Source organism: Bufo bufo, chromosome 2 (genome assembly GCF_905171765.1).
Source record: "Bufo bufo chromosome 2, aBufBuf1.1, whole genome shotgun sequence".
In the NCBI taxonomy this organism is placed as follows: domain Eukaryota; kingdom Metazoa; phylum Chordata; class Amphibia; order Anura; family Bufonidae; genus Bufo; species Bufo bufo.
The window spans coordinates 734,878,677-735,022,855 of NC_053390.1; the positions used below are offsets into that span (position 1 = coordinate 734,878,677).

The 144,179-nt window shown below is 46.0% G+C and overlaps 2 protein-coding genes across 3 annotated transcripts; one reads left to right on the forward strand and one right to left on the reverse strand.

Moving 5' to 3' along the window:
• Positions 1–39,897: 39,897 nt before the first annotated feature.
• GUF1 (GTP binding elongation factor GUF1) lies at positions 39,898–117,292 on the forward strand. Its single transcript, XM_040418917.1, has 18 exons — positions 39,898–39,963; positions 42,619–42,923; positions 47,886–47,997; positions 48,357–48,505; positions 51,236–51,316; positions 60,095–60,172; positions 76,241–76,324; positions 85,979–86,043; positions 87,667–87,870; positions 91,503–91,642; positions 93,961–94,084; positions 103,919–104,051; positions 104,314–104,457; positions 108,642–108,775; positions 109,517–109,618; positions 110,677–110,796; positions 113,026–113,062; positions 116,911–117,292. Exons 2-18 carry the CDS (start codon positions 42,732–42,734, stop codon positions 117,046–117,048), a joined length of 2,037 nt encoding a protein of 678 aa, XP_040274851.1. The 5' UTR covers positions 39,898–39,963; positions 42,619–42,731; the 3' UTR covers positions 117,049–117,292.
• Positions 117,293–128,399: 11,107 nt separating this feature from the next.
• On the reverse strand, positions 128,400–139,341 carry GNPDA2 (glucosamine-6-phosphate deaminase 2). Of its 2 annotated transcripts, none has more exons than XM_040418918.1 (7): positions 139,217–139,341; positions 135,383–135,550; positions 134,225–134,326; positions 132,589–132,771; positions 131,820–132,004; positions 130,173–130,347; positions 128,400–128,897 (listed from the first exon to the last, which is right to left on the reverse strand). In XM_040418918.1, exons 2-7 carry the CDS (start codon positions 135,504–135,506, stop codon positions 128,839–128,841), a joined length of 828 nt encoding a protein of 275 aa, XP_040274852.1. In that variant the 5' UTR covers positions 135,507–135,550; positions 139,217–139,341; the 3' UTR covers positions 128,400–128,838. The 2 variants fall into 2 exon arrangements, with proteins under 2 accessions (XP_040274852.1, XP_040274853.1); XM_040418919.1 differs by lacking the exon at positions 139,217–139,341 and adding an exon at positions 137,655–137,819.
• Positions 139,342–144,179: the final 4,838 nt, after the last annotated feature.

The window sequence follows — 144,179 nt, forward strand, 5'->3', positions numbered from 1 at the left end:
TCCGCAAACTTAATGAGGTTTCCAAGTTTGACGCATATCCCATGCCCCGAGTGGATGGGCTTATTGAGAAGTTAGGCCAAGCCCAGTGTTTTTCTGTGTTGGACCTCACCAAAGGGTACTGGCAGGTACCCTTGATGGAGGCTGCCAAAGAAAAAACGGCTTTCATCACACCAGAAGGGCTGTATCAGAACAAGGAATTACTGTCACGGATGAAGTTAGCAGATAGCTGGAACATATAAATAAACGAGCGACTGGCTTGACCCCAAACTAATGAGCTTATAGGTGAGCCCTATAAAACCCTAAGAGCTCTCCCTGACTGATATGCACATGCAAGGGTCTGTATGGTAGACGATTGCATGCCCGCGTACCTTATACTGTGTGACACCTGAAAACCCTATAAAAGTGAGGGGACACGACCACCGGCTCCTTGCACTTAATACGGACGGAGTCAGGGTCACCTAGAATGAAGCCAGCAAGGAAACACAATAAAGTAAATGACTTAACTGAATAAACAGCAGAAGCAGCCTCCAGCAGTGAACACCTCATCCAGGAAGTAGTATAAACCGCAAAGTGAGGCAGTATGGGAGGGATTATAAAGGAAGACAATTAGTCGAAATAAGTGACACCTGGCAGAAGGAAAGGAGATGAGAAAGTGAAACCAAAACAAAGAACATCATACAAGAGGTAGAGAAGAACGTCTGCCAGATTTTCTCACAGAACTGGCGGTGACAATTACCCTTTGGTCTACATGGCGCTCCCGCCTTATTTCAAAGGCTAATGGACATTGTACTCCGTTCACATAGTCGGTACGCTTCGGCGTACCTGGACGATATCGTTATCCACAGCACCGATTGGGAAAGTCACCTACCTAAAGTACAGGTGGTAGTGTACTCCCTTAGGAATGCTGGCTTAACCCAAAAAAGTGCGCGATAGGGTTAGAAGAAACCAAGTACCTGGGGTATGTAATTGGGCGTGGAATTATCAAACCTCAGGTGAACAAATTGAGGCATTATGTCTGTGAAGGTTCTCATTTATCCAGGTCATGGTATATCTGTAAAGAATAAATCAAGGCAACTGGACTGTAGATTTCTTGAAAACGTTTCACTCGTTCTTCCAACAAGCTTTCTCAATTCTGAGTGACTGTACAAGAATTCTCTGGGAATAAATATGTAACTGAATCAACATCTGGTAATTATACCCAGCATGGGTCAGAGGTCATTATACACAGCATGGGGTCAAAGGTGTTGATTCCATTATCCTAATTGGAGTCAGTAGGTGATAATGACCTCCCAGAAAATGGTGTCAAGACAGCATTGTATGTGGCAGACAATAGATGTCTAACCCTCCCGCCTCTATTCAAGCTTGGCTTCTCCATTTTTACATAGATGGCCTCCTTCACACCTCGTTTGTACCAATCGGCCTCCTTATCCAAAACACGTACTTGACTGTCTTCAAAGGTGTGACCTGTTTCTTTTGGATGTAAGTACACGGCTAAATCTTGACCAGAGGTTTTGGCTCTTCTATGCTGAGCCATACGCTGATGTAGTTGTTGTTTTGTTTCGCCGATATACAGTTCTGAGCATTCCTCATTACACTGGACTACGTACACAATGTTGTCCATCTTGTGTTTAGGCGTTGGGTCGTTTGGGTGAACCAGTTGTTGCCTCAGTGTGTTGCTGGGTTTAAAGCAGACAGGGATGTGATGTTTATTAAAAATCCTTTTGAGTTTCTCAGACACCCCAGCTACATATGGGATAATCATATTCTTGCGTCTGTCATGCTTCTCGTCCTCACTGGTAGTCTTGGTGCTCTTTTTCTTGCAGGTGTCAACACTTTTTTTTACACTACTAGCATACAGAAAGGCTAGTATGTTGAAAAAAAAAAGTGTTAGACCTCATGCACACAAATGTATTGTTCATCTGTGTGCTGATCATATTTTGTACGAATAGCACACCAGCACATTCATTTCTATGGGGCCATGAACACATCTGGATTTTTTGTGGATCCATGTGGCCTTTCCACATATTATAGAACATGTCCTACTCTGGTCTGTATTGCAGACCAGAATAGTCTTTTCTATTTATAGGAGTGAGAAAAATGCGGAATGCAGACATACAGTATCTGTATTTTGCAGATCCGTGGTTTACGGACTAAAATGTGGACACAGCCATGTGCATGAAGCCTTAAAGGGCTTCTGTCACCCCACTAAACAGTTTTTTATTTTTTTGTTACTTATAATCCCTATACTGCGATTTATGCATACATACTGTAATTAATCATTTTGGTTCAGCAGATTATGTTAAAAATGTTCTTTTAAAATATGCAAATTACCTTGCTACCAGCAAGTAGGGCGGCTACTTGCTGGTAGCAGCCGCATCCTCCTATCCTAAAGACGCCCCCTCCGCATGTTGATTGACATTTGGACACTCCTGAACCATTTTCACCATGTAAACAATTTTTTTTCCATCCTGTATGTAGCATTTTCTGTTGCTGTATCCAACCATACCCATGATGCACTTCTCCTTTCTCTGCCACAGTTCCAGCACTGCCCCAACAAGACCCAGCTAGTTTATAGCTCCTCCCACCATCTAGTAACATACACTCCCCTATCACTGCCCCTAACAACACCCAGATAGCTTATAGCTCCTCCCACCATCTAGTTACATAGACACTCCCCTATCACTGCCCCTAACAACACCCAGATAGTTTATAGCTCCTCCCACCAGCTAGTTACATAGATACTCCCCTATCACTGCCCCTAACAATGCCCAGCTAGTTTATAGCTCCTCCCACCAGTTACATAGACACTCCCCTATCACTGCCCCTGTATGGACATAATATCACAGGAAATAGGAAAGAGCTGCATGGACATGATCATGTGACCACAGCCCAGAACGGGAGATAAGAGCAATAAAGGTAAAATAAACATTGCAAAATTACAGCTACCTTCATAAATTATTATTTTATAGGATCTTGATGCAAACTGAAAAACCACTTAAATTCCCGTTACATGACCAAAAGAAATAAATTTTTGTAGTTGTCCCCCAAAATTGAATTTATAAAGATTTAGTACTAGTTTATTCATACCTCAAAATGGTGCATACAAAAAGTACAACTTTTCTAGACAGTAGCTTTAATGCAAAAATAAAACGTTTTTATAAAAAAAAAATTCTGTGTGGTCCTGAAGCCCCAAAATATCTTAGTCCTAAAGAAGGTAATATACGGGTCCCATACACTAATATAATACTGTGTACCAGCGCTCCAGATGGCGACCAAGACTTTTTAGTCATTTAGCCATTTGCGACTGGGCCGCTGCACTGCAGCTGTATATTGCGGCGCGTCACGGGAGCCCATAATGTATTGCCCCGCTGCTGATCACCTAAACCATCATAAGCTACAGGCCTGAGGCCTATGTGGTAGTGAAATCCCAGGACAGGCGGGCGTGATGACGTCCGCCTATGCAAGGACGCACCGCAGTGACGTGTCTGCGTCACACCATCCCGGGCCATACCAGCAGCTAGTGAGCGCCAGCGAAAGGAGATAGGTGAGTATAAGATTTTAGCATTTTTTTTAAGTGCCAACATTACTGACCATAAGGGGGGCACTGAGGGGACATTACTGGCAGGAAGGAGGGCACTGGGGGGACATTACTGACAGAAAGGAGGGCACTGGGGGACATGACTGGCCATAAGAGGGGCACTGGGTGACATTAATTGCTGTAAGGGGGGCACTGGGGGACATCACTTGCCGTAAGGGTGCCACTGGGGGCATCACTGGCCATAAGGGTGGCACTGGGGGACATTACTGGCAGGAAGGGGCGTACTGGGGGACATCACTGGCCAGAAGGGGTGCATTGGGGGGCATTACTGGACGGAAGGGGGGCACTGGGGGACATTACTGGCCATAAGGGGGACACTGGAAGACATTACTTGCCGGAAGGGGGGTACTAGAGGACAGTCTAGGGGGACATTACTACTGTGGAGCATATTACTACTGTGTGGGCAGTGTGGGAAAAGTTACTATGTGTGGGGAAATTACTTTGTGGGGGCAGTGAGGGGGGAAGTTACTACTGTGGGGGCAGTGTGGGAGAAAATTAGTACGTGAGGGCAGTGAGGGGGGAAGTTACTACTGTGGGGGCAGTGTGAGGGGAAATTACTATGTGGGGGCAGTGTGTGGGGAAATTACTATGTGGGGGCAGTGTGTGGGGAAATTACTATGTGGGGGCAGTGTGTGGGGAAATTACTATGTGGGGGCAGTGTGTGGGGAAATTACTATGTGGGGGCAGTGTGTGGGGAAATTACTATGTAGGGTCAATGTGGGGGGAAATTACTATGTGGGGGCAGTGTGGGAGAAAATTACTATGTGGGGGCAATGTGGGGGGAAATTACTGATGTGGGGGCAATGTGTGGGAAAATTACTATGTGGGGGCAGTGTGTGGGGAAATTACTATGTGGGGGATGTTGCTATTGGGGAGGCACTGTAGGGGCATTTCTATTACAGGGACATATTAGGGGACATTATTTTTGGGGACACTATACAGGCATTATTACCTGGAGCACAATATAGGGTGTTATTACTGGGGGCACTCTAGAGGGCTTTTATAATTGCTGTAGACACTATAGGGAAATTATTTCTACTGAGGGCCACTATTTTTTTATGATTCAATACATATCCATTGTAGTACAGGGGAAAGGATGGATCACTTACATCAAACTGACAGCAAATCTCGATAATAATCCAATTATATCAGTTATTACATTTGCTCTACAAACGGAGGGGGATCCAAGATTGATGTGTAATCAAAGTATAATGGTGAACTAGTAACTAAAGCTACTTTCACATTAGTGTTTTCAATTCCGCTATTGAGATCCGTCATATGATCTCAATAGCGGAAGAAAACGCTTCCGTTTTGTCCCCAGTCATTGTCAATGGGGACAAAACTGAACTGAACGAAATGGAATGCTCCAAAATGCATTCCGTTCAATTTGGTTGGGCTCCCATCGCTGGCCGAATAACGCTGCAAGCAGCTTTTTTCTGTCCGCAATGTGGTGCGGAGCAAGACAGATCCATCCTGACACACAATGTAATTCAATAGGGACGGATCCGTTTTCTCTGACACAATAGAAAACGGATCTGTCCCCTATTGACTTTCAGTGTTGTTCATGACGGATCCGTCATGGCTATAGTAGACATAATACAACCGGATCCGTTCATGACAAATGCATTTGGTTGTATTATTGTACCGGAAGCGTTTTTTCAGATCAATGACAGATCCGCAAAACATACTAATAAATCAATACCTTTTAGGACATAATACATGTTGATATGTACTGTATTTTGTTATACCAGTAGCATACACGGTCCATGTCTTCTTACGTATTCCCTAGGGATTAGGGTGTCATGGATGTGTATAAAGGAGAAAGGTATCACTATTTTTTCAGCAGTATAGTACCTGGGGCATTGGGGAGCACAGTGGGCACCGTATTGTGAGAGGCACCAGGATGACATAGTCAGGAAAAATTAAGAAATCTAACGTGTCTGTGTAACAAACTGTAAAGACGAGATGCGGCTGAAAGAATTTGTCATGGCGGTCTGGGTCAAATGGAGGAGAAGAGGAAAGAGAAAATCTACATGACCAGAGATGTCACTGGATGTAAGAGGTATGTGGTGCTGTATTCTCCTATATGTAGTGCTGGCTCACTGCTGTGGTCTGTGTCTCATCTTCTCCAAGTCTTTTTTTAATTATATTTATATGCATTTTCAATTTGGTGACTAAAAATTTAATTTGGCTCCTAAATTCTTCAGTTTAGAAGCCAATGGCTCCTGGTAATTTTTTTTATTCTGGAGCACTGTGTACTGTACAGTATATTCTTGTTGTGAATATTTTATTTGCAGATCAGAGAGCATTCACTGTGACAAATGATAAGGGACAGGAGCAGGTGAAGCAGACACATTGCATCATTCTCCCCAAAGCATGTTCTGTCAAAAGGTGCTCTTTAACCCTTTAATAAAAACTCAAGTTTTCTTACGACAGGCATTACTGGCAGATACATATGTGCAACGAGCCTCTGAAAATCCAGTGCAGAGGATAGGAATGGCAGTGGGCCTGATGCGATGTTGTGTCATGGTGTGCCCCCTCAGGCCGTCGCTCACTGGGCTTCAGTGGAGTTAAAAGGTGGTGTGAAAGGATCAGGCATATGTTGAAGTACATTAAACATTTTTCGGGGACATCCTAAAACATTTTATGTGAAAATGGCTTAATGTATTGTACCATAATGTGCCTAAACCTCAATCCATTGCCTTGAAACTTTGCACAACCTAAGATCTCAGCTTCCCAAACCTATCCTGGAAGTTTTATGGATTTTGGTTACCCACAAAGCAAATGAGTGACATTAACTCCTTAAGGACACAGCCTTATATCACCTTAAGGACCAGGCCATTTTTTGCAAATCTGACCAGTGTCACTTTAAGTGGTGATAACTTTAAAACGCTTTGACTTATTCAGGCGATTCTGAGATTGTTTTTTCGTCACATATTGTACTTCATGACACTGGTAAAATGAAGTAAAAAAAAAAAAATTTTATTTATAAAAAAATACCAAATTTACCAAAAATTTTGAAAAAAATCCAAATTTCCAAATTTCAATTTCTCTACTTCTATAATACATAGTAATACCTCCAAAAATAGTTATTACTTTACATTCCCCATATGTCTACTTCATGTTTGGATCATTTTGGGAATGATATTTTATTTTTTGGGGATGTTACAAGGCTTAGAAGTTTAGAAGAAAATCTTGAAATTTTTCAGACATTTTCAAAAACCCAATTTTTAGGGACCAGTTCAGGTCTGAAGTCACTTTGTGAGGCTTACATAATAGAAACCACCCAAAAATAACCCTTTAGGTGTTCCACAAGAGTTAATGGCAAATGGAGATAAAATTTCAGAATTTAGATTTTTTGGCACATTGTCCATTTTAATCAATTTTTTCCAGTAACAAAGCAAGGGTTAACAGCCAATCAAAATGCTATATTTATTGCCCCGATTCTTTAGTTTGCATAAACACCCCATATGTGGCCGTAAACTCGTAAACTACTGTACGGGCACACAGTAGGGCGTAGAGGGAAAGGTGCGCCGTATGGTTTTTGGAAGGCAGATTTTGCTGGACTGGTTTATTTACACCATGTCCCATTTGAAGCCCCCCCTGATGCACCCCTAGAGTAGAAACTCCATAAAAGTGACCCCATCTAAGAAACTACACCCCTCAAGGTATTCAAAACTGATTTTACAAACTTTTATAAACCTTTAGGTGTTGCACAAGAGTTATTTGCAAATGGGGATGAAATTTGAGAATTTCAATTTTTTGGCAAATTTTCCATTTTAATCCATTTTTTCCAGTAACAAAGCAAGGGTTAACAGCCAAAAAATATGCTATATTTATTGCCCCGATTCTGTAGTTGGCATAAACACCCTATATGTGGCCGTAAACTACTGTACGGGCACACAATAGGGCGTAGAGGGAAAGGTGCGCCGTGTGGTTTTTGGAAGGCAGATTTTGCTGGACTGGTTTATTTACACCATGTCCCATTTAAAGCCCCCCTGATGCACCCCTAGAGATGAAACTCCATAAAAGTGACCTCATTTTGGAAATGACGTGATAAGGTGGCAGTTTTGTTGGGACTATTTTTAGGGTACACATGATTTTTGGTTTATCTATATTACATTTCTGTGAGGCAAGGTTACCAGAAATAGAAATTCTGAAATTACATCTCCATTTGCCAATAACTCTTGTGGAACACCTAAAGGGTTAACGACGTTTGTAAAATCAGTTTTGGATACCTTGAGGGGTGTAGTTTCTTAGATGGGGTCGCTTTTATGGAGTTTTTACTCTAGGGGTGCATCAGGGGGGCTTCAAATGGGACATGGTGCCAAAATAAAAAGGCCATCAAAATCTGCCTTCCAGAAACCATACAGCGTTCCTTTCCTTCTGCGCCCTGCCGTTTGGTCATACAGCAGTTTACGATCACATATGGGGTGTTTCTGTAAACTGCAGTATGAGGGTAATAAATATTAAGTTTTGTTTGATTGTGAACCCTTGCTTTGTTATTGGAAAAAAAACGTATTAAAATGGAAAATTAGCCCAAAAATTGCTTTTTTGGCACCAATTTTTTTTTTTTTTACACTGTTCATCTGAGAGTTTGGGGGGTATTTTTATAGAGCAGATTCTTATGGACGCGGCGATACCTAATATGTCTACTTTTTTATTTATTTTAGTTTTACTAAATAATATTTTAGAATTTTTTTTTTTCGTTTTAGTGTCTTAAGTCTGAGAACCAGTTTTTTATCCGATTGTCAGTGGCTAAATTGGGATATAAATTTAGTACTCTATGGAAGTGTGGTACTCCCTGAAGCAACCAATAATGCAGAGGCCCGGATTATCGGGGCACGTGTCACACTGAGTAGTGGTGTCCTTCCGTATCCCCCTCCTGGGACCACACCTGGAAAGTGTTGGCCAGGGACGATCTGGATGCCTCCAGTTCCCGAGGTACTCCGGCCTGCTCTTTCCCGGTCAGAAAAGATCAGGTCCTTGAGGACTGCCTCATAGAACTGAAGGAATGTCCCTGAGTTGCCAGCGCTCCGGGACAGAACAAAAGAGTTGTACAAGGCAACCTGCACCAAGGAGACCGCAACTTTTTTCTACCATGCCCGGGTTTTGCGCATGGCGATATATAGCTTGAGGACTTGATCAGATAGATCAACTCCTCCCATATACCGATTGTATTTGACGATACAATCGGGCTTGAGGACCGTTGCCGCGGTATCTCGCACAGGGACAGGGGTGATGCCGTTACCATGAATTGAGGACATCCCTCTTGTCCTTATATCTGACCAGCAACAGGTTTCCACTGGTCAGGGCACGGGTCTCACCCCTGGGGATAGGTACCCGGAGGGGATGGGTAGGGAGGCCGCGTTTTTCCGCACGGTCCCACAAGCGGACGTGGATCTGACGGCGAGGGACTGGAACAAGGGGATACGGGTGTTCGCAAACTTACCCTAAACCTAACAGACAAAAAATGTGAAATTTTTTTTTTTTTAAATCGCTGATCAACCGTCCGAAGTTGATCAGCGGTGGGGTGTGCGATGCGCTAACAGTGGCCGGACCCTAAGAGTGCCAGCCACAGTCAGCGTATGCACAAAAAATAAAATAAAAATGCTTGTGCCCAAAAAAAAAGTTGTGGGGGGGGGCAGGGGGGCAAGCTGCAGCACCCTGGGGGGTCTAGGGTCACACAGCTGTGCTGTGGACCCCAGACACCTGATTTAGGGTGATGCAATCAGTAACTATATTTTTTTTTTCTTCTCACTAACTTTCTTTAAAATATCCCTGCCTAATCTAACTTGTCCCTAGCCTTTCCAAATTACCTGGGTGCTTGGGGTGCTGGGGCACAGATCGGGGTGCTGGGGCACAGATCGGGGTGCTGGCTCTGATGATCCTTGCAGCGATCCGACGTGCAGCGCTTCTCTCTCCTCGGCTCCCAGACACAAAAGGAGGAAGAGAGGAGCGCTGCGGTAATTTGAACCTCCCGCCCCTGCAGCCGACCAATGAGAGCGATCCTGAGAGGTGATGTCACCATCACCACTCCGGATCTAAGGTTGATGATTGGTGGTGTATTATCACACCACCGATCACCATCCTGTTCCGGGTTAATTGACCTGCGGTCTGCTGCGATCGCCGGCATGGGGGGGTCACTGGACCCCCCGGCGCATTTACCCAAGGTGCCTGCTCAATGATTTGAGCAGGCACCGAGTTACAATCACCGCCCGCCAAGCGGCGGTGATCAAAACTATACATGAAGTACCGGTACGTCCTGTGTCCTTAAGTACCGAGACAACATGCCGTATCGGTACGTCATGTGTCCGGAACAGGTTAAGCTTGTTTTTTGGGGAGCTTAATGTGGCTTACCGTACAAAAAGAACTTAGATGTTAACAAATTTCCCCCAAACTTCCTATACTACAATTATTTCAACAAAGGGGTCGCGCTGCCTCACATAGGCTGTGGCTTCTGAGTGATGGTGGGGATATGGCAGTTCTTTTCAATGCAGACGAACACCTGAGTTCAAACAGAAGATAGTTCTTGCCCCAGAACGACCCTTCTGTGGATATTAGAGGTTGGAGCACATAGTGAAGGTTCACCAATTTTCCATATATCAACAGGTTTTATTATACTCACAAAAGTATAAGATCAACAGGCATTTCAGCAAACACAAAATCGTCTGTGTTCACAGAACCGCACGACCCAGGTTTCGCTAGAATAGCTTCATCAGGAGCGAATGTTACACCCACACTTGGGCGTTCTTTTTATATGGGTCAGGAATGACAAAAGACATACTCCTCCCACCCATATCATGATACTTTATAAACATTTTAAAAGCGTTTAAGAAACATTTTTCATTCTAAAAACATTCTGTCGCATATAATGAATGTCCACAATAAATACTAATAAAACTTTGCCTGTATTATAACAATATTCTATCATATAACATATAATAAATCACCGCTATCAAGTTCTTTTACCTAAGGTATTTCTTCACAATAAGGCAACCATTCTAATAAGGAGGAGCATACACATCGCTTCGTAACTTAAAACCTTACAAACACTAAACACCGCTATTTCTCTGCTGTTTTTTCTCTCCAATGTATTCACTGAGGAAAATAAACTGTCAGATGAAATGCTGAATGTAAAAATAAATTCCCCATTAAAAGTGTCCTGTCTGATCCAGGAAGAAGTACAACAGCGACTTAAAAAGATTAAAATAGATAAATCGCCAGGACCGGATGGCATACACCCCCAAATCCTAAGGGAATTAAGTAATGTCATAGCTAGACCCTTATTTCTGATATTTACAGACTCTATACTGACAGGGAATGTCCCACAAGATTGGCGCATAGCAAATGTGGTGCCAATATTCAAAAAGGGTCCAAAAACAGAGCCTGGAAACTATAGGCCGGTAAGTTGTGGGTAAACTGTTTGAAGGTTTTCTAAGAGATGCTATCTTAGAAAGTGATTATGAAAGAATGGGTTGCTATCAGTCAGGAATCGGCCCAGAAGTTGTGGGTAAGGCTACTTTCACACGAGCGTTCGGAGCGGATCCGTCTGATGTTTCATCAGACGGATCCGCTCCGATAATGCAGACGTTTGCATCCGTTCAGAACGGATCCGTCTGCATTATTACTTAGAAAATTTTCTAAGTCAGAAAGTAGCCTGAGCGGATCCGTTCAGACTTTACATTGAAAGTCAATGGGGAACGGATCCGCTTGAAGATTGAGCCATATGGTGTCATCTTCAAGTGGATCCGTCCCCATTGACTTCCATTATAAGTCTGGACGGATCCGCTCGCCTCCGCACGGCCAGGCGGACACCAGAACGCTGCAAGCAGCGTTCAGGTGTCCGCTCACTGAGCGGAGCGGAGGCTGAGCGCTGGCAGGCGGATGCATTCTCAGTGGATCCGCCTCCACTGAGAATGCATTAGGGCCAGACGGATGCGTTCGGGGCCGCTCGTGAGCCCCTTCAAACGGAGCGCACGAGCGGACACCCGAACGCTCGTGTGAAAGTAGCCTAAACTGTTTGAAGGTTTTCTAAGAGATGCTATCTTAGAACATCTCAACGGAAATAAGCAAATAACGCCATATCAGCATGGCTTCATGAGGGATGGTCATGCCAAACTAATTTAATCAGTTTCTATGAGGAGGCAAATTCTAGACTTGACGGCGGCGAATGAATGGATGTCGTATATCTGGACTTCTCCAAAGCATTTGACACTGTACCACATATTAGGTTAATATATAAAATGAGAATGCTCGGACTGGGAGAAAACGTCTGTATGTGGGTAAGTAACTGGCTGAGTGATAGAAAACATAGGGTGGTATTAATGGTACACACTCAGATTGGGTCATTGTCACTAGTGGAGTACCTCAGGGTCAGTATTGGGCCCTATTCTCTTCAATATATTTATTAATGGTCTTGTAGAAGGCTTGCACAATAAAATATCAATTTTCGCAGATGACACTATACTGTGTAAAGTAATTTACACTGAGGAGGACAGTACAGTCGTGGCCAAAAGTTTTGAGAATTACATAAATATTGGAAATTGGAAAAGTTGCTGCTTAAGTTTTTATAATAGCAATTTGAATATACTCCAGAATGTTATGAAGAGTGATCAGATGAATTGCATAGTCCTTCTTTGCCATGAAAATTAACTTAATCCCCAAAAAACCTTTCCACTGCATTTCATTGCTATCATTAAAGGACCTGCTGAAATAATTTCAGTAATCGTCTTGTTAACTCAGGTGAGAATGTTGACGAGCACAAGGCTGGAGATCATTATGTCAGGCTGATTGGGTTAAAATGGCAGACTTGACATGTTAAAAGGAGGGTGATGCTTGAAATCATTGTTCCTCCATTATTAACCATGGTGACCTGCAAAGAAACGCGTGCAGCCATCATTGTGTTGCATAAAAATGGCTTCACAGGCAAGGATATTGTGGCTACTAAGATTGCACCTCAATCAACAATTTATAGGATCATCAAGAACTTCAAGGAAAGAGGTTCAATTCTTGTTAAGAAGGCTTCAGGGCGTCCAAGAAAGTCCAGCAAGCGCCAGGATCGTCTCCTAAAGAGGATTCAGCTGCGGGATCGGAGTGCCACCAGTGCAGAGCTATCCCAGGAATGGCAGCAGGCAGGTGTGAGCGCATCTGCACGCACAGTGAGGCGAAGACTTTTGGAAGATGGCCTGGTGTCAAGAAGGGCAGCAAAGAAGCTACTTCTCTCAAAAAAAAACATCAGGGACAGATTGATCTTCTGCAGAAAGTATGGTGAATGGACTGCTGAGGACTGGGGCAAAGTCATATTCTCCGATGAAGCCTCTTTCCGATTGTTTGGGGCATCTGGAAAAAGGCTTGTCCAGAGAAGAAAAAGTGAGCGCTACCATCAGTCCTGTGTCATGCCAACAGTAAAGCATCCTGAGACCATTCATGTGTGGGGTTGCTTCTCATCCAAGGGAGTGGGCTCACTCACAATTTTGCCCAAAACCACAGCCATGAATAAAGAATGGTACCAAAAAACCCTCCAACAGCAACTTCTTCCAACAATCCAACAACAGTTTGGTGAAGAACAATGCATTTTCCAGCACGATGGAGCCATAAGGCAAAAGTGATAACTAAGTGGCTCGGGGACCAAAACGTTGACATTTTGGGTCTATGGCCTGGAAACTTCCCAGATCTTAATCCCATTGAGAACTTGTGGTCAATCCTCAAGAGGCAGGTGGACAAACAAAAACCCACTAATTCTGACAAACTCCAAGAAGTGATTAGGAAAGAATGGGTTGCTATCAGTCAGGAATTGGCCCAGAAGTTGATTGAGAGCATGCCCAGTCAAATTGCAGAGGTCCTGAAAAAGAAGGGCCAACACTGCAAATACTGACTCTTTGCATAAATGTCATGTAATTGTCGATAAAAGCCTTTGAAACGTATGAAGTGCGTGTAATTATATTTCACTACATCACAGAAACAACTGAAACAAAGATCTAAAAGCAGTTTAGCAGCAAACTTTGTGAAAACTAATATTTGTGTCATTCTCAAAACTTTTGGCCACGACTGTATACTACTACAGAGGGATCTGGATAGACTGGAGGCATGGGCAGAGAAGTGGCAGATGAGGTTTAACACTGACAAATGTAAAGTTATGCACATGGGAAGGAATAATGCAAGTCACCCGTACATACTAAATGGTAAAACACTGGGTAACACTGACATGGAAAAGGACCTAGGAAATTTAATAAACAGCAAACTAAGCTGCAAAAACCAGTGTCAGGCAGCTGCTGCCAAGGCCAATAAGATAATGGGTTGCATCAAAAGGGGCATTGATGCCCGTGATGAAAACATAGTCCTACCACTTTACAAATCACTAGTCAAACCAAACATGGAGTACTGTGTACAGTTCTGGGCTCCTGTGAACAAGGCAGACATAGCAGAGCTGGAGAGGGTCCAGAGAAGGGCAACTAAAGTAATAGCTGGAATGGGGAAACTACAGTACCCTGAAAGATTATCAAAATTAGGGTTATTCACTTTAGAAAAAGACGACTGAGAGGAGATCTAATTACTATGTATAAATATATCAGGGGTCAGTACAGAGATCTCTCCCATCATCTATTTGTCCCCAGGACTGTGACTGTCACAGTCGTTACCTCTGACTGTGACCTTTCGTCCTTGCTCGTTCGGCGCTCCTCGCTGAAGTTCTGTTCCTGTGTCTTTGTGGTTCTGTATGGGTTAACTCCCCTGTGTTCCTATTAGGAGTTAATCCTCTGTCTGCTCCATGGGTGTGGTCTCTCTGCTGCACCCATGGAACCTGTATATAAGGCTGAGGTTTCCTCAGTTCTGTGTCAGCTCTCCTGGTGTGTGTTGTCTTGTCCTGCTCTGCTCCTGGTTTGTACTCTTTCTCCCATGCTGCTGACCCATGGGATCCGTGTCTGTCTGTCTGTGCTCTGTGGGTTTCCCTACTTGTTCATTAACGTCGTCTGTCTGTTATCTGTTCTGCCTGTTATGTTTTAGTCATTTTGTTTTGTATTCATATGTCTGTGTTCAGCAAGCCTTTGCAGCAGAGTGGCATGACAAGGCCATGCAGTTTACTACTGGTGGAGCAAGTCCTTCTCTGCTTATTGCCACTCCTGCTCCCTTGCGTGAACTCCTGCTCGTATTATTAGTTCCCCTGTTTTGTATTCATATGTCTGTGTTCGACAGAATGAACAAGTGAACTTTCACAGAGTTTTTTTTTGTCCTGTGTTTTTGCTTATCTGTGGTGTGTGTGTGCATTCTGTATTTCCCTCTTTATGCTGCTTTAGGTATCGGATTTGGTTGCCTTGGTGTACTGGCTGCGGTGTTCTCCGTGTATGCTGGTTGCCAGGGGTGACGTCCGGTTTAACCTTTTTTGCTTGCAGTTCTGCCTACGGCCGTGTTTTCCGTTATCGGCGCAGGTATCTGCTTCTGGTTCAAGCCTCCGGAAGGGGGTGTCAGCATGTCTGACCAATCAGTTCTTGGCAGACATGCCATTCTCCGGAGGGAGAGTGGAGGGGGAGGTGTTAGCACACTGCAGTTCACCATGACTTTTGTGGCCGTGTAGGCTGGCTGCATTCCTCTTGGCGTACTGGCTGCGTTTACCGTGTAGGCTGGTTGCTAGGGGCTGCGTGCTGGCTGCGGTTGTCTTATGTGTTCTGCTTGTGTACCTCTGTACCCCTTTTGATTCTGATTTTCGTTTCCTGTCTGGTTCCTGTTCCTGGTCCCCTGCCTCCGGAAGGGGGTGTCAGCATGTCTGACCGATCAGTTCTTGGCAGACATGCCATTCTCTGGAGGGGGAGGTGTAAGCACACTGCAGTTCACCATGACTTTTGTGGCCGTGTAGGCTGGCTGCATTCCTCTTGGCGTACTGGCTGCGTTTACCGTGTAGGCTGGTTGCTAGGGGCTGCGTGCTGGCTGCGGTTGTCTTATGTGTTCTGCTTGTGTACCTCTGTACCCCTTTGATTCTGATTTTCATTTCCTGTCTGGTTCCTGTTCCTGTTCCTGGTCCCAATCCTCCGGAAGGGGGTGTCTGCATGTCTGGCCAATTAGTTCTTGGCAGACATGTCATTCTCCAGAGGGAGAGTGGAGGGGGAGGTAACTTCTTGGTGCGGTTCACTTGACGTGTATGCCGTGTTGGCTGGCTATCTTCCCCTGGCGTACCGGCTGCGGACCTTCCGTGTAGGCTGGTTTTCAGGGGTTGGGCTGGTTGCGGTCGTCGTGTGTGTTCCTGCCCTTGTACCTCGTCACCCCTTTGATTTCTGTCCCCTTGCCTGGTTCTGTTTGGTTTGTTGCCCCACTTCCCCTTTCTGTTTGGGAGGAGAGGGGGGGGCTTTGAGGGGTGGGAGTGTCACAGTCGTTACCTCTGACTGTGACCTTTCGTCCTTGCTCGTTCGGCGCTCCTCGCTGAAGTTCTGTTCCTGTGTCTTTGTGGTTCTGTATGGGTTAACTCCCCTGTGTTCCTATTAGGAGTTAATCCTCTGTCTGCTCCATGGGTGTGGTCTCTCTGCTGCACCCATGGAACCTGTATATAAGGCTGAGGTTTCCTCAGTTCTATGTCAGCTCTCCTGGTGTGTGTTGTCTTGTCCTGCTCTGCTCCTGGTTTGTACTCTTTCTCCCATGCTGCTGACCCATGGGATCCGTGTCTGTCTGTCTGTGCTCTGTGGGTTTCCCTACTTGTTCATTAACATCGTCTGTCTGTTATCTGTTCTGCCTGTTATGTTTTAGTCATTTTGTTTTGTATTCATATGTCTGTGTTCAGCAAGCCTTTGCAGCAGAGTGGCATGACAAGGCCATGCAGTTTACTACTGGTGGAGCAAGTCCTTCTCTGCTCATTGCCACTCCTGCTCCCTTGCATGAACTCCTGCTTGTGTTATTATTTGCCCTGTTTTGTATTTACTTGTCTGTTATGTTTGCCTATGTTCCCTTCTGGTACCTGTTGTCCATTCGCTCCTGCTGTCACTGTCTAGTTCACGCTCCAGAGTGGACCCTGGCAACTTCCTGTGGCTAAGTCTAACCCTACCATCTAGGGCTCTAGTGAAAACCAGGAGTTGCTTAGTTACGCCCCTCTGGAGTATTACTAGACAGTGGCGCAGTGGCGGGTTTCTCCCACTGTGCTGACGGTACATAGAGCTCATGTTTTCTCTGTGCTGTTTTTCATGTTTTTGTCTGTGCAATAAACTCTTATGTGTCTGTACCTGATTTCTGTTTATTGCATGACGACGCAGTGGTCTCTCCTGGGACCTCCAACTCGTGACAGTGACGAGGGGACATCCTGTGCGTCTGGAGGAAAGAACGTTTGTACACAAACATAGAAGAGGATTCTTTACGGTAAGAGCAGTGAGACTATGGAACTCTCTGCATGAGGAGGTGGTGATGGTGAGTTCAGTAAAAGAATTCAAGAGGGGCCTGGATGTATTTCTAGAGTGTAATAATATTACAGGCTATAGCTACTAGAGAGGGGTCTTTGATCCAGGGAGTTATTCTGATTGCCTTATTGGAGTCGGGAAGGAATTTTCCCCCCCTTAAGTGGGGAAAATTGGCTTCTATCTCAGTTTTTTTTTTTTTGTCTTCCTCTTGATCAACTTGCAGGATGACAGGTCGAACTGTATGGACAAATCTCTTTTTTCGGCCTTATGTACTATGTTACTATGTATCGCTCAACCAATTGGGCTGAGCGATTCCAGCAGAGAAATAGCGGTGTTTAGTGTTTGTAAGTTTTTAAGTTACAAAGCGATGTGTATGCTCCTCCTTATTAGAATGGTTGCCTTATTGTGAAGAAATACCTTAGGTAAAAGAACTTGATTGCGGTGATTTATTATATGTGATAGAATATGGTTATAATACAGTCAAAGTTTTATTAGTATTTATTGTGGACATTCATTATATGCGAAAAAGTAGTATAGACAAACCGCTCACTCCCCTTACAATTCTGGATTGGGTGCTCTAGTCTCAAATTGATTCACTCAAATCAACAAAGGCGTAATAAAAAGTATATATTATGTAGTATGAGACTGACACTCCCTCGCATGGAAATAGAGCAATAGTAATAGTGTTGTTACACAATATTTAATTGGCAAAATATATTAAAATACAACATTACAATACAATATTAAAATAACAATCGCTGCAGCGGAGACAATATCAGTCCCTAAAAATACCTAAAATCTAAAACTTCAATAAAAACTCAAAAAAAGTCCAAAAAGAAGGGGACCATACGTCCTGAATGTGCAAAAATATCGCAAGCCAAAAGTGTCAGTCTATTCCTTATAATAGTATTGGCATTCCTTTTTTATATGCAATATAACATGCAAAATCCATGCAAGGCACCTTTTCAAATACAGGGAGTGCAGAATTATTAGGCAAGTTGTATTTTTGAGGATTAATTTTATTATTGAACAACAACCATGTTCTCAATGAACCCAAAAAACTCATTAATATCAAAGCTGAATATTTTTGGAAGTAGTTTTTAGTTTGTTTTTAGTTTTAGCTATTTTAGGGGGATATCTGTGTGTGCAGGTGACTATTACTGTGCATAATTATTAGGCAACTTAACAAAAAACAAATATATACCCATTTCAATTATTTATTTTTACCAGTGAAACCAATATAACATCTCAACATTCACAAATATACATTTCTGACATTCAAAAACAAAACAAAAACAAATCAGTGACCAATATAGCCACCTTTCTTTGCAAGGACACTCAAAAGCCTGCCATCCATGGATTCTGTCAGTGTTTTGATCTGTTCACCATCAACATTGCGTGCAGCAGCAACCACAGCCTCCCAGACACTGTTCAGAGAGGTGTACTGTTTTCCCTCCTTGTAAATCTCACATTTGATGATGGACCACAGGTTCTCAATGGGGTTCAGATCAGGTGAACAAGGAGGCCATGTCATTAGATTTTCTTCTTTTATACCCTTTCTTGCCAGCCACGCTGTGGAGTACTTGGACGCGTGTGATGGAGCATTGTCCTGCATGAAAATCATGTTTTTCTTGAAGGATGCAGACTTCTTCCTGTACCACTGCTTGAAGAAGGTGTCTTCCAGAAACTGGCAGTAGGACTGGGAGTTGAGCTTGACTCCATCCTCAACCCGAAAAGGCCCCACAAGCTCATCTTTGATGATACCAGCCCAAACCAGTACTCCACCTCCACCTTGCTGGCGTCTGAGTCGGACTGGAGCTCTCTGCCCTTTACCAATCCAGCCACGGGCCCATCCATCTGGCCCATCAAGACTCACTCTCATTTCATCAGTCCATAAAACCTTAGAAAAATCAGTCTTGAGATATTTCTTGGCCCAGTCTTGACGTTTCAGCTTGTGTGTCTTGTTCAGTGGTGGTCATCTTTCAGCCTTTCTTACCTTGGCCATGTCTCTGAGTATTGCACACCTTGTGCTTTTGGGCACTCCAGTGATGTTGCAGCTCTGAAATATGGCCAAACTGGTGGCAAGTGGCATCTTGGCAGCTGCACGCTTGACTTTTCTCAGTTCATGGGCAGTTATTTGCGCCTTGGTTTTTCCACACGCTTCTTGCGACCCTGTTGACTATTTTGAATGAAACGCTTGATTATTCGATGATCACGCTTCAGAAGCTTTGCAATTTTAAGAGTGCTGCATCCCTCTGCAAGATATCTCACTATTTTTGACTTTTCTGAGCCTGTCAAGTCCTTCTTTTGACCCATTTTGCCAAAGGAAAGGAAGTTGCCTAATAATTATGCACACCTGATATAGGGTGTTGATGTCATTAGACCACACCCCTTCTCATTACAGAGATGCACATCACCTAATATGCTTAATTGGTAGTAGGCTTTCGAGCCTATACAGCTTGGAGTAAGACAACATGCATAAAGAGGAAGATGTGGTCAAAATACTCATTTGCCTAATAATTCTGTACAGGGTGTATTCGGAATTGTCCGATATAAATATTCGATAAAGTATCCAATCGGACACCAAGTTGTTACTCACAGGTGAATGTCGATTATCCTGCAGTCCCAATATTCAATCCTTTTGATTTTTACTCACGGTATTTATTCACGTGGTTCTCAGTGATTAGCGTCCCACCTGGTTCGTTCGTCTCTGGTCTCTCTCGATCGTTATCCACAAATCTCAGATCCGGTTATACGATCAGGGTGTAATATCGCTAGAGGTGAACTTATACTTGTACTGACCAGTTTGAATGTCTGAAATTCCGGGTCTTTATCTTTGGAGCGCTCCAATTTCTTTGTGTATCTCCGGATATTAGTAGACGAACTTCCAGTGGGGGTCACTTGTTAGGGATGTCTTTGAAAAGCACCAAACGCGTTTCGGGGATCTCCTTTCCCCTTCCTCAGTGGGACTGAGGAAGGGGAAAGGAAACAAGTGTGAAACAACTGAAAATGTCATATTCTAGGTTCTTTAAAGTAGCCACCTTTTGCTTTGATTACTGCTTTGCACACTCTTGGCATTCTCTTGATGAGCTTCAAGAGGTAGTCCCCTGAAATGGTCTTCCAACAGTCTTGAAGGAGTTCCCAGTGATGCTTAGCACTTGTTGGCCCTTTTGCCTTTACTCTGCGGTCCAGCTCACCCCAAACCAGCTCAATTGGGTTCAGATCCGGTGACTGTGGAGGCCAGGTCATCTGGCGCAGCACCCCATCTCTCCTTCATGGTCAAATAGCCCTTACTTTCAAAGTTTTCCCAATTTTTCGGCTGACTGACTGACCTTCATTTCTTAAAGTAATGATGGCCACTCGTTTTTCTTTACTTAGCTGCTTTTTTCTTGCCATAATACAAATTCTAACAGTCTATTCAGTAGGTCTATCAGCTGTGTATCCACCTGACTTCTCCTCAACGCCACTGATGGTCCCAACCCCATTTATAAGGCAAGAAATCCCACTTATTAAACCTGACAGGGCCCACCTGTGAAGTGAAAACCATTTCAGGGGACTACCTTTTGAAGCTCATCAAGAGAATGCCAAGAGTGTGCAAAGCAGTAATCAAAGCAAAAGGTGGCTACTTTGAAGAACCTAGAATATGACATATTTTCAGTTGTTTCACACTTGTTTGTTATGTATATAATTCCACATGTGTTAATTCATCGTTTTGAAAATCGGACAGCACTCCAAGTAAAAAACAAGTGATTGTTTATTCACCCATGTGATAAGGCAACGTTTCAGCTCATACAAAGAGCCTTTCTCAAGCAATGAACACAAGTGCATCATGGGGTATATATAGTCCAACCCCTCCATATAGTGATCAACAAAGCAATATACATCAATTATCATATTGCATACAAATAAAGTGTAACAAGTGCATTAAAAAATATATACTTCATACACAGTGCATATGGTCCATGTGAGGACATATCCATATAAGAATAAAGTGCATGCATATTAGCAATCATAATAAATCGCATAATAAAGTGCCAAGTGCCAACAATAGAAAACAGGTGTATGAAATCAATAAATATAAGTGGGAGGATCTGTAAAACAGAAAGAGGGAAATAATGACATACCCTGTAAGAACACCTGGGTCCCACATGCAGGCTATCGCCAAACCCGGCGTTCGGAAGTTGCTGTTCTGTGAGAATAAAAGAAAAACAATAAATATAAGGTATGGCTTGTTTGTGTTCATAATTCATTATGTATAACCAGGATCACGACTGTATCACATATACAAACACATTGTAGGGCAAACCACTTCCTAAGAATACAATCCTGGATTTTATTACATGACACAGAGGCTCCTATTGCATTCTCTTTCTTTACTGAAATTTCTATAGCAGCACAGAAAAAGAAAAAACCTTTACCACACAGGGTAACCATGGCAACAAGCCCACCCCTAACCCAGTATAAGAGTCCTGGCATCAAATAACTCCTCCTCTTTCTTTGCTGCTCCACATCAGATAAGTAGCACTTTTCTCTTGTGTAGCCTTGATATATATACTGTGAGATTATTGTTTTGTTATTAGATACTGGGGTTTTGCCCCCATCTGGGGTCTGGTATTACAGTGTGCTTATTGTTTTTTATTAACCTTATTGCTGTCTGTGGGCGATTCTTTTAGTACGATCCCCTGGGATTTTTATCCCTCAGTTCTGCCTTCGCCCTTATTCTATCGTTCCCCCCCTTCTGTGGTGGCCGTTCGTCGCTTTCCTCTCCTCTTCCCTTCCTTGCGGCCCTCACCTTATTCCGGACGCTTGTCCTGTAGCCACTCCCCCTCGCCATCTTTGCCCGCCTTCTTCTTCCCTGCTCGCCCTTCCGCTTCTACTCTCGGCGGGACGGCGCGCTCCTTCCGGCTCTTGCAGGAAGTCTCGCGAGATTACGGTCGTCTTTCCCCTGCACTACCGGAATTGGCTGCTCCGGTCCACTACTGCTCTAGTCCACGTTTGTTGTGTCTTCTGCTTAGGAATATTAGTCTCTAATACTACTATTTGTTCATTATAGTGTCTATATTTCGGCCGGTTTACTGTTATATTTCCGATTATGGCTGAAGGGAATAGTATTAACCCTTTCTTACCTGGGGGCCCTGAGGAGGTGTTGTCCCCTCCTTCTCTGATTCATAGTGCCCCAGCTGGTTCTATGTCTCTACAGGCATCTGATTTGCAGCGCTCTGTTGCAGCTGCTATTCAAGCCGCCATGGGCTCTGTATCCAGCGCCATTTCTTCCTCTATCTCTGAGGCGCTTAAGGGTCATTCATCCAAACGTCATCATCGCCCTGCCCGTCAGCACAGTCACCCTGTGCCTGAGCCCACCGTCTCCAGAAACCCTATGACTGGTGTGCAGAAATCCACCACTGAGAGCGCGCAGATATCGCGCAAAAGAGCCCATGCCCGCCGGGCAGAAAAGGCGAGGCCTTGGAAAGGCGCCAGAGCGCAACCTGAACCCCATTCTGAATCGGATGTATTATCTGATGAGGAGGCTAGTATACAAGATGTTTCTTCTGGTGAAGAGGGGTTTGATTACTCAGACGAGGTCCTCCCGGGCACCTCTTCCACCTTGGTGGAACCTATGGTCTCTCCTTCTGTCCCACCCCCTACTCCTACTTCGGCGGACCTTGACCTGTCCGGAGAGTCCCTTTTTGACCCTGATGCTCTGCATCACCCTCGCTCCACCGAATGGCTACCATCTGACCATGTGGCGAGAGTCCCGGGTTCGCCATCCCCTATTCAAGGAGGCGAGAAATAAATTACGTGCTGAATGTCCCAGGCCCATTATCCCAAACAAAGTGGGCGAGACCCCTTCGGTAGATCCGAAAATGACTCAGTTCCTGGCTAAGTCCGGATGGAACCCTCGTAGGGGTTTGGAGTCGGCCCTGAAGGCCTGTCAAGACAAATTGCTTGACGTTTTAGGCCCTCTGTCCAAAATTTTTGAGATGGCGGAAGCTGCCAGGACCCAAAATCTGACCATTGACCCAGAGGAACTTAGTGGATGGGTTCAGAGAGCCGTGTGTATTACCGGCAATGTCAACACCTCTCTATCCATCGAGAGGAGAAAGGCCATACTATTTAAAGAGGACCTTTCACCGATTATTACTCTATGAACTAACTATGCAGACATGTGGAGCGGCACCCGGGGATCTCACTGCACTTACTATTATCCCCGGGCGCCGCTCCGTTCTCCTGCTATGCCCTCCGGTATCTCCGCTCACTAAGTTATAGTAGGCGGAGATTCCAGTCCCTAAGTTATGGTAGGCAGAGTCTGCCCTTGTTCTGCTCTAGCGCTGGCCAATCGCAGCGCAGAGCTCACAGCCTGGGAGGTTATTTTCTCCCAGGCTATAAGCTCTGCAATGCGATTGGCCAGCGCTACAGAAGAACAAGGGCAGACTCCGCCTACCATAACTTAGGGAACGGAGATACCAGAGGACATAGCAGGCGAACGGAGCGGCGCCCGGGGATAATAGTAAGTGCAGTGAGATCCCCGGGCGCCGCTCCACATGTCTGTATAGTTAGTTCATAGGGTAATAATCGGTGAAAGGTCCTCTTTAAGATAGAGCCAAAGCTCTCTAATTTGGCCCTCACTGAGGCCGGCAAGGACGCCCAAGGTCTACTTTTTGGGGACTCCTTTATTAAGGACCTCGGCCGTTTTGTAGGGGCCTTCACTGCACTTGATAAGGCCCAGTCGTCCATGAGACGCGTCTTCCATGGGCGGGTCTCTTCTAGGGCCGGCAGCTCCAGGGGCCGCCTGTCCGGCCGTGCAACATTTCAGTCCCGCGGTTCGAGGCTCCTACCCATTCCGTATTTCCCAGGACTCAAGACAACCTCCGGCATTCTTCCCGTCCTGCGGTTCCTCTTGGAGATCCAGAGGCCCCAGAGGTTCTTCCTATCGTCGACCCCTCGGTAAGTCAACCTCTGTCTTCTTCAGCAATTTGGATAGGAGGCAGACTCCATCATTTTTCCCATGTTTGGTTGACTGTCACCACAGACCCTTGGGTCTTAACTACGGTTCAGGGGTTCCATATAGAATTGATTGTTCCATCTGTTCAGATTCCTGTTCCCCATCCCGTTTGTCTTCCATTTCAGAAACAACGTCTTCTATACTTGGAACTGTTTTCTCTTTATCGGAAGGGCGCGATAGAACGTGCTCCCTCCACTCCCGCTGGTATCATCATCAGCATCTTCCTGGTGGCCAAGAAGGACGGTCAAATGCGCCCGGTGATAAATCTCCGTCCCCTGAATCACTATGTCCGCTACCGCCATTTCAAAATGGAGGGCATTCACCTTCTCCGGGACATGCTCCTCTTGAACGATTGGATGGCCAAGCTCGACTTGAAGGACACCTACCTGACGGTTCCGGTAGCGGATTCTTCCAGGGACCTGCTGCGTTTCCATTGGTGCGGCTAAACTTGGAGGTTCACATGTCTTCCATTCGGCCTGTAATCAGCCCCTTGGTGCTTCACCAAGCTGATGCGGCTGGTCGTGGCCTTCCTCCGCAGTCGTGGGATTCGTCTAATTATTTATCTAGACGACATCCTTCTCATGGCCCAGGATCGCAACTATCTTCTGGAGCACCTGTCAACTTCTATGGATCTTCTTTCCCGATTAGGTTTTCTCATCAACATGGAGAAATCTTGCCTTGTCCCGTCTCGTTCCATGGAGTTTCTGGGTTTCCGGGTCGACTCTGCCTCAGAGTCCCTCAGTTTTCCTTCCGCCAAGGTTCGTTCTATTCGCAAGGAACTTCACCGGCTGTTGGGTCTCCCTCAAGTCTCGCTACGCCAGCTTGCCCGAGTGATAGGCCTGCTATCCGCTTCCATTCAGGCGGTCTTCCCGGCTCCGTTACACTACCGAGCTCTTCAACATCTCAAGCTTGCGCACCTTCGTGCCGGTGCTACATACGAGGACCTGATTTTTCTGGACAGAGAGACCAAGGACGAGCTACGGTGGTGGATCCACAATCTGGATGACTGGAACGGCAAGGCTATCTTCGGTCCACTTCCAAACTTCATGATAGAGTCGGACGCCAGTCTCTCGGGCTGGGGTGCCTACTGCAACGGCGTTATGACTGGCGGCCGTTGGTCCCCTGCGGAAGCAAATCTACACATAAATTCTCTGGAGCTACTGGCTGGCTCTTTCGCTATTCGCAGCTTCACGAATGGTATGGCCTGCGCGTGTGTGAGACTGCGGATGGACAATATCTCGGCTGTGCGTTATGTCAACGCCATGGGAGGAACACGCTCTTCAGCTCTTTCCCATCTAGCGAGGGACTTCTGGGAGTTTTGCCTGGAGAAGGACATCAATGTTGTGGCAGAATATCTTCCGGATTTGCACAATACTCACGCGGACTCTCGTTTTCTGGTGGATTCCAGCGATTGGAGATTAGACGTGAGGATGTTCTCCTCCATTTCTTCTCGATGGGGTCCTATGTGCATCGACCTTTTCGCTTCTCGCCTGAATACCCAGCTTCCGAGATTCTACAGTTGGAGGCCGGATCCGGACGCGCAGGCGGTGGACGCATTTCTCCAGAAGTGGACCAGTCGTCTGTCATATGCGTTCCCGCCGTTCATGATGATCCCACGAGTCCTTGCTCAACTGCGTCTTCAGAGAGCCAAGATGGTACTTCTGGTTCCTTTCTGGACGGCCCAGTCGTGGTTCCCTCAGCTACTGGAGTGTCTGATCCAACCTCCCTTGCTTCTGACGTCTTTCCCAGACCTTCTACTCGATCCATCAGGTCGCCAACATCCGCTCGTGTTGGACGGGTCTTTACGCCTGATCGCGTGCAGAGTTTCAGGGGTTCCTGGGACGTCTCGGATGTTCCGGAAGCAACTAGACGTCTTCTGGAGAGCGCATGGGCCCCTGGGACCAGGAGATCCTACCGTGCCGCCTGGCAATCTTGGACTGACTGGTGCCTGGCAAGGAACTTGGATCTCGTATCAGCCCCTGTAACGGAAATCTTGAAGTTCCTCACTCCGCTGTTTGAGTCGGGTAAGGCTTACCGAACAATTAACTTGTTCCGTTCTTCCATTTCTGCCTATCATTCGGGTTTTGACGGTCGCCCGGCTGGGCAACACCCCTTAGTCTGTCGTCTTCTCAGGGGTTCCCATCTTTCCCGTCCACCACGTCCTCGTTTTTCTTGTACCTGGGACGTTTCCTTGGTTCTTTCCATTTTTTTCTTCCAATGAGCAGCTGTCCTTGCGACAGTTGTCTGCGAAATTGGTTACTTTGTTTTGTTTGATTTCGTGCAAACGGGTTTCCGATGTCAGGGCATTCGATTTTGATGCTAGGTCTTTTACGCCAGAGGGTGTTGTTTTTAACATTTCTCGGCATACCAAAACCAACATTAGATCGGTTTCTTACCCTAGCTTTCCCGAGGTTCCTGCCCTTTGTCCAGTTGCGTGCCTGCAGGTATATGAGGCCCGCACGTTTCCTCATCGTTCTTCGGCATCGCCGGAATTATTTCTGTCGTATCGTCGTCTTTTTGCTCCAGTCACTTGTGTTACTTTGTCCAGATGGGTTAAGTGGGTTATGTCCTTCGCAGGAGTGGATACTTCTGTGTTTACGGCTCATTCCACTAGAGGCGCTGCTTCTACATCGATGGCGGTTGCTGGTGCCCGTTTGGAGGATATTCTTCGTGTGGCTAACTGGTCTCGAGTTTCCACATTTCGTGAGTTTTATTTCCATCCATCCACTCATGCATTTTCTTCGGTTATTCAACAGCTTTAAACTTGCAATAGGAGCCTCCGTGTCATGTAATAAAATTGCATGATTTTCCTAGTTTATGACGTAAAGTCATGATTTTATTAAAGACACGGAGGCGAGTATTGCCCCACCCATATTTATATTCTGCCACCCTTATTTTCTATGGTATTTTTATTGATATTCTTGTTTTTGCTATTATGCTGTATCATGCTTCATGTTTCTTAATATTTATTGATATTCTCCATTTGCCTTTTCTCTAGGTTATCCTGCTTTACTGCAGTATTGATCTGTTCTTTTCGCTCTGCAGTACATTAAGCTTGCATTGACCTTACATTACCTATGTTCTCTTTATCTGTTTTTTCCTTAGGATAACAGCACGGGTGTTCTTGGTGCCTGAGATCGAGTTTGGTTCTGTTGCCTTGTCTCTGCAGTCATCCCGGTTGGATGTTTTCAGATTGGGTTCTTCGTGATTGGATTCGGTCCTGTTGTGTCATCACGGTTTTGAGGATGTGTCTTCATCAAAGAAAGAGGAGGAGTTATTTGATGCCAGGACTCTTATACTGGGTTCGGGGTGGGCTTGTTGCCATGGTTACCCTGTGTGGTAAAGGTTTTTTCTTTTTCTGTGCTGCTATAGAAATTTCAGTAAAGAAAGAGAATGCAATAGGAGCCTCTGTGTCTTTAATAAAATCATGACTTTACATCATAAACTAGGAAAATCATGCAATTATAATCCATGTTAAGCAATTCAAAGTGTATATCCAATATAACTCTGTTATATTGTTATATTGGATATACACGTTGGATTGCCACCCATACACCAACTGCTGGTATAACAGTGTATGACATAGAAAAACATAACTGCACCATTATAAACCAAACAATTTACAGATACCTCCATACTAATATGAGCAAATTGATTAGATGATTCGATTTGTCCCATCAACAAGAGATCTTTACCTGTTAGTGTCTGTCCGTACTCCTGAAGAAGCTCCCCCTTACCGCATAATTGACACGGCGAGTCACTACTCCAGAATCGGAAGCAGAGCCTCTGCTACTCGATCAGCAGCACAGGCGTGAGATGTCAATCAAGCGTCAGGGGGAAGCCTTTTAAGCAGCGGTGACAGCTCCTCACAGGGGAAGAACTCTTGTCGATGAGATGAATCAATTCATACAAATTGATTTGCTCATCTCTAAGTCAGATATTGATTTAAAAACCCTGGAAACCTCTTTAATCTGCCACTCATTATAAAAAAACTATATATTGTGATTTCCTAATCCTATGGAACGGTTCCAGAATCCTGTACATCTTCTCCTATGGTGCACCCATGCCTTGGCATATGAACAATATTCTTCCTTCTTTCTGGAAATGCCATTTGCTTTTGCCCATAAAATTACTGTGATTTACTTCTACAATAATATTTGCTCTGTTTTACGATGGTCTGTTGAGCTTTTCACGGAATTGGTCAAACTGCTGAAAATAATTTCTAGTGAATTGCTTCACCCAGGGGACATAGCAGAACAGTAACTGAGAAAAATAGCTCCGGCACCCAACTGGGGAAATCACTGACGTTTTACTCCATTTTTTAAATAACAGCAATATTTAGGAAGAAAGGTGTTAGTCAGACCATGAACCGCATCCCACCGGGCTTGTTCTAAGACAGAAACTATTGATTCAAACTATCAAACTGTCTATCGTTAATTTCAGCTGCAGCCATTTTACAGGGACAAGTTTTTTCTGTATAGAGGGTAATAGCACCAAATACTGAGGCTGAGTTTTTAATAAAACATCCTTAAAACGAACATGTCAAACTGAACGTGATATATGATCTACAGGTAGCATGTTATAGAGCTGGACGAGCTGAGCAGATTGATATATTACTCAACACAATAATTAAAGTACCAATATACCCACAAATATATCAAAATGTATTATATTCTCATTAAAAAACATACATACATACAATAACGTGGAAACAAATAAAGTGCCTACAAGTGATTGCACACATCTATCCTTAGACACCGTAATACGATATCATAAATAGGCTACCATCAAAAATACATAGTAAATATAATAGCTAAGAGTTATATATGGGTGAATCAAATCACAGTTTACCACCATAAATTATCTCATAGTATAGGAAAATCTCCACATACCATGGATGTAACAACATGTAGTGTGATTAATACAAACCCTATATCACTGACGTATGTCTATGTCCTCTCAGACTTTCTATGTAGCCATATATAGTTAATGTTCTGTAATGTCATATAGGACTACAGAGAGCACAGGAGTCGCCCTATTCAATGCATCATATCCTATATCTATACTGATTAATTGGTCCACACAGACCGGGACCGCTCTCACCAGTATACTAATGCATCCAAAACGTATCCTAGGAATATAGCTGCACAATCCTATCCACTCTTACCTAGTCACTCTGTTAATGAGAATATAATACATTTTGATATATTTATGGGTATATTGGTACTTTATTTATTGTGTTGAGTAATATTTGGAGGAAGTACACCCGTATACGCACCTGTTGTATTGATCCAGTAGAACAGATTGATATATTAGTTGTGTGGGAAAAGAGTCATTTACTCATCTAAGTCCCGCCTCTTTCTATGCTTAGGAGTCAAGTGGGTGGTCCTATCAGTGACTAACCGCCTCCCTGTATGACTGAGTGTATAGAGGACCACCCATTTGACTTATAAACATAGAAAGAGTAAGCATAGGCCATCACTAGCTGACTGGCGGGGGGCCCAATCAGTAATTCGGGTGTAGCTCTGGTGCCGGAAGCCGGTGCTGGAACTATACAGATGGGCGCTTATTACTACAGGTTAGTACTACAGTTGAAGTCAATGGTAACAGCACTGCAGTGACTTGTTCTGTACACTACAGAGCTGTGCAGTACCAGCACAGACTTCCCGCACCAGGAGCTACACCCGAACAGCTCGTGGGATGTGGGGTGTCGAACCCCTGCCGAGGGTAGGCCATCACTTAGAAAAAGTTGAACAACCCCTTTAACTTTCAGAATATTTCTTACCGTTCTACTTTTTTTTAAATCTTTTTCTTCTACTATGGGACTCATATATTAAACAAAAATACGCCTAAATTAGGCGTATTTCTTGCACAGATTTGCGCCGCAATCTGCGACTTCTAAAACGCCCCTATATGTTCACATGATGAATGGGAGTGGCCTAGACCTTCAATATATTGTTATAAGAGATACAACTTTCTGTGACCACTTCTGGACCTGCAGATACACAAATGATGGATATCAAGTGGTTGCTAAATAACTGGAGTTAAAACAATCTACAAAATAAACTAATGACAGCTATGTACATTAGAAAATTGTTCATGTGATTCACCAAGGGTCCATTCACACATCCGTATGTGTTTTACGGATCCACAAAACATGGACACTGGCAATGTGCGTTCCGCATTTTGCGGACTGCACGTCGCCGGCACTATAATAGAAAAGGCCTAATCTTGTCCGAAATTGCAGACAAGAATAGGACATGTTCTATTTTTTTCGGGAACGGAATTGCGCACCCGGAAGTGCAGATCCGCATTTCCGGCCCTATAGAAATGAATGGGTCCGCAATTCCATTCCGCAAAATGCGGAACAGAATTGCGGACGTGTGAATGGATTCTAACAGTCAGATGCAGGGATGGACTGAAAAAAAAAAAAAAAAGTGGCCCTATGTCAGGTGATCGGTGCGGACATGTCGCACTGCATCTCTTCTCAAAATGATGATTAAGGCTACTTTCACACTTGCGTTTCTATTTTCCGGTATTGAGATCCGTCATAGGGTCTCAATACCAGAGAAAAACGCTTCCGTTTTGTCCCCATTCATTGTCAATGGGGACAAAACGTAACTGAACAGAATGGAATGCGCCAAAATGTTGTAGTTTGCTTTCCGTCCTGAGATGCGGAGCAAGACAAATCCGTCATGACCAACAATGCAAGTTTGACACAATAGAAAATGGATCCGTCCCCCATTGACTTTCAATGGAGTTCATGACGAATCCGTTTTGGCAACGTTAAAAATATGTTAAAGATAATACAACCGGTTCTGTTCATAATGGATGCAGACGGTTATATTATCAGTAACGGAAGCGTTTTAGCTGAACCCTGACGGATCAGGCAAAAACGCTAGTGTGAAAGTAGCCTCATGGTCAATGTTCAATCCTTTCTCTGACAGTATCCCTTAGGCCTCATGCACACGACCGTTCCGTTTTTTGCGGTCCCATTGTAGACATGCCTATTCTTGTCCGCAAAACGGACAAAATAGGACATGCTATATTTATTTTGCGGGGCATCAGAACGGAGCAACGGATGCAGACAGCACACGGAGTGCTGTCCGCATCTTTTGTGGCCCCATTGAAGTGAATGGGTTCACACCCGAGCCGCAAAAACTGCGGCTCGGATGTGGACCCGAAAAAGTCCAATTTTTTTAAAAGCCCAAGGAGGGACAACAGGGTCAGCAGTAATTTTTTAAAGCCACACATCTAACTCCACCCATTGCCTACCCATACACACCCAATCCAGCCCAGTCTCCTTTGCGCCCCCACACAGTAATTATGCCCACTTTGTGCTCCCACATAGCAGTTGTTCCCCTTTAGTGCCTTCACAGTGGAACATTCCCTTAGTGCCCCCGCACAGTAGTGATACTCCTTTAGTGCCACAACAGTCGTTATGCTCCCTTAGTGTCCCTACACAGTAGTTATTCCGCCTTAGTGCCACTACACAGTAGCACAGTAGTTATACCCCCTTAGTGCCGTCACACAGTAGTTATGCCCCCTTAGTGCCCTCCTACAGTAGTTATTCCCCCTTAGTGCCGCCACACAGTAGTTATACTCCCTTAAAACCCGCACATACTAGTTGTGCTCCCCCAGTGCCCCACACAGTATCAATGCTTCCCTAGTACACCCACCCAGTAGTTATGCTCCCCAGTGCCCCCACACAGTAGTTATACTACCCTAGTGCATCCACATAGTAGGTATACTCCTAGTGCTTGCACACAGTAGCTATGCTCCTCTAGTGACCCCACACAGTAGTTATTCCCCCTTAGTGGCTGCATACAGTAGTTAAGCCCTCTTAATGCCCCCCACACAGTAGAATGCCCTCAGTGCCCCCTTACAGCAGTGCTGACCCCTTACTGCCCCCACACAGTAGTTATGCTTTAGTGCCCAACAGTAAGAATGCCCTATTAGGTAATCCCACACAACATAATGTCCCATTCTAATGTCCCCTTCACAGTAGTCATGGCCGTTTAGTGCCCCCACACATTATTATGCCCATTTAGTGCCCCCACACAGAAGCATACTTAACAATACTTTAGTTGGTCATTTCCGGGCATGTAAGCGCTGCATTCGGGAAAACCCAGAATTTTACCAGACCGGAAAATGCAGCATGCTGCTCTAATCTGTCCTGTATTTTTGACAGAATATGCAATGGAGACTCCTGACGGATCCTCCAACACAGATGTGGGTGAAACCTAACATGGACTTCTGTGCATGTAATCAGTCCCCCCATCAGTCACAGCATAACTTTTTTCTGATTGTCACATGTGGGGGCCTTTTTTTCCCATAAAAGGTTTGAAAAGATAATCACTCACTCATCTAATCCCCTCTTGTCACGGTAGGTAGGTAAGCAGGGAAATAACCAAACACAGGGAAAACCAACAGAACAATTGACTAGGCCCAAAAGCTTGGGAAAAAAGGGTCACCTCCTAGCGATCCCTAAGGCTTTCCCTATACTGCTGTGCACATGTGCATACCCTTATGGTGGATATGCACATGCCCTCGTGCCTAAGTCTATACACCCTGGGAAAACCCTAAGCAGTAGGGAAAGGGAAAGAGGCAACCTGCTTCTTCAAACAGGAGGAAGCAAGTGTCTCCCTAGAGGCCTAGATAAAAGACACCAAGGGAAGAAACAGAGAGGACTTATCTTGAGCTGAGCACATCCAAAGCCCACAGGAATGAACTATAACCCGCACAGGCCACTGGGATAAGGAGGAATAAATAGCCTTGCTAACAATCAACCCAGTACACCTGAGGGAAGGTGGATCCAGCTCAAACCCAAACCAAAACAAAGAGAAGAGTCAGACATGTGCAGCCAGCCTGGCAGATCTCCGCACAGTCACAGGGCAAGGCGTGACACCTCTGCACCAAACACTCAAACATCAGTAAGGTCACCAAGTTACACTGTCCTCCTGGCCATACCTGACCTCGTAAAACCCGAGTGCTTCTTTAGTGATATCCATTACACCCTGAAATAATGGCGTCTATCACTAGACAATCTATCATACATTTCTCACAGATAGAGAAGGTTTTCATCAGAACAAATATTTCCTCTCACTGACTGTCATCATAAATGATTGTTTTCAATTAGGTCCACAAAACAAACCAGTATGACAAACCAGGGCAAACTGGGCTCCTGCATAGGGCTGCACGGCTCAGGGGCAGCACTGGAATAAGAGGAGGGGATGGGTTTTTCCTGGTTTTGTGGTTATTTGCTTCTATGTAAGATCTCATTCCTCACACATGAGGCTGGAGCAATATTTTTGGCTGTATTAAAAAGGCAGGGAAAAAAATGTGTTTTCTGAAAAAGGAACAAAACTTTAAATATGATCAAACCATTGTTGTCAAATAACACTTGTGTTGAGTCACGCCCCCAAGAACACACCCATTTTTTACCCATGTAAACTTGACCGGTATTTTTTTTATTTTTGGCAACGGTGGCAACCCCAGGGACAATGCAGTGACGTCATGCTGAGATGAGCAGGAGGGTGCAGAGGCAGGAGGATGACTTGTGCTCCCTCCAGCTCAGTAGGCGCCATGATGTCACTGCTGGGGAAATGGTGGCTTCCTCATTGCATTCAACTGTATCTGCGTCTTTGGGACTCAGATACAGTTGAAATCAGGACATATGCGGTATGCCAGACCTTGCAGGGGAATTATGTGTGAGGTCACGGTGTGAGCAATAGGTGGGCCGAGGTAAGTACAGTTCTGGTTACTCACGGTTATGTCGTCCCTGGGCAGGCTCGCATAAGTGAAGAGGAGAACGGCACAAGGATTCTCTGGGGCACACTCTGGTGTAAGGGATACTGGCCAGATGGTGGTTGGAGGTGCCCTTGGTGGTCTGTATTAATGTGCCAGTGGCAAGGTCCCTTGTAGTCGTGACGCCAGTACCTTTTGTATGGAGGTACAACCATTTACTAGAGTGTTAATAGAGAAACTTGAGTCTGAAGCAAGCAGGGTGAAACTCCAAATGGCACTTTACTGATGATGACTCTTGATTACAATACATCCAATGCATTAAACAGTCTCTTGATACAATCCGGCATTAAGCACAATCTCCCATACATATGGGGATAGGGAAATGCAAATCCTCAATGAAGTATAGGCTCTTGTAATACATAAGAAAGCTACTGCTCAGACTAGGCTTGTAATGATGAAAGTCTTACACTGGTAACAACTCCGGCCTGATCCTAATCCTTGAATAAAGGTGCTTTTCTGAATCCTGAAACTTCTATTCCAATGTTGTTCTGACAGTTGGCCTGACTGTCCTCAGGACTTAGCTTGAAGCATCTACATCTTCAGTTTATCTCCTACACCTACTACAAAGGTGCCTAATAAGTCTTCAGGTAATGACTATCTTGCTAATCCTTTGTCTTGCATAAACGTGATAATTCCTTAAATACTCGGCTGCATACAGTTTAGACATTGGTCACCCGAGAAGAGCGATCTATAGTAGTGGATTGCTTACCTCTAGGTAGAATACTTGCAGGCCTTAACCCTGGGTTATGGAGCCGACAGGGACAGTAGAGTAGAGAGGCTAGGAAGGGGCCTCCCTCCAGATATTCAGCTACATGGCTGTTGCTTTCTTGAAGGCTCATGAGAGAACTGCATTGAACTGAACTCTCACTTAGATTTACCTGAGCTCATCTGCACTGGTTTGGATTCACCTCAACCAGGAACTGAACTGAACTGCACAGCCTAACTTAGGTCTGAGCTAAGCTATTTATACACACTGACACTGCTCCATCTTGTGGAGAAACAAGTGTAGTGCACCCTGACTAGGCCTGTGTAAAGGGTATTTGCATATGGAATCACATTGTGACACGGAGAATATGACAGGAGATAACATACAAAATACGGGCATATCACATGACATTAATACATGGTAAAAACACGTTTGCGGGGCCCACGGTTACTTGAGTGGGACACTGCACATACCACAGTCCTGCTATGACCACAAGACATCTGCTGATTCCTGGGACGGTACTGCTGGATTTCAGATGGCTTGGAGGTATGCTCCGCCAGTAATGAGGGGAGAGGAGCAGGGAAGCTACTGAAGAGGCTAGTTTCACACTATCTGGGAGGCTGTTCCAGTAGAGGAATAGCCTGCCGAGTTCATCTATCCAGCACAGCCCGATGCTGCCTTTCCCCGCTGGAGCCCATTGTCTATAATGGGACCTGGCAGGGATCCGTTATTAGTGCCAGGATACAACTGGACAAAAACCACGCAAGCAGTGTTCTTTTTCCAGCGAATCCCGGCACTAAGGCCAGATCCCCACCAGGATCCATTATAGTCGAGGAGCCCTAGCGGTAGGATTGCCACCTTTCCCCCCAAAAAATACCTGCCAAGTTAAGCCCCACCCCAAAGGGGGTGTGGTTGTGGGGGCATTGCTTAAAGGGTTTCTGTCACCCCACTAAACAGTTTTTTTTTTTTTGGTTACTTATAATCCCTATACTGCGATTTATCCATACATACTGTAATTAATCATTTTGGTTCAGCAGATTCTGTTAAAAACGTACTTTTAAAATATGCAAATTACCTTGCTACCAGCAAGTAGGGCGGCTACTTGCTGGTAGCAGCCGCATCCTCCTATCCTAAAGACGCCCCCTCCGCATGTTGATTGACAGGGCCAGCGGACGGGATCGTCCTCTGGCTGGTCCTGTCTGCTATCAAGATCTCGCGCCTGCACTGTACCTGTCTTCAGTCGGCGCAGGCGCACTGAGAGGAGGACGCTCGCTCGGCCGCTCCTTCCTCAATGCGCCTGCGCCGGGTGTAGATGTGACGTCATCGGCGCAGGCGCATTGAGGATGGAGCGGCCGAGCGAGCGTCCTCCTCTCAGTGCGCCTGCGCCGACTGAAGACAGGTACGGCGCAGGCGCGAGATCTTAATAGCAGACAGGGCCAGCAGAGAAAGATCCCGTCCGCTGGCCCTGTCAATCAACATGCGGAGGGGGGCGTCTTTAGGATAGGAGGATGCGGCTGCTACCAGCAAGTAGCCGCCCTACTTGCTGGTAGACAGGTAATTTGCATATTTTAAAAGTACATTTTTAACAGAATCTGCTGAACCAAAATGATTAATTACAGTATGTATGGATAAATCACAGTATAGGGATTATAAGTAACCAAAAAAAAATAAACAGTTTAGTGGGGTGACAGAAGCCCTTTAACACAGGGTGATAAGTTGCAGTCATACTGTGGCTCCCAATAATACTAATGCCCCCATTAGTGCCGCCCAGAATTAATAATGCCCCCATTAGTGCCCCAGTAATAGTAATGCCCCCATTAGCGTCCCCCAGAATTAATAGTGTCTGTATTAGTGCCCCCAGTAATATTAATGCCCCCATTAGTGCACCCCAGAATTAATGCCCCCATTATTGCCCCCCAGTAAGAATAATCCCCCACATTAGTGCGCCCCAGGAAGAATGATGCCCCCATTTGCCCCCCAGTAATAGTAATGACTCCATTAGCATCCCCCAGAATTAATGCCCCCCATTAGTGCTCCCCATAGATACCGGCCCTTACGATGAACTCCCAGCAGAGAAACAGCCGCCCGGATGGTTGTAGTGCGAAACTAGCCTTAGGCCTCATGCACACGACCGTTGTGTGCATCCGTGGCCGTTGTGCCGTTTTCGGGGTTTTTTTCGCGGACCCATTGACTTTCAATGGGTCCATGGAAAAATCGGAAAATGCACCGTTTTGCAGCCGCCTCCGTGATCCGTGTTTCCTGTCCGTCAAAAAAATAATACCTGTCCTATTTTTTTGACGGACAACGGTTCACGGACCCATTCAAGTCAATGGGTCCGTGAAATAACACGGTTGCACACAAGATTGGCATCCGCGTCCGTGATCCGTGGCCGTAGGTTACTTTCATACAGACGGATCCGAAGATCCGTCTGCATAAAAGCTTTTTCAGAGCTGAGTTTTCACTTCGTGAAAACTCAGAACCGACAGTATATTCTAACACAGAGGCGTTCCCATAGTGATGGGGACGCTTCTAGTTAGAATATACTACAAACTGTGTACATGACTGCCCCCTGCTGCCTGGCAGCACCCGATCTCTTACAGGGGGCTGTGATCCGCACAATTAACCCCTCAGGTGCTGCACCTGAGGGGTTAATTGTGCATATCATAGCCCCCTATAAGAGATCAGGGGCTGCCAGGCAGCAGGAGGCAGACCCCCCTCCCTCCCCTGTTTGAATATCATTGGTGGCCAGTGTGCGCTCTCCCCCCCCCCCCCTATTGTAATATCATTGGTGGCCAGTGTGCGGCCTCCCCCGGCTCCCCCCTCCCTCTAATGTAATATCATTGGTGGCCAGTGTGCGCCCCCCCCCCTCCCTCTATTGTAATATCATTGGTGGCCAGTGTGCGGCCTCCCCTCCCCCCCCCCCCCGATCATTGGTGGCAGCGGAGAGTTCCGATCGGAGTCCCAGTTTAATCGCTCTGGGGCTCCGATCGGTAACCATGGAAACCAGGACGCTACTGCAGGCCTGGTTGCCATGGTTACTTAGCAATATTACAATATTAGAAGCATCATACTTACCTGCTGGCTGCTGCGCTGTCTGTGACCGGCCGGGAGCTCCTCCTACTGGTAAGTGACAGATCATTAAGCAATGCGCCGCACAGACCTGTCACTTTCCAGTAGGAGGAGCTCCCGGCTGGACACAGACAGCGCAGCAGGTAAGTATAATGCTTCTAATATTGTAATATTGCTAAGTAACCATGGCAACCAGGCCTGCAGTAGCGTCCTGGTTGCCATGGTTACCGATCGGAGCCCCAGCGATTAAACTGGGACTCCGATCGGAACTCTCCGCTGCCACCAATGATCGGGCAGGGGGGAGGGGAGAGGGGAGGCCGCACACTGGCCACCAATGAAATTACAATAGAGGGGGGAGGGGGGCTGACGGAGGCCGCACACTGGCCACCAATGATATTACAATAGAGGGGGGGCCGGGGGGGGGGGGGCCGCACACTGGCCACCAATGATATTACAATAGAGGGGGGAGGGGGGCCGACGGAGGCCGCACACTGGCCACCAATGATATTACAATAGAGGGGGGCGGGGGGGCCGCACACTGGCCACCTATGATATTACAATAGAGGGAGGGGGGCAGTGGGGGCCGCACACTGGCCACCAATGATATTCAAACTGGGGAGGGAAGGGGGTCTGCCCCCTGCTGCCTGGCAGCCCCTGATCTCTTACAGGGGGCTATGATACGCACAATTAACCCCTTCAGGTGCGGCACCTGAGGGGTTAATTGTGCGGATCACAGCCCCCTGTAAGAGATCGGGTGCTGCCAGGCAGCATGGGGCAGTCATGTACACAGTTCGTCGTATATTCTAACTAGAAGCGTCCCCATCACTATGGGAACGCTTCTGTGTTAGAATATACTGTCGGATCTGAGTTTCACGATGTAACTCAAATCCGATGGTATATTCTAACATAGAGGCGTTCCCATGGTGATGGGGACGCTTCAAGTTAAAATATACCATCGGATTGGAGAAAACGCCGATCCTATGGTATATTAACTCCTGACTTTACATTGAAAGTCAATGGGGGACGGATCCGTTTGCAATTGCACCATATTGTGTCAACGTCAAACGGATCCGTCCCCATTGACTTGCATTGTAATTCAGGACGGATCCGTTTGGCTCCGCACGGCCAGGCGGACACCAAAACGACTTTTTTTTTTCATGTCCGTGGATCCTCCAAAAATCAAGGAAGACCCCCGGACGAAAAAATGGTCATGGATCACGGACCTATGGACCCCGTTTTGCGGACCGTGAAAAAATACGGTCGTGTGCATGAGGCCTTAGTCTATCTCTGAATGCAGGAGCAGGTCAGGGTTGCCAACCACCTACAAATTTATGGACAGTCCGTAAAAATAAGGAACTTTTATCCTGTGTCCGTGAAAAAAAATAGCAGTGTCCGTGATTTTTTTCAGGTTGGCGGTACTTGACTAGATTAATTTAGTGGTAATTTTTATCATTTTACAGCTCACAGTAAATGCAGGTAGCATTTAGAGATGAGCGAATTTCTGCTTATGAAATTCGTTCACGCTTCGTTTGTTGGTAAAAGGTGAATTGCGTTATGGATTCCGTTACCATGGACCATAATGCAATTCTTTGACGGAATGCATAACGGAATACCTTTAGAGGCATTCCGTTATTCATTCCGTCATAATAGAAGTCTATGGGCTGCAAAACGGATCCATCCCGTTTCCATTATTTAAGGGAAGAGGACTCCCCTGCATAACGGAAACGGGACGGATCCGTTTTGCAGCCCATAGACTTCTATTATGACGGAAGGAATAACGGAATGCGTCATAGAATTGCGTTATGGTCCGTAGTAACAGAATACATAACGCAATTCTGCTTTTACAAAAAAACAAAGTGTGAACGAATTTCAAAATATGAGATTGGCTCGTCTCTAGTAATGAGCTCTTATCAGTATACTGAGATGTAGACACGGATCACTTCTAATCTATAACATTCATTACCGTTTTCCAAATTGTCCGTAAAAAATGTTGGCTGTCCTTGATTTCGGGATAAGTTGTCCAGAAAAAAAGAAAAATTCTGGTTGGCGACCCTGGAGCAGGCGGACGAGAGGAATAACCAGCAGAGGGCGCTAACACCTACATAAAATGATTGCACAATGCTACAATAATGCCAAGACATTTCAGAAGATAACTCCTTAGATAAATATACCCTAAAGACAAGCCCACCTCTGCTGCATATTTCTGTACATCAGGACATACCTGCACATTACGGTAAGTGATGGTAAAATGGGGGAGGAGCTAAAATTCTGCCGTTTCCCTTTTAAAACAACACCCCCACACATTGTGACATTGCCGCTTTAAGAGCAGCAGAGGAGCGGTGCATGCCGGGAGAGCGGCTGTCACATGGCGCTGCACTGGCTGTGTAGGGCACGGTGTAGCCGGAAGGTGAGTGACGGAGCCCGGTGCTGGTGACGACACGTGGACGGTGTGACTCCCGGGGCACCCGTACTGTACGCAGGGGGCGCTGTGCGGCCGCGCATAGGAACCGCATCCCTTCTACGCGGTGTCAGATATCGCACTCTCCCGACCTGCGTTTTTTAACTTGTCGCCTCTCGTCCTGTGGGCGCTTATGTCTCTGAATCTACTCTTCTCCCCTGCAGGGTGTCGTGTCAGAATCCGGCCACTAGAGGGAGCACCGTGCATGCAGCGCAGCCTTTAGACGGCTCCCGCTGTATTCGCCTCAGCCTGAGATTTAGGAGGGGGGGGGATAGTTTTTCACTTTTTTTATTTTTTGTAAATTGTACCTATGGATTGTAGATTTACCTGCTTCATAACACAATTCAGTTCCTCTGCACTTCTTCTCCATGACCTGTCTTACCAGATCCCACTGACTGCAATGGAATTCTGCTTTTTTGACATCAGTAAAGGGTTTGTGTCACATTTATTATGTAGACAAGACACGTACTAATGTAATGTTATTGTCCATATTGCTTCCTTTGCTGGCTGGATTAATTTTTTCCATCTCGCTATACGTTGCTTGTCTCCATGGTTACGACCACCCTGCTATCTGTCAGCGGTGGTCGTGCTTGTACGCTATAGGCAAAGGTGCCAACTGGAACCTTGAGAGCGTGCATCGGCTGGTGGTTTTCCCTTCAGTATGCAAGCACGACCACCATTGCAGGGTGGACATAACCATGGAAACAAGCGGTGTATAATGTGATGGAAAAATGAATCCAGCCAGCAAAGGAAGCAATATGGATAATAACAATACATTAGTAAGTGTCTTGTATTAACTTTCTCTACATGATGAATGCTATTTGCTGAAGTGAGACAACCCCTTTACGATGGCCACGTCCTCCTGTCTGTCCCAGGTGACATCTGTCATTCTCACCATTGTACCGTTCAGTGTTCTCTACAGATTTCACATCTGATTTTCGTCCCTTGGAATCTCGGTTTTTCTACCTTTATTAAAGAATGTTCAAGGCCGTGTTCACATGGCGCAGTTTCCACACAGAGTCCACCGTTGGTCCATGCTGAAATCCACAGGAATATCGTGTATTCTGCCTCCCTTGTTTCCCCCATACAGATTTGATAACCGCACCTTGTCATGGTTTCCACGTGGAAAACGTGGCGTGTGCCTGAACTAGGATCAGCCTCATGGAATGGGTCTGCGGCATTCAGCAGAAATTCAAAGCCTTATGCCGGGTGGTCATATACCCCCAGGTGTCTCGAAAAATGTCCCAGCAGTTTGATAAATACGACAAGCCCATCTCTGTGTGTGTTTTTTTTTTTTTTTTTTTTTTTTTTTTTTTTTTTACCTCTGTCCAATTTTGCAGCCATGACACACAGACGCCGCTGTTCCATGGTATCGGCTGATGTGAAACGCCACTTTTTGGTAAATTGTACCGAAACATCACATTGTTTATTTTATATACGTCTTGTATTCTTTACTATGATACTGAAGTATATATTTCCTGGAGCTTATATAGCGCCACCCTACACTGTCCCCACTTACACCATAGATTAGTGTACCGCGGTATGTGCTGCGGGTATTGTACAAGGTGTGTGCATGTTTCCGTATACACCGCCATACACTCTACACAAGAGACTTATGTCACAAGCACTACTTTTGGCGCATGTTGGTTTTTCCCGCCAAAATTTGCCACTTTTTTTTTCCATTGTATGCTGCTTACGCCAGTTTAAGAAAAGTGGGTGGTGCTTAGCAGAAAGGGGCGTGGCCTGACAGATTCACTATAACTTACACCAGCAGCTGATGTAAACAATAGCGCCAATCTCCGCTGGTTCATATGTGGTGTAATTCTGCTCTCATGGAGCACGACTGCCAGAAAACGCCAACACATCTTAATCGGAAATGCGCTGAGCAAATTGATTAAGTCTTTATTAAAGAGTTTTCTGAGACTTGGGGTAGGTCATCAATGTCAGATCAGTGGGGCCCTGAGTCCCGGGATCCCTGCCGATCTGCTGGTGAGCACCGCAGCTTACCAGCACAGCGCCGTGCCTTGGATAGTGGCCGTGCTTGGCATTGCAGCTCGGCCCCATTCACTCGAATAACACTGAGCTGCACCCAGGACACGTGATGAATGTGAACTCACTGGATCTATGACAGATCTATTTCAAAATGAATCCTTAGGCATCAGGATAGACATCATTTACTGACAGTGATGAAATGGATACTGAAGGGCAGGATCTCGTGCAGTGGCATAACTAGTACTGACTGTATAATACTGTTGAGGGGACCCTGATCTTTTAGTCCTCCTCCTGGGTGGGCCCCTTCTGAGTCCGGCCCCTTAGCAGCCGCTTCCACTATAGCTATGCCCATGGTCTCGTGGTAGAAAAAAATCGACATGTATTTGGTGCAGAATCCATGGTGGAAACCCGAGACTGACCCTGGGATTTCTGCCATAATTTTGCGGTTGGCATGCTATTCTTTTCCTTTGCTAGCCAACTGGGTTTACAGCATTGGCAACTATATGCCATCCACCTTGTGTATAAAGTGTATCCTGTGTCTGACCCTATGTGATATACATACTATTAGCGCTGCTGTCCTAACATCTGCTTCTTTTTCTTGCCCTGTATTAGAACAATGGAGTGCTCCTGTAATAAAGGGGTTAATGTGATCTGCTGGGCCGCGCTGCACGTATGAGGCCTTGTCCAGGGGCTGCTGGTCGACCTGCGGGACTGATCGTGAAGAAATGTTTGCTGTTAATCCGCGTCACGGTGCAAAATGTCTGCATCTCTGGAAGTGGAAGCGCCACGTCTGCGCCCTCCATAGACGCCTTTCCGGGCAGAGAAGGCCGGCAGGAACCCTCTGGGGAAGTCGCTGCTTATTACAAACTTTCCATCCTATGAATTCATCCCGTGTGGTCCCATATAGTTCAAAAAAGGTGAAATTATGGTTTGGATGCTGAGGTTTCGTCTCCATTTAATTAGGAAGTAGTCGTGACAGTATTGGCTTTTTGCACTGTGTATTCTGTAACTTGTTAATATGGTGTTAAAGGCTATGTACACCTTTGGGGACAATTTTTATTATTATTGCATTGTACTAATTTTGAGCTAAAATTTTTTTTTTTTAATTGGTCTTTATTAAAAATATGGTATTCTTTTTCTGTACAGAGCTGACATGCTCTAGTGGCACCTTTTGGATTTTCTATCTTTTCCGTCAGGCCAGGAGCTGACGGGCTCCTTATCTCTGCTACCTCTTAGTAGCTTAGAGATAAGGTTTATTAGATGACCGGCACAAAGTGAAAGTGCCAGTCACACAGCTAGTAAAAAAACGTTAAAGGGAACCTGTCACCTGGATTTTGTGTATAGAGCTGAGGACATGGGTTGCTAGATGGCCGCTAGCACATCCGCAATACCCAGTCCCCATAGCTCTGTGTGCTTTTATTGTGTAAAAAAACCGATTTGATACATATGGAAATGAACCTAAGATGAGTCAGAGCTTGAAAATACGACTCTTCTCTGGTCACACAAGTAAGATATGACTTATGTTAATTTGCATAAAAGGTGGGAAGTACAAAAATGCATACTACTTATTGAATTCGTCTGCAAATGAAATTAAAAGTGTAATTTATATGTTTAGGGTAACACAATGATCATTTAGAAACGCTCAGTGAGGGTAGCACAGTAGAGGTGACAGGTTCCCTTTAACTCTTTGTGACAGAATGGCTCAATATTAATTAAAAATAATAATTTTTAGCCAAAAATGCGTAAAATGCAATAATAAAAAAAAAAAAAATAATTGCATAGGAAGGTGTACATAGCCTTTAATTTGATCATACACTTTACATATTGTCCTGATTCTCCCTCAGCAGCAGATGTCCGGGGAAAGATCAGGCATGTTGGTTTCAACCTGCCTGAGCCTTTGTTCCTGTGGGAGAGGAGTCCGGCAGCGGTTCATTAGCTTTTCTCTATTGGGAAAGCCAGGCATGAGTCGAGAGAACTAGCTGTCTGTCAAAAGACTGTTCAGCCGATAGCTATTGCCAGGTTTGGGGCCATAAACCACCAGCATGCCCACATACAGCTGGAGTTTAGGCTTCCAAACCTGCCCATAGCAAACTCATCTGTCTGCACAAAAGAAAGTAAACTGAATTTAAACTACCTGGGAGAAGAATCTGAAGCAGAGTATGGTACAGTACGTCTCGCTTCACAGTGCATGCGCTCAATGTGCATTGCAGGAGAAGAGTAACATCCGCAGTGGTCCCAGACTCTTCCCTCAGTATTTTGAAGGGAACCTCCTTGACTTCACAGTCCAGAATGAGCATGGAGGGCCTCCTCCTCTTCAAACAGCTGATCGTCAGGGCTGCTGGCTGTTGGACCCCCGCCGATCAGATATTCATGACCTGACCTGGGGATGGGCCATCAATATATATGGCCTTCACAACCCCTTTAAAATCTATTTAAATCATGCATAGTGGAAAATATATGGCACGACAAAATAGTTTAGGGAATTTATTAAGATGGCATTTCATGTTAAATCCATTAGGCCACAGTGATTTTTAGGAAAAGTTGCGAGCAGGTTGTCAACAAGCACAGGAAGGCTTAAAGGGATTGTCTCATCTCGCCGTTCCTAAAGCGAGATGAGACACCGCTCCGACCACCTCCCGGCCGGGATACAGCAGAGCCGTGCCATGCATGAGAGCTACTGGAACAGCGTATAGTACAAATACATTCTTTATTACATTATATCAGTAAGACATACAATACATATAATAAAACGCTGTAATTGATAGCAGTGCTGTGAAAGATACTGCCCCTGCCGGACTCCAGGTCTGCATTACCTCATAGATAAAGTCCCAATATGTACATAACCGTATTGTAATTAGATAATTAATAATCAAGGTATAAGTATATTGCTCACTCCTTCAAGTGCTACACCCTAAATGAACTCTCTGTTGAGGCCACATCATCAAATATAGTAAATGCACAGTACTTTGCCATCACATAAAAATATATAGAGATGTGGTCCAGCAGGGATACAGCTGTACCAATATCAAGGCATATAAACCAAACACAATGAAACGAGTAATAACAAAAGAGCGCTGGGTGAGTCAAACATACAATCTTGGGGTCCTTTCACACGTCCGTAGTATATTGCAATTCACCCGGCCGGCACCCCCATAGAAGGAGCCGTGGACCGGAAGATCGGCGGCACTCTCCGGAGATACGGACAGCACACTGTGTGCTGTCCCCATAGAGAATGAATGGGTCCACGCCCGTTCCGCACAATTCCAGAACGGATGCGGACCACAATTGCAGACGTGTGAATGGAGCCTAAGCGTTTATTGGACCGCGCTGCGTTGAATCTTAGGGAAGTATTCCTTTTTAAGTTCAGGCCAAATGCACCTTTGGAAAACATCGATATTCGCACCAATTGCCGTTCCTTCTCAATCGGCCACTCTGTGAATCATCAAAGAGGTCGCCCCAATAGTGAAGTACCATCAACAAGGGTCAAATCATAAAAATGTAGTATACTCGCAGATGTAATCAGGTTTAAAACATATCGTAAAACACTGGATAACCCTCGTATTCCTGAGTCAAACATACAGACCGAGAGCCAAGAAGGGCTGGAAACCCCAACGTACGTTTCGCCTCGCTTCCTCTTGGGGGCGTGTCAATCTGAGCTATAGCCATACTATATATACCGTACAGGTTACCCCTCCTTCTAAATTATAAAGCAAGCATTCACCTGTAACTTCAGGGGAGTAACCATGTGTAGTTTGAAGTGGCGTCTCATAAGATGGCGTCAAAATCCTGCGATCTCACAAAACGTCACGTCCGATATCCCGGACATGTGATCTAGTCAGGCGACATCCCAGCTGAGCAGGCCCATCCACATACCTCACACACTAGACCGCACGTGCGCACCCCAGGAGGAGGAGACCGGGACCAGCACCCCAATAATTACATTGTGGCAATAGATCCCGCCCCCTCCCACCCACGATTGCGAAAGAGTGGGCGCCATCTTTAAAGGGGAAAAATGCCTACATCTCATCTTAACATAGTATCGATACCCCATCAGTTAGGGCGACTGGCATATTTGTGTAGAGTCAGCCATATAATTCAAAACTGGTAGCCTGATAATGCAAGTATACAGTGGATATAGGAAGTCTACACACCCCTGTTAAAATGTCAGGTTTCTGTGCTGTAAAAAAAAATTACAAAGATAAATCATTTCAGAACTTTTTCCACCTTTAATGTGACCTATAATCTTCACCACTCAATTGAAAAACAAACTGAAATCTTTTAGGTGGAGGGAAGAAAACTATGTGGTTGCATAAGTGTGCACACCCTCTTATAACTGGGGATGTAGCTGTGTTCAGAATTAAGCAATCACATTCAAAATCCTGTTAAATAGGAGTCAGCATACACCTGCCATCATTTAAAGTGCCTCTGATTAACCCCAAATAAAGTTCTGCTGCTCTAGTTGGTCTTTCCTGAAATTTTCTTAGTCGCATCCCACAGCAAAAGCCATGGTCCACAGAGAGCTTCCAAAGCATCAGAGGGATCTCATTGTTAAAAGGTATCAGTCAGGAGAAGGGTACAAAAGAATTTCCAAGGCATTAGATATACCATGGAACACAGTGAAGACAGTCATCATCAAGTGGAGAAAATATGGCACAACAGTGACATTACCAAGCTCAGCCTCAGCCATGCACTGTTCAGAGCAGCGCTTCAGAGCGCTGCTCACTCACATCGTCAAAGGGGTTAATAGTGCGTCCCAGAGGATTGAATTGCCCATGCGCAGGATCGGGACTGGGGAGAGTTCTAGCCGCCGCCCAGCGAAGTGAATAATGATGAGCTGGGCGGGGCTTAAGAACGGCAGTTGGGAGCGGCTAGCTGGGCGCATTTTCACACGAAACGCCGCCCCTTGGGCAGATTGCTGACCGCAGATGCAGGTTATAAAACTTTATATTTCGCTCTTTATAAGGTGGACAGGGGGGATACTTATATGCTTTTAAAAGACTCTATAAGACCTGTAATGTCATATATCTAACTATATATGCTGATTTGGCCTGTCAGTGTCCCTTTAAGGGTGTGCACACTTATGCAACCATATTTTATTTTTATATTTTTTTCTTCCCTCTACCTAAAAGATTTCAGTTTGTTTTTCAATTGAGTTGTACAGTTTATAGGTCACATTAAAGGTGGAAAAAGTTCTGAAATGATTTATCTTTGTCTCATTTTTTTTACATCACAGAAACCTGACATTTTACCAGGGGTGTGTAGACTTTTTATATCCACTGTAGATGAAACGGCATAGAACAGCAAGCTGTACTGTTTCCCTAAGGGCTCATGCACACGAACATATTTTTCTTCTGTTCCGTTTTTTTTACAGGTCCATATCCGGAACCATTTATTTCAACGGGGCTTGAAAAACAACAGAAATGAATCTGTGTGAATTCCGTGTCCAGATGTCCGTTCTGCAAAAAAAATAGAACATGTCCTATTCTTGACCGTTTTGTGTTCAAGGACAGGCATTGTTACAATGGATTCGCCAAAAAAACGGATGCAACATGGACATCACATGGCTGTCAGCTGTGTTGTTTTGTTTTTTCTTTTCCGGATACGTGTTTTGCAGACCGCAAAATACATATGGTCGTGTTCATGAGCCCTAAGGCTGAGTTCACATCCGCATTCAGCCTTTCCGTTCTCCTGCTCCGCAGAAGAACGGAAAGGACGGATTCGGCACATAAATGAGCCGAACGGAACCTACGGGCCCCACAGACCTATAATAGGATCCGTTAGGTTTCCGCTCAGAGGAAGGGTTTTGAAGCAGAGACAAAAGTCCTGCATGAGATGGGAATAACCCTCCAAGGGGTTAATGTTTGCTCTGTTTCTTTCAGGAAAGAATTGACATGTCTGAATATGATGTGGACTACATTAGGAATTTTAGCATAATAGCACATGTGGACCATGGGAAAAGTACCCTCGCAGACAGACTTCTTGAGATTACAGGTATGTCCTGTTCCTGTATAACCTCAGTCTGTCCTCGTCTCTATACATGGCTGAAGATAGTCTGCCTTATGTACCGTAATGGGATTCTTCCACAAATCCATAGGATGGGGGATAAGAGTCACACCGCTGGGGCCACTGCCAATCACTAGAATGGGGGTCCTGTGTTCCCAGTGTTGGTCACATATAGGACTGCTGGAGATGGCAATGTGCATTACTTGGCTGTCCCTGGCATTCCCATTCATCCATGTGATGCTGCGAGGTCGGCCCAGGACACTCGCCTGTAAAACTGGCTTTATACTGTGAAATGTCCCATTTTCGTTGACTCTCTGTCCGTTCCTGTATCTTTCTCCTTTTCACAGGGTGTATTCCAAAAGCTGCCTCCAATAAGCAAGTCCTAGATAAGCTCCAAGTGGAAAGAGAGCGGGGGATCACGGTGAAAGCCCAGACCGCCTCTCTGTTTTACACGTATGAGGGGAAGAAGTATCTCTTGAACCTGATTGACACTCCGGTGAGTTTGCTTTGTGGTTGATGATTTGTAATGAATCCGGCAGCTGCTCCGGTTTTATCTGCAAATTTCCCCAAGAACACCTCGGACATAAAGGCTGATGCCAAAATATGCAGGTATATATATGACACTAGAACACCCCCCCACCCTTACATTATAGGGCAAATATTACAGACTTTTATAGTGAAGCCCTGGTTAGCAGTGACCTTTTCTACACTATAGTATTAATATTAGGGCCTACATGAGTACAAAATACTGTTGTGTTTTTTTTTAACAATTTTAGGCTACTTTCACACTAGCGCTCTGGCTTTCCGTTTGTGAGATCCGTTCATGGTCCTCACAAGCGGTCCAAAAGGATCAGTTTTGCCCTAATGCATTCTGAATGGAAAAGGATCCCCTCAAATTGCGTCAGTTTGCCTCCGATCAGTCTCCATTCCGCTCTGGAGGTGGACACCAAAACACTGCCTGCAGCGTTTTCGCTCAGTTTCGTCAGACAGACACCAAACGGATCCGTCCTGACACACAATGTAAGTCAGTGGGGACGGATGCGTTTTCTCTGACACAATAGGGGAAGGATCAGTCATGGCTATAGAAGACATAATACAACCGGATCCGTTCATGACGGATACATGCGGATTTATTATGGTAACAGAAGCGTTTTTGCAGCTCCATGACGGATACCCAAAAAACGCTAATGTGAAAGTAGCCTTATCTGTTTTTGTTCCTTTTTTGTATGCGTTTTGTTCCATATTGTTTTCTGAGTTCATTCCAGTTTTGGGTTTAGTTTTTTTCTTTTGTTGCAATGCTGCAGAAATGTGGACGATAAGAAAACTGAAGTGAACTGTGCAAACATGAACGTGTGTTATTCAATTCAAGAATTGACTTCTATAAGCTAAAAAAACACACTGCCCATTGGGATCTGTCATGTACATAAAAAATGGAAATGAGAATAAAAGTATTGGAAATGACTTTTCCATTAAAAAATTATGGAATTAATGCAGATCCATAACAAGTGTGAACTAGCTCTAACTCCTATAAATCTGCAGAAAATGTTGATGCCATATAAGCAACAGGAATTAAATAATACAGAAGGTTTCTCAAGTTTAGATATAGCGGTTTCCTACCATGGAGTTATAGTGGTAGTGACCATAACATGCATGGCTAGGGGATGGTTTAGGTTGCCTAATGTTGCCCTGCAGACCTGATAACAGGGCCCCTCCCTCCTCTTACCCCTAGTTTTGATAAATCTTCCCCAAGTTGTTCTACAGTTGGCATCAAACGCCAAGAAAACTATAGAGTGGATCAAATGGTCACTAAGGTTTTATAAAACTTTTGATATGTCATAGAGACATATTAAAAGTTTTGATTTGTTGGGGTCCAGGCGCTGAGACCCCCACCAATCACTAGAATGTGGAGAGAGAAGCTCTCCCATATCACACACTCTCTCATTGCTGCCAAGGACAGAATCCAGCCGGGATTATAGACTTTCTATTGAGTCTGTCTCATTTCTTCTCCTGCAGACAGTAGAGAGCATACAGTGGGATGCGAAAGTTTGGGCAACCTTGTTAATCGTCATGATTTTCCTGTGTAAATCGTTGGTTGTTAGGATAAAAAATGTCAGTTAAATATATCATATAGGAGACACACACAGTGATATTTGAGAAGTGAAATGCCTTCAACCAGAATCCAGACTCTCATTGGAACCTACAGGAAGCGTTTAGAGGCTGTAATTTCTGTAAAAGGAGGATCTACTAAATATTGATTTCTTTTTTGTGGTGCCCAAATTTATGCACCTGCCTAATTTTGTTTAAACAATTATAGCACACTTTCTGTAAATCCAATAAACTTCATTTCACTTCTCAAATATCACTGTGTGTGTCTCCTATATGATATATTTAACTGACATTTTTTATCTTAACAACCAACGATTTATACAGGAAAATCATGACTATTAACAAGGTTGCCCAAACTTTTGCATCCCACTGTATGTGAGCGCTTCTCTCTCCTCATTCTATCGATCAGTGGAGGTTTCAGCACTCAGACCTCCACCGATCAAAACTGTAGATATGTCTCTCTGATTTATCAAAAGTATTAGGGTAGAATCCGCTGCGTGAAAGATCCCTTACTCTACAATTGGGCTGTAAAAAAAAGAAAGTTGCAAGTTATGGCACACTCCATATTTGCAACTTTTTAAGCTTCTCACCACTTTTCTAAAGTGAGGCAAGAAGGGACGGGAGGGGCTTCGCATGGCCCGACACAGGAGTAAGTTATAGCTACACCAGCCTCTAGTTGCCATAGATTTGAGTTTCTGGCGCACAGAGGGGCAGAGATGTAACTAATTTATTAGGATAAACCATAATAAATTAGACGCATCTCACTCTGGCGCACAGGGGAACAAGACTGGCGTATGGGAATGCCAGTCTTGATTAATCTCCCCCAATGACCCTTTAGGCTTCCTGCACCACAGCAAAGTATTCTTTTAACATATCTGCACCTTTTGGGAGCACTTTTGACAGTAGATAAACATGTCGCCCAAGTTGACGAAGCTGAGGTTTCCGGTTCTGTTAGGATGTGTATTCTGTGTTCTACTGTGCAGTCATTCTTGTGCCTTTGCTCTGTTTAGTGCTGTCTATGTTGGGTTTCTTAAGTGGAGAAATGATAAAGTTTGAGGATTATAAATGCAGCTAACATCAGTCAATTCATATTTGACCAATTTTTTATTTTATTTTTTAGGGTCATGTTGATTTTAGCTACGAGGTTTCAAGGTCCCTTTCTGCTTGTCAAGGTGTATTATTGGTGGTCGATGCAAATGAGGTACTTATGTTTTCTATACATTATGTAAATATCCTGAGCATAGTTCTTATGAATTGTGCATATATTGTATGGGTCTAACACATAATGCACTCCTGTGGTTAGTTACCGAATACAGATGCGTTCTTTCTTACCTTTCCTCAAGGTTTGAAAAATCCAGGGAGGAACGCAAGATGAATTTGTGTTGCTCACAACCCCCGACATAGTAACCCAAAAAGTATTGTGCTTTTTTGTTTTTGTCATCTTGGGACATCTTAAACCAAAATAAAAGGAAGGACACTTGTATAGCAAAGTTCAGGCAGCCATCACTAGAGGGAGCTTAGTGAATATGGATTTATGAGCTTGTACTTTAACCACTACTGGACTTGCACCACTGATTCTGCATTCTGGGCTGTGCTCACATGGCCACCTGATTGGCTTCGGACTCTTCCGCCGATGTCTCAATCGGATGTCCTAATGTGTCTTTTCAGCTGCATAATGAGATTGCTGAATAGTCAACATGTCTAAATGGCAAGTGGTGGTAAAATAATATCCCTTCCACAGGCTGCCTAAAAATTAGAATTTAGTCAAAGCCAAGGAGAACCCCCTTTATTTTGGCAGAATATTAGCATCTATAAATGCTGCCGTGTACCTGGAGCCTGTGTGTGAGCACAGGAAGTGCCTACAGGTAAGTGTCACTGACCTGTGCCCCCCCCCCCATATGGTGCCTGTTGTAATGCTTCATGTTCTTGAATAGAAGCAATGCTTTTAGGAGAGAATGGCTCTGTAGTCGGTACGCAGTAGAGCATGCCATGATTTCTTTTTTCTCCCAGGTTCATACAGAGTACATATGTGCACATGGCAGGCTATAGGTCCCTTATTGTGATCCAGTACACTCCAGAGGGCTCTTCCATCTATATTTTTGCATACGTCTCCATTCCATGTTTTCAAATTTACCCTGTAGATTTGTGAGTTTTTCTATAATATTGTGTCGGTGTTCAGTCCTATAGCTACTCTACTTGGTGCCATTCTTCTGTTATTCAGAATGACTTGTAAAGGAAATCTCTGGCATTAAATACTAGTGACTCATGTTTCAGTTAGCATAATCTGTTTATCATAATGAGTACCTTATGGAGGTAACATGTTGATTGCAAATTTCTGGCTGAAGCTATTAGGTGTGATTAAATTGCCTTTGAAGAGGTGTTAGAACAGCATTATAAGTGGCAGACAATAAATGTCACAATCCTCTGCCTCTGTTCAAGCTTAGTTTCTCAAGTTTAATGTGAATGTTGTTTTTCTCGCCCATATTCCTTGGGGGACACAGGAAACCATGGGTATAGCTCTGCTCCCTAGGAGGCGTGACACTAAGTGAAAGCTGTAAGCCCCTCCTCCATCAGCTATACCCTTCAGCCTGGAGAAGAGACTGCCAGTTTTTGCTTAGTGTCCAAGGAGGCAAGACACCCCCTGCTTATGCAGGGTTGTTTTCCTATGATTTTTTTTTTTATTTTTGCGTTATTTGTTGTTTTTAATTCGATTTTTTTTCTACCTACAGGGACAACAGAGGCGCATTAGACCCCTCTGTTTCTCCCGGGGTTGAGTTGCGCCAGTGCCGGTAATTCCGCACTGCCGCCTCCCCCACAGAAGACAAGGTGGACCAGGGCAGCCTCGCTCCCCTGCGTCCCGCCAGCTCAGGGTCGCCCGCACGCCAAGTCCCTCCCCCGGCTTCCTGCCACTGCGGTGCCAGTAGCTGAAGGGGCGACCCCCGCTGGATGGACTGAGGGCGAAGACAGCGTATGGTGAGAGTGGCTGCTCCAGCCTCCCCTTCCTCCCTCCCACCGCTGCTACATCCCCCATGGCCGCTGCTACATCCCCCATGGCCACTGCTACATTGCCACTGCTACATCGCCCGCCCCCCCCCCACCCCCCCGGGCATATCGGGACCGTTACCGGGCAGGGGAGTTTATCTGGGCAATCCTTGGCAGGGACGCTGCCTTCAGGGGACGGCCGCAGGCAAGCAAGCCGTCTGCCACATCCAGGCGCGGCGGGGGCCGCTTACTTGGCGTGAACGGCGCCATTTTATCTTGGCCGGCACTTCACCACCTTGGGGGTTAAAATCATTTTGCCGCGCGCGCGCGGCTCTGCTTCTTCTTCAGCGCGGCAGAGGGGGGGCGGAGCTTCCTACATGCGCTCCGCTACTTCCGGTTTCATCGGGCTCCACTTCTCAGTGCTGCGTGGAATCTTCTCTGCCGTGCGATCCTGAAGCCATTCATCTCCGTGCTGCTGCCTCTCCTCCACAGCCTCCTCAGTCTGTTCCCCTTACCGCTGCCGCTTGCATCATCCGGGTCTGGTAGGACTGTTAACCCCCTCCGTGCCACCACTTTTCTTTGGGGTCTCCCACTTTAGTGCAACATCTTTTTTCCACCATGTCAGACCCTTCTGCAGCCGCCAAGCCTTGGTACCATGCCTGTACTGCTTGTAGGGAACCCTTTCCCCGGGGGCAGTCTGATCCGCACTGTACTGCATGCCGAGCTCCACCGCAGCCTCAGTCGCTCCCTGCTTCCTCTGACCCGCCTGACTGGGCTAGATCCCTGTCCCAGGCCGTGGAAAGCCTCACTCATGTCGTGGGCCGCCTAATAGACAGGCCACCTACCCCGCAGGACGCCTCTCTGACTGTCGCGCCCTCCGGGTCCACTGCTTCTGCCGCTGCAGCGGGTTCACTCTCTCTTAGTGACCCCTCCCGAGCTAGGCACTCTCAGAAGCGTATTAGAGTAGAGCGAGCCTCCTCCTCTGAGGCCTCACTCTCCCCGCCACGCGTGCGCACCCAGACGGGCCTCTCCTCTCCAAAGGATTCGCTCTCTGAAGGTGAATTGGCGGTTTCAGATTTGGAAATGGACTCGGCCCTGCCGTCCAAGCTAGCCTCAGCGATGGGTCAACTCATCTCTGATATTCGTGACACCTTTAAGGTGCAGGATGACCCCCCTAGCTCTGACGCAGCTAGCGTCTCCTTTATCAGACCCAGGCAGGCCTCAAAAGTCTTTCCAATCCACTCTGATTTCTCCTCTGTGGTGTCTAAGGCTTGGGCTCGCCCGGACGCCCGTTTTGTCAACCCCAAGAAGCTGGACATTTGCTATCCTTTTCCAGCCGATGTCGTGGCCACATGGTCTTCCCCACCCAAGGTGGACCCCCCTGTGGCCCGACTGTCAAAGAACACGGCCATCCCTGTTCCCGACGGGTCCTCTCTTCAGTCAGCGGAGGACCGTCGCATGGAGACCCTGTCCAAGGGCATTTTTGCTGCCTCCGGTTCTGCTCTCAGACCGGTTTTTGCCTCTGCTTGGGCAGGGAAAGCAATCTCTGCTTGGGGTGCGCAGCTGGAACAGGAGTTGGACTCGGACGTCCCCATCCAGGACCTACGTTCCTTGGCCCAGCTTATTATTCGGGCCGGGAATTTTGTTTGTGAGGCCTCCCTTGATGCGGGAGCCCTTATTGCACGCTCCTCCGCCCTGGCAGTTTCCGTCAGGAGGGAGCTCTGGCTGAAGGTTTGGAAAGCGGACGCTGCCTCCAAACGTTCCTTGGCGGGGCTACCGTTTGCAGGTTCCCGCCTTTTCGGGGGCCGCCTAGACGAACTTATTTCGGAGGCCACGGGTGGTAAAAGCACCCATCTTCCTCAACCCCAAGCCAGGGGCGCCCCCCGCGGACGCCCTGGTGCGTCTCGTTTTCGGTCCTCCCGCAGGGCCTCTGGGGCTCCCACCACAGCTGCCGCTTCGGCTCCTCCCCAGGATAAGCGTAGGAAGCCGTTTTTTCGGGCGCAGCCCTCCTGGCGCAAGCCGCAGGCTGCCCGCACACCCGCAGCAAAGCAGTCCTCTGCCTGAAGGCGCGCCCCCACCCACCCGGGTGGGGGGCCGGCTCCTCCTTTTCAGGGACGTCTGGATGGCTCACGTCTCCGACGCCTGGGCCCTTGAAATTGTGTCCTCCGGATACAAAATCGAATTTGCATCCTTCCCTCCAGATCGGTTCTTTCGCTCCCGCCCGCCGCGGGACCTGAAAAGCGCGGCTGCGTTCTCCGCGGCCGTTCAAGCCTTACTGGACAGGGGGGTGATTACCCCCGTTCCTCTAGAGGAAAGGTTCCAAGGGTTCTACTCGAACCTCTTTGTAGTTCCCAAGAAGGGAGGTTCGGTGCGGCCCATTTTGGACCTCAAAAAGCTCAACCGTTTTCTCCTCCTTCGACGGTTTCGGATGGAGTCCCTCCGTTCCGCGGTGGCTTCCCTGGAGCAGGGAGATTTCATGTCTTCCATCGATATACAGGATGCCTACCTCCATGTTCCGGTAGCCCGGTGTCACCATCGCTTCCTCCGATTCGCCGTGGGGGACCTCCACTTCCAATTTGTCGCCCTTCCCTTTGGGCTGGCAACAGCCCCCCGGGTGTTCACCAAGGTCCTGGCCCCGGTTTTGGCCTTACTCCGTTCCAGGGGTGTTTTTCTGCTACCGTACTTGGACGATATCCTCATCAAGGCTCCGTCCCTTTCTCAAGCGGTTGCCAGCGTGGATCTCACTCTAGACACTCTCTGGCGAGGTTCGTTTGGGTCATCAACTTCCCCAAGTCCTCCCTTCCCCCCTCCAGACAACTAGTCTTCCTGGGAATGCTTTTAGACACAGGAGCGGCGGAGGTACGTCTTCCCTCGGAAAAACGTCTGATCCTCCGTGGGGCGGTTCGGGGTCTCCTTCTCCACCGTCGACCGTCCTTCCGCTTCTGCATGCGGGTCTTGGGGCAGATGGTTGCCTGCTTCGAGGCGATCCCATTTGCGCAGTTTCACTCCCGCCCTCTCCAACGGGCGATCCTCTCCTCCTGGGACAAATCGCCGGAGTCTCTGGATCATCCCTTCCATCTATCGCCTCCGGTGCGGTCATCTCTCCGCTGGTGGTTACAGTCCCCTCTTCTGGGCAGGTCCTTTCTGCCACTCAACTGGTTGGTGGTTACAACCGATGCCAGTCTCTTGGGCTGGGGAGGCGTGTTTCCTCCCCGATCCGTCCAGGGCATTTGGTCTCCATCGGAGTCCAAACTCTCGATCAATGTCCTGGAGCTGAGAGCGGCCCTTCTGTCTCTACGACACTGGACTCATCTGCTGAAGGGTCATCCAGTTCGTGTACAATCGGACAACGCCACGGCTGTGGCGTACATAAACCACCAGGGGGGCACTCGCAGCGCTGCAGCAATGCGGAAGCCCACGTCCCGGCCCTATCTGCAATTTTTATTCCAGGGGTGGACAATTGGGCGGCGGACTTCCTCAGTCTCACCACCGTCGACCCCGGCGAGTGGTCTCTTCACCCGGAGGTATTCGAGGCCATTTGCCTTCGTTGGGGCATACCGGACGTGGACCTCATGGCCTCAAAATTCAATCACAAGGTCCCCGCCTATCTGTCCAGGGCCAGGGATCCGGGAGCTTGCGGAGCCGACGCCCTCGTTCTTCCTTGGCGAGGCTTCGCGCGCCCATACATATTCCCTCCCATCCCTCTCCTGCCCAAGGTCCTTCGGAAGATCGCGGCGGAAGGCGTCTCGGTGATTCTGGTCGCTCCGGACTGGCCCCGCCGGTCTTGGTATGCCGACCTCATGCTGCTCCTGGCAGACGCGCCCTGGCCGCTGCCCGCCAGGGAAGATCTTCTCTCTCAGGGACCGATCTTCCACCCGCGTTTAGGGTCCCTACGTTTGACGGCGTGGTTGTTGAGACCACCGTCCTGACACGTAGGGGTTTTTCTGCGGACGTCGTCCGCACCATGATCCGCGCCCGTAAGCCGTCCTCTTCTAGGATCTATTATAGGACCTGGAGGACCTTTTTGGGGTTCTGTGCCGATCTGGGGATTCCTCCGCTCCGCTTTTCTCTCCCCACCGTTTTGTCCTTCCTGCAGAGCGGACTGGCCCAAGGTCTGGGCCTTAGTTCTTTGAAGGGTCAGGTGTCTGCGCTGTCCATTTTGTTTCAGCGCCCACTGGCCCCCCTTGGTCCTGTCAAGACCTTCCTTCAGGGCGTGGCTCACGCGGTTCCCCCGTACCGCCCTCCGGTACCGCCCTGGGACCTGAACCTGGTTCTCTCAGCGCTCCAGGCTTCCCCTTTCGAGCCTCTGCGGACGGTTTCCTTGCGACTTCTGTCCTGCAAGGTTATTTTCCTTGTAGCCGTCACCTCTCTTCGGAGGGTGTCCGAATTGGCTGCACTCTCCTGTCTGGAACCTTTCCTAGTGTTCCACCAGGACAAGGTGGTTCTTCGTCCGGTCCCTTCCTTCCTTCCTAAGGTGGTCTCCGCCTTTCATCTGAACGAGGACATCGTTCTCCCCTCTTTGTGTCCTTCCCCTTCCCACCCGCGGGAGAGGAAGCTTCATCGCCTGGACGTTGTCAGGGCGCTCAAGATTTACCTGGAAGTAACCAGCTCTTTCAGGCATACTGACTCGCTCTTTGTGGTCCCGGAGGGGTCGCGCAGAGGGATGGCGGCATCCAAAGTTGCTATCGCCCGTTTTGTCAAGATGGCTGTTACTGAGGCTTATCTCGCCAAGGGCAAGGTTCCGCCCCTTGGTGTTACCGCTCACTCCACTAGAGCGGTCGGGGCTTCCTGGGCTCAGAGGAATCGGGCTTCTACGGAGCAGATTTGCAAGGCGGCCACTTGGTCCTCCTTGCACACCTTCACCAAGTTCTACAGGGTGCATACTCATGCGTCGGCTGACGCTGCTTTAGGCCGTCTGGTGTTGCAGGCGGCAGTTGATTGATGCCTCTGGTGTTGGTTGAGTTTGTTCTGGTCCCTCCCTTCTGGGACTGCTCTGGAACGTCCCATGGTTTCCTGTGTCCCCCAAGGAATATGGGCGAGAAAAGGAGACTTTTGTATTACTTACCAGTAAAGTCTCTTTCTCGCTCTTCCTTGGGGGACACAGCACCCGCCCTTCATTTGGGTTACAGTTGTGGTTCCGGCTTGGTTGCCCCTGTTGGGGCTCGACAGTTCTTTTTCCGGTTGGTGGTTATCTTTCACTACTTGGACACGCAACTGGCAGTCTCTTCTCCAGGCTGAAGGGTATAGCTGATGGAGGAGGGGCTTACAGCTTTCACTTAGTGTCACGCCTCCTAGGGAGCAGAGCTATACCCATGGTTTCCTGTGTCCCCCAAGGAAGAGCGAGAAAGAGACTTTACTGGTAAGTAATACAAAAGTCTCCTTTTTTTGTTTTTTTTTTTCAACCAGTCCTCCTCATGTTTAAGATGCAAACCTTGCTGTCATCAAACAAGTTTTCTTTGTTCTTAAGATATAGGTACACAGTCCTGACCAGAGGTGTAGCTGCTGTTTTGTTTCCCCAGCGTGCACTTCTTGGCACTCCGAACTGCACCGAACTGCATACACAATATTGCTCTTCTTGTGTTTTGGTGTTGGGTCTTTTGGGTGAACCAGTTGCTACCTCAGTGTGTTGTCAAGTTTAAAACAGACATGGATGCGATTTTTATTAAAATTCAGAACAACCAATTTCTTCTATCTGCCCTGCTTTTCAACTTCATCAGCAATCTTAAGATTCTTTCCTCTTATTTTCTCAGTTTTAACAAAGGCCCAGTCTGAATACTCTTCTGTTTTAAGAGCCCTTTTCAGGTGTTTGAATTCCTTTGTCTTGGCTCCTGTGCTGGTTGAGATCTTGTCTGTCCGGTGGTGTAGGGTTCTGATTAGGGATGAGCGAATCGACTTTGGATGAAACATCCAAAGTCGATTCGCATAAAACTTCGTTCCAATACTGTACGGAGTGGGAGTATTAGAATGTATTGGCTCAGATGAGCCGAAGTTATTACTTCGAAGTCTCTCGAGACTTTGCGTAATAACTTCAGAAATTAATTTTGTACTGGTAAAAAAACATTTCCCGAACTCTGGTTCGGTTTCAAGTGGTACTTTGGAAAAGAACCCAAGTTTGGGAAATGTTTTTTTTTATTGTACAAATTAATTTCTGAAGTTATTACCCGAAGTCTCGAGAGACTTCGCGAAGTAATAACTTTGGCTCATCTGAGCCAATACATTCTAATACTGTACAGAGCTCCCGCTCCGTACAGTATTGGAATGAAGTTTTATGCGAATCGACTTCGGATGTTTCTGATGAACATTAGCTTCTGATCCAGAGGATGGTGAGAGTCAAACAGCTGGTAATGAATCATATGTGTTGGTTTCCTTTAGAATTTGTTTCCATTCTTGTCCATCTGTTACCAAGCAGTCCAAGAAAGCCAGTGTTCTGCACAGAAGAGCCAATACCTGCGTTGAAGACTCAGCTGTGTACCTACATCTTAAGGACAAAGAACACTTGTTTTAAAACAGTAAGGTTTGCATCTAAGACACAGAGAAGGACTGGTTCAAAAGAGGTGTGAAGGAAGCTATCTGTTAAATTAGAGAAACTAAACTTGAATAGAGGTGAAAGATACGACATCTATTGTCTGCCACTTACAATGCTGTTCTAATGCTTCAGAGTTATCACACCTAATCACCAGTATTTAATTTCAGAGATTTCTTGTACAAGTCATTCAAGTGAGAAATCCAGCTGGATGACTAGCAAAACATCTTAGAGAATACAAATCCAGCTGCTCTGACTTATTACTATTGATGACCTAAGTTGTGCTTTTTCCCCTTCAGTTAAATTCTAGGGTGGCGATCACATAAAATGTAAAGTTCCTTTTAAATGATTACTGAATGACAGTAGCTTATATTCCCCTGAGGGCAAGTCATTTACCGGTTCACCAGGTTTGATGATGTAATGCATTTAGATGTTTCAATAATTGTATATGTAATTTATTTTTTCCCCCTTAAGGGTATTCAAGCACAGACTGTGGCAAACTTCTTTCTCGCCTTTGAAGCACAGCTTTCAATTATTCCTGTTATAAACAAGGTAAAGAGCGTACACATCCGAGCACATAAAAAAAACTTCTTCACTCCTGTGTCAGATAAAGCAGTAAACACCAGCGCTCCTGCTGTGCCAAGTATAGATAACTCAATGAGCTAGATGTGGTGCATTAAGTGAAGGCTTTATCATTATCAAGTTAAAGGGTCATTGAGTTTTTTCATAAAACTTTTGATATGCCAGAGAGACATATCAAAAGTTTTGGTCAGCGCTCACACACCCACCAATCTAAACTTTTGATATGTTTCGAGGACATCAAAAATTTTATGAAAACTCTGACCCTTTAAGCAGGATTCTCCTTAAAGGGAACCTGTCATGTGGATATTTGATTATAATCTAACTAATTATATACAATAATGAACTACTAAAAAGTGCCTTAGATGTATTCACTTACTGGTGTGACAGATGGTTACCTCATAATATACACACAAAGATGCTGCATGCTAATGAGCTGATTTGAGTCCAGCGTGATGTCATTGAGTCCAGCGTATATTTAATTCAGAGCTATAGCCACTCCCCTGCCCACCTGCTGCTGATTGACAGTTATTTTCCATATAAATCAGCAGCAGGTAGGCGGGGAGAGTCAGGAGCTCATGAATATTCAGGACTCATAATTATCAGCTTGAGCTTTTCAATACAAGATGTTGGCAGATTGACTGGGTCAATTAAAGAAAGTGACCCAGCATTGTGCTAAGAGAATCAGTCACTTATTTATGTTGCCCTTAGTTAGAACACCATAAAACTGGTGACAGGTTCCCTTTAAACTTACTTGTTTTTGTTTGCCATTTCCAGTCCTGTAACAAGTTACGCACAGTTAAAGGGATTACCACTCAAAGTATTACTATGCAATGAATATGGCATTTCAGATGAAATGCCATATTCATTGCATAGTAATACTACTTCACCCCTACTTCTAAATTCATAGAAATACATAGCCATAGACGGCAGAGAAGGAGGCATTTTGGGGGTATTACATACCGCATTTATTTCTGGGGCTATATGTGAGGGGGACTATTTTGTGTGCGGGGGAGGAGAGTTAAAGGTCCTCTGTCAGCAGATTTGTACCTTTGACACTGGCTGACCTGTTACATGTGCGCTTGGCAGCTGAAGGCATTTGGGTTGGTCCCATGTTCATATGTGTTCACATTGCTGAAAAAAATGATGTTTTAATATATGCAAATGGTCTTCTAAGAGCACCAGGGGTGTTGCTGTTACACCCAGAGGCTCAGCTCTCTCTGCAACTGCCGTGCCCTCAGCACTTTGACAGGGTTAGGCAGACGGCGTCGCAGTTGCAGAGTGTGCAGAGCCTCTAGGTGTAACAACAACGCCCCTGTTGCTCCTAGAAGCTCATTTGCATATATAAAAACATCATTTTTCTCCTCAACGCAAACACATATGAACATGGGACAAACACAGGTGCCTTCAGCTGCCAAGTGCACATGCAGGTGCTTAATGAGTTGCTGACCCACCTACAGAAAGAAAAGAATGTCCTCCAGTAAAAAAAAACTATTTTAAATTGTAGGCTGCACATTCATTCGCATATTGGGCAGTAGGAGGCTTACGGTCACCCTTTTAAAGGGAACCTGTCACTGGGATTTTGTGTATAGAGCTGAGGACATGGGTTGCTAGATCGCCGCTAGCACATCCGCAATACCCAGTCCCCATAGCTCTGTGTGCTTTTATTGTGTAAAAAAAAAACGATTTGATACATATGCAAATTAACTTGATGAGTCCAGCGTGAAGGAGCCCAGCCGAGCACCGCCCCGCATCCTCAGAATCTCCTCCTTGCTCCCCGACGTCAGAAAGCTAGAGCGCTGTAATCTCGCGATGCGCCAGCTAGGGCATGCAGAGTTCGTTCCCTGAGGCTAATGCCAGCACAGCGAAGGAACACTATGACGACACTGTGCATGCACTAGCTCACGCATCGCAAGATTACGGTGCTCTAGCTTTCTGATGGGGAGCAAGGAGGAGATTCTGAGGATGTGGTGCTGGGCTCCTTCACGCTGGACTCATCTCAGGGATAGGACTCCTCTCAGGTTAATTTGCATATGTATCAAATCGTTTTTTTTACACAATAAAAGCACACAGAGCTATGGGGACTGGGTATTGCGGATGTGCTAGCGGCCATCTAGCAACCCATGTCCTTAGCTCTATACACAAAATCCCGGTGACAGGTTCCCTTTAATTCCTCCCTGCTGATGTTAAGTGCATGGGCAGATACATTTCTGTCCTGTGATTACAGCATCCTGGGCATTCAAACACTGTGTACTACTTTATGAATTCAATAAGCCCCCCCCCCCCCACTGCCATGACAACCTATCAGCACCCCATAATCGCATTGCTTGTTGCCAATGGAGGGTGACAGTGGCAGTGGTTGCTATTGACTGCAGAATCTAAGTTGTAAGCAGTTGGGAGTCGTAATTATCGCTGATCCAAGCCATTACAGCAGAGTGTCAGCTGTATGCTAAAGTCACTTGGGGTACCTTCACATCAGCGGCAGTGGATCCAGTAGGCTGTTCTGGCAGAAAGCAGCCTACCTCATTTGGCCAGATTCGCATGGACTATAATGGGGTCCAGCAGTGATCTGGCCCCTTTCCTGCATAAATGCCGGGTTTTGGCAATTATGCTGGATTAGTCATGCCAGAAATGTGATCGTAGCCTTAATGTACTGCATGACTTGGGGCAGAGTTACTGAGCTTACACTGCAGTAGCTTCAATGCATGACCAGTTAGCAGCAAAATACTTTTATTAACAACCTAACTGTTCTGCCGGAGCTGAGCTCGGGCAGAAGTTGAAGGGTGGGGTTGGCTGCTTTACCTGCTGATATGTCTTGATTGGTAGCAGCTAGAATTATGACACTGGCATTGTTTGACAGCTAAACAGGAGATATCACTGTTAGAAATCGAGTCAGGGATAATCGTGGGTAAAACCTGCTTTTACTTTCACTTTCAGCTGCATTAACTGCATCCCATTTCTATCAGTGATATCTTTCCATGTTGTGAAGATAATGATGTAATTCTGGTATTGTTGAAAGCTTAGAAAGCAGCTACCAAACCAGAGATATGAGCAGCTAAAGGAGCTGGAACACAGAGGGGGGAATATTATGTCACTAAGGGGTTAGAAATGCATTAGTGTCCCCTGAGTTGTGCACCAACAAGACACATATTAAAAATCTAAAATAAAAAAGTGGCATTTTTGGGAAGGTTTTTCCAATTTTAATGTGATTGTTAGGAGGTTAATATGGAGCGGAGCAGGCAGGGCTGGTTTTAAACAAAATGTGGCTCTGGGCAAAATCAATAGGGGGCCCACATCTTTTAGTAATGTGCTAAAAAACACAGTCCGATGTCCGACACCCCGCTGATCAGCCGTTTGAGGAGACGGCGTGTGCTGTTTACTGCTGCTGTCCCATAGACATACAGCAGCAGAGCAGGAAGAGAGAAGGGATCGACACGTGTGCACAGCGCATGCCGTCTCCTCAAACAGCTGATCGACGGGAGTGTCGGGTGTGAGACCCCTGCCGATCTAATATTGATGACCTATCCTAACAAACACCGCCTACCTCCTGTCCCCCTCGCCGCTGTCTGCGATGCAGACCACAGTTTTATCTGTGGCTTGTGTTGCTGCGTCCTGAGGCATGCGGTCCCAATGACATCACCACTCCTGCTTTGGGTCGCGTGTGATGATGTCATTACGCGAGACCCAGAGCAGGAGGTTGCAGTGATGTCATTGCGGTTTCTTTCCTCACAGGCTTGAGGCCTAGCGGCCTGAGGCTTGTGAAGTTGGACCGCCATGAATGCGCCTCCCTTTATGGGTAGCGAAGTGGCACCCTAGGCGGATGACTACCCTCCCCTATCCATCGTCCCGGCCCTAATTCAGAGCACATAACTGCAGTAGGTATAACAGGAGAGGACTAAAACTCCCAGCATGTCTAAGCCATTGTTATTTAATATCAGAGCACATTACAGGGGGACAGATAAGAGGATGGGACTACAACTCCTAGCATGTCCAAGCCATTATTATGTAATATCAGAGTACATTATAAGAGGAGGTATACAACTCCCAGGATATCCAGGGTGTTGTAATGTACCCTGATATTATATAATAATGGCCTGGACATCCTGAGAGTTGTAGTCCTCTCCTCTTATTCCTCTTATACCTCCTCTCGTAATGTACTCTATTACATAACAAGCTGGACATGCTGGAGTTGTAGTCCTCTCCTCATACCTCCTCTTGTAATGTGCTCTGATATTACATAACAGGAGGTATAAGAGGAAAGGACTACAACTCCCAGCATTTTCCTGGCACTTACATTGAATCCATACTTCTTCACATGCATGGCTGGTCGTCTTCTTCTTCATTACTATACTGCACTGCTAAGCTGCACCTCCTGTTCTGGTCACATGATGGTGAGGTCATCGCAGGTCCTTCATCCCCTCTTCTCTGCTGAGCTCCGCCTCCTGCATCTGACACTATCGCAGGTCCTGTCAGCACTAGGGTAATGATTTATATGTGAGGGAGGGGACCTTACACCATACCTCCCAACTTTCCAAAAAGGATAAGAGGGACAAAAGTAGTGGCGCACAAAGTGCAACGCAAACATTTTTTTTTTTAGACCACGCCCCTTGTACACACCCATTTCCCCACCCACTGACAGCAATTCACACCCTGCCTTCCATGGGTTTCTGTTCCTCCACACTGTATCTTTCAGAATGTGGACCCACTCAAGTGAATGGGTCTGCATCCGTGATATGGTGCAAACACAGCAGGTGCCTGCAAATTGTGGTCCACAATACGGGCATGGAATGGGGCCTTAATTACGGGGTTTGGTGTCATTGCCGTTCTCCATCATTGCAGTCGGGCATCTGCTGTTTGATACAGCCAGCACCTGCTGTGTATGGGGCAGGCTCACCGCCGCAGTCTGCTCCATCCATTGTCTCAGCACCGCATAGTGAGTGGGGCACAACACTGCCTGCATGGCCCGGCTTATCATAAGCTGGCCATGCAGGCAGCCGCCTTGGACAGCGGTGAAAACCCAGTAACCGCTCATATTGATTTTTTTTTTTATGGGCTCTCTCTGTACAGGAACACTGACAAGGGTTGCGGTTCGCATCTTTTGCAACCCGCAATGTGTGACTGGACCCTAAAGGTGGGTCTTCAGCGACACTTGGTGGTGACAACAGTGCTGAGTGGCAGTAACTACTGACAACACCTACTAAGGACATGCTCTAAGGATTTAGCATGGACAAGTACTACAAGTACTGTCCATGCTAAATCTTACAGCGCGTCCTAATTATAAGTAAATGGGACATCATGGGAGTAGAGTGATGATGGCTGAGACTCGCTCTTTGGCTAATAGTAAAAGCTCAGTCTCTCTCTCTATCTCTCTATCCCTGCTCCGCAGCGTGGCCAAGGACTCAGCATCGTACAGTGAGTGAGAGGCAGGACACCGCGTGCATGGCCCAGCTTATCAACATGCAGGCAGCCGCCCCGGATGGCAGGACAGCGGCAAAAAAACGGGACTGTCCCACTGAATCCGGGACGATTGGGACATATGCTTACACTGCATTGTAAAGTGCAGCTGTTCAGCTGTCTGCCCGTTTGCTTCCTCGGATGTTCAGCTTAACAGCAGCACTGAAGCAGGGGGCCCCTTAGACAATGGGGGCCTTGGGCAATTGCTCAGTTTGCCCCCCTTACGCCGCCCTGGGTGCAGGCTACACGGTGAGGAAGAGCTCGACCTTTTAGTAAATGTAGTTTTCAGTGTGTCTCTGAAACTGCGGATAAGTTTTACTCAAGTATGTAAGTAACAAAGAACAACACCAACACACACTTGGAACTGGGATTAACACGTTCAGGACCTTGGATGAGGATGCTCGTCCTAACTTGCAGGTACCTAACTCACTAGGACGAGCATTCTCGTCCTAGGGTTAACGCGCTGCCACACAACTGCTGCCGCGATCAGCAGCAGGGGCCTGGCTGATACTGACAGCCAGGCCCCTGCTTTATCTGCCAGCATCGGCAAAAACGCAGATGACGGCGGATTAACCCCCTGTATGCCGCGGTCACGCTGACCGCAGCATACAGGGGGTTTGCGGCAGCTTGTGCATCCCAATCAGGTCTCTGTGCTGCGGTGACGGGGAACCAAGGGTTGCTATGGCAGCCCCGATGCCTTGAACAGGCACTGCCAGCTACTGAAGCCCAGGAGATCCAGCCTCAGGGCTGGGTCTCCTAGGCAACTGATAGTTCAATACAGCACAATACAGATGTATTGTGCTGTATTGAAACAGGGATCAGACCCTTTCCCATAGTGGGACAAAGAATAAAATGAAAAAGCCCTTTTCCCAAAATAAAGTAAAAAAAAAAGTCAAATATAGGGAAAAGAAGAAAAGTAGACATATTCGGTATCGACACGTCTGTATCGACCGGCTCTATAAAAATATCACATAACCTAACCACTCAGGTGAACACCGTCCAAAAAAATTTAAATAAAATCTATGCTAAAAAAAACTTTTATTTTTTGTCACCTTACATCACTAAAAGTGCAACACCAAGCAATCAAAAAGGCGTATGCCCCCCAAAATAGTACCAATCTAATCATCACCTCATCCCGCAAAAAATAAGCCCTTGCCTAAGACAAGAAAACTATGGAGACACTAAAACATAATTTATTTTTTTTTGTTTCAAAATGCTTATCGTGTTAAATGTAAAAAAAAGTAGACATATTAGGTATCGCCACATCCGTAACAACCTGCTCTATAAAAATACCACATGACCTAACCCCTCAGGTGAATACCGTAAAAAATAAAAACGGTGTAGAAAAAGCAATTTTTTTGTCAACTTAAATCGTGAAAAGTGTAATAGCAAGCGATCAAAAAGTCATACGCACCCCAAAATAGTGCCAATCAAACCGTCATCTCATCCCTCAAAAATGATACCCTACCTAAGACAATCTTCGAAACAACACTGGAGAATGTCGCGCTCGTCCACAGGAAGCCAGGAGCCCGGACCTCGCCCTGAACCTTAGGCACACAACAAATCCCAAAATGAAAAGAAAGATGGTCCAGCTTCACTGAAAATACTTGAGACTTTATTTAATCCCGTGCAGATAAAAACCAACATACAGCAATGCAAGAAATCGACCGGTTTCGGATCACTATAGGTGCGGATCCTTAGTCATGATGTTACCCAAGACAATCGCCCAAAAAATAAAAAAACTATGGCTCTGACTATGGAGACACTAAAACATGATTTTTTTTATTTTTATTTTTTTGTTTCAAAAACGATATTATTGTGTACAACTTACATAAATTAAAAAAAAGTGTGTGTGTATATGTATGTATGTGTATGTGTGTGTGTATATATATATATATATATATATATATATATATAGAGATGAAAGAAGTCGGACTGCACTCCAAAAAATAGTGAAATACACGGTTTTATTCACCCATAGTCTGGCAAACTTGCGACGTTTCGGCTCACAAGAGCCTTCCTCAAGCATAGAGGTAGTGAAAGTGAGAGCATATAAAAGACATTTCATAAGTGTGAAACCAATCAGATTGAAGTTACAATTAAGTTCCAATTACATACATCTGATACAAAACACAAAGTGCATGTGCATAAAGTGACATGTGTCATATGGTCTATATCCTCAAGACTAACTCATTATATGTGAAAATAATGCCGTTACAGATCATGATAAAAACAGTGATATAATAATGAGTACGGATCAAAGAAATAAAACCTTAGGAAGTCATAGCGCCCACATAGACCATCACGTTCGTTGAGCGTCTCTGTCTCTTCAATGCGCATGTCCAGACACACGTAATCCTAAGAGTCGTGATGCAGAAAATGTGGCGCATGCGTTCTATAGTATCAAACAAACATCGCCATCTTGTTAAAGGGCATATTGCCCTATACATTTATACATTGCACCGATGTGAGCTGTACCAAATATCCCCGAAATAGGGTAAGTAGCCATGGTAGGGATCTCCTACATGTGACAGCAGATGGATCGGGATCCCGCCCCACCGAGAGGGACACCGAACCAAAGGGCCGCCGGTGCCGGACGGGAACACTTCCATGAACCATACCGACACCAATAGCCTGACAGCTGACAATATCGTGGCCGCAGGGAGATCATCCCTAGTAAGATGGAACAGCATCACAACATAAAGATAATCAAAGATCTAGGTCTGCACTATAAAAAATTATAGATCTTGGACTGCGCACAGAAGAGAAAAGATGGTATCCGCTCTGGTCTCCATTGCTTCCAAAAGGATATAGTTCACAGATCCGTATCCAGTACCATGTGTATTAAAATGTTCTAAAAGGCAAAGAGAAAATATATATGTTAATATTTTGTATATATTACATTGCAATTACATATTGATCTTTCACAATCCTCCTGCACTATTATACATATAAGAGAACGATATATCGCACCAAGGGAGAGGGTAAACGAGCCACAAGTCCCAAAACTCTCACCTGAACTCAACATTAAGACCTCTAGGGTACAAGCTATCCAGATTATAGATCCATTGCAGTTCTCTTTTTTTGAGGATTGCTGAGCGATCACCTCCTCTCCTAGGGAGTGTGATCTGATCAACAATCCAACATCTTAGATCCCGTTCCGTATGTTGTAGGGATCCAAAGTGCCTGGCTACTGGTAGATCAGTGCGTTTTTTCCTAATGGAATTTCTATGATTGTTTAGTCTCAACTTTAGTTCTGTTGATGTTTCTCCAACATAGATTAGGTTGCAAGGGCAAGCCAACACATAAATCACGTATGATGACGAACAAGTCAGATGGAATTTAATGGGATATTCTTTGTTAGTGGATGGATGTATAAAGGATCTAGATTTACAGATAAAGCGGCAGTTGACACAGTTGAGGCACGGATAACATCCAAGCCCCAACGGTGCCAATGTCCGCTGTATGCTGACCTTCTCGGGGCCAACATCTGCCCTCACTAAATGATCTTTAATGTTTTTATTTTTTCGATAAGATAGAAGTGGAGGAAGTCTAAATTCGGGTACGTCCTGAATGGACTTACTTAGAATGCTCCAGTTATCCCTCAGAATGCGCCCTATTGCCACGCTGTGATCAGAAAATGTGGACATAAAGGGTATCCTGCGTGTCTTCTGAGGGGCAGGTGGAGCAATCTCTGTATTAGTAAGGAGAGTTCTACTTTTTTGTTGATCCAACAGTCGACGGGGGTAGCCCCGTTCTTTGAATTTGTCTGCCATCATCTCCAAAGTGTTTGTAAACTCAATCTGATCTGATACAATGCGCTTAGTACGTAAAAATTGTGAATAAGGTAGATGTTTGACTAAGCTGCGGGGATGATTACTTTCAAACCGCAAGAGTGTATTTCGATCAGTTGACTTGACAAACAGGCCCGTGTGAATGGAGCCATCAATCCATCGAACATTAGTGTCTAGAAATGATAATTGTGTTTTTGAAAAAGACACTGTGTATTGAAGATCTGTATCAATACTATTTAAGTAGGCATGGAAATCGATCAATTGAGGTTCCGTACCTGTCCACAGGAGGAAGACGTCATCTATGTATCGCCACCACCTCAGAACATGCTGAAAGTGGTGGGATACATAGATAAAGTCCTCCTCCATGTGGCGCATGTATATATTGGCGTACGTAGGGGCCACATTCGACCCCATCGCAACGCCACGCTTTTGATTATAGAAAGTGTCTTGGAACAAGAAATAGTTTTTCTCCAAGATCAGTCTCAACATGGTGTTGATAAATTGTTTGGCATTTTGTGTTAAAGGCGACTCATCCAGAAATTTATTGACTGCAGTCATGCCCTTTTCATGTCCTATTGACGTATATAAAGATACAACGTCAAAGGACACTAGAGTGAGGCTCTGCACGTCACTCACATCAGTGTCTCTCAACTGCTGTAAAAATTCACCTGTATCTTTGATGTATGATCTACCAGCTGTCGAGAAGGCCCTTAACAGTTTGTCCAGGAAAATGGCTATTCTACTGAACACTGAATCAGAGCCGGAAACGATGGGGCGGCCGGGGGGGTCCACTAGACTTTTGTGGACTTTGGGCAATATATATATCACCGGAGTGATGGGACAAGGTACCATCAAGTATTCCTTAAGCCCCTCATCGATGATGCCCCCGGCCACCGCATCGGATAGGCTCTGACGAATCATATTCATGATATTAAATTTAGGGTCACCATATAATATACCATATACATTTGTGTCGCTCAATTGTCGTGTAATTTCTTTAATATATTTGGATGTATCAAGTACCACCACCCCTCCGCCCTTGTCGGCAGGTTTGATCGTCAACCGAGAATTACTTTTGAGTTGAGTTAGGGCCTCTATCTCTGCAGTAGTCAGATTCGGATGGGTGAATCTGTCTATTTCCCCAGAACGGGTTTTGAGCTCTCTGATGTCTCTTTTAACTGAAGATATATAGGCCTCAACCGCAGGCTCATCTATAACTGGATAAAAAGCACTCTTGTTAGTTAAACCCACTTTTTGAAGTGAGAGTTCACTAGAGTGTACCTGTGTATTGGCAACGCGACCCTTGAAAAACATTTTCAACTTAATAGAACGAAAAAAATCATTCAAATCCATTTCAATGTTGAACCAATTTACCTTAGAGCCTGGACAAAAAGTGAGTCCCTTAGATAGAACACTGTGTTGAGCTTCAGTCAATTCTGTTGAAGATAAATTAAAGACTATGGTCTCTGTCTCTGGGATGATGCCTTTATCGCCTGTAGTCTGGTTCTGTTTTGTCGCTGTTTTCCTTTGTCTTCTGAACCTTTTGCCTCCCCTTCTGGTTCTTGTTCTTTTCTTTTCTTGATATCCAGATCGCTTCCTAAAAAAGCCCTTTCTTCATCTGTAACAGACTGTGTATTTTTTCTTCTCATTTTACTATTTTGATTAAAAGACATATGCGATGGATCTGTCTGCCATGTGTAGATATCACCTCTCTTGTAATCTTCCGTATCACGGATCCATTTACTCCTTTTACCCTCCTCCAATTCCATTTGCATTTTAGACAACTGATTTTGTACATCATCTTTAAAATATGTATATTCGTCAGGGGATAATTGCACCTGTAATACACGTTCCACTTCAATTAATTCATCGGTAAGTGAAGTCACTTCCAACTGTAGAAAGTCAATATTCAATAAAATATAGTCCAGAGAATATCTATTTGATAACATTTCAAAACGCTTACAAAATAAATCATTGTTGGGAAAAAGGTTTGGACGTAAATTGGAACGCATTCCTCTCGGGATCTTTTTTTCTTTGTAGTATTGTCCCAATGTAGCCATATGTAGTTTCATTGCGATAAGACGTCTGGATATTATAACAAACTTGTGTTTGAGTTCTTTAGCGGTGGTGACCCTAAATTTAATATCATGAATATGATTCGTCAGAGCCTATCCGATGCGGTGGCCGGGGGCATCATCGATGAGGGGCTTAAGGAATACTTGATGGTACCTTGTCCCATCACTCCGGTGATATATATATTGCCCAAAGTCCACAAAAGTCTAGTGGACCCCCCCGGCCGCCCCATCGTTTCCGGCTCTGATTCAGTGTTCAGTAGAATAGCCATTTTCCTGGACAAACTGTTAAGGGCCTTCTCGACAGCTGGTAGATCATACATCAAAGATACAGGTGAATTTTTACAGCAGTTGAGAGACACTGATGTGAGTGACGTGCAGAGCCTCACTCTAGTGTCCTTTGACGTTGTATCTTTATATACGTCAATAGGACATGAAAAGGGCATGACTGCAGTCAATAAATTTCTGGATGAGTCGCCTTTAACACAAAATGCCAAACAATTTATCAACACCATGTTGAGACTGATCTTGGAGAAAAACTATTTCTTGTTCCAAGACACTTTCTATAATCAAAAGCGTGGCGTTGCGATGGGGTCGAATGTGGCCCCTACGTACGCCAATATATACATGCGCCACATGGAGGAGGACTTTATCTATGTATCCCACCACTTTCAGCATGTTCTGAGGTGGTGGCGATACATAGATGACGTCTTCCTCCTGTGGACAGGTACGGAACCTCAATTGATCGATTTCCATGCCTACTTAAATAGTATTGATACAGATCTTCAATACACAGTGTCTTTTTCAAAAACACAATTATCATTTCTAGACACTAATGTTCGATGGATTGATGGCTCCATTCACACGGGCCTGTTTGTCAAGTCAACTGATCGAAATACACTCTTGCGGTTTGAAAGTAATCATCCCCGCAGCTTAGTCAAACATCTACCTTATTCACAATTTTTACGTACTAAGCGCATTGTATCAGATCAGATTGAGTTTACAAACACTTTGGAGATGATGGCAGACAAATTCAAAGAACGGGGCTACCCCCGTCGACTGTTGGATCAACAAAAAAGTAGAATTCTCCTTACTAATACAGAGATTGCTCCACCTGCCCCTCAGAAGACACGCAGGATACCCTTTATGTCCACATTTTCTGATCACAGCGTGGCAATAGGGCGCATTCTGAGGGATAACTGGAGCATTCTAAGTAAGTCCATTCAGGACGTACCCGAATTTAGACTTCCTCCACTTCTATCTTATCGAAAAAATAAAAACATTAAAGATCATTTAGTGAGGGCAGATGTTGGCCCCGAGAAGGTCAGCATACAGCGGACATTGGCACCGTTGGGGCTTGGATGTTATCCGTGCCTCAACTGTGTCAACTGCCGCTTTATCTGTAAATCTAGATCCTTTATACATCCATCCACTAACAAAGAATATCCCATTAAATTCCATCTGACTTGTTCGTCATCATACGTGATTTATGTGTTGGCTTGCCCTTGCAACCTAATCTATGTTGGAGAAACATCAACAGAACTAAAGTTGAGACTAAACAATCATAGAAATTCCATTAGGAAAAAACGCACTGATCTACCAGTAGCCAGGCACTTTGGATCCCTACAACATACGGAACGGGATCTAAGATGTTGGATTGTTGATCAGATCACACTCCCTAGGAGAGGAGGTGATCGCTCAGCAATCCTCAAAAAAAGAGAACTGCAATGGATCTATAATCTGGATAGCTTGTACCCTAGAGGTCTTAATGTTGAGTTCAGGTGAGAGTTTTGGGACTTGTGGCTCGTTTACCCTCTCCCTTGGTGCGATATATCGTTCTCTTATATGTATAATAGTGCAGGAGGATTGTGAAAGATCAATATGTAATTGCAATGTAATATATACAAAATATTAACATATATATTTTCTCTTTGCCTTTTAGAACATTTTAATACACATGGTACTGGATACGGATCTGTGAACTATATCCTTTTGGAAGCAATGGAGACCAGAGCGGATACCATCTTTTCTCTTCTGTGCGCAGTCCAAGATCTATAATTTTTTATAGTGCAGACCTAGATCTTTGATTATCTTTATGTTGTGATGCTGTTCCATCTTACTAGGGATGATCTCCCTGCGGCCACGATATTGTCAGCTGTCAGGCTATTGGTGTCGGTATGGTTCATGGAAGTGTTCCCGTCCGGCACCGGCGGCCCTTTGGTTCGGTGTCCCTCTCGGTGGGGCGGGATCCCGATCCATCTGCTGTCACATGTAGGAGATCCCTACCATGGCTACTTACCCTATTTCGGGGATATTTGGTACAGCTCACATCGGTGCAATGTATAAATGTATAGGGCAATATGCCCTTTAACAAGATGGCGATGTTTGTTTGATACTATAGAACGCATGCGCCACATTTTCTGCATCACGACTCTTAGGATTACGTGTGTCTGGACATGCGCATTGAAGAGACAGAGACGCTCAACGAACGTGATGGTCTATGTGGGCGCTATGACTTCCTAAGGTTTTATTTCTTTGATCCGTACTCATTATTATATCACTGTTTTTATCATGATCTGTAACGGCATTATTTTCACATATAATGAGTTAGTCTTGAGGATATAGACCATATGACACATGTCACTTTATGCACATGCACTTTGTGTTTTGTATCAGATGTATGTAATTGGAACTTAATTGTAACTTCAATCTGATTGGTTTCACACTTATGAAATGTCTTTTATATGCTCTCACTTTCACTACCTCTATGCTTGAGGAAGGCTCTTGTGAGCCGAAACGTCGCAAGTTTGCCAGACTATGGGTGAATAAAACCGTGTATTTCACTATTTTTTGGAGTGCAGTCCGACTTCTTTCATCTCTACAATACTTGGGGTATTGCCGTTACCCTGTGCCGGACGTTGCACCCACATCGTTGGTGGTGCTCCCGCTGGATTTTCTTCTCTTTCTATATATATATATATATATATATATATATATATTTAGGTATTGACACGTCCATAACAACCTGCTCTATAAAAATATCACATGACCTAACCCCTCAGGTGAACACTAACACAAAAAAAAAAGGTGTAAAAAAAAAGCCTTTTTATTTATTTTTTTTGTCACCTTACATCACAAAAAGTGTAATAGCAATCGATCAAAAAGTCATATGCACCCTAAAATAGTGCCAACAAAACTGCCACCTTATCCCGTAGTTTCCAAAATGGGGTCTTTATTTGGAGTTTCTACTCTAGGGGTGCATCAGGGGGGTCTTCAAATGTGACATGGCAGCTTAAAATGATCCCACTGAAATCTGCCTTCCAAAAACCATATGGCGTTCCTTTCCTTCTGCGCAATGCCGTGTGCCCGTACAGCAGTTTACAAACACATATGGGGTATTTCTGTAAACTACAGAATCAGGGCAATAACTATTGAGTTTTGTTTGGCTGTTAACCTTTGCTTTGTTAGTGGATAAAAATTTATTAAAATTGAAAATCTACCAAAAAAGTGAAATTCTGAAATTTCATCTCCATTTTCCATTAATTCTTGTGGAACACCTAAAGGGTTAACAAAGTTTGTAAAATCCGTTTTGAATACCTTGAGGGGTGTAGTTTCTAAAAGGGGGTCATTTTGGGTGGTTTCTATTATGTAAGCCTCACAAAGTGACTTCAGACCTAAACTGGTCCTTTTAAAAAGTGGGTTTTGGAAATGTTCTCAAAAATTTCAAGATTTGCTTCTAAGCCTTCTAACATCCCCAAAAAATAAAATTGCATTCACAAAATAATCCAAACATGAAGTAGACATATGGGGAATGTAAAGTAATAAATATTTTCGGTGGTATTACTATCTATTATAAAAGTAGAGGAATTGAAATTTGGAAATGTGCTAATTTTTCAAAATTTTTGGTAAATGTGTTTTTTTATAAATAAAAAAGGCCTGGATAAGTAAAAGCGTTTTAAAGTTATTACCACATAAAGTGACACTGGTCAGATTTGCTAAAAATGGCCTGGTCCTTAAAGAGGACCTTTCACTAGAATAAAAAATCTAAACTAAGCATACAGACATGTAGAGCGGCGCCCAGGGATCCCCCTGCACTTACTGTTATACCTGGGCGCTGCTCCGTTCACCCGATATCTGCATATGTTCGGCGGCGCCCAGGGATCCCCCTGCACTTACTGTTATACCTGGGCGCCGCTCCGTTCACCCGGTATCTGCATATGTTCGGCGGCGCCCAGGTATAACAGTAAGTGCAGGGAGATCCCTGGGTGCCGCTCTCCATGTCTGTATGCTTAGTTTAGATTTTTTTATTCTAGTGAAAGGTCATCTTAAAGGTGAAAAATGTCTGGGTCCTTAAGGGGTTAAAGAAGTTATCGATATTGTTTTGTAGAGATTAATGATGGAATATTGTAGACTGCATAAAGCATAGTTGTGTATCTCTCTAGTATCCCTCTGTATACAGAGCCTCAGCAGTTTTAGTATGCAGTGGTGGTCATTTACCAAACTGGTGTAAAGTAGAACTGGCTTAGTTGCCCATAGCAACCAATTAGATTCCACCTTTTCATTTTTCACATCTCCTTTGGAAAATGAAAGGTGGAATCTGATTGGTTGCTTTGGGAAACTAAGCCAGTTCTACTTTACACCAGTTTGACAAATCTCCCCCCGGTAGGTTTTGTTCGATGTTGAGTTGCTTTGATGAATTGTACTGATACTTTTGCGTTTAGATTGACTTGAAGAATGCAGACCCAGAGAGAGTGGAGAAACAAATTGAAAAGATGTTTGACATTCCCGCCAGCGACTGCATCAGGGTGCGTATGCCGTATACCTCAAGGTACTTCATTCCTGTAAATGGAACTTGGATAGGCATGACTCGTCTGCTTCTATTCAGATACAGCATTCATGTCACCTATTGAGCCATGTGAAAGCCTTCATGCACACATATATTCTTCTGTGTGCTAGCCACATTTTTTGCGGATAGCAGACAGACCCATTCATTTCTATGGGGCCATGCACACATCTGTATTTTATTTATTTTTCTACAGATCCGTTTGGCTGTTCTGACCGTTATAGAACATGTGAACATGCCCAATTTGGCTTGGCTCTTCAGACAAACATAGCTGCGCTCTTTTTTTTTTTTTGTGAGAAAAATGTCTATTTTGCAGATGAAATAGTCATGTGGATGAGGCCTGAGGGTGGTTTTAACACACTATTTTTTTTGTTGTTGTTGCCTTCTTTTAAATCAATTTATAAAAAAACTTACAAACATTGCTTTTTGTAGAGGCTTTTTAAGACTGTTTCCTGCCATTTTAATAGGGGGGAAAAACAAGTGTGTGGCATAAAGGGAAGGGGACCCATATATCAAATGTATCAGTCAGCCCCCCTGTGGTTAAAACTTACAGTATTAGGGCTCATGTACATGACCATGGTTTGGGTCTGCATCCGATCCTCATTTTTTTTGCTGATCGATTCACTTTAGTGGGGCCGCAAAAGATGCGGACAGCATCCACACATCTGTTCTGTGCCGTCCGCAAAATGATAGAACATGTCCTATTCTTGTGCGCATTACAGTCAAAGTTGCAAAACTGAGTTTTTTTTTTTTTTTTTTTTACACCAAAAAGTGATGGTGTGCTTTGTAAATGACCCCCAATGTGTTTTCCCACTAATGTTTTCTATGTCATTTTCCCCTATAGAAAATTTGCACAGGGCAACAGCATATTGTGTGTTTTAACCACCTCCGGACCGCCTAACGCAGGATTGCGTTCCGGAGGTGGCAGCGCTGCGCAGAGTCACGCATATACGCGTCATCTCGCGAGACGCGAGATTTCGCTCAAAGCCGGCCCGCGCATGCGCATCGCGGGCCGGCAAAATTAAAAGAAGTATTTCGTCACCAGCCTGCCAGCAACGATCATTGGCTGGCAGGCTGGCGATTTTCAAAAAATCCAATCCAAAGTCATATAACAGATCATATTAGTAAATATGATCTGTTATATGGCTTCTCTGCTTCTCTGCTGGTCCTTTTCGTCGGTTGGATCCAGCACAGGAGCAGACTGAACTGAGAGTACACCAACACTACACCTTAGCCCCAGATCACCCACCTGCACCCCAATTAACCCTTTGATCACCCCTTTGATCGCCCCTGTCAATCACTAGTGAAAGGAAAAAAAGTGATCAGTGTAAACTGTCACTTTTTTTTTTTCACTAGTATTGGCTGTTAGGTTTTAGGGATAGTTTAGGCCCCTTGGTTAGGTAGTTAGCGTCAGTTAGCGCCCACCCCACCGCACCGCAGTCACTTTTATTCGCTGTTTAGCGTATCGCTAATCAGCATTTGTACTTTTATAGTATCTGTAAGTGATCAAAACTGATCACGGTCAGATCTATAATAGTATTAGTGTCACCTTAGCTTGCCCTCCACCCAAAACGCAGTGTTTGCCCGATCAGGCCTGATCGGTCGCCCACACGTGCGTTCACCCACGCCCGCCCCACCGCAGTGACAAAAAATATATATTTTTTGATCACTGCACATTCATTTTACACGCACTGCGGCGATAAAAAAATCAGTTTTGATATTTTTTATCAACCGCAGCAGCCTCCGGTACTTCGCTAGCCTCCCCTTTGTAAGACAGGTTTGCTTTTTTTCTTGGGTAGTCTCAGGGAATACCCCTAAATTTAGTAGTCCAAAATGTCAAACAGGGGGTATTCTTCTGAAGAGGCCTACAGGATTCTGACCCAGTCGGATGAGGAGTGGGAACCCTCATCTGACGAATCTAGCGGGTCAGAATATGAACCTGTGGAAAGCAGTGGCTCTCTGACCCAAAGTTCGGACGAGGAGGTGGAGGTCCCTGGCAGCACCAGGCGTACCCGGCCCCATGTCGCTAGACCACAGGTTACGCAGGATCCGCTTCAAGAGCAGCAGAGTGGGGCTGTCGCTGCCGGATCACGTGGTGAGGCATACACCAGCAGCGCAGCCCTTCCTGGACCTAGTACCAGCACTGCCGTACAACCTGGTGAAGTAGCGAGCACCAGAAGGGCAGTTGAAGCTGGTACGGTGGCACGTGCAATAGTTACCCCGTCGCAGCCACCGCAAAGACGGGCCCGTAGAGCCCCTAGAGTCCCTGAGGTGCTGGCAAATCCTGATTGGCAGTCACCAACTTCAGCCGCACCAGTAGTTCCCCCTTTCACCGCCCAGTCTGGAGTTCGGGTTGAGACGGCTCAAATCGGTTCGGCCCTGGGATTTTTTGAGCTGTTCTTGACTGCGGAGCTCTTGGACTTAGTCGTGGCAGAGACCAACCAGTATGCCACACAATTTATAACCGCTAACCCGGGAAGCTATTATGCCCAGCCTTTCCGGTGGAAACCAGTCCAAGTTTCCGAACCTAAAATTTTTTTGGGCCTTCTCCTCAACATGGGCCTGACAAAAAAGCATGAATTGCGGTCATATTGGTCAACGCACCCAATTCATCACATGCCCATGTTCTCTGCTGCTATGTCCAGGACACGATTTGAGACCATCCTACGTTTTCTGCATTTTAGCGACAATACCACCTCCCGTCCCAGGGGCCACCCAGCTTTTGACCGGCTCCACAAAATTCGGCCCCTCATAGACCATTTCAACCTGAAATTTGCAGATTTGTATACCCCTGAGCAAAACATCTGCGTAGACGAGTCCCTAATACATTTTACCGGGCGCCTTGGCTTCAAACAATACATCCCAAGCAAGCGTGCCCGGTATGGGGTCAAATTGTATAAGCTCTGTGAAAGGGCCACAGGCTATACCCACAAATTTCGGATCTATGAGGGAAAAGATCAGACCCTGGAGCCGGTCGGTTGCCCTGACTACCTGGGGAGCAGTGGGAAGACAGTCTGGGACTTGGTGTCACCCTTATTCGGCAAGGGGTACCATCTTTATGTGGACAATTTCTACACAAGTGTGGCCCTCTTTAGGCATTTGTTTCTAGAACGGATTTGCGCCTGTGGCACCGCGCGAACTAGTCGCGTGGGCTTCCCCCAACGGCTTGTAACCACCCGTCTTGCAAGGGGGCAGAGGGCTGCCTTGTGTAACGAAGAACTGCTCGCGGTGAAATGGAGAGACAAGCGTGACGTTTACATGCTCTCCTCCATTCATGCAGACACGACAATCCAAATTGAGCGAGCAACCCGTGTCATTGAAAAGCCCCTCTGTGTCCACGACTATAATGCGCTCATGGGAGGGGTGGACTTCAATGACCAGATGTTGTCTCCGTATTTAGTTTCCCGCAGAACCAGACGCTGGTATAAGAAGGTGTCTGTATATTTGATTCAATTGGCGCTGTACAATAGTTTTGTTCTCTACAGTAAGGCTGGGAGAACAGGATCCTTCCTCAAATTCCAGGAAGAGATCATCGAGAACCTCCTTTACCCAGGAGGTTCCGTGGCCCCATCCACCAGTGTAGTTAGCCGTCTACACGAGCGACATTTCCCCAGTGTCGTTCCTGGTACCTCAACCCAACCGTCACCCCGAAAAAGATGTCGTGTCTGTAGCAGGAGTGGAATAAGGCGTGACACCCGCTATTTCTGTCCTGACTGTGCTGACCACCCTGCCCTATGCTATGGAGAGTGTTTCCGGAAGTACCACACACAGGTACACCTAGCATAGGGATCACATCTCACCAGGACAGGCACACAGGGCTATTAGGGCCCATTCACTCACAGCTGCTGCAAACCTCTCCTTTCACCTGGGATAAAGTGCATAACGTACTTCGCCACATCTTTGGGCGATTTGCGCTTTGCACATTGTCCCATGGGGAAGGAGAGGTTTGTTCTATAAAAGGTAAAAAAAACTAAACAAAAAAAAAAATACCGGTAAGTAAAAAAGTTAAATGTTCAGTTAAAAAAGTTTTAAAAAAGTTTCTATGTTCTGTTCAACAGTTAATAAAGTTATTGCTTTGCGGCCTGGTTTTTTCTTTTTTGTTTTGTTTTTTTTTACCTTTCAGGTGGACCAACCGATCGACTAGCTGCAGCACTGATGTGCATTCGGACAGAAGCATTGCGCTGCTGTCAGATTACACGCAAGTCGGTGTATGCGGCGCTGCAAGACGAGATTTCTCCTCTGCAGTAAAAGATACGTTTGCCGAGGCATATGAGCTGAGGAGGTGGCGGTGTTCATATACTTTGGCAAACACTTTGTATAAATAAAAAAAAAAATCCCGGCAATGATTTATTCATCCACATCGATTGATGTGAATGGAGAAATCTGGTTTGCCAGGGCATACGAGCTGAAGTGGGTATGGATGTTGGGCGGAGCTCCTATGTCCTGGCAGACGCCTTTCCCCTCCTTTTTCTTTTTTTGGCAGAGATTTTTTCATCCACATTGATCGATGCGAATGAAGAAATCTGTGCCGTTCATTTTTTTCTTTCAGCCCAGAGGCTGAACGGAAAAAAAAAATCTCATTACCCGTATGCTCAATATAAGGAGAATAGCAGAAACTCCTAATGCTGGGCATACATGTAATGATTGCGGAGACCCTCAAATGCCAGGGCAGTACAAACACCCCACAAATAACACCATTTTGGAAAGAAGACACCCCAAGGTATTCGCTGAGGGGCATATTGAGTCCATGAAAGATTGAAATTTTTGTCCCAAGTTAGCGGAAAGGGAGACTTTGTGAGAACAAAATCAAAAAAATCAATTTCCGCTAACTTGTGCCAAAATATTTTTTTTTCAATGAACTCGCCATGCCCCTCATTGAATACCTTGGGGTGTCTTCTTTCCAAAATGGGGTCACATGTGGGGTATTTATACTGCCCTGGCATTTTAGGGGCCCCAAAGCGTGAGAAGAAGTCTGGTATCCAAATGTCTAAAAATGCCCTCCTAAAAGGAATTTGGGCACCTTTGCCCACCTAGGCTGCAAAAAAGTGTCACACATCTGGTATCTCCGTATTCAGCAGAAGTTGGGGAATATGTTTTGGGGTGTCATTTTACATATACCCATGCTGGGTGAGATAAATATCTTGGTCAAATGCCAACTTTGTATAAAAAAAAATGGGAAAAGTTGTCTTTTGCCAAGATATTTCTCTCACACAGCATGGGTATATGTAAAATGACACCCCAAAACACATTCCCCACCTTCTCCTGAGTACGGAGATACCAGATGTGTGACACTTTTTTGCAGCCTAGGTGGGCAAAGGGGCCCACATTCCAAAGAGCACCTTTCGGATTTCACAGGTCATTTACCTACTTACCAGACATTAGGGCCCCTGGAAAATGCCAGGGCAGTATAACTACCCCACAAGTGACCCCATTTTGGAAAGAAGACACCCCAAGGTATTCCGTGAGGGGCATGGCAAGTTCCTAGAATTTTTTATTTTTTGTCACAAGTTAGTGGAAAATGTTGATTTTTTTTTTTTTTTTTTCATACAAAGTCTCATATTCCACTAACTTGTGACAAAAAATAAAAATTTCCATGAACTCACTATGCCCATCAGCGAATACCTTGGGGTCTCTTCTTTCCAAAATGGGGTCACTTGTGGGGTAGTTATACTGCCCTGGCATTCTAGGGGCCCAAATGTGTGGTAAGGAGTTTGAAATCAAATTCTGTAAAAAATGACCTGTGAAATCCGAAAGGTGCTCTTTGGAATATGGGCCCCTTTGCCCACCTAGGCTGCAAAGAAGTGTCACACATCTGGTATCTCCGTACTCAGGAGAAGGTGGGGAATGTGTTTTGGGGTGTCATTTTACATATACCCATGCTGGGTGAGAGAAATATCTTGGCAAAAGACAACTTTTTTCCCATTTTTTTATACAAAGTTGGCATTTGACCAAGATATTTATCTCACCCAGCATGGGTATATGTAAAAAGACACCCCAAAACACATTCCTCAACTTCTCCTGAGTACGGGGATACCAGATGTGTGACACTTTTTTGCAGCCTAGGTGGGCAAAGGGGCCCACATTCCAAAGAGCACCTTTTGGATTTCATAGGTCATTTTTTACTGAATTTGATTTCAAACTCCTTACCACACATTTGGGCCCCTAGAATGCCAGGGCAGTATAACTACCCCACAAGTGACCCCATTTTGGAAAGAAGAGACCCCAAGGTATTCGCTGATGGGCATAGTGAGTTCATGGAAGTTTTTATTTTTTGTCACAAGTTAGTGGAATATGAGACTTTGTATGAAAAAAAAAAAAAAAAAAAAAATCATCATTTTCCACTAACTTGTGACAAAAAATAAAAAATTCTAGGAACTCGCCATGCCCCTCACGGAATACCTTGGGGTGTCTTCTTTCCAAAATGGGGTCACTTGTGGGGTAGTTATACTGCCCTGGCATTCTAGGGGCCCAAATGTGTGGTAAGGAGTTTGAAATCAAATTCAGTAAAAAATGACCTGTGAAATCCGAAAGGTGCTCTTTGGAATATGGGCCCCTTTGCCCACCTAGGCTGCAAAAAAGTGTCACACATCTGGTATCTCCGTACTCAGGAGAAGTTGAGGAATGTGTTTTGGGGTGTCTTTTTACATATACCCATGCTGGGTGAGAGAAATATCTTGGTCAAATGCCAACTTTGTATAAAAAAATGGGAAAAGTTGTCTTTTGCCAAGATATTTCTCTCACCCAGCATGGGTATATATAAAATGACACCCCAAAACACATTCCCCACCTTCTCCTGAGTACGGAGATACCAGATGTGTGACACTTTTTTGCAGCCTAGGTGGGCAAAGGGGCCCATATTCCAAAGAGCACCTTTCGGATTTCACAGGTCATTTTTTACTGAATTTGATTTCAAACTCCTTACCACACATTTGGGCCCCTAGAATGCCAGGGCAGTATAACTACCCCACAAGTGACCCCATTTTGGAAAGAAGAGACCCCAAGGTATTCGCTGATGGGCATAGTGAGTTCATAGAAGTTTTTATTTTTTGTCACAAGTTAGTGGAATATGAGACTTTGTAAGAAAAAAAAAAAAAATCATCATTTTCCGCTAACTTGTGACAAAAAATAAAAAGTTCTATGAACTCACTATGCCCATCAGCGAATACCTTAGGGTGTGTACTTTCCGAAATGGGGTCATTTGTGGGGTGTTTGTACTGTCTGGCCATTGTAGAACCTCAGGAAACATGACAGGTGCTCAGAAAGTCAGAGCTGCTTCAAAAAGCGGAAATTCACATTTTTGTACCATAGTTTGTAAACGCTATAACTTTTACCCAAACCATTTTTTTTTTACCCAAACATTTTTTTTTTATCAAAGACATGTAGAACTATAAATTTAGAGCAAAATTTCTATATAGATCTTGTTTTTTTTGCAAAATTTTACAACTGAAAGTGAAAAATGTCATTTTTTTGCAAAAAAATCGTTAAATTTCGATTAATAACAAAAAAAGTAAAAATGTCAGCAGCAATGAAATACCACCAAATGAAAGCTCTATTAGTGAGAAGAAAAGGAGGTAAAATTCATTTGGGTGGTAAGTTGCATGACCGAGCAATAAACGGTGAAAGTAGTGTAGGTCAGAAGTGTAAAAAGTGGCCTGGTCTTTCAGGGTGTTTAAGCACTGGGGGCTGAAGTGGTTAAAGGGGTTGTCCCATGACTAATGTAAAAAATGAAAATCAGGCATCATATACTACATGAAAATATGTTTCTAACAAACTAGAACCAGCCCTGTACCTCACATTCATTGCATCAATCCGACAGCTCAAAGGGAGAGTCTTTCCTGCTGCTCTCCCTATCACAGCTCAGGAGGATAACACTGAGCATGTGCAGCCTTCTCGGTGAGCAGAACAAACAGCAGGTGGCGCTATACAGATATTTTTATTGAATAACTCTGTGGCAATGCTAAAGTTTTAATTACATGGAATTACAAAATTATTCAGATCCAGGGCTGTTTTGAAAATTGCAGAATATTTTTCGTAGGACAACCCCTTTTTAAAATGTGAGAAAAAAAAATTCACCTAATAAAAAGGCCAGTAGCAAAAAACTCTGTGTCCTGCTCTCATATTGCTCATAGACCTTCAGCTAACATCTGTAACTGGTGTTTTTGCCCCAAAAAACACAGCTGTAAAAAGTTGCGAAATTTGCAAAAATACAGAAAAAATGCCACTAAAAGCCTTTGTGAAAGTAGCCTTCTAATGCAGCGATGAATGGTGTCCTGCAGACGTAAACTGTTTGGTGGTCAGATTTTCATTGGCCAGTCTGACAGTTTTTTTTAAAGGTGTTGTATGGGATTAGAAAAAAAAACCATTACACAGTTTGTATGGTAGTATTGCGGCTAAGCCACTTTAGCTGCGCTGCCATAACAGACACCGCACATAAATCTGGTCCTAGATTCTTGACGTTCTCTTTCAGCTTTCCTCCCACACTCTAAGGGCACCTGCACATGTTGCGGATTACAAGCGTTTTTTCTCCGTGTAGTACAGTACCAGCAAAGTGAGATTAGACCGATCTCATGCACGCTTTGCTTTTTCATTACATGCAGAAAATTACCTGCCGTGCAGATTTTGAGATTTGCAGCTTGTCACAATTCTTGTGCGGTTCTTTTGTGTGGATTTCAGTTTTCAACGCAAGGGTGAGATCTGCCTCAAATCTACACCAAAAACGCATGTGGGGAATTTCTGCAAGATAGCCTGCACCCATGTGCAAGTGGCCTAATAAGGCTCTGACTGGTTGCCCTCCTAGGCCACTTGAATGGGTCCGCAATCCGGAGCTGAGGTGCAGAACGGAGGCACGGAAGCACTACGGAGCGCTTCCGTGGTGGTTCTGTCCGTGCCTCCGCACCGCAAAAAAATAGAACATGTTCTATTTTTTTTACGGTGCGGACGGATCATGGACCCATTCAAGTTGAATGGGCCTCGATCCGTCCCGGCCACAGCACGGATGTTGCCTGTGCATTGGGGACCGCAACAGCCGTGTGCATGAGGCCTTAGTGTGTGCCTAAAATAGGAAGATTAGATTGTCACTGGCCACCAATGCACTATTGAATTCACATTGGGTAGATTTTTCATCCTGGTGACGAAAGTAGCAGCAAAGGGCGTGAGATTTGAATCTGCAGCATGTCCATTTATGCAGAGAATACATGTAAAACACGCAGATTTTGCCATGGATTCTGCTGCAAATCCACAACTGACTTTTTTTCTTTTTTTCTTTTGCAATTTACCTCTCCTGTGGACGTATATAGCAGTGTGTTCCCATTTCACAGGCACATTGCAGGTTTTTGCCATTATTTGGGTTCATGCATGCCATTGCTAGGTATAACTTTTTCATGAACCGCAGTTTATACCAGATGTATTGTACATTTATCAATGACAGACAACATGCAATCAGAATCCACGTGAATTCAGAAGGTGGGCTTGATTGCTTCCAGTAGCTGTCATACCCCAAAAGATTTACACATAAACCTTATATTGACTTGTCTCGTCTTCTCTGATTTGTTGGTAACTAGTTCTAAGCTTTATTACGAACTGGTCTTTTTTATTTTTTTTTATTTTTTTATATTAGATCTCCGCAAAGCTTGGAACAAATGTGGAAAAGGTTCTTCAAGAAGTTGTCAGAAGGCTTCCGCCGTGAGTATGGATTTCTGAGGCTGCATGAGATCTGCTTTTTATTAGTTACATTTATTTCATAGAAATGACAGTGAGTACTTATATAGCTCCAACATATTCTGCAGCGCTTTACAGACACGTCATTACTCTGAGTCCCCATTGGAGCTCACAATCTAAATTCCCTATCAGTATGTCTTTAGTGTGTGGGAGGAAACCGGAGAACCCGGAGGAAACCCACGCAAAACACGGGGAGAACATACAGACTCCATGCAGATGTTGTCCTTGGTTGGATTCGAACCCAGTGCTGCAAGGCACCAGAGATAACCACTGAGCCACCGTACTGCCCGTAATAAAAGGCAATGTGTCATCAGAATGTGAACTATTGTTTAAGGCTACTTTCACACTAGCATTCTTACTGGATCCGGCAGGGTTCAGCAAAAACGCTTCTGTTACTGATAATACAACCGTCTGCATCCGTTATGAACGGATCCGGTTGTATGATCTTTAACATAGCCAATACGGATCCGTCATGAAGGTCTATGACTTGCATTGTGGGTCATGACTGATCCGTCTTGCTTCGCATCCCAGGACGGAAGGTTTGCTCTCTGGTAGGAGAACGGAATGCATTTTGGTGCACACCGTTCTGTTCAGTTACGTTTTGTCCCCATTGACCATGAATGGGGACAAAACGGAAGCGTTTTTTTCCGGTGTTGAGACCCTATGACGGATTTCAATACCGGAAAATATTAACGCTACTGTGAAAGTAACCTAATTCAAGTTTTTATGTTAAACATTTTTTTAGAATTTTTGCTGCTATCATTTTTTCATTTTCCATGTCACTGTCTATATTAAAAAAATTAAATAAAATCTTAGTTTTTGCACTGGCCATTAAATCTAGACTTCCTAGATATCACTTTTCAGTAGACTTTTCTCTTTATCATCACAGGCAGGATCACAGTGGCAGGTAACAGCTCTGTGTAGATGACACAGGATCCACCGCTTACAATTGGTAATGGTCACACGGTTATCTTCTCCCTCCCTGCACAGGTTGCGGAGCCATAGAAGTCAGTGAGGTCTGTTGTCTATGGATCATGTGGCTGCTGTAAGGTATTGGCGTCATTTATCAAACTGGCTTAGTTGCCCATAGCAACCAATCAGACTCCACCTTCCATTTTGCAAAGGAGCTGTCAAAAATGAAAGGTGGAATCTGATTGGTTTCTATGGGCAACTAAAAAGGTTCTACTGTACACCAGTTTGATAAATGGCCCCATATATCTTTAAATAGCCACCACCATAATCTCACAAAAATAATAAATGAGAAAAAAGGATGTGTGTCTGTCTGGTTTTAATTGGCAGGTGACACATTCCCTTTAGGCCTGTATCACTACAGATGTAGCCGAGCTAAAATTGACTCTGATAACTCATGTCAGTGTTATCTCTGTTATCGTGCGACAAAAGCCATTGAAAAAAGTCAATTAACGTTTTCTTGCCGTTCTTTACTTGACTCGTTAACCTTCAGGTTTAGCCCATCTCTTCCTAGCAGGGCCTTGTGGATGTTACTGTGACCACTTGTTATACTTTGATAGGTATTTTACATCTGGGGATTGATCCCCTTTAACAAGATGTCTTATTTTGGTGTTTTAGGCCCAGAGTGGAAAAGGGCAGTCCCCTTAAAGCCCTGCTGTTTGACTCCACGTTTGATCACTACAGAGGTGTAATAGCCAGCATTGCCCTGTGTGGAGGGGACGTGTGCAAAGGCAATAAAATAGTGTCCGCACACTCTGGAAAGTGCTATGAAGTCCATGAGGTTGGCATACTGACCCCTGAGGAGGTGCCAGCCGAAAAATTGTAAGTTTTAATGGTTGTCTTTATATGGCTAATTGGTTGTGTGGTTTCTGATATTGATGACCGGTCCTCAGGATAGGTCATCAATATCAGATCAGCGGAGGTCTGACTCCCGTCACCTCCGCCGATCAGCTGTGAGCGATGCCTTCTCTTCACTGTTTACCTGCTCGTCGTAGTCACTGCAGTGGAATTACAGCTCCACCTCCCGGGCGGAGTGTCACCACAACTGAATGGGACGGCGGAGCTGTAATTGCATCTGCTTGCTGCAGCAATGCTGAGTGCTACAGTCTCTTCAAACAGCTGATCAGCAGGGTGCTGTGAGTCGGACCCCTGACAATCTGATATTGATGACCTATTTTCCGGATAGGTAATCCGTATCGGAAACCGGCAACCCCAATATCCGAGATTCTGATATTTATTTAGTATAGGTCATCATGATCAGAACAGTGGGGGTCCGACACCCGGAACCTCTGACAATCAACATTTGGAGGAGGCTGCGGCGATCTTGTGAGCACTGTGCCCTCCTCACAGCTTACCAAACACAGTGCTGTACGTTATATATTGGGGGTCCTTATCTGACTCTTGGAAAGCCCTATTAAGTGAGCACATCAAAACAAGAGAACAGCATATTGGACTCAATTGTGACAGGTCCGGGTTTATATTCCTGCTGCACGTCTCCATACCTGCCGAATTGTGACTTGCCAACTACACGGCATGTCAGTGGGCACATCACGATTCCGACCATGAACCGGGATGACTAGAGCGTGTGGGGGGGGGGGGGGGGGTTTAGCCCTTTCAGAACAGCATTAAAGGGTATGCTCCTATCGCTTTACTAGATGGGAATGCCCCTTTCAACAAATGTGGTCTGATGGCAGGTGCACGTTATGTGAGGCCTTGTGTAGAAGATTTACAGAAGTACAGTACAGACTTGAGTAATTTTAATTTAGTGCCACAAGATGGTGCTCCAACCTCTTGAATCCCAAAGTGATGCTCCTGTCAATGCCACAGATGTTTCTGCTAATGTCTAAATATTAGTAGAAATTCTAATCATTCTTTGCTATGAATACTAATTCTCTGAACACATTTGCACATATGATTTCCTGCATTACTGCCAGAGCCCTGAGCGCAGTGTTAAGGGAGTATTCTGTTTTCAGCAAATATCATTGTGTAATGAAAAGTTCTGCTGTTTAGTTTTGTGGGAAAAGATTCAGTAAAATTTTTAATTTATGCTCATGGTGATATATTAAGATACTGCGCTGAAGGACAATTTTATGCTGATGAATATTGCTATACAGGTATTGCAACTGAACACAGACTGGCATGCGAAGATGTATCACTATACAGGTGTTGAGCCGGTTCAGAAACCGCTTACCTGTAGTGAGAGCTTCAGTTTGCGTGCTTCTGTCTGTGTCCCTGTAGTTTTGGTAAGGCGATTTTTTTCTTCTTTTTTCTTTTTTCTTCCTTTCTTTCTTTTTTACTTTGGTTGTCAGTTAATTTTTTCTTTCTTCTTTATGCTTTGAATCAGATGAGATAATCCAGCTGCAGGATAGGTCGGCGTGCTGCCTTGTGCCCCACGAGGGGGGCACGAGGCAGCACGCCGACCTATCCTGCAGCTGGATTATCTCATCTGATTCAAAGCATAAAGAAGAAAGAAAAAACGAACTGACAACCAAAGTAAAAAAGAAAGAAAGGAAGAAAAAAGAAGAAAAAATCGCCTTACCAAAACTACAGGGACACAGACAGAAGCACGCAAACTGAAGCTCTCACTACAGGTAAGCGGTTTCTGAACCGGCTCAACACCTATATAGTGATACATCTTCGCATGCCAGTCTGTGTTCAGTTGCAATACCTGTATAGCAATATTCATCAGCATAAAATTGTCCTTCAGCGCAGTATCTTAATATATCACCTTGTCTTCCCTCTGCGGCGGATTTGTGTGGTTCTGCCGCGATACCGCTGCTCCTTACATATAGCACCCACTGAGCGCCACCTCTGCAACTCCTCATCTAATTTATGCTCATCCTGGGCCTTGAAGTCCAGGAGGAGGTCCTATCAGTGATTGACAGCTATCTCTGTATACACAGACATCGAGGGCAGGCTGTCAGTCACTGATAGGACCGACTCCTGGAAGTCAAAGCCCAGAATGAGCAGGAATTTAAATGAATAAATTGCAAGTTTTACTGAATCTTTTCCCACAAAACTATATATCAACCTACTCGGCTCCTCTTGCTCTATAGCATGCTGCCTGCAGATTACATTGCACTTTCGTGGTGATAGGTTCCATTTAAAGGAGTTGGCCACTTTCTGGTTATTGTTGACCAATGTGTATATAAGATAATTATATAACACTTAGGACTCATTAACACGGCCGTGGTTTTGGTCCGCAATCCGAGCCGCATTTTTTGCGGCGCGTGTGCGGACCCATTCACTTCAATGGGGCCACAAAAGATGCGGACAGCACTCGGTGTGCTGTCCGCATCCGTTGCTTAGTTCTGTGGCCCTGCAAAAATTGAGCCATGTCCTATTCTTGTCCGTTTTGCGGACAAGAATAGGCATTTCTATAATGGGCCTCCTGTTCTGTTCCGCAAATTGCGGAAGGCACACGGGCGGCATCCGTTTTTTGCGGATCCGCAATTTGCGGACTGCAAAGAACGGCATGGTCGTGTGAATGAGCCCTTACTAATATAGCCTTTGTGGAAATTCTGCATCATTTTCTATATTTCATAGCTGTCCACACAGAGGTCTTGTCCATAAAATGGCTGCTGATGGAGGGACATGTGACCAGGCAGATCACCTCCATGTGATGTCTCCTCCATTCAGATACACTGCACCTGCACTAAACGACAAACAGAACAAATACAGATGGCAGGTGCAGTGTATCTGATCAGAGGAGACATCACATGGAGGTGATCTGCCTGGTCACATGTCCCTCCATCAGCAGCCATTTTATGGACAAGACCTCTGTGTGGACAGCTATGAAATATAGAAAATGATGCAGAATTTCCACAAAGGCTATATTAGTAAGTGTCATTATAATTATCTTATATACACATTGGTCAACAATAACCAGAAAGTGGCCAACACCTTTAAGCATTTTCAAAATATCTGCTTGCTGTCATTCCATTGTTTACTTTTACAGAATACAATCTGCCCTGGTCGTGTGATGGACACAGTTATCAGAGCTGTGTTCTGTCATGAGCCATGCATAGCCTCTGGAAGTAAGCTGCATAGGTTCCCATTCACTGACAGGAAAATGGTTATTAACAGTACACAGATTGGGTCACTGTCACTAGTGGGGTTCCTCAGGGGTCAATATTGGGTCCTATTCTCTTCAATATATTAATGATCTTGTAGAAGGCTTGCACAGTAAAATATCAATATTTGCAGATGACACTAAACTGTGTAAGGTAATTGACACGGAAGAGGACAATATACTGCTACAGAGGGATCTGGATAGATTGGAGGCTTGGGCAGATAAGTGGCAGATGAGGTTTAACACTGACAAATGTAAGGTTATGCACATGGGAAGGAATAATGCAAGTCACCCGTACATACTAAATGGTAAAACATTAATCTTCTTACTTTAAGTATCTGCACTAATTGAGATTTAAATATTACATTTTCTGTTTTCACAGATTTGCAGGACAAGTAGGTTACCTAATTGCCGGAATGAAAGAAGTCCAGGAAGCACAAATAGGAGACACTCTTTATTTACTGAAGCAGCCTGTAGAGCCCCTGCCTGGCTTCAAGCCCGCTAAGCCCATGGTATTTGCAGGTAAGTTGAATTTATTTGAAGGTTTCAGCTATTTTGTTCTGTTCTTTATGCTTTTTTTATTATTTATAAGCACTTAGACTGTGTGGACGTCCAGCGCTAACAATGCCGGTAAACCCATTGTATACACTCCTGAAACAGTGGCCCACACTTAACGTATGTTTTGCTGTATAAGACCACTTTTTTCTCCCAAGGGGGGGGGGGTGTCTGTGCGTCTTATGGGGTGAATACTAATGAGTGCTTCTATTATGAAAGCGTTCATTAGTACAGAAGGACCAATGCAGCACTCCCAGGGCTCTGTACTCAATCTTCCACCGCGTCCTCGGCTGCGTGCTGTGCTGTGACTGTGCACAGCTTGAGGAGGTCGACGCGCAGTGACCTCACGCTATGTGTGTAGGGAAGCGGCACAGTGCGCGGCAGGAAGAGCTGGAGCGGTGGCGATCTGAGGTCTGAATGGGGGTCTAAACATTGGGGGTCTGACCTCAGTGTCTGAATAGGTGTCTTATTAACATGGGGGTCTGATCTGAGGTCTGGTGAAAAAATATTTTTTCTTATTTTCCTCCTCTAAAACCTAGGTGCATCTTATAGGGCGAAAAATACAGTACTAATGTGAATACCCCTAGACCTTGTTGTAATATGTGCCACAATTTGGCACATTTTTTGCACAGCTTGGTTCATTTAGTTTTGGACAAGTCCACTACACCTGGCACAATAAGTAGTGTGTGCCTTTAATGGAAAATGCGCATGGCTTAGCTCAGGGGTGGGGAACCTTTTTGGGGTGAGGGCCATTTGGATATTTATAACATAGTTCGCAGGCCATACAAAATTCTCAATGTAAAAAATATATATAATTATAGTACAGGTGCCATTTTGACCAAACATAGTCTGTTTTAAGTTCAGAATGTTATGTATTTAGTTCATCCCAGGGGGTCCAAAAAGGGGTTCACCCAGCTCTCTCCCTGCCACTGTCCCTGCCTCTTCCTTCGCAACCGTACCTGCCTTTGTCCATTTCTTAGCCTCAGATCTGCCTCCCCCCCCCCCTCTATCAGCCTCCTATCAGACCTCAGATCAGCCCCCATCAGATCCTCCCTAGCCTCAGATCAGCCCCCATCAGACCCTCCCTAGCCTCAGATCAGCCCCCATTAGACCCTCCAGCCTCAGATCAGACCCTCTCCAGCCTTAGATCAGACCCTCCATTAGCCTCAGATCAACCCCTATCAGATCCCCCCCAGCCTCCAATCAGACCTTAGATCAGATGTTTTAAAATAAATAAATAAACTTGCCTCTCCAGCTCCGGACGGCGCTGCCACTCGGCAGATTCACTCACCGTCCCTGGTCTTCTTCCTGCCGCCCTGCACAGCGTCAGATCATGGTGCACAGAGTGGGTCCAGAAGAATACCAGAGAAGGTGAGTACAGCCAGTGCAGTGCTGTTCTCACCTTCCCGTGCCTCCCGCATGTTAATAACCACTTCTGTAATGGAAGCGGTCATTAGCATTTGCACTATGTGCTGTGGCACTTTAAATAATCCCTTGGGCCGTATGTCGCCCACGGGCCTGAGGTTCCCCACCACTGGCTTAGCTGGAAGGCAGTGTTCCCTAAGATTTGCCATTTTGCTCCAAAATCGCACCACAATTCTGCTGTCAAAGTCACAAAGTAAGCCAACCAGTAGTTGGTATAGTGCTAAAGAAAAGTGTCTATCCCTGCACCGCAGATGACATCTGTCTGCATTTTTTTGTGGCCCCATATAAATGAATGGGTCCATGTGTGATCCGCCAAAAATGCGGATCGAGAATACGGTTGTGTGAACGCACCCTGACGGGACAGATGGAAGGCAATCTGACTAGGGTATTGCAGGATGTGATGTTTTAGTTACATTTTTATATGTAGAAATGGAGGCAGTTCAGGGCTTCTAGAAATATACTCAAGCAGCTGCAAGTTCAGGAACTTTGATCAGATCAGTACAGAAAGGAGAGGAAACGGGATTATTCCGCAGCCACATGTATCGCGTCATAGCCCTACTTTATGCTACAGGAGCAGATAGGAGAGATGTAAGGATTATAGACAAATCTAGTGTACTCACAGCCCATGACACGTTGACAAGGTTTTTGCCACATTATCGGGAATTTAGGGAGTGCTGAAGTAAGGGGACTGATAACTCCACGTCATGAGGATGAATAATACATGAAATGTCTCTTCTCAGTTTCTCTTTGAAGTTTGTTTTCCTCGTGGCTGAGTGATGCTCTGCGTTACTTCTTTACATAAGAAAAGCCCAAATTAAGTTAACCCTTTCTACATTTTTTTTTCTTTTATTTCTTTATAGGAATGTTTCCAGTTGACCAATCGGAGTACAGCAATTTGAAGAGTGCGCTGGAAAAGCTGACCTTGAATGATTCCAGCGTGTCTGTCAGTCGGGACAGTAGTGCAGCCCTGGGTGCTGGCTGGAGGTGCGTCTAATATAGCCATTCTCTACATCCGTTTTTTTTTAATATTTATTTTCTAGTTATAATTCCAACACTTCACGCTCTTTGTTAAGTTTTCAGTGCAGGGAGAAATGGCGCAATGCAGGGTGTCATAATGCACAGGAGTTGTCACACATTGGGTGATTTTTATCGCGCATAGGATGCACATTTCTATTGATGCCCTCTATTTTTGTACTGATTAATATGTGTACTTGTAGCAGACTTGGAAGTTAATGGACTTTACACTCAACTTGGACAGTATTATCAGGCCACAGTCATATACGACTTACAGTGCACCCCAATTCCAGCATTAATTGCCTCATAAATTTAGCGCTTATCAGTTTAGTCAAACTTATTGATTTATGTCAAAAAGGACCTTGGGCCTTGCTAGAAACTTTTGAAAAGTGTCTGTCACGGCGGTGTCTTGGTCTTTGTGTTTGCCGTGACACGTTTTGCCGTGCATGCTGGTTGCCTGGGGCAACGTGTAGTTTATGCTGCATGTGTGTACACTTCTCCTTTTAAGGTTTGTTTCCCTTCCCTGTCTGGTGCTTGTGGGGTTAACTACCTGGCTTGGTGTGGTCACTAGGTGCTTATATTGCCTGTGGCTGGTAGCCTGGAGTTTAGTTGTCCTCCAGCCTCTGTTGGTGCAGGAGCTATGCTTTCTGTCTTTGCTGTCTTTCTCTTCAGAACTATAAATCTTTACTGTCTGGGGTATTCCATCTGCCCAGTTATTGAGGGCCACCTAGTGAGACATCAATGTCATCCTGTTGTTACCATGTCTTCCTACCTTACCAGTTTCTATGTCTGGTGTGGTTTATGTTCAGGGTTTGTGTTGTATGTTTAGTTGTTGTTCCATGTCTAGTCTGTTTTGGTGTGTGCGGTCCTGCATGGATGCTAGACATTCCCCTGTCTGTGCCTTTGGTGAGAGGGCTCCTGGGTTCCCCGGATGGGGAACAACAAGTCAGTGAGCAGCTCTGCCTGGGGCCGCCATGCACCCTGTCCACATGGGGGTCCAGGCATTTACTGGTGTGTTGGTTTTCCTTCCTGTTGTTGTGGCAGGTAAGTGCTAGTTGTTCTGCGTTCTTACCTGCCGATCCAGTTGCTTTTCATTGTCGTCCCCTTTCCTTGCCTCTAGGCCAGTGGGAGACTGTTAATTCGTATCTTGGAGGAACAGGTCGTCTCTAGTTCCTAACATTATTTCCTGGGATCATCAGGGCGACTCTGGGTCCAAGGTTCCGGTGTATGAACCGTCCTGCCATCTAGGTTCGCTCATATAATAGGAGTCAGGGCTAGTATGAGGGTGGCATAAGGAGGGGCCCTGCTCCCTTTCCCCGGTGTCCAGGCCTAGTTTCTATTCTCGTTTACCTTTGGTGTTCGGTGGGGAGTTTCCCCCCACTCCCCACCGTGACAGTCTAGTATGGGGCACAACTTGGTTGAGTTGTAAAATGTGCAGATTTCTCAGTGCATATCGTGTGCCAGTTGTTTGGAACAAAAGACTGCATCCGCTCGTGTGAAACAGCCCTGACTGTTTAGCATACAGACAAAAGAAAGGTATAGGTTTAACCAGCATGATCCACCCTACCAGGCAGTATGTCTGGTTTAATAGCATTGATAAAATAAAATAGGGAAGTTTATTACACAGAGCTTTCCAAGACTTAAATACTGATGACTAGGGATGAGCGAATCGACTTCGGATGAAACATCTGAAGTCGATTCGCGTAAAACTTCGTTCCAATACTGTATGGAGCAAAAGCTCCGTACAGTATTAGAATGTATTGGCTACGATGAGCCGAAGTTATTACTTTGCGAAGACTCGCGAGACTTCGGGTAATAACTTCAGAAATGTAATTTATACTGTAAAAAAACACATCCGAAGTCGATTCGCTCATCCCTAGTCATCAGTATTTAAGTCTTTGAAAGCTCCTTGCAATAAACTTCCTTATTTTATTATAGATGTATCAGGTGGCTTAGATGATTTCTGCACACAGAGCCAGGCCAGTCAGCATCAGCTTTCCTCAGTGACCCACCTTCTCAACATTGTTGCAGGAGCAGCCATCATCAATCATCTTGCTGCTGCCTGCCACTGTAAGAATCGGTTCCTAGCTCTTTAGTCCAAGTAAAAGCAAGTTAGCAGGATACTGACAGGGTCACAAAGACAGAACCGTCTGAGAAAGAGGCCGATAACGGGAGGGAAAGGAGAGTGGCGTGGTGTGGCTTAATATGTGCCAACATTAACCCCTTCACCTGCTGTGACGTACTAGAACATCACGGTGGCTGGGGTAATGTATGGAGTGGGCTGCTGCAGTGAGCCCACTCCATACTCAGCAGGTGCTGGCTGTATAATACAGCAAACACCTGGCCGCAGTGATGAGGAACGGCGATCATGTTGAACCCCATCATTTAACCCCTCAGATGCCACGATCAACACTGATCAGAGCATCTGTGAGGTAAGGCAGAGGGATGCGTAAATTTCACTGCAGGGGCTCCAATTGTTACCATGGTAGCTTGGATGCTTCTGAAGGTTCCCAGACCTGCCCATGGTAAGCTCCCTGCTAAGTTGTGCATGAGGCACAGCTCAGCAAGGAGAGCGTCAAAATCCCATTCACCCTAAGAGAATCTCTATTAGGCCTCATGCACACGACCGTTTTTTCTCGTTCATTCCATTGGGGGACACAGACCATGGGTATAGCTTAGAGATATTACTAGGAGGGACACTATGCAAAAAAAGAAGCTCCTCCTCCTCGGGCTATACCCCCAGGCACCTCCAGGAGAACTTCAGTCTTTGCTTAGTGTCCGTTCAAGGAGGTTGACATTTATTCTTCTCCTGTTTGTTATTTTTTTCTGGTTTCAGATGGGGACGCAGGTCAGCATTGCGCTTTCCTGGCCCCTGTGGAGGGTCTGCCACGGTCTTCTGAAGGTTCCTGGCTACCTCCCATTCCCCCACAGAAGAAAAGTGGATCCAGACTCGACATGTTAGCTCTGGCATCCCACCAGCTGCTGGGACACCTGCTGCCTACCCTCCACCAGAGCACTGCTCTCCTTGATTGGAGTCAGACGTCTGAAGAGGTGAATCCCTGCTGGTCTGGACATCGAGGGAGCATGCTGTGCAGATAAGTATTGCCTGCTTCAATCTCCCTCCTTTCCCCTGGGCTAGACGCTCCCCCCACCCCTTCATGTCGTCTGTCTGGCGCTCTGTGACCTGAGGTGAGCTAGAGAAGGACCGGCTGGGGGCATTTTTTCCCGTTGGGAGGGGGCCTTTCTGGGGAGGGCTGGTGATTCCACTGATACCTGCCTGCAGCTCAGACTATGGCCGCATCGGCGGCAATCTTGGCACTGAAGGAGTGTATTTTATCTTATGGCCGCTGCGCTCTCTGCAGCTCCCGCCGGCCTGCTCCTCCCGATATTAACCCCCGCTGCGCCGTATCTGGCGAAGGGGTGTATTTGAAATGCGCGCGCGCGCGCTTATTTCGCGCCGCAATGACGCGTCCAAGGGGGCGGAGCCTCGGCGTCCAGCTCTGTCTCTCCCTACGCCGGAGACTCTGCTGGATTGCGGCCGTGCAGCTCCTCAGTTCTCGGTGACCGGAGACTTCTGCTGTTGCCTGGGTGGTAGGAATTGCAGCAACCTGGTAGGAAATCTTTTTTGGAATACCATCATGCCTAAACCTGGGGCCCCTAAGCCTTCCAAGGCTTCCTCTCAGGCTCCACTGGAGTCATGTAAAATATGCCTTAGGCCTTTTTCTGTCACTGGTTCCTGTGATTCATGCCCTGCTCCCGGACAGGATCAGCCTCCTTCTCTTGCTCAGCCCGGTCCTCCCTCTGCCCCTGCGGATCCAGCGGTACCCGCCTGGGCCTCCGCCATGTCTAATGCGGCAGCTGATCTGGCCTTAGTTGCCAAGGCAGCCATGTCCTTCATGGAGCGCATGGCGGCTACTACTCCAGTGGCATCCACCACTCCATCCCCTCTCAGCGACTCTCACAGAGGGCGTCTGACTTCTAAAAGGCAGCGTGAGCGGCAGCATTCCTCCTCGGATGACTCCGCTTCTCCCCCTCGCCTTGAGGCATGCCCGGTTGACTCTCCCCCTCGCAGGGAGCGCAAATCCGATGGGGAATTGTCCGGATCGGACGAAGTCACGGAGCGGGAACCCCTGCCTAAGCTTTCCACCATGGTAACCGAGTTGGTGGCAGCTGTCCGTGACACTTTTAATATACAAGGGGATTCTCCTCCCTCCACTAGTCGGGAGTTCTTCCTTTTTCCACCCAAGAAACAGGAGTCCGCCGTGTTCCCTATTCACGAGGAATTCACTGCGGTCCTATCAAAAGCTTGGGATCGACCTAATCAAAAATTTTCGGCCACCAAGCGTATGGATACGCTTTATCCTTTTCCAGCTGACACAGTGGAAAAGTGGACTTCTTCCCCTAAGGTAGATCCTCCGGTGGCCAGGTTAGCCAAGAACACGGCCCTTCCCGTCCTAGACGGTTCCTCTCTGCAGGATGCGGTGGACAGACGTTTGGATTCACTTTCCAAGTCCATCTTCTCGCTGGCGGGCGCTTCCCTGCGACCGGCCTTTGCGTCGGCTTGGGTCGCCAGAGCCCTTACAACGTGGTTGCAGCGCCACCACCAGGATCTGTCAGAGCAGGACGCCTCTGCAGATACTCTGGATTTTATCATCCAGATGTCTCAAGCGTCTAAATATCTCTGTGAGGCTTCAATGGACATCGGCTCCCTCTTTGCCCGTATTTCGGCCCTCTCTGTCATTCAGCGCAGGGAGGTCTGGCTGAAGGTGTGGGATGCTGATGCCTCATCCAAGCGATCCCTCGCTAACCTTCCCTTTGAAGGGTCCAGGCTCTTTGGGGCTCAACTAGATGAATTCATTTCTGCCGCAACAGGGGGCAAGAGCACTCATCTACCCCAGCCCAGGACCAAGCGTCCCTTTCGGTCTCGGCCTTCAGGTTTCCGGGGCCAGTCCTTTCGTCGCTTCTCCACTGCCAGGACGCCGTCATCCTCATCGGCAGGGGGGTCCCAGGACTCCCGCAAGAAGCCTTTCTTCAAGCCCCAGCCTTCTTGGCGGCCTCGGGCGCAGTCAGCCCGTCCTCCTGCTCCCAAGCAACCCTCCGCATGAAGGGGTGCCCCCACCCCTCGTGGTGGGGGGCCGTCTGCTCTCCTTTCAACAGGTCTGGAGGGCTCACGTTCAGGACGCCTGGGCTCTGGAAGTGGTGACGTCCGGCTACAAGTTGGAGTTCGCGTCCAGCCCGCCGGAACGTTTTTTCCCTTCTCGCGTTCCGGGGGATCCAGCCAGGGCCTCGGACCTCTTTTTTGCGGTCTCCTCTCTTCTGGACCGTGGTGTCATTTCCCCCGTTCCCCCAGAAGAGCAAGGGACAGGTTTTTACTCAAACCTGTTCGTTGTTCCAAAGAAAGAGGGGTCAGTGCGTCCAATCTTGGATCTAAAACTTCTCAACAAGTTTCTACGGGTGCGGAAGTTTCGCATGGAGTCCCTTCGCTCCGTTATTGCTTCTCTGCTTCCAGGAGAATTTCTCGCGTCTGTGGACATTCAAGACGCCTACTTGCACGTCCCTATTGCAGAGTCCCACCATCGCTTTCTGCGCTTTGCCATAGGGGGGCGTCATTACCAGTTCGTCGCCCTACCTTTTGGGTTGGCAACCGCCCCTCGAGTTTTTACGAAGATTCTGGCGCCTCTCATGGCGCTTCTTCGCACCAGGGGCATCTCTTTGTTACCATACCTAGACGACATCTTGATAAAAGCTCCGTCTCTTCCACAGGCCGAGGACAGCATCCGAATCACGGTTCAATCCCTGGAACGGTTCGGATGGCTGATCAATCTCCCCAAGTCCTCTCTGCACCCCTCCCAGAGACTCTCGTTCCTGGGGATGATCTTGGACACCTCGATTTCTCGGGTGTTTCTTCCAGATTCCAAGGCTTCCCAGATTCGTCTGGCAATGGTGCTCCTTCTACGCTCTCCACGTCCCACCATTCGGGAGTGCATGCGGGTGCTGGGCCTTATGGTCTCCTCTTTCGAGGCGATTCCGTACGCCCAATTTCACACTCGTCCGCTACAACAGATGATCCTTGCCCTCTGGAACAAGAACCCTCGGGGTCTAGACACTCCTGTTCGTCTGTCCCGGCAAGTTCGAGCGTCTCTCCCTTGGTGGCAGTCTCCCCTGAACCTATCGTCAGGAAAGTCCTTCCTTCCGTTCTCCTGGACGATAGTCACCACCGACGCCAGCCTCATCGGTTGGGGAGGTGTTCTCCGGAACCTCACAGTTCAGGGTGTCTGGTCGACGGAGGAATCCCGTCTCCCGATAAACGTTTTGGAATTGAGGGCGATTTTCCACTCCCTCTCCCATTGGACTCCTCTCCTGGCGACTCGCCCGGTGCGGGTTCAGTCGGACAATGCCACGGCTGTGGCTTATGTCAACCATCAGGGCGGGACTCGCAGTCGGGCAGTAATGCGGGAAGTAGCGAGGATCCTCTTATGGGCGGAGTCTCATGTTCCAGTATTGTCGGCAGTGTACATCCCGGGAGTCGACAATTGGACGGCGGATTTTCTGAGTCGCACCAAGGTGGATCCGGGAGAGTGGTCTCTCCATCCGGAGGTGTTCGAGGACATCTGCCACCGATGGGGCCGTCCGGACGTAGATTTGATGGCTTCCCGGCTCAACCACAAGGTGCCGGTGTATCTTGCCCGCGCTCGAGACCCACGGGCGGACGGGGTGGACGCGCTGGTATTTCCATGGCAGCGGTTCAGCCTCCTTTACGTCTTCCCTCCGATTCCTCTGTTGCCGAAGGTGCTGCGCAAGATCGAGGCGGAGGGGATACCAACCATTCTCGTCGCTCCGGATTGGCCTCGTCGCGCCTGGTTCTCCAGCGTCGCTCGTATGTTGGCGGACGTCCCGTGGCCTCTGCCCGACAGAGAGGATCTCTTGTCTCAGGGGCCGCTCTTCCACCAGAATTCACGGCAGCTGCGTTTAACGGCGTGGCTGTTGAGACCGCCATCCTGAGGAAGAGAGGCTTCTCTGATGCGGTGGTAAGAACCATGATCAGGGCTCGAAAGCCGGCTTCTTCACGAATCTATTATCGCACCTGGAAGGCCTTCCTGGTGTTTTGTGAGAAATCGGGCTACTCGCCCCTACGTTTCTCTGTCCCAGTGGTGCTGTCTTTTCTCCAGTCCGGCCTCGACATGGGTCTGTCGCTCAGTTCTTTAAAGGGTCAGGTTTCTGCTTTGGCTATCTTTTTTCAGAGGTCCATTGCCTTTTTGAGACCTGTAAAAACCTTCCTGCAGGGGGTGGCGCATTCGGTTCCTCCGTATGTGCCTCCCTTGCCCCCCTGGGATCTCAACTTGGTTCTGCGCGCCCTTCAGGCGGCGCCTTTTGAACCTCTGAGGGAGATCTCTCTGGTTTTACTCACCTGGAAGGTAGTTTTTCTGGTGGCCATAACCTCCATCAGGCGAGTTTCGGAGCTGGCCGCACTTTCCTGCCGGGAACCTTTTCTGGTCTTTCACCAGGATAAGGTGGTGCTCAGGCCGGTGCCTTCTTTTTTGCCCAAGGTGGTTTCTCCCTTCCACCTTAACGAGGATCTTGTCCTGCCCTCTTTTTGTCCTTCTCCGGTGAACCCCAAGGAATGCGCTCTCCACTCCCTGGACGTCGTCAGGGCCCTGAAGGTGTACCTGGGGGCTACCGCTTCCTTCCGGCGTTCAGACTCTCTCTTTGTGATTCCTGAAGGGTCCCGTAAGGGCCTGGCGGCTTCCAAGGTCACCGTGGCGCGGTGGATCCGTTCCGCTATTGCTGCGGCATATCGCGCTCGCGGCCACGTTCCGCCGTCGCGGATTACCGCTCACTCCACAAGGGCAGTGGGTGCTTCCTGGGCTAGACGCAATCGCGCATCCGTTTCCCAGTTGTGTAAGGCGGCCACTTGGTCGTCCTTACATACTTTCACAAAGTTTTATCAGTTACACTCTCTGGCCTCGGCTGATGCTGCTCTTGGGCGCAGGGTATTGCAGGCTGTGGTTCCGGTTTGACTACTGGACGTTTATTCCTGGCGGTGTTGGATTTGTTCTTTTTTCCCACCCCATGGACTGCTTTGGGACGTCCCATGGTCTGTGTCCCCCAGTGGAATGAACGAGAAAAGGAGATTTTTGTGAAACTCACCTGTAAAATCTTTTTCTCGTAATTTCCATTGGGGGACACAGCTCCCGCCCCCTTTTTTGGTTTACGCCTTAGGGTGTGCTGTGTGATGGTTTCCATAATGTTTTGTTTCCGTTCTCCTTCTCCTACTGCTTTTGCAACGACTGAAGTTCTCCTGGAGGTGCCTGGGGGTATAGCCCGAGGAGGAGGAGCTTCTTTTTTTGCATAGTGTCCCTCCTAGTAATATCTCTAAGCTATACCCATGGTCTGTGTCCCCCAATGGAAATTACGAGAAAAAGATTTTACAGGTGAGTTTCACAAAAATCTCCTTATTCCGTGTCCGTTGTTCCGTTTTTCGTGATTTTCTGCGGACCCATTGACTTTCAATGGGTCCGTTGAAAACTCGGCTAATGCACCGTTTGTCTGTGATCCGTGGTTCCAGTCCGTCAAAAAATATATAACCTGTCCTATTTTTTTCACGGAAAACGGTTCGCGGACCCATTCAAGTCAATGGGACCTTGAAAAAAACGCGGAGGCACACAAGATTGTCATCCGCGTCAGTTTTTTTTTCCTATCATTTGCATGGCAAACTTGACTTAGACTTTTTTTTTACTTTCCTTCATGTCTGGTGATCCTCCAAAAATAAAGGAAGACAAACGGAAAACTGATAACGGAACCCCATTTTGCGGAACGGAACACAACAACGGTCGCGTGCATGAGGCCTTAGGGTGAATTGGGCAAGGGATCAAAAGATCCCAGGTTCTAGCCCCCAAAGGTGGTTTAAAAGTTATTACTATAAAAGTAAATAAAAAGGTTTTTTTGTTTTTTAAAAAGGAAAACAGAAAATAAATTTATCAAGTATTGCTGCGTCTGAAAATGTCTGAACTATCAAAATATTAATGCCATAACGGAAAAAAAATAAGTTAACGCTCTGGTTTAAAAAACCCCAAAACCTTGGCGGAATTTTTATTTATTTTTTTCAATTTAACCCCACAACAATTTTTTTTCCCACGTTCCAATAACAGACATGGTAAATTTAATGGTGCCCTTAAAAAAAAATCCAACTTTATCCCTAAAAAAATAAATAAGCCATGATATGGCTATACGAACGGAAAATTTAAGTTATGGCTATTCGAACGTGGGGAGGAAAAAATTTAAATGCAAAAACAAAAATACGCCTGGTACTTAATGTGTACAGTTCTGGCATAAAGTAAACCACCTACTAGGTGGTAAAAATGTTGACTAGACAGGCTAAAAGTGCACCAGATTTATCATCCATGGTCAGGCGCTGTGATAAATCTAGTGCACTTATAGGCTGTCTAATATAAGTTTGCACTTAGACATTATTAGTAAGTCCTACTGTGTGCACTGTACAGAAGTACATGCACATACTGTAAATGCCACAATTCTAGCCACTAAACCAAAAAAGTTTTTGGCTTCCTATAGTTAATGCCTCGTTTTACAGTCTGATTTGGCAACTAAGCTAGCTGAAGTACCCATAAGTGTGGTATGGCTAAGTCTCAGTACAAGCGGCATGGGGCTCAGCCATGTTTGTCTCCACTATAATGCTGATATGATTATTACTTTGTCCCTAATCTCTATTTATGATGTCCGTGTGTTTCAGAATAGATATTTTTGTGGCTGTACGTGATCAAGTCACCAATAATAATGTCTGCACAGGTTGGGCTTTCTAGGGCTTTTACACATGGAGGTGTTTAACCAGAGACTGGAGCAGGAATACAATGCATCTGTCATAATGACATCCCCTACAGTCCCGTACAAAGCCGTGCTGTCTTCTCCAAAGCTCATTAAGGTAATTTGTGTGGGTGGTCTTTTTCACATTATCGCTTGTAGTCGGTTCAGTAAGGCCTCATGCCCATGAGCTGTGTATTTCAGCCTGTATGGTGGGACCATGTGGTGCGCCTTATGGTGGGTGGCTTGGTTTCATATGGGATGCCATATCACAGGCCTATGTTTCTGTGCCTCTAGGAGAAACCTAATCCGATGTAGCGTGCTATGATTTTGGGGTTGAGATGTTGACACAATTATTGCCGTTTTCTCTATCATTTACATAGGAGTATGGAGAACAGGAGATCACCATTGTAAATCCATCAGAATTTCCTGACAAATCCGTAGTAAAGGAATATCTTGAACCTATGATATTGGGAACAATTATTTCACCAGATGAATATCTTGGGAAGATCATGTCTCTGTGCCAGGTCAGTAATCGCTGTCCTTTTTACAGTATCGCAAAGATTTGAGTTAAAGTTCTGGAGTAGATCTATTGGTGTCAGACTATTGTAATATTACATCATAAAAGTAAAATTGTATAAATACATAGCATGATCTGTTACTGATGAATTTCCATCTACATTAAATGTGTTCTCCAAGACTTTAAACGGTAGGAAATGCGATCAAATTAAATATATACAGTACAGACCAAAAGTTTGGACACACCTTCTCATTCAAAGAGTTTTCTTTATTTTCATGACTATGAAATTTGTAGATTCACACTGAAGGCATCAAAACTATGAATTAGCACATGTGGAATTATATACATAACAAACAAGTGTGAAACAACTGAAAATATGTCATATTCTAGGTTCTTCAAAGTAGCCACCTTTTGCTTTGATTACTGCTTTGCACACTCTTGGCTTTCTCTTGATGAGCTTCAAGAGGTAGTCCCCTGAAATGGTTTTCACTTCACAGGTGTGCCCTGTCAGGTTTAATAAGTGGGATTTCTTGCCTTATAAATGGGGTTGGGACCATCAGTTGCGTTGAGGAGAAGTCAGGTGGATACACAGCTGATAGTCCTACTGAATAGACTGTTAGCTGCTTTTTTTCTTGCCATAATACAAATTCTAAGTAAAGAAAAACGAGTGGCCATCATTACTTTAAGAAATGAAGGTCAGTCAGTCAGCCGAAAAATTGGGAAAACTTTGAAAGTAAGGGCTATTTGACCATTTCAGGGGACTACCTCTTGAAGCTCATCAAGAGAATGCCAAGAGTGTGCAAAGCACTAATGAAAGCAAAAGGTGGCTACTTTGAAGAACCTAGACTATGACATATTTTCAGTTGTTTCACACTTGTTTGTTATGTATATAATTCCACATGTGTTAATTCATAGTTTTGATGCATTCATAGTCATGAAAATAAAGAAAACTCTTTGAATGAGAAGGTGTGTCCAAACTTTTGGTCTGTACTGTATATATTTAGGCTACTTTCCCTCTCGCGTTTGGTGCGGATCCGTCATGGTTCTGCACAAAGGCATCCGTTCAGATGATACAACCGCGTGCATCCGTTTAGAATGGATCCATTTGTATTATCTTTAACATGGCCAAAACGGATCTGTCTTGAACACCATTGAAAGTCAATGGAGGACGGATCCGTTTTCTATTGTGCCATTTTATGTCAGTGAAAACGGATCCGTCCCCATTGACTTACATTGTGTGTCAGAACGGATCCGTTTGGCTCAGTTTCGTCAGACGGACAAGCAGCGTTTTGGTGTCCACCTCCAGAGCGGAATGGAGACGGAACGGAGCCAAACTGATGCATTCTGAGCGGATCCTTATCCATTCAGAATGCATTAGGGAAAAACGGATCCGTTTTGGACCGCTTGTGAGATCCCTAAACGGATCTCGCAAACGGAAACCAAAACGCCAGTGTGAAAGTAGCCTTACTTGCCCATTAACCACCTATGAATCAGGCTAATTTTCATTTTTGCATTTTTTTGTTTTTTATTTTCTTTCCCGCAATTTTTCGGTTTTATTTTGGCACCATTCACTGTACACTAAAAAGGACATGACAACCTTATTCTGCTGGTCAATATGATAATAATTATAACAAATTTGTATAGTTTATGTTTTACAACTTTTAAAAATGCTAACTGTTTAAAGGTCCTCTGTCAGCAGACTTGTACCTATGACGCTGGCTGACCTGTTACATGTGCACTTGGCAGCTGAAGACTTCTGTGTTTGTGCCCGCATTGCTGAGAGTTTTCATATATGCAAATGAGTCTCTGGGAGCGACGGGGTGTTGCGGTTGCACCTAGAGTCTCTGCCACTGCCGCTCCCTCTGCACTTTGATTGACAGGGTCAGGCGTCATCATGCTTACACTGCCTGTGTGGAGAGGGAGTGGCAGTTAAAGAGAGATCTGAGCCTCCAGATCAGGGCTGGCCAACCTGCAGCTCTCCACCTGTTGTAAAACTACAATTTCCATTATGCCCTGCTGTAGGCTGGTAGCTGTAAGCAGTCTGGGTATGCTGGGAGTTGTAGTTTTGCAACAGCTGGAGAGCCGCAGTTTGCTGTTACATCTAGATAAGGGATGGCCAAACTGCGGCTCTCCAGCTGTTGTAAAACTACAATTTCCATTATGACCTGCTGTAGGCTGGTAGCTGTAAGCAGTCTGGGCATGCTGGGAGTTGTAGTTTTGCAACAGCTGGAGAGCCGCAGTTTGGCCATCCCTTATCTAGATGTAACAGCAATGTTCCCGTTGCTCCTAGAGGCTCATTTCCATCAGCAATGCGGACACATATGAACATGGGACCAACACAGATGTCTTCATCTGCCAAGTGCACATGTAACAGGTCAGCCAGTGTCATAGGTACAAGTCTGCTGACCGAGGACCTTTTAGAAAATAATTTTATGTCGCCATATTCTGACAACCATAACTTTTTTTTTTTTTATATTTCCATCTACAAAGCTGTTAGGGCTTGTTTTTTGCAGGGTGAGTTGTAGGTTTTATTGATTAACATTTTAGGGTACATATGACTTTTTGATAACTTTTTTTTATTCGATTTGTTTTTGGAGGGGCAAGGTGACAAAAAAAAATGCAAATTGGCCATTTTATATTTAGTTTTTTCCATTAAGTTGCATTTTCAGACATGGCAATACTTTGTTTATTTTTTATTCTTTATATACTGTATACATTTGTGAAATATGGTGAAATGGGGTGATTTGACTTAATATTTTTGTGGGTTTTTTTGTTTTTGTTTTTTTCTTTAAAACTTTATTTATAAATGCAATTTCTGGTCCCCTTAGGGGACTTGAACATGCAATCTTCTGAGCACTTGTACGGTAGAGTGCAGTAAAATACTATTGCAGTCTATGGGATTTTTGTATACGATGGCAGGCCTGGGAGCCTTCACAAGGGTAAGCTTCCATAGTAACTGATCAGAACCCCACAATTTCCGCGTGAGAGCTCCAATCAGATGGCAAGGATAGCTTCCTCCCTCTGTCTAATGCCCAAGATGCCAACATCATGTGCATCCACAAGACCTCTGGAGCCACATTAGAACTTCAAACATCAAGCACTCTCATCCTGTTTCAAGTTGCTGCACACTTAGGGCTCATTCACACAAACATTTTTTGAGTTCGGTATATGGAACCATTAATTTCAATGGTTACAAAAAAAAAACGGAATGTACTCGTATACATTCAGTTTCCGTTTTTCTGTTCCGTTCAAAGATAGAACATGTCCTATTATTGCCCACAAATCACGTTCCATTCAAGTCAATAGGTCCGTAAAAAAAAAACTGAACACATACGGAATGTACGCCGTATGTCTTCCGTATCAGTTCCGTTTTTGCGGAACCATCTATTGAAAATGTTATGCCCAGCCCAATTTTTTCTATGTAATTACTGTATATGCCATACGGAAAAACGGAATGGAACCGGGAACACTACTGAAACAAAAAACGGATCCGTTAAAAACAGCCCGCAAAACACTGAAAAAGCCATACGGTTGTGTGAACAAGCCCTTAGTCATAGCATGACTAACCGTGGGTAGCCTCCCATGACTAAGAGTGCATTAGAAAATCATTGCTTTCGTATGCCTGAAGTCCAATAAAGAAGTTCACTTCAAGAAATGAGCGTGCTGGATATTTTTAGATCTCGCTGTAATCATTGGAAGTTGTATTTTTATCCAGGCACACCTGTCCTTTTTGACACCAAGAATAGTGTAGTCTGCAGCGCTGTTCTCCCAGTTAATATCATTTGAAAACCGGTCCCTCACATCTTTCTTGGAACGGAAAGCCATGAAGAGAAGTAATGATGCTATTGTGAACAGAATCTTAAAGGGATTCCAGGATTTGGTCCCTCTTTAAGTAAGCCCCACCAGCATGTGGTGCCTAAGGGAAGAATCATGCTCCCTGCCGATCTTCCGATCACTAGCTTGTTTACTTATGAGCGGGGTACGGACAGGATCACATGCAACGCTGCAACCAATAATTGGCCTCAGTGGTGAAGTGTGCCTCTAGGGGACAAATCCCCAATAAGACCAGCCATTGATTGCAGTGAGGGACCAGAAGATTGCTGAAAGGAGCCAGGGTGCCCACTTGAAAAGGGGCCAAACCCTGGAAAAACTCTTTAGTGAGACGCAGTACAATCAGCTTTGTTTCCACAGACCCGACGAGCAGAGCAGAAGAGCTTTCTCTACATAGATGAACACAGGATCATGATGAAGTATTTGTTTCCTTTGAATGAAGTTGTGGTGGATTTTTATGATCATTTAAAATCGTTATCTTCTGGATATGCAAGGTAAGGCCTACACAGACTTTTCACATGCTGGCTGGGCTCCAGTAGAACTTGAAGGGAACCTGTCGCCAGGATTTTGTGTATAGAGCTGAGGACATGGGTTGCTAGATGGCCGCTAGCACATCCGCAATACCCAGTCCCCATAGCTCTGTGTGCTTTTATTGTGTAAAAAAACCCGATTTGATACATATGCAAATTAACCTGAGATGAGTCCTGTCCCTGAGAGGAGTCCAGCACCGCCCCGCATCCTCAGAATCTCCTCCTTGCTCCCCGACGTCAGAAAGCTAGAGCGCCGTAATCTCGCGATGCGCGAGCTAGCGCATGCACAGTGTCGTCATAGTGTCCCTTCCCTGTGCTGGCATCAGCCTCAGGGAATGAATTCTGCATGCGCTAGCTCGCTCATCGCGTGATTACGGCGCTCTAGCTTTCTGACGGGTTCCCTTTTAACATTTCAACACAGTTTTTTTCAGGGAAAGCATCTGAAAGGCAGAGGGGAACTTATTTTTATGACTTACTGCATGTCCCATCTAAACGTCTGCTCTATGGTTGTAAACTTTTATCTAAACCTCTCTTTCTAGCTCTGATCTGACCTTTTTGGATCCGTTTTCTTTCCACCATCCTTTGGTGTTTCTTTAGAACCTTGTCTCTACCTTGACCATTACAGCTCGTACACTGTGTATTATTTGATTTGTATAAGAACATTTCTGAAATTAATTATACATTTATTGAAATGTTACTACATAGCTTTGACTATGAAGATGCGGGGTACCAGCCAGCAAGTCTGGTGAAACTGGATATTTTACTGAACGGTCGTCCAGTGGAAGAATTAGTGACTATTGCGCATAAGTAAGTGTTGTGCTGCACGAAACCCGATGACCTAAGTTAATGCATCATCTAAACCAAAATGGAAGATCACAAAAATTCATGTAATTCATGAATTATTTTGCAACCTCCAGAACAGAGATTAAAGGATCCTGATGGAGCAATGCACATTAGATGAACGTTGGACAAACCCACTGATTTCAGCAGGACTGGCTAACCATCTGATGTGTATGAGGGTGCCCTGACTCTCCCACCTACGGTAGATATCAGGGGAAAGAAGAGTAGTGCACATTGGATTTCATCATGACGGATTCCTTTGTTCTCAAGGGAAATGAGCCACCATTAGAGGTGTCTGATACAGGCTTATTCCCCTCCCCTCATTGAGAACACAAACCCACTAGAGCGAGCCGAGGCCTGCATGTGTATGGGAGGGTCACAAAGAATAGCTGTGGGCAGGGGCATAGCTATAGTGGAAGCAGCTGCTACAGGGCCCAAACTCAGGAGGACTGGAAGAATGTACTGTACGTGTAGGATACGGACGGAGCAGCTGCCTGGCCTGGTCTGAGAGGGCTATCTTGACTAGCTGCAGGAGTGAGGGTTACTGGGGGGAGGGAAAGAAGGGCCATTCAAAAAATTTCTGTGGGGCCCAGTCAGTTCTAGTTATGGCACTGGCTGTGGGTCAACAACCACTTTGAGAAAAGTTTACACTTTATCTGGGGGCTGTTTTCTGTCAATACATTGGTTGAAAAAAGACTTTCCCATACTCCTGAAAGGTAAATCTGCCAATTGATGTGCTTCATCTATGTCCACCTCACTGTGCAGCCAAGCAGAGTTGCCATTCAGGAGTGTGGGACAGCTGGGTCATGTTGGGGAATGATAGGGGTCTGTACTGATTGGAAGCAACTAAGAAGAATTTCTAAAAACTTGGTGGAAGAGAACTGTTCAAGGGCCTCCATTTACTGCCGATCGTGGAGGAATTGTTCTTCATTAGAACTTGGAGGATGAAGTGCAGGAGCGGACAAACTCCAATTAAGAGGAAATTATGTGTTTCCAGTGATTAACGAGCCCATGCTTTAATTTAGGGAAAAGGCATATGCAGTGGGTAAAGCAATATGTGAGCGGTTACGAGACGCCATACCAAGACAGCTGTTTGAGATCGCAGTACAAGCCTCCATCGGTAGCAAGATAATAGCACGAGAAACGTAAGTATTACGGATACACCGTGATGGAGGTGACGTGTGCAGTATAGTGAATAAAAGGAAGCCCGTATGCCATTCTCCTTCCAAAAATGTTTAATGAAGTAGAAGCAGCACACAAATGTTGCGTAGTGAATAGGATCTTATGACATCCCATTCATGCAATGCAGTTGAAAAAATTGCCTGGTTCATGTGGCCGTTTTTTCAAATCCACAACTTGCCCTATTGGTCACCTTATGCCACGGCTTTGGTTTTGCAGAAGGTTTCACCGTTGACTACAGTGTGGTATTCAACAGGGACACCTTTTAGAACAGCGACTGTAGCGCTGCAGGACCGATCTGCCGCATGCAACTCCTAATAAAATAGTGAGTTCTACCACTATGCCAGAAAGGGGGGCTCTAATAAGACGCATCCTATGGAGAGGTCATAAAGGTCACTGTTGGAATAAGCATTGGCTTGTTTTCATGTGATCCACTTCTGATATTTGAGGAGGGTTCTACCATCCCAGGGGGCATCATCAGTTTTATGCCATAATGTGATGATGATCGCTTGTTAAGCAAAGGCATTGGGGCTCATCCAGTGGGACATGTGCTACTGTTCACCCTACACTCCTGAGGTCATAGACGCCAGAATAGCACATCTAGGCCATGGTTACAAGCAGCAATACATTTCTACTGTGTAAATGCTGTAAAGATGGGTCACAACCTCACATTTGCACAGATTTGTGTGCATGGGGTTTCTTTTGATTACATCCTTATGTTGCAGGCCTTCTATATGATTGCAGTCTGGCTCCAGCACATGTCTCTCCTTAGGATCGTATACTGGAGGTTGGAGTCTCCTCAGCATTCAATGCCCGGGCTATGCCATGCAAAGGGTGTCGAGCATTAATTATAGGCACCATCAGGCCAAGGCTACTCCTCCTCCTCCTTCTGTACTATGAGAAGAGTGATTTGTGTCCGAAAACACACAATAGGGTACCTCTTTGGCGCACAGGAACGACCACAGTTTCAGGTTTTTAGGTAAAGATACTATTTATTGTTCAGTTGACAACGCGTTTCGGAGTTTATAACTCCTTTTTCAAGTCTTGGGGGCGCCAACAGCAAGGGGCAACAGGCAGAGGTGGCCGGGTGGCTGGGAACTCCTTCTGATGTGTGCTGCTGCTGTATCTGGCGACACAGCAGCAGCACACATCAGAAGGAGTTCCCAGCCACCCGGCCACCTCTGCCTGTTGCCCCTTGCTGTTGGCGCCCCCAAGACTTGAAAAAGGAGTTATAAACTCTGAAACGCGTTGTCAACTGAACAATAAATAGTATCTTTACCTAAAAACCTGAAACTGTGGTCGTTCCTGTGCGCCAAAGAGGTACCCTATTGTGTGTTTTCAGACACAAATCACTCTTCTCAACCCTAACAATCCCTAGGAGTTTTTGGCAACTCCATCCAAAGGGACTGAACGGGTACCGGCAGCACGGACCTCCCTCACCCTCCCAACCTATTGTGTGTCTAAACCTGTTGTGCGCTTACACCTGCACAACACCCAAAGGTGAGCACATTTTATTCATCACGTTATCTGCGTATCATCGCTTACCACCCTATGAGCGCCTCTCCCTTTTCTCTTTTGCCATAATTCCTTCTGTACTATGTCTGTTTTCTTTAATGCAGTCTGGAGTTTAGAATCGTTCCCTGCATTTCTTGTCTGTTATGTTGTTGAGCTTCTTTTACGTCATTCCTGTCTGACATTTTTCACCCCCTCTGTGGTGGAGTGTCATTGAGCAAAAATTTGCGCCATATTTGTAAAAAGTGTTTCGGATGATACATTTGCTAAAAACTATTATGCCATCGGAGCCATATCCACATTACTTGTCAAAATAGAAGGGTGTCAAGCTTAGCGAAACAAGAAGACAAAATGGCAAAAGTCATTAGTAATGGCTAAAGTACCCTTAGACAAAGAATAGGTGCAAGTCACACTAGAAAACTGACGAAAATAGAACAGCAGATCTCCCCCCTAGTCCTGCAATGGTGAGAACAGGAGATGGGAGCAAGTCCTTGCCTACTGCAGTGCCCATAGCTTCTTTTTATGGTTGTGACCTTTGAGATCACTCAGATACGGCTGAATATTAAAGATCTTCACACAAGACTGCAACTCTGGGGCTGATTTTTCCAGGTCATAACCTAAATCTTCGGGCTGCTCTGTATGAGTTTCTATGTGCGCTTTATATTGTGCCTCTTCTTTTTTAGAATTAAAGCCTACAGGAAGAATGTCTTGGCAAAATGTGTACGTATTTTATTAGTTTTATTTTATACAGTGTTTTCCTGCTTTGATATTAAATATACATATAGAGTATTTTTATCTTATTTTTTTATTTTTTTTTTACACCCATGCGAAGATGACTATGTCTTCACTCCAATTTACAGAGGAAGAAGCAGTCATAAAATATTAAAACCTTGTGTGGCAGGATTGTAGAATACATTAACTTGTCAAACAGTTTCTCTACAAACTTTTAGATTTAGCACCTTTGTGTTTTTGGTAAATTCTGTTTTCAATAGTTTTTATAGAGTTTTTTCCGTCTCAAACTGTTAATGAAAGTACATTGCAGTTTGATTTGTTAGTGTCAAGCAGAATACCATTATAATCAGGGAATCAAAGGAGAATATACGTTCCAATATAATCCAGTTATTCAGATAACATTCCTTATTTTATGTAAAGCATCATCCTAATCTTTATTGTCCTTCTATTTGGTGCTTGCTTCGTGCGGCCAAAAAGGTATTGTGTACTGTATGTAAAGTGTAGAAGAAAAAATAAATTGTGCACCATTTTCTATATTTTATCAGGTATGCTCCCTTGTTTACACAGTCTCTTGTGCTGTCCACGCACAGGTCCTGTCCATAAGATGGCTGCTGATGGAGGGTCATGTGACCAGGCAAATCACCTCCATGAGATGTCTCCTCCATTCAGACACACTGCACCTGCACTAAACTCCCAATAGAACAAGTGCAGATGGCGGGTGCAGTGTGTTTGAGTGGAGGACATATCACATGGAAGTGATTTTCCTGGTCACATGATCCTCCATCAGCGGCCATCTTATGTACAGGACCTCTGACCAGACAGCACAAAAGACTTTGTAAACAAGGGGTCATATAGAAAATGGCACATAAGTTCAACAAATACTATATTCGTGTCATATAATCATCTTACATACACATTGGTCAACGATCACAAGAAAGTGGCCAACCCCTTTAACTCTGAGAGCATTCCTTTACGGCTGCATCCTGCCACAGTAACTTACCTTTACCAACCTAAGTGAACCCTTGGCTCCATCTACGTTACCCCCTGTTTATCTCTCCACATTCCACTTCTTGGTTTATGCACACATCCTGCCAACAGCCATACCTGCTCCATCGGTGGAGGCTCCCTGTCCTCTTCCAGGCGCTAACTGATCATCTGTGACCATGGCTGGACTCATCTCTGTAGACACAGACAGGAAGCGATGCTATATGATTAACATATGCAGACAGGAGGAGTAGAAGGAGTAATTACCCAGTATGGCGACTGTGATCATGCGCATTTCATTAGGTTTGAAACCACGGCCCTTAGATAACTGTGCTAGGCACATACTCGACAGAATGAGTTGCTATAGGCTAAATCAAACACCATTTTCTTTCAATGCGTAATCTTTCAGTTTTAGTAGTTTTTTCACTCTTAACCTCCCTAGCGGTTATCCCGAATGTGGCTCGGGGTCAACTTACACTGCAAGAAGCGGTAACCCCGAACCACACTCGGGATTACCATGGGTTAATTAAAACGGAGCAGGAATGGATGCGGACAGCACACAGTGTGCTGTCTGCATGAGCATTTCCGGAGCGCGGCGCAAACTTCCGGCCGCAGCTCCAGAAGAATGTACCACTTCAGGTATGAAAATACTACAGGAATTAGACCGCCAGGGAGGTTAAAGGGGTTGTCTCACTTCAGCAAATTGCATTTATCATGTAGAAAAAATTTATACCAGGCAGTTACTAATGTATTGTGATTGTCCATATTGCTTCCTTTGCTGGCTGGATTCATTTTTCCTTCACAATACATTAGTGAGTGCCTGGTATTCACTTTCTCTACGTGATAAATGCTATTTTCTGAAGTAAGACAAGTCCTTTATGCCTCATGGCCACAGTCGTATTCAAGTTTAGGTCGAGAAAAAACAGATCCGTGAAAAACTAATAGCTTCCGTTTTGGATTCCTTTTTTTTTTTTTTTTTTTTTTTTTTTTTTTTTCTCCTCTGACGTCCCTCAATTGAAAGGGCTATTCTGATCTGCAATTATGGGATGGGTGTGCCCCGTGCCTGTGCAGCAGACTGCAAATGGTCATCCGCAGTGCACAACACTTTCTGTGTGCACGCCCTTTGTGGGTGCGGTCCGCAATGCGCAAGAGACGGTCCACACCGCAAAAAATAGGACATGTTCTTATTTTTGTAGTGCTTCTGTGGACTTCCGATCTGTGCGTCCACACTGCAAAAAGATAGGACATCCCCTATCATCGGTCGTATCTGGCGGATGCTCACCCAATCTGCACCACGGACGGTCCTATATATATATATATATATATATATATAAATAATATTCTGGACCAGCCGTTTACGGTGCGCAATACGGATACTGAGCGCTTACGCTCGTGTGCATGAGCCCTGAGTCAGTGTGTTGTCAGTGAAAAAAAAATGAATAGCACACTGACGAAAAGTACAGTCTTGTGTGAACCCTTATGTTTTAAAAGCAAGGGCAAGAAATGACATGATTGTATCCGTATACTTTAGTCCACAATCTTAGCGCAAACCTAGAATAATAGTAATCCTAACATTAGGAGCACAAGGGCAGGGGATAAAATCTTACAGAGGATCTTAGGCTGGAGATACATAAAAGCATTGTGAGGACACAGTTGGCTGTGTAGATGTGCAGCCTCAAAATATAATGAAACTGTATGGGGTCGCAACGTAACACACAAGTTACCGCAACTCCAGAATAAAAAAAATCCATCAGTGTTTTTTGTTTGTTTTGTTTTTTTCACAATTTGGGAGTCACACTGCAACCCCATTCAGTTCCATTACATCACAGCTTAACTACCTATGAAGAACTTTCCCTCCATGTAACTGATGCTCATTCACTTTTCAGGGCCTGTTCACAAAATTTATCATTTAGCGTGTATGTCGGGAAAAACCTACAGATATACGCTCCAAACAGATCGATAGGAGTCTATTGCCAGATGGAGGCCAAAAGAGTGCCCTATTGGCCTCCATCTGGCCAGTATACGTCGATATACTATAAAAAAAATAGGTATGGAATAGCCTAGTAGACTACTTTATTCCATCCAGCAAAGTACAGTAAAATATATATATTTTTAACATGGTAGCCATTAGGTGACTGATGCCACTGGATGGCACCTTTGTCACATCCGTTTAAACCTATACATCACAAGCTTTTCAATGGTATTTCATGACATATCCATTAAACGGATACCTGTATAAACCTGTGGGTGCCGGATGTGTTGAACAGATGCCGAACGGTGGCATCTGTCACCCATAGGGTATAATGAAATGATGTTGAAAAGCTATGGGTGATGGATACCACTGGTAGGCATCGGTCACAGCCTCGGTTTTAAAGGGAACCTGTCACTGGGATTTTGTGTATAGAGCTGTGGACATGGGTTGCTAGAAGGCCGCTAGCACATCCGCAATACCCAGTCCCCATAGCTCTGTGTGCTTTTATTGTGTATAAAAACCGATTTGATACATATGCACATTAACCTGAGATGAGTCAGAGCTTGAAAATATGACTCTTCTCTGGTCACACAAGTAAGATATGACTCTTTTTTTATGTTAATTTGCATATGTATCAAATCATTTTTTATACACAATAAAAGCACACAGGGCTATGGGGACTGGGTATTGCGGATGTGCTAGTGGCCATCTAGCAGCCCATGTCCTCAGCTCTATACCCAAAATCCTGGTGACCGGTTCCCTTTCACCCATGTGTTGGGAGCATTTCCTGATGTACTGTATGTGAACATAGCCCTTTGCCATAGTACTTAGAACATAATGTTGAAATTCCAACTGACTTGTATTGGTCATGGTTTTACAGTATGGTGGTGATATCACAAGGAAGATGAAACTACTGAAAAGACAAGCTGAAGGCAAGAAAAAAATGAGGAAAATCGGCAACGTGGAAGTGCCTAAAGATGCATTCATCAGCGTGTTAAAAAGACAGCTGGACAAGTGATGCCGGAGCAGCTAGTCTCAGAGCCAACACTACCTCGTGGTTGTATGGATGTAGAAGGGCACACAGGTGCCTCCAGAGGGGTTTTGTGGAAACGTTGCCTAATAAGTACTATTCATAGTATTTAATAATCTGGAGCTTGGAGGATCTGTATCCGCACCTACAGCAGCTCTCGCCTCTGTAGTGTATATATGTAATGCAGTGATATTGTTGATACAAGATAACTAAATTTATTAAAATCTTTATAGAAAAATAATGGAAATAAAGAGTACGTCTGTATTTTATATTGAGGAAGTTATTGACGCAGAACATTGGTGCTCTTTATATTAAAAAACAAAAGGTGTTGGAGAGTAGACATTCAGTTTACGGCTCAGTCACACTTGCCTATTTTGGCCTGTATTTGTAAGCCAAAACTCGGAGTGCAACAAATAGAGAGAAACTATAATGGAAAGATCTAAACCTCTTCTTTATCAGACTCATTCCTGGCTGTGGCTTACAAATGCTTATGCAAAGGTTTTATTTACATATGCAGGTATGAATGAGGCCTAAAGCTACTTTCAGATGGCTGAAATGTGGCCACACTGTGTGGACCTCCCTGCAATTTATGGAAGACGTAAAAGGTTCACGCTACAGATAATAGTGCATTTAAGTAGAAACATGCAATGGTGATTTCCTCATCTCAAACAATTTATGGAAACAAAAGCCAACACCAGTGGTGGGTATACCCCCACAAAAATGTCAATGTCTCAATAAAGCCTCATTCACACGTCAGTGTTCGGTCAGTGATTTCCATCAGTGATTTTGAGCCAAAACCAGGTGTGTCTCTAAACACAGAACAGGTGCAGATCTTTCCCTTATACCTGATGTCCGTGGAGGCTCCAATCCTGGTTTTGGCTCAAATACATTGATGGAAATCACTGACCAAAACACTGATGTGTGAATGAGGCTTAACTTGTCGTGTGGCCCTGAGCATAAATTACAGATTGACGACGACGTCTCATTGTGTTCACAAGTCGACTTATTGTCTGTTGAGGCATGGCATCCCACTCTTGAAGGGCGGCTCTCAGGTTATTGAGGTTCTGGGGTACAGAGTTACAAGCCTCTACACAGCAACTCAGCTGATCCCATAGGTTTTAAATACTAAGTCTAATTGAACCATGAAATTTATTGGGCGATTCGTGGATCAAACACCTGTTGTGAATTTTGCCGTTAAGCTCCTTGTTAGAGAACAGCAAGTTGTGTAAAAAGTACTGAAACATTGAACAGTTGGATATGTGCATTCAAAAGTTTAGAGAAGGTCACATTAAGTTCACCTGTAAAGGTTAGACTGCATTTTAAAGGGATTCTGTCATCAGATTTAACCCCTCTAACCTAAACCTATGCTCATATCCAGAGTAATAAGAAGAATCCTAAGCTGGCCTTATTAAGGCTACTTTCACACCTGCGTTTAGGTCGGATCCGTCTGGTATCTGCCCAGACGGATCCGCACCTATAATGCAAACGCTTAGATCCGTTCAGAACGGATCCGTTTGCATTACCATGAACAAACAAAAAAATATATATATATATATTTTTTTTATTTTTTTTTTGTTCATGATAATGCAAACGGATCCGTTTTGACTTTACATTGAAAGTCAATGGGGGACGGATCCGTTTGAAAATTGAGCCATACTGTGTCAACTTCAAACGGATCCATCCCCATTGACTTACATTGTAAGTCTGGACGGATCCGTTTGCCTCCGCACGGCCAGGCGGACACCCGAACGCTGCAAGCAGCGTTCAGGTGTCTGCCTGCTGAGCGGAGGACAAACGGAGCCAGACTGATGCATTCTGAGCGGATCCGCATCCACTCAGAATGCATTAGGGCTGGACGGATCCGTTCGGGGCCGCTTGTGAGCCCCTTCAAACGGAACTCACAAGCGGAGCCCCGAACGCTAGTGTGAAAGTAGCCTAAACCTCACTGTGGCTCTATTTGCCCAATAAACAGGTTTTTATAACCGGTCAATCACTTAAGGTGCCCAAGGGGAGGTCCATTAATACAGGGTGCCTGGCCACACCCCTCACCGCCCGGTGCCCAGCGCCATCTTCCCTGTCTTCAGCGCCGCCTCCGCAATCCTCCCCGTCCCTCTGCCAGATCCCGTGCCTGTGCACTAGGCTCAGCCTGATGCGCCCGTGCGGACTCCTGGCAGCGGCTTCGTTGAGCGAAGTGTGCATGCGCCGGCCTGATGCGCACTTCGCTCAACGAAGCCGCTGCCAGGAGTCCGTGCGGGATCTGGCAGAGGGACGGGGAGGATTGCGGAGGCGGCGCTGAGCTGTAGAAGGTGGCGCTGAAGACTGGGAAGGCGGCGCTGGGCACCGGATGGCGAGGGGTGTGGCCGGGCACCCTGTATTAACGGAACTTCCCTTTGGGCACCTTAGGTAAGTGATTGACAGGTTATAAAAATCTGTTTTTTGGGCAAATAGAGCCACAGTAGAGGTTTAATAAGGCCAGCTTAGGATTCTTCTTATTAGTCTGGACATGAGCATATGTTTAGGTTAGAGGGGTTAAATCTGATGACAGAATCCCTTTTAAGTTCATCCTGAAATTTCACCCACAAGCCAAATATTCCTAACTTATTGTGAGTGGTGTATGAAGGAAAAATTAGGCCTCAATGATTTGAATGACCGTAGAGGCCTTAGATTTATAGGAAATGGTAGACCCCTGAAACCTGGGCATGATTTATCCAAGGCTGCAGTTTGTTTCAAAAGGTCATCAAATTCCAGAGCCATTTTACAAAAGATGCTGCTTTCGTTTTCACGAACACTGGGCTTATATTTGTCCTTCTGAACTGTTTCAGGAGATGAGAAAGCTAATGTGCAATTGAATACTGTACCTTCACAGCTTGCTGGGTTGCTCTAGAGAGCAGTTTGAGAACGGACAGACCTCAGCAGGACTGCTTTAGAGAAAAAGCCGAGTCTCCATATTTCTTCTCGTGCCGGAGAATACAAGTAGCCAATGGGGAATAAGGAATATGTCTCCTTGCTGTGTTATCAGCCATGTGCAAGTGAGGGAAGTCAGGGCCTAGACACTCTAGTCTCTGTACATATATCACTCTTGAGTGCTTTCATATGTGGCAGATTCTGTTGCAGAAAACTTTTTGCGACTGAAAATCCATTCCATTCATCTGAATTGGGTTGCTTTGGTGGGAAGCAAATGGATTTCTGCAAGCCCTTTCAGACCAATGGAATTTTTCTGCAACAAAATCTGCCACGTGTGAAGGCCTCCTAACTATTGTATTTAAATGTATGTATATGCATAAGATATGCTGCTATTACTTTTATGGAGTATCAACCATTTACAGTTAGGTGGGATTAAGTGTGCACTAAACAGGGGAATTATCTGTATACTAAGTGGCAACATACACTAGTCACTGGTGGTGTCAGATGGGCACTGCATTGAGGTAGTTATTGGGCATTGTAAAGCCACGACACACCGTTACATGGCGTCAGCGTATTCTCACAATCTCTGTTTGGGGGTGCTTGTATCAGTCTTAGGCCTCCTGCACACGAACATTTGCGCCCCGTGGTCATGCTGCGGGCCACAATGCATGAACACCGACCGCGGGGCAGCCGATCGCCGACCCATTCACTTTAATGGGTGCGCGATCCGGCCGTTCCGTAAAAAGATAAGACATGTTCTATCTTTTTGCGGAACGGAAGTATGGGATGAAACCCCACGGAAGCACTCCGTAGGGTTCCGTTCCGCATCTCTGGATTTACGGACCCATTGAAGTGAATGGGTCCGCAATACAGCAACGGGCACCACACTTTCGTGTGTAGGAGGCCTTAGAGATTGCTTGAGTAGGGAGAGAATCTTACAAAATGTATTTAACACTGGCCAATATGTCCAAAAATATTTATTTGGGGGTCTATAGTAATACAGATTATGCAGTATTTTAGCTTTTTCATTTGATGCACTGAAGTAGGAAATACTGTAATTTGTTGCAGAGTGTGTGATATGCTAAAAGCAAGATTTTGCTAGTTTAGTTTGCACCAAAAAAACTGTTGTACATGATATGCGCCACATTTATTATGTTTAGATATTTTTGTGCCTTACTTGACAAAGGGGCAAGGCCTAGCGGGAAGGTGCTCATAGCTTAAGACTTGCCAATGTGCACCAAAACCGCGCAAACATTTTACAGAAAGGTGAATAAATATATGGTGTAAAGTTAGAAAAAAAATATAGGTATATAAAGGTACTGTCTCATGTATTGGCTGCTGCATGGCCCAGCCTGCGTTGCGACCGGAAAGCAGCAGTTCCTTAATGAAAGTATTCCCTGTGGTTTACAGTAAGTAACATGTGGTGGGCACCCTCCAATTGCCAATTCTTCCAAAGGGAATTTGTTCTGAGCGGGGGTCACACATGGTTCTCCACAGCAGGCTGCTAAGGGCTTATTCACACTTCTGTGTCCGCTTTGCGACTACAAATATTGACTGCATCCTTGTTCCGTCTGTGGTTTTCTTAGACTTCTATGGGCATGTTTGGTCCACAAATCAGACCAAAGTAGTGCATGTCTCCTTTGTTTTTCCACTGACCCACAGATGTGTGAATAAATAGATTTGAGGTAGAGGCTAAAGGCAACTGACGAGGAGGGGCGCCTAACCCCTGCCCTATGCTGGCTGAGTTGGGGGGGGGGTGTGAACAGGAAACGCCCAGAGGTGACGGGAATCAGCGCTTATCAGGGGTCAGACGCCCTTCCCACAAATTCAGGCTGACATTTCAGCCTTCCAACTTGTGGTAGAGTCTAAAGGCAACTGACGAGGAGGAGCGCCTAACCCCTGCCCTATGCTGGCTGAGTTGTGCCCGGAGCCAGGAGCATGGGTAAGCCTAGAAGTGGGCAAAAAAGAAGCGAGGAGACTGGAATAGCAGTAAACCATTTAATACGCCCTCAGTGCACGAGATTACAAAAGCCTGGGATATCTCGACATTCGGGTTAAGAATGTACCTAGCAAAACAAGAGGACCGCCACGCCCCATTTTTTTTTAGCACGTGGGCCGGGACCCCGTTTTTAGAAGCTGCCCCGATCCGGAATGAGTGACCAGTGATGGTGAGTGGGTTATACCCGAAACCTGACGCCAAGGTCCTGATATGGGATATGAACTGGACAGGTGACAGGAAACCTTCATGGAAAGGCAACAGCGGGAAATCAGGGGGAGCGTCTTGCAGCAGAGCCAACAATTGTTGAAGGCCCTTGACTGGACACAAATCATTGGAGGTTCTGAAAAACTTGACCTCGGTAGGAGGCCCGTGCTGGCTGGTTTTGGTGGAAGGTAGACTGAGGACAAAATAGTCCTGGGCCCAGGTCAGTTGCTGCCTCTGCAAACCCTGATGCCTGGAGGTGGAGCCGGTGAACTCGCCTGGCCTGAGGAAACCGTAAAATCCGAGGTACGTTGCTGCCTTGATGACTAAGCTGGGAGAGGGCCCAAAAGGATGACCATCCAAAGCAGAAGAAAGTCTCCTAAACATCTCACCGGAGACAGGCTGTCTACGGGCAGGAGAGGCATCCCCACTTTTCTGGATTCCCGAAGCGCAGCCTTGACGACCAGTATTGAAAAAATAGAACCTCCACCTGGTCTATGGAGCAGTGCTGGATCCCGGCTAAGTACAGTTTAATGGTATTATAAGACAGCTTGAGGTGGAGATGACAATGGGCGATGAACGCCAATATGTAGATGTCATCCAGTGTACCTTGCGGGTGAGACCTGGAGAATTCCTTATAAATTTTGAGGCCGGCTTGGTAATTCCTGGCGGTGTTGGAGGAGAGAGAATGTTGTACTAGGTTCCTGGCGTGTGAGAGGAGGGATTCTAATCCATCACCAGGGAATTGAAGGCTGGGGGTGGGGACCCCGTGGGGTCTGCTTCTGGCATCACCTGAAAAAAAAAAGGGGGTAATTAAAGTGGGACAGAGCATCCGCGGCTACGTTCTCAGCCCCTGGGATGTGGCTACAAAAGATATAAAAGTCATGGGACAGGGAGAGCCACACTAATTTGCGGAGGAGGGACATGATCTTAAGGGATTTCGCCCTGCCTTTCAAGATAATGTCGACCAGAGCTTGGTTGTCGGTGACAAACCTCACAGGCGCATTGGCCCACTGATGTCCCCAAACTTGGACGGCCGCCACAATAGGGTAAAGTTCCAGCAGGGAAGAGGAGCTCAGACCTTCGGGATCCGACCGGACTTCTCCGGGCCACTGACCAGCCATCCAATGGGACCCAAATATAGCTGCGAACCCGCGGGACGCAGCCGCATCAGAAAAAACGGTGGGGGATGAAGGCCCCCAAGAAGGAACAAAGAGGGAAATGCAGTTCCACCGGGATAGGAACAGCGACCACATGGCCAAGTCTGCCATAGCATGGCTGTCCAGATGGATGATGCTGTCCTAGTCAGGAGCCAAAGGCAGCAACTGGAGCAGCTTGGAGGTGAACGCCCTGCCTTGTGGCATCATCCTGGAGGCGAAATTGAGCAGCCCCAACAAGGATTGAAGCTCAACCCTGGAAAGGAAGCCAGAAGACGCGGCGCGAGAAATCACTGCCCGGCAGCTAGCTAGCTTCTCTTCCGGAAGGCTGGCCTCCATCCGGATGGAATCCAAGATGGCTAAAAACGTAACCCTAGGGGCGGGACCCTCAGTCTTAGCGTGGGCCACCGGGACCTGCAGAGTAGCCAGGTTGCCCAACCCGCCACGCAGACCCTCGATGATCTGAAAATCATCGAGGTAGTGAATGACTATAGGCAAACCGCCATGGTGAAGGAGGATCCAATGCAAGGCCTTGGCAAATTGGTCGAACAATCATGGACTACTCTTGGAACCAAACGTGAGCCTATTCGCAAAGTAGTAGCGACCAGCCCACTTGAGTCCTTAGTATCCCCATAATTGTGGTTGGACAGGAAGGAGCTTGAAGGCATCAGCAATATCCACCTTTTGCCAACCAAGAACCCCTGCCGGAGAGCACGATGGACTTAATTGCCTCATCAATAGAGAAATATTGCATCGAGAACTCCTCTGATGGGATGAGCGAATTGAGACTAGGTGTGGCAGAAGCATGAGGAGCGGAAAGATCGTAAATTAAACGCTTTTTATTAGAGGATTTTTTAAGAGACCAGACCAATCGGGTTGATACGCCAGGAAGAAAAGGCGATAACTTCAAGCGGGCCAATGAGGAACCCCTTATCTACCTCCGACAGAAGCAACTCCTCAACCGCCGCCGGGTCCCCAGTGGCAGACCGCAAGTTACCGCCCTCCCAAGAGGTCTGAGGGAGGGCAATAAGGCCTGTGTGGAAGCCTTCCGTAAAACCAAACAGGAATTGAACAAACCCCCCCTGTCGTGATGATCCTGCAGAAGGACACCAAGTAAATCGATATTAATGTCGGCTAGTCAGGACTGCTTGGCAGACCTCTTGGGACAGGCGGAACGAGGGTGAGACCTGAAGCACAAGGAGCAGACGTGGAGAGCCCTGCAGCCGCTGAAGGCACATCCGCCCGCATTGAAGTTATTACAGACCTGGCTTCTACCCAGGTACACTATAGGGCGACCAAGCTTGTCAACCCCGGGGACGCCTAGTTGGGAACCCGAGGGGACGGGCAGGGACCGATCCTGGAAGGGGTTGACAGAGTTGGAACACCAGTCGGAGGAGTGGAATATGGACTGGCACACTGTACATGAAGGAGCCCTGAGACCCGCAAAGTGGCGGCAGAATAGCTCCATGTCGATGTTGGCCCAGTTGGTGACGAACTTGAACTGAACCAGAGCAGCTGCAGCCTTTGCCGAAAAGGAGCGGTGGTAGTCGTAAAACGACGAGCCGCCATACTTATGACCCAGGTCGGTGACAAGGTAGAGATAACTGTCTAACTCCTCCCTCCTTTCGGGCTGAGCCAAACAAACAATGTCCCTGAAAAGGCTAAATGCCAGCACGAATTCGGGGATGGAGAGCTTCCTATTAAGCCGCGCGTCCTTGGCCTTGAGCACGAGTGAGACATCACCACAGTTAATGACCCTGTTCTCGGGAACGTCTTGTGAGGCGATGAGGATGGATGCCAAATTCACATCCCTCCCAGCCAAAATATCTTTTTTGATACTGTCCGGAATGAAATGGGAAGGAGCCACCTGGGGGCTGAGTCTGGTAGTACCTGGCAAAAAGACCTGAGAAGCAGCGGGAACTGCCGGAGGGTCTGACGCTTGGCGAGGGCGCGGGGGCCCGAGATTCCAGCACGGTCACCCTGGCCTGAACATCCGCTACCGAGCTGACCAGGGAGTCAATGGTGGACTGTAACTGGGACAGCGACTGCTGGATGGACGTAAACCCCGACTGGACAACCGACGGGCTCGGGCTGGTCATCAGCGGTTTGTACAATTCCACCTTACGAGCAGAAGCCGGGTGTGGAATCCTCCTTCTGTTGAGTTCTGCAATCAGCTTCGGGATCGTCCAACTTCTCAAGGACATGGTGCCGGACTGGCCTGAAACTGAAGTTTCTGGGACTGACATGGTGTCATCCCCGTCTGAAGCCCGCGCAATGGTTGACCTGCAGAGAAAGAGACACCTCTGGATAAATATGTATGAACGGGAGGTAGAACGACCAGAGCCGGGAGGAGTGAGGCCTGGGGAAAAACCGGGTAACGTACCTGAAGTTGCTAGAGAAGGCCTGTGAAGACATTTAGTGAACCCGACCTAGGTAAAGTGTTGGATGAAAGCAACCAGCTAGAACCTAGAAGAAAAAGGAGGACATGCAGACTGACCAGACCCCTGACCAAGGCCCGACCGGTACGAAGCCCGAGCATGCTGGGAAAATGAGTGAGCGTAGAGAGCTAGAAGGTGCGTGAGACAGAGGATAGAAGAACCGGCCAGGAGATAGAACGGAACTTCCAAACAGGCGACAAGAGTGAGACCGAACCTGAACAGAACCACAGGAGGTTGTGAAGCGACCCCTGTGCCCTAGAAGACCAACGCCGAGAGAGACTGGGAGAGCCCGAAGAGTGATCGTTGAACGATGACCCATGGAGCCTAGGCGACCCAAGGTGAGGACAGTAACGTGACCGAACGAAGGTGACTAATGAACGCGGCCTGTGTGAAAAAGGAATCGGGGCGTGCCTAGCCAAGTGGCGCAAATACGGACCTGACCGAGACTGAACCCGGAAGTGCGGAATCAGAGATGAGGAGCAGAAGCAACGACGGACGGAGCCTGATCAAATCAGGGGAAGAGACACGAGGTGAACCCAGAAATACTGCACCAATGTGGCCAAGCGGCGGACAGACCTGGCAGTGCCAGGAATAGGCGAGTCAGAAGGGATCGGGCTTGGCTGAACCAAGCATAGAAGTGTGGACAGGGCATGGGCGTACCAGGAGGATGATAGCCATTGAGGAGAGCCAGAGCCTGGACGAACCCGACCGACAGCGTCACAACCTGGGAGAACCAGGACGGGTGAGACATGCAGGGAGAGACCAGGCAGACAAACGGGCACAGAGCCTGGGCGTACCAGGATGAGACTAACAGTGTGATAGACAGAGCCTGGGCGTACCAAGCGAACTGGTGCGGACCGAACCTGGGCGTACCAGGAGGAGGTTACACAACAAGGAGACAGAGACTGAGCAGACCCGTTCACAGGAGGACAGAAACTGATTGTGGCGGAAGGACGAGACAACTAGAACGAGCCTGTGTTTTCCAGGCAGACAGAGGTAGAATGAGCCTGGGTGTGAGAGAGAGACAGACAATCAGAGAGACAGAGCCTGGCCGAGTGAGATGCATGGTAGCCAGACAAGATGACCACCAAGCCCCTCCAGTACCGTCGGACGGACAGCCAGAAAGAAAAACATAATGACACCAATAAGTTTATCTAAAGCATGAATCCCACATGTGAGTGTTAAAACATCCGATACCATGCGATCGGAAGTAGCGCTGACAGTGGGGAACACGTGGGCGACGGACAGAGGCGACCTATGGTGGGGAAGGGAACGAGGGAGAAAGTCTTACCCGTCCTGCTGGAGACGGCGAGGCGGCTCCTGACCCGGAACTGTGAACAGGAAGCGCCCAGGTGACGGGAACTGGCGCTTATGAGGGGTCAGACACCCCTCCCACAAATTCAGGCTGACATTTCAGCCTTCCTACTTGTGTGGAGAATGGGTTATGGGTAATAGAAGCTTATAGAGCTGTGTGTCTCATGTCTGACTCAATTACTCCCATAGATCTCATGGTATACAGGTCATGCTCCATGCATTGTACAGAACAGTCTTTACGTCTCTGCATCCTCGTCAGTTATGTTACATCTGACAGGCCTGAAGCAGCATGAGTGATCTGCCTGTGACAGGATCTATAGCCTGGTCCCGTACTTATCCCCAGAGCAAATTCTCTTAAGGGGCTGTACACTTTTTTTTTTGGGGGAAGGGGGGCTTTTTCATCACTCCTTCTCTCCCCGGCCTTGGTTGCTCCGTTGTGCTCCCAACATGGTCATGATGCGTCAAAACGGTAGTTTACAAGTGCAGCGGAGCAGCCAAGGACAGGGAGAGAAGGAGCGGAGAGCAGGTAAGAGTCTGTCTTAGTCCTCATGCACACGACCGTTGTTTTGCTCGGCGTCAGAGCTGCAGTTTTTGCGGCTTGGATGCGGACCCATTCCCTTCAATGGGGCCACAAAAGATGTGCCAGCACTCCGTGTGCTGTCCGCATTCGTTGCTCCGTTCTGTGGTCCGCAAAAAAAATATAACCTGTTCTATTCTTGTCCGTTTTGCAGACAAGAATAGGCAGTTACATCAATGGCTGTCTATGCCATTCTGCAAATTGTGGAACGCACACGGAAGCCATCCGTGTTTTGCGGATCCGCAAAACGCACAACGTTGTGTGCATGAGGCCTTAGAGAGGGGGTTTTGCCAACCCCTTTAATGTTTCTTCTTCTGGACAGTGCATGGGGTCATGTTACTTACCTTACAATGAATGTGTGGTTGTAAATGTGCAAATAAAGCAGAATACAACTTTAACAGCTTTTCCTACTACAATAGATCGATGAACATCTTTTAATGCGTACTATAGGCTTAAAAAGGTTGTCAGAGATTAGCAAAAAAAAAAAAAAAAAAAAAATCATCCCCCTCTTCCATAGGTGGTGTTTGCTGACATGTAATTGTAGACTGGGGGGGCAGTAAGAGCACAAAAATAGATCCCTCGGATGCTTATATATTTCAAACCTAAGTCAAGGGTCCTTACTCATTGCAACAACCCTCGACTGAGGTTTAAATCACATAAGTCTCCTGCGGATGCATTTTTTTTTGTGCTTTTAATATGTTACAAAACTTTTACCAAGCAATGACGTATTAATAAAAATAAATCACTGCTGCAAACCATGGTTTTATTAACAGTTCATTGTTGAATAAGACAGTAGGTGACGTTAGAAAGCTGCATCAAGTACACAGCACAGCAACCACTTCATAGACCGAAGTGATTATAAAACAAAATGTAACAAAAGAAGCTATCATCTAACGGCAGCGGCGACTCCGGTAGAGCGCCTTGCTTTAATGTAAACACTGCAGACGTTCACTGACTATATACATGTCCGAAAGCAAATCAGTACGTTTGTAAGTAGCAATATATTTGCATTATACAATAAAAAGGCAACATTTGCTGACCCTAACACGCCACCGCTGGTGCCAGGGTCAGAGAAGGAGTGTGGAATGTCACGTGGCTAAAGCAGAGCTTGGACCTCTAGAGTACAGTACTTGTGCAGTTTTGCGGACCAGGTTACAGGAAAGTTGCACAGCCGCTCTGCCATCCGCATCAGTTCTTCTTCATGCTGTGCAGCGGATCCACCAGTTTATTATGTACATGCATTAAACCTAGGAGGAGAACAGAAATGACAGATCTAGCTTTAGCGAGGATTCTGTCACGCACAGTCGTTCTGCATGAAGGAGCAGAGCTTAACCCTTTCATGGGAAAAATTTAAATCTTAAAATGATAGAAATAAAGAGAATGTGCAACCTCTCCTGACAAGTCTGTTTTGGTAACTACTTTCATTTCCCAGTAATAACAATTCTGGAGCATCTATATTTATGATATGTTGTGCCATTCCTCTATTATTCCCACTAGACCTTTATAAATGAATTGCCAACAGTATGTATTAAAGGTGGTGTATCCCTGCAGTCTGACACTATCCAGTCAGTGTTGCCAGTTTCAAACTATACAGGGACACAGCCCTAAACCGGTAACACCCACTTGGAACTTTAATGCAGACTCACGGCAATTCATCCATAAGCTTTTACTAGAAACAAACCAATACCCATAAATGACCACCTGCTGAGATAACAGCCTGGGAATCTGCCCAAACAATCCACATATCCTGTAAAAGAATATACAAACCCGGAGCTGTGTATCTAACCACTGAGACCCAACTACTGCCCAGTCATAGCGAGACAAACAGCAAAGCAAGGTCAACCAAGAGCATCTTCAGCATGATCAACTAAATTAAAAAGCCATATTGCTTGGTAGGGTTGACCATGCTGAGTAAAAATAATTTAACATTTTCTCTGTAAGGTTAATAAGTGCTGTGATATATTAATTTTTCTATTTATGTAAATTAGCTATTTGGAGCACCAGGAGGTAAGTCATAGTGCTAGGAGCACCGCTAGTGCAATGCTCCCCCCCATTCTCTCTGAATTCCCCCCGCTTCCTATTCAGGGGCAGGGCTAGACATCTCATCTACCCTGTGTACCTCTACAAGTGCCAAGGCTCAGTGACTCGGCACCTGCACAGTGTATCTGATGAGCTCGGAAAGCAGACATCATCAGATCCACTGCGCAGACGCAGAGTCACTACAAGGAGAATACAGGGCTTAGATGAGCCATCTAGCCATGTCACTGAAAGGGGAAAAGCACGGTTGTGTTATGCTAGCGGTGCTCCTAGCGCTATGGCCAGCACCCTAGTGCTCCCAAAAGCTAATTTACATAAATATAAAAATGAATCTATCGCTGCAACCATAACCCCATAGAAAAAGCAGTAAAGCTATTGTTTTACTCAGCATGATCAACCCTGCCAGGCAATATGCCTGGTTTAATAGGGTTGATCATGCTGACAGAAGCACTTTAAACGTATTCCATGCATTTCTCTATCCTCACCTTTAAAATACTTCACAGTTTTGACTCTAAGTTCTAAGGTAGCATCTTCATCACAAACAAATATAGTGTGAGGATGTTGCTGGAAGGCAGACACCGTCCACATATGATTCACACCTTCTTCTATAGCTTTATTTAACGCAAAAGCTTTATGGGCTCCAGTAATGAGGATCATCACCTGTCAGGAATAGGAAAATAAAAAAAGTATAAAAAAAATAAAATAACCGAAAGGAATTATCCAGGATTAGTAAAAACAAAACAGTGCTACTCTTGTCCCTTGGCCGTGTCTGGTATTGCAGGTCAGTACCAAGGGCATGAACTGCAACATCAGGCAAAGCCCAAGGACTAGAGTGGTGCTCATTCTGATATCTGCTGGACACCCTATATAAAGAGCAGCTTACTCAGTATATATAAGTTACAAGGATAGACAAGTTCTCGAGTTGCTCTGTTCTGTTAAAGGAGTATTCCTGAAATATAATATTGCTGATCATTAAAATCTGATTGGTGGGGGTCAGACACTCTGCCCTTCAGCTGCTCCAGAGTAGTTCTGTCCATTGCATAGTGGACGGAGCTGGTAACTGCAGTGTTGCTCCCAATGAGGTGAATGGGGGCAGAGCTGCCGTTACCAGCTCCGTCACTACACTCTGCAACAGCTGAATAGCAGGGGTTTGGGGTGTCAGAGCCAAAACCAGGGATGAATCATAGAGAAAGTATATTTGTACCCATTTGTTCTTCTGGACCCGCACCTGGTTTTGGCAAAGCAATACCGACCAAAATACCGGTGTGTGAACAAGGCCTTACAGCAGCTTGGAAGGACGAACCTGCACTACTGTGCACTTCCACTAGAGTAACTTTAATCTAAGGAAAAGGTAGGTACAGATAAGACTGCCTCTAATACTTCTACTTAGATTTAGCTAAGCTTTCAATGGGTTTTGCGTTAACCCAGCCCAAAAGTGAATGTCCACTTTTTGACACCACGTCATTTTTTTGGTGTAAAATTTGAATGCAGAGCTTTAAATCTGCAGCTTGCATATAGATTTACCTTCTACCATTCTGTCCCTAGAGCGGTAGGAGCTTATACAATATGTGATAAGCTCCCACGCTCTCTGCTTGTGGCAGCTGCAGGTAGCCAGAGCGTTATCTGATCAGTGGGGGTCCAACACCTGGGACCCCTGCCGATCAGCTCTTTGGGAAGGTGGCGGGCTCCTATGAGCACTGCAGCCTTCTCACAGCTTTCCCCCAGGCCAGTGACGACACATTCATCGATCTCGAGGGCCAGGGGCAGCTCAGCCCCATTCAAGTGAATAGATCTGAGCTGCGATACGAAGAACAGCCGTTATACAATGCACGGAGCTGTGCTTGGTCAGCAGAGAGAAGGCCGTGGCGCTCACACGGGGGCGCGGGTGCTTTCTCAAACAGCTGATCGGCGGCAGTCCCGGGTGTAAGACCCCCACCGATCAGATACGGATAGCCTGTCTGGTTAACCAGATTGTTGATTCACTGCACAGGAGGTCGCCATGTATGTATCACCGTTATAAGAGTTATGGAAAGAGCCTAACGTGCGGCTATTTGTTCTCTGCCTGGATCCAACCGGATGGGAGGCCCCGTTCTCCACGTAGACAAAAGTCCCAGAAATAAACGTGTAGTTACCTCTTTGGAATCCATTACTGTCCCAACGCCAACTGTTAATGCCATCATTGGGACTTTAGCAAGGTCACCGTCGAAATATTTGGCATTTGCCAAAATGGTGTCCATTGCTAAGGTCTTGAGTCTTGTTCTGGATACCAAACTGGAACCTGGCTCATTGAAGGCAATATGACCATCCGGGCCAATACCTACAAAGTGCAAGAGAACCGAATATAAAGAAAACTTTAACTTTTAAACATTTTATGACCAGTATGTACAGTACTTAAAATGTGCAATCAAAGTGTAATCTCCACTCCAGTGAACAAAAGAACGCTCTTCTCCTCATGTACAGTCCCTATGTGGTTTCTGCTGGAGACCTCTCTATCCTCGTCCCCGTGAAGCTGAAGCGCGTTTCCCGCTGGCTTCTAACCTGCTACCGTACCTCACATTATACTTGCCACTCCTTTTCCCTCCTACCTGGTAATACACGCCTGCGGTCAAACACCGCCCTACATAGAAGTGACTGCCTACATGAATCAGTGCTGATGTGAAGGTGGCCACCTCACTGCAATACACATGTAGCAGAGCTAAAAGCAATGGCAAGAAAATGTTAATGGACTTTATCAGGAGAACACGGATGTGTCATCACAGTTCCTTTTAGTTTTCATACGTCTGTATGTCAGCAGTAGTGTACGGTATAGGAAGGGATATGCATTTCTTAAGACGTGATCAAACATTCAAAGTAGACAGGAAGGTTCCTTCAATCTCATGATGATTTCACGGTACCACATACCTCCAACAAACAGCTCGATGCCACCAGCTTCTTTGATTTTTCTCTCAAATTCTTCACATTCATCTTTCAGGTCAGCAGCGTTCCCATCCAGGATGTGAGCATTATTGGGATCTATATCGATGTGCTTGAAGAAATTATTCCACATGTATGAGTGATAGCTCTCAGGGTGGTCCCTTGGTAATCCTGACAAACAAGCAAATGCCACATGAAGGTGGTTACATCATAGGACGCCATACCAAGGTCGATGGAGGTCTGCTGGTTCTGGCAGTATATAGTCACTGTATACCGTCACCTGTGCAGCACTGTGTGTATGTGTAGGGATGTGTAATGAAGGGGCCACCTGTGTCTGAATGGTGGACAATCAAAATGTGGGAGATGCTTGTGGGCAGATCAAAGAATCCTTTCTACTGGTCGTCCAGAGTCTGTTCGCTATGTGTGCATGCCCTTATGTAACCACTGCTCCCAACATCTCCATAACAGCTACGTCAGAATGGCCTAGATGTCACGCAATTCATCGAAGCGACCATTTTGCTTCTCTCAGTCCAGCGATATGCCCCCTCTAAAAGTCTGTCAACTGGGCAAAATAGCCTTGAGTGTGTCGTACAGGCAATCTTTCACCAAGAGGTCCACTACCCAAAAGTAGCCTCTGATGGCCTTTTTATAGGGCAGCAGGGAAGCACTTCTACGCCCTCTTGTGGCAAGACCCAGTGTCACTGGTAATAATTTACATATCTACCTGATACATAACTGCATGCAATCTGACATTTCTATCTGGGTGCATTTTTTATTTTTTTTGCCAGCGAGTGTATATGCAATAACTACCAACCTAGGGTACTTTCACACTAGCGTTTTTCTTTTCCGACATTGAGTTCCGTCACAGGGGCTCTATACCGGAATATAACTGATCAGGTATATCCCCATGCATTCTGAATGGAGAGCAATCCGTTCAGGATGCATCAGGATGTCTTCAGTTCAGTCTTTTTAAGACTTTTCAGGCAAAAGATAAAACCGCAGCGTGCTACGGTTTTATCTCCGGCCCAAAAAATTGAAGACTTGCCTGAATGCCGGCATTTTTTTTCTCCATAGGAATGTATTAGTACCGGATCCGGCATTCAAAATACCGGATCCGTCCTTCATGCGCAGCCCGAAAAAAAGGTGAAAAAAATAAATGCCGGATCCATTTTGCCGGATGACACTGGAAAGATGGATCCGGCATTTCAATACATTTTTCTGACTGATCAGGCATTTTTCAGACAGATCAGGATCCTGATCAGTCTTACAAATGCCATCGGTTGGCATACGTTTTGCCGGATCCAGCAGGCAGTTCCGGCGACGGTGCCGCAAGTGTGAAAGTAGCCTAAAGTACAGCACTGCTACAGTGGACTACGCTAACAGTAAAGAATCCTTTCCTATACTGATAATGAAACCCCCTATTCTTCATATGCAAGGTCCCCTAGTTCCTGATACAAATAATTCATGTGCCAATTCTCTAGAACATTTTTAGCTTTTTTTTTAGACATTTTCTCCAAGTAGAACAAGCCGTGGTAAACTGTAATACCAGGCACAGCCGCTACCAAAGGGGTGGCGCTGTGCCGTGCACACCATGAAGGGGACATGGCCAGAGTTTATAACTCACCTACATATTCATCCATGTTAAAGGTCTTCACGTATTTAAATGAAAGGTCACCGCGTTTGTGATACTCAATGAGCTTTTTGTAACATCCCAATGGTGTGCTGCCTGTTCACACAAGAAAGAAATGACGAGCGATGAAAACAGACTACGTAGCTGAGCATGACATCAACCCAGATAATAGCTTTAGAAAATGAAATCTTGGAAACAACAAATTCGTTGGCCCCTCATATCCCCGCCATACTGCTGATTAACCGCCTGCAGTGACTGTAGTATTACGTGCTCCGATGCACTCCCTTGCCCTGCACAGATTCAGCTTTTTCTGGAGTTCCGGTGACGTACCGGGCTCTCCATGGATAAGCTAGGCAGAGGTTTCCACCTAGCAGTGAGCCCGGTGGCGTCACCGGCACTAATGGGCGGGTTTTAGCACTGCTCTAGCCTGTAAAACGGCTAGGGCAGCACAAAAGCCTGCCCATCAGTGATGGTGACATCACCGGGAACACTGCTAGGCGGGAGCCTCCGCCTAGCAGTGAAAAATGTAAACAAAAAAGCCCTTGCTCTGCGCGATACGTTCTCTGGAGCGTGGCGATCTAGTGATGTCATCACTAGCCATTCTCTGGAGCATGGCGATGTAGTGATGTCATCACAAGCCGTTCGCTGGAGCGTGGCAATCTAGTGATGTCATCACTAGGCATTCTCTGGAGCATTGCGATGTAGTAATGTCATCACAAGCCGTTCTCTGGAGCGTGGCGATCCAGTGAGGTCATCACTAGCCATTCTCTGCAGAGTGGCGATCTAGTGAGGTCATCACTAGCCGTTCTCTGGAGCATGGCGATCCAGTGAGGTCATCCCTAGCCGTTCTCTGGAGCGTGGCGATCCAGTGAGGTCTAGTGATGACATCACTGGATCGCCACGCTCCAGAGAACGGCTAGTGAGGACATCACTGGATCGCCACGCTCCAGAGAACGGCTAGCGATGACATCACTGGAGGCTCACAGCAGAAGGGGCAGGGCTCCCTCCCATGGTCGTGACTCTGCGGTACACATCCAGTCCATTCACCAGGAACCTTTTATATCTCAGCAATGTTGACTCGGAAAACAGCAAAAACAGTCTGGTCCAAGTCTACAGAAGATTTCTAGACAATAATAACCCTTGGGACATTACCTGTGGGTAGCCCGAGTGTGAAGTAATTGTCTGGCCCAGGATTGAACTGGATGATACGATTACATATGTATTTTGCTGCCCACTCACTCGCCAGGGCATAGTCGTCAAGTATTACCAGCCGCATGATGGGGACGATGGGCTCTGCCCCGACAGCATAAGGCTAACAATCTGCAAGAGAGAAGAAACGTGACAATAGCCTAGAGTGGCCGCAGCCGTGCAAACAGTCAGTCAGTAAGGACTGCAGAGGGATTTCAGCTCTGAAGTTTGCAGAATAGTAAGGCCCCTTTCACATGGGCGAGTATTCCGCGCGGATGCGATGCGTGAGTTGAACGCATTGCACCCGCACTGAATACCGACCCATTCATTTCTATGGGGCTGTTCACATGAGTGGTGATTTTCACGCATCACTTGTGCGTTGCGTGAAAATCGCAGCATGCTCTATATTCAGCGTTTTTCACGCAATGCAGGCCCCATAGAAGTGAATGGGGTTGCGTGAAAATCGCAAGCATCCGCAAGCAAGTGCGGATGCGGTGCGATTTTCACGCACAGTTGCTAGGAGACTATCGGGATGGAGACCCGATCATTATTATTTCCCCTTATAACATGGTTATAAGGGAAAATAATAGCATTCTGAATACAGAATGCATAGTACAATAGTGCTGGAGGGGTTAAAAAAAAGTTAAAAATAATTTAACTCACCCTATTTCACTTGCTGCCGGCATCTCGTCTGTCTCCTTTGCTGAACAGGACCTGTGGTGAGCATTCATTACAGGAACAGGACCTGTGGTGACGTCACTCCGGTCATCATATGATCCATCACATGATCTTTTACCATGGTGATGGGTCATGTGATGACTGGAGTGACGTCACCACAGGTCCTGGAATGAATGCTCACCACAGGTCCTGTTCAGCAAAGGAGACAGACGAGATGCCGGCAGCGCCAGCAAGTGGATTATGTTTTGCACTCGCGCGGAAAAATCGCGAGTGTTCCCGTAACGCACCCGCACATTTTCCCGCAACGCCCGTGTGAAAGAGGCCTAAATGCAGCTCTGGACTATAAGGCTGTCAGCCACCACACGGCAGTCGCAAGAAAGCAGGGCTGGTTGTCAGGATAAAGGCTCATGCACACAAACCTATTTTCTTTCCGCGTCTGTTCCGTTTTTTTTGCGAACCGTATGCGGAACCATTCATTTCAACGGGCCCGCAAAAAAAACGGTTACTCCGTTTGCATTCCGTTTCCGTATTTTCGTTCCACATAAAAATAGAACATGTCCTATTATTGTCTGTATTACGGACAAGGATCGGACTGTTCTATTGGGGCCGGCTGTCATGCGCATGAGCCGTAACTTGCCGGATGTGACCCCGTCACTTACCATAGTTATGATTACGCTAGGCTCTACGGCCGCATGGCTGTCAGGATCAGTAGAAGAGAAGTAGTCCTATTCTTACACAATTACACAGCTTTTTATGTAAATTATGTCTACGTGTAAACTTAAAAACATTGCTGCTTCCTTCCGGAAACAGTGCCCCTCCGGTCTACTGGTCGTGTGTGGTATTACAGCTCAGCCCCACTAACTATAATGGGGTTTTACACAAAGTATCACCTATCCACTGCCACCATCCCCCGCAGTCAGGCACCCAGTGATCCTGAGAATGGCGGGTCCCCCAGCCTTCTGTCACTCCACAGCTCCATTCATTTCTATGGGGCTGACAGCAGCGAGTGCAGCGGTGGGCTGCGGCATCCAGAGAGGGGTCTCGGTATGGATGGGGGCCTCAGCGGTCTGATCCTAAGCGATCTGAAATGTATTACCTATTCTTAAGAGAACCCCTTTATTGGAGCTGATCTGCAATACTAGAAACAACCCACAGAGGCGCTGTCCTGGACATCCCCTTTTGGCCTCATGCACACAACGTATATTCTTTCCATGTCCGTTCCGTTTTTTTTTATGCAGGCCGTATACGGAACCATTCATTTGAATGGGTCTGCAAAAAAAAAAAAAAAGTTACTCCGTGTGCATTCCGTTTCCGTATGTCCGTTACGCAAAATAATAGAACATGTCCTATTATTGTCTGTATTACGGACAGGACTGTTCTATCAGGGGCCAGCTGCTGCATTTCGCAAAAAAACGGAATGCACACAGACGTCATCCGTATTTTTTATTTTTTTTGCGGACCACAAAATACATATGGCCGTGTGCATGAGGCCTGAAGCAGAGATTGATAATAAAAAAAACTGGGTCTCAGAAATCTCTAACAGAGTAACAATGCCCACAGCTCAATTGTAAAGATCTCTTCTTGTTGTCAGTGAATGGAAATTGTCTTGTAGCCAAAGGCTGAAAACTAGAAGTGACCGCCTGGCAGGATCTCTCCCTGACTCCCTGTCCTGTCCGCTACAATGTATCAGTACAGAGGGGCTGTCTTATAGGGATCAATGGCAGTGAGTGAGCTCCAATCAGTCAGCCCGGATGGGAAGATGACAGGCAGAACTGCATCATCAGCCGGGGACCCTGCAGTGCAGTCACACAGCACTCTGCCCCGGTAATGTGCAGTCTCACAGCACTCTGCCCCGGTAATGTGCAGTCTCACAGCACTCTGCCCCTGTAATGCGCAGTCACACAGCACTCTGCCCCTGTAATGCGCAGTCACACAGCACTCTGCCCCTGTAATGCGCAGTCACACAGCACTCTGCCCCTGTAATGCGCAGTCTCACAGCACTCTGCCCCTGTAATGCGCAGTCTCACAGCACTCTGCCCCTGTAATGCGCAGTTACACAGCACTCTGCCCCTGTAATGCGCAGTCACATAGCACTCTGCCCCTGTAATGCGCAGTCACACAGCACTCTGCCCCTGTAATGTGCAGTCACACAGCACTCTGCCCCTGTAATGTGCAGTCACACAGCACTCTGCCCCTGTAATGCGCAGTCTCACAGCACTCTGCCCCTGTAATGCGCAGTCTCACAGCACTCTGCCCCTGTAATGCGCAGTCTCACAGCACTCTGCCCCTGTAATGCGCAGTCTCACAGCACTCTGCCCCTGTAATGCGCAGTCTCACAGCACTCTGCCCCTGTAATGCGCAGTCTCACAGCACTCTGCCCCTGTAATGTGCAGTCACACAGCACTCTGCCCCTGTAATGTACAGTCACACAGCACTCTGCCCCTGTAATGTACAGTCACACAGCACTCTGCCCCTGTAATGCGCAGTCACACAGCACTCTGCCCCTGTAACGCGCAGTCACACAGCACTCTGCCCCTGTAATGTGCAGTCACACAGCACTCTGCCCCTGTAATGTGCAGTCACACAGCACTCTGCCCTGTAATGTGCAGTCACACAGCACTCTGCCCTGTAATGTGCAGTCACACAGCACTCTGCCCCTGTAATGTGCAGTCACACAGCACTCTGCCCCTGTAATGTGCAGTCACACAGCACTCTGCCCCTGTAATGTGCAGTCACACAGCACTCTGCCCCTGTAATGTGCAGTCACACAGCACTCTGCCCCTGTAATGTGCAGTCACACAGCACTCTGCCCCTGTAACGCGCAGTCTCACAGCACTCTGCCCCTGTAATGTGCAGTCACACAGAACTCTGCCCCTGTAATGTGCAGTCACACAGCACTCTGCCCCTGTAATGTGCAGTCACACAGCACTCTGCCCCTGTAATGTGCAGTCTCACAGCACTCTGCCCCTGTAATGTGCAGTCACACAGCACTCTGCCCCTGTAATGTGCAGTCACACAGCACTCTGCCCCTGTAATGTGCAGTCACACAGAACTCTGCCCCTGTAATGTGCAGTCACACAGAACTCTGCCCCTGTAATGTGCAGTCTCACAGCCACCAACCTGCTAGACTGTCTCGCTCGACCGCAGCGCCTGCAGTCTCCAGGACCTATTGATGACGTCATGACCACATGATCAGTCACGTGCAGAGGAAGCGTCAACTCTGGGCTGAGCTGCTGTGGTTGCTGCATGAGCTCATCTGAAGTGTTTGATTGGTTCCTGCCAGTCATGTGACTTCCCCTTCGCTGACATCTGCTGTTGGGAAGTGACATGTGAATCTAAATTACTACTGTGTATGGAGAAGACTGTATGTGTGTGATGTGTATGGAGCAGAGCTGTGTCTGTCACCTGAAGAGAGCTGTGTAATGTGTATGGAGCAGAGCTGTGTAATGTGTATGGAGCAGAGCTGTGTGTGTCACCTGAAGAGAGCTGTGTGATGTGTATGGAGCAGAGCTGTGTGTGTCACCTGAAGAGAGCTGTGTAATGTGTATGGAGCAGAGCTGTGTAATGTGTATGGAGCAGAGCTGTGTGTGTCACCTGAAGAGAGCTGTGTGATGTGTATGGAGCAGAGCTGTGTGTGTCACCTGAAGAGAGCTGTGTGATGTGTATGGAGCAGAGCTGTGTGTGTCACCTGAAGAGAGCTGTGTGATGTGTATGGAGCAGAGCTGTGTGTGTCACCTGAAGAGAACTGTGTAATGTGTATGGAGCAGAGCTGTGTGTGTCACCTGAAAAGAGCTGTGTAATGTGTATGGAGCAGAGCTGTGTGTGTCACCTGAAAAGAGCTGTGTAATGTGTATGGAGCAGAGCTGTGTGTGTCACCTGAAGAGAGCTGTGTAATGTGTATGGAGCAGAGCTGTGTGTGTCACCTGAAGAGAGCTGTGTGATGTGTATGGAGCAGAGCTGTGTGTGTCACCTGAAGAGAACTGTGTAATGTGTATGGAGCAGAGCTGTGTGTGTCACCTGAAGAGAGCTGTGTAATGTGTATGGAGCAGAGCTGTGTAATGTGTATGGAGCAGAGCTGTGTGTGTCACCTGAAGAGAGCTGTGTGATGTGTATGGAGCAGAGCTGTGTAATGTGTATGGAGCAGAGCTGTGTGTGTCACCTGAAGAGAGCTGTGTATGGAGCAGAGCTGTGTGTGTCACCTGAAGAGAACTGTGTGATGTATATGGAGCAGAGCTGTGTGTGTCACCTGAAGAGAACTGTGTGATGTATATGGAGCAGAGCTGTGTGTGTCACCTGAAGAGAACTGTGTGATGTATATGGAGCAGAGCTGTGTGTGTCACCTGAAGAGAGCTGTGTAATGTGTATGGAGCAGAGCTGTGTGTGTCACCTGAAGAGAGCTGTGTAATGTGTATGGAGCAGAGCTGTGTGTGTCACCTGAAGAGAGCTGTGTGATGTGTATGGAGCAGAGCTGTGTGTGTCACCTGAAGAGAACTGTGTAATGTGTATGGAGCAGAGCTGTGTGTGTCACCTGAAGAGAGCTGTGTAATGTGTATGGAGCAGAGCTGTGTAATGTGTATGGAGCAGAGCTGTGTGTGTCACCTGAAGAGAGCTGTGTGATGTGTATGGAGCAGAGCTGTGTAATGTGTATGGAGCAGAGCTGTGTGTGTCACCTGAAGAGAACTGTGTGATGTATATGGAGCAGAGCTGTGTGTGTCACCTGAAGAGAACTGTGTGATGTATATGGAGCAGAGCTGTGTGTGTCACCTGAAGAGAACTGTGTGATGTATATGGAGCAGAGCTGTGTGTGTCACCTGAAGAGAGCTGTGTGATGTGTATGGAGCAGAGCTGTGTGTGTCACCTGAAGAGAACTGTGTAATGTGTATGGAGCAGAGCTGTGTGTGTCACCTGAAGAGAGCTGTGTAATGTGTATGGAGCAGAGCTGTGTGTGTCACCTGAGGGGCACTATGGCTAGCTCTATTATGATTACAGTATGAAAAGCACTGTTTTGGGGCACTGTGGCGAGCTCTATTGTAGGGGCACTGTGGCAGGCTTTGTTATGGGGGCACTGTGGCAGGCTTTGTTATAGGGGCACTGTGGCAGGCTTTGTTATGGGGGCACTGTGGCAGGCTTTGTTATGGGGGCACTGTGGCAGGCTTTGTTATAGGGGCACTGTGGCAGGCTTTGTTATGGGGGCACTGTGGCAGGCTTTGTTATGGGGGCACTGTGGCTAGTTCATATCACACTGCCTGAAGAACGTATTTAAAAGAAAATAATAAAGTATTTATTCATGTCTGATTAAAACGGGAAAATTCTGTACATCACTTTCGTGAATTTCAGGCTCCAGACTCTGTAGTCCAGGATGAGAATAGACCCGCTACATTACACACAGTCTGGACTAAATCCTAATCCTGCTGGCACATTGGTGCTAATATCTGCTGGAGAAGGAGTCAGGACACGGTTCTTGTATTTGAACCAGGCCCGGTGCGTTTATTTGCAGCAGAGCAGCTGATAGTGAATAGAGGCTGGAGGCCCTGGTGAGAATGGCGTCTGTATCGTCCTCCAATCTCATAGACTGTTAGTATGTGAGATCAATCACACGCCCTATCAGGACATCCGACAGTACTGCACCCCCACGGTATTCAGTGTCTCTATAGATGCCCAGTCTACCTGCCCGCTCATGCAGAGTCGCACTGGGTCTAGGTATCGGACCGCATTCACAGCTGCCTGACACTTGATAAGCACCCTGCCTACAGAGCCGTGTCCTGGATGGAGATCGCCGGCTCAACGCGTTTCTACTAGTGTTGAGCAAACTTCTGTTTTAAGTTCGGCGTCTAAAGTTCGGCTTCCGGTTAGCGGAGAATCCCGATATGGATTCCGAATTCCGTTGTGGTCCGTGGTAGCAGAATCAATAATCGGGCATTATTGATTCCGCTACCACGGACCACAACGGAATTCGGAATCCATATCGGGATTCTCCGCTAACCGGAAGCCGAACTTTAGACGCCGAACTTAAAACAGAAGTTCGCTCAACACTAGTTTCTACGTGACATAGTCTTCCCCGTTTCATCAGGAGCGAAAGTCTCTCGATAAGGTAAGCCTGTAAAGGAAAAATGCCCCACACTTTTGCGTGTCAAGGCTCCGGCGCTATGACAGCCGTACGCGGCCGCATGAGCACCGAAAGGATATCACACAAGCCCCGCCTAAGGGGAGGTGTGCGCTGGTACTGCCGCAAATCAAAACTGAGCGCGTCATCTGACATCCACCGAGTACCCTGGTAAGTTCATCCACCTCCTCACGATTGCGCAATGTGCGCTGCTGTATTGGGGGAACCGAAATCTGCGGCAAATATGTCTTAGATTCGCCTAGTACCGATGTGGGTATAATAGACGACCCTTAAAGGTAATAAATCAGAATACATTTGCATCAGATATCGAAGAAAACAAACCTACGTGTCAGTCCCCATGCCTGCTCCCTGCGATCAGGTACGAATCACAGAGAGGAGGGGACGACATCATATTACTGGATGTGCATAGGCTTAGATAACAGTAGTGGAAAACCCACAGTTATGTCTACACTAAATCAGATTAGATGAAGCAAGCATATGAAATAGCTCCATTCAAACCCCTCGGATCGATGGTTTGCAACTTAAAGATCCACATTGCTTCTTTGCGGAGTAACAGTGTCAATGTCTCCGCCGCGAATGGATCTATTGATCAATACAATCCCTTGTACCCGCAGAACATCGGGATCCCCGTCATGTACTTCACGCACATGACGTGACACAGTTGTGTCCCGTAAATTGCGGATATCGGATAGGTGTTCACCTATTCTCCTCCTAAGCTCACGCTTGGTCTTGCCTACATACTGTAGGCCGCACTTACAGGTAATCAGGTACACCAAACCCCACTGAGGTACATCTGATAAAGGAACGGATATTAAATCTCTCACCAGTCGAAAAACTGGTGAAGAAATCTCCTTTCATGATGTTCTTGTATATAACGCAGGAACCACAGGGGAAGGTGCCTTTAGCTGTGTTTTTGAGCCATGTACCAGACGCGGGACGTGTATAGAGGCTGTGCACCAATCGATCACGTAAGTTGGGACCACGCCGATATGTGACAGAGGGACGATCAGATATAGATGACCCGATATCTGGATCGGACTGGAGAATGGACCAGTGATTCTGCAAAATCTCACGGACCTGTCGATGAGCTTTATCAAAAGTGTCTATGATCCGAGGGGTGGAGTCAGCATTGGTCCTAATGTTTGGGACCAGTAGTTCACTCCGATTCACACTCATGGCATGATGATATGCCTTATTCAAGGTGTGCTGTGGATACCCCCGATTTACAAATCAGATGCCGCTGCCTTGAACTTACCTAGCTGAGAACAATTCCTCCTGGCCCTGAGGTTGTAATGACCGGCGTCACGCACAGGGAGGAAAAAAGGGAAAGCCCTGCCCAAGGGAGAGGGAAAGGTGGTGACCCCTGACTCACCTTGCGGCTGGCACCTGACGTCCCTAGACGGGTTCCTCACCCATGCGGCGATCACGTGCCTAAACCCTGGCTTTCCCTAATATGAGCCCTAGATAGTGAACGGGCCGGTGGGATCGCTAGTCCGCACCACTGTCACTAAGAGGGAAACACCAGGGAGAGGACAGACAATACAGACAAACACATACACCCAGGTGGGCGACCACAGCAGACCACAAAGGTCCAACAGGGATCCGGAGGGTAACGTTCTGGACCAACAACCAGAGAACGCAGCAACACAGCTCCAGAAGGTCAGAATAGATGTCCAGGCAGGAAGTTCTATCTCTGGCAACCAGAGAAGTGAGAGAGAGGATTATAAGGAGGTTTGGGAGTGCTAGATAAGGAACAGCTGAGGAGAAGGAGCTACGGATCCCTGAGTGAGCCAAAAGGGTTGCAAAGCAAACCCAGAAAGCTACCATAAGGAAACAGCCCTATCTTACATAGAGCGCGCAGCCAACCGCTGCGACTTCCTGACCCCGGGTATAACGGAGTCAGGCGTGGTTCTTGACACCCTCGTGACAGAGGTACTGTCCTTTTGGAATGCCACTTCT

Bases quoted from the DNA above. Each gene is read 5' to 3' on its own strand.
- GUF1 (XM_040418917.1), top strand. From the start codon at position 42,732: ATGTTTGCTGTTAATCCGCGTCACGGTGCAAAATGTCTGCATCTCTGG. The intron at 51,317-60,094 runs GTACTTATGTTT...TTCCCCCTTAAG, and splicing joins TGGTGGTCGATGCAAATGAG to GGTATTCAAGCACAGACTGT. The intron at 94,085-103,918 runs GTGCGTCTAATA...ATGTCTGCACAG, and splicing joins GCCCTGGGTGCTGGCTGGAG to GTTGGGCTTTCTAGGGCTTT.
- GNPDA2 (XM_040418918.1), bottom strand. From the start codon at position 135,506: ATGCGGCTGGTAATACTTGACGACTATGCCCTGGCGAGTGAGTGGGCA. The intron at 132,772-134,224 runs GTGAGTTATAAA...CTTGTTTGTCAG, and splicing joins TAACATGGATGAATATGTAG to GATTACCAAGGGACCACCCT. The intron at 130,348-131,819 runs GTAACTACACGT...TATTCCTGACAG, and splicing joins CAGTAATGGATTCCAAAGAG to GTGATGATCCTCATTACTGG.